The following is a 143,775-nucleotide window of genomic DNA, read 5'->3' on the forward strand; positions in this document are numbered from 1 at the left end:
CAAATGAGGACTCCGGAATCTTAGTTTCTTCATTGGTTAAAAGGTGTAGAACAAGGTTGTTTATAGGAGAAAATTAGAATCAGGTATATGAAAATAATTTGCAAATCGAAGAGCACTATATGAGATTAGCTGACATTTATAGATGTTTCTAGGTGTCAGACTCTGTTTTAAAAGCTTATTTGTATTATCTCATTTACCTGTATTATTTCAAGCTCTGCCTTTAATTCTCTTATCAACCCTAAGATTAGGCATTACTATTATCTTACAAATGATAAAACTAAGGTTCAGAGTAGCTTCACCTAGAGTTTACGCTCTTGATTACAGATGGTGTGCACGATCCATGAATAGACTTTTTTTCAATTTACATTGTTAATCAAGAAACACAAGAACATTACAGAATGGAGGTGAATGTAAAATGGGGTTAACAATACCTCTGGCAGGAATATCTAGAGGATTAATTAGGCGCTAAATATTGAGAACTAGTCCTGAGAAGTAGCAGAAAGGCTGTCATCCGTGAAGGAAACGGGCCGGGCACGTGGTGCCCAAGATAGCGGGGCGCATCCGCGGAGAGGACCCAGCTGGAGGAAATCTCAGAAATGGAAACGGGGAAATTGAAAGCACCGAAGACAAAGTTTTCCTCGGTCACAGTTGGAACCTATAGTTTCACCGTCTTTTACGAAGTCATCGAGGCCCACTGCAACCGTAGATGAGGCTGTTTCATTTTCTAGCTGAGAATCGCCCAGGGAAGTGCAAAGCCCATCCGCGACCCAGCTTCCCCCGGCCGTCTCTCCTGACAACCGGGAGGGGGCGTGGTCTTGGGATTGGTCCCGCCCTTTCTCTCCAACTCGAACAACGATTGGCCCGGAGGCGCGGCGGCGGCGCACCGAGGCGGATCCAGGAGCCCCCGCTCCGGCTAGGCCGCGCCGCCATTTTGGGTTGTGTGGGTTTCCGGGAGGTGCCGACCTCCGCCTCGCTCCGCCTCGCTTCCGCTTTTTCCGCGGATCAGAAGCCTGGGGCCCGCGTCCGAGTGTCAGGTTGGAGCCAGGAGGCGTCCCTGGGGGTAGCGGCGGCGGGGGCAGGATGAGCGCGGAGGCGGCGGACCGGGAGGCGGCCACCTCCAGCCGTCCCTGCACCCCGCCGCAGACCTGCTGGTTCGAGTTCCTGCTGGAGGAGTCGCTGTTGGAGAAACATCTGCGCAAGCCCTGCCCAGGTAAGCGCGACGCCTGCCGCCCGGGGGAGCGGGACGCGGCGCCGGGGGTGCCCGCCGGGCTCCCTCGACCCGGAGCCTTCTCAGCCACGAAGCTGCGGCCCGGGAGCGCGCCCCGGAGCCGAGCGCTGGCCGGGCCCCTCCCCTGCATTAAACATCCAGTGTGGGGGCATGGTCGTGCGGGGCCAAAGAAAAGCTCAGAACAAAGGCGCATCTCCCCCCGCCCCCGTACCGTTTGGGGTTTTAGCACCTGCGAGGCGGTCTTGGGATTACTTGGGTTGGGGAAGCTGGGTCGAATCCTCTATAGAATCCCGGGCTGTGACCAATTTGGGCGATTAGGGAGAAATCCGCTCTTCTGGTGCTGATCCTGACGCTGATTAGTTATAGCTTAGATTCTTGTTTAACAGTTTTGTTCCTCAGCGAGGGGATTTTACTGACTCTTAATTATGTACCCCAAAGTTGGGCCGTAAATTAAGATGAGAAAATCTTTGAAAGGAGGAAGTGCTGTACAGTTGCAAGATGGTTATTGTATAATGATTATTAATGAATGCTATTAGGGAAGGAGGAAGAACTCCAGGCATTTCTGGAAAGAGATACTGGCCTGAAAAGGTAAGTTGTTTGAGTAGAATGCATTTTGCTGAGCAAGTTCGAATCCAAGTGTGGCTTGTTCAGTCTAATAGACTGGCCTTAACTGAAGGAGACTGCTGTGCGAGGACTTAGTGTACTTTACCTGGGCGGTTTACTACCTGTATTATTTTTTGTAATTCGTTGCTTTTGACAAACATTTGTTGAGTGCTCCCTGGGTGCCAGGCACTGTGCTTAATGCTTTGCCTGTTATTTCATGTAATTGTCTTTATAATAGTCCTGTGAGGTAGGTGGTGGCATCCTCTAGTTTGCATTGACAGAAACAGGTGCAGAGAGGTAACTTGATGCAGGTCCCACTGATTAAGTGTTAAAATAGTAATCTTAAAGGCTGGATTTGTTTTCTCTAATTGACATTGGTAATTGGCTCAAGTGGGAATCTGTAACCGTTGTGTTCTTCCCTGTAAAGTGCTTTCTTCTGCACGACTCTCTTATCCCTTCCGCCTTAGCACCCTTCCTGATCTTCCGCTTTAATCCCAAGCACACTTCTTATAAATCGTATTCCTCAGTCATTATAACTGCAGGGCTGTTTGGATTCCTTTTGTGGCCAAAAACCAATACAATGAATTCTTTTGCATCTTCATAATTAAAACTTAAATCTTAAGGATTTATTTTCTTTTAAATCCTAGATCCTGCACCGGTTCAACTTATAGTTCAGTTTTTGGAACAAGCTTCCAAACCTTCAGTTAATGAACAAAACCAAGTTCAACCTCCACCTGATAACAAGAGAAATCGTATTTTAAAACTGCTTGCTCTTAAAGTTGCTGCACATTTGAAGTGGGACTTAGACATATTAGAGAAAAGGTATGTAAGATGTAAATGAAATTTATTTTGAAGTACTGTTTAGATATCTTGGTTCATTTCTGTATATGCTCTTATGATATCTGTTTTTAAAATGAAGATTATTTTTCTGTGTATTGGTAAAATATGCAAGTATTTTTAAAAAGGTATGAGAAAGTATTTGCATATTAGGTGAATTTAAATCACCTCTTAAAGTGTAAACTTGATGTTATCAATAATGAGGCAGTGTGTTTTTTTTCATGTGGTAAGTAGAGAAAATTCACACTTAAAACGATTTTAAATGTTTCGCTTTACTTTTACATATCTGAAGAAAATGAAAAAAGTTAATGATGGATGTTCTGTAATATTATAGATGATTTGCTATTGAATAATTCAGTTAGTTTTACTGGTCATAAATCAGTCACTATCTCCCAAACTAGTAAAATATCTTATTAGAATCAGTGTTTATTTGTTTACAAATAAATGCTTTCAAGGCTATGCTTAGAAAATGATTTGTTTCATCTCCTTCCCCTCACAATTTAAAAAGAAATACTTTATAGAAAATTTGGAAAAATTTAGAAAATGGGAAATAATAGGGGAGGGGAGAGAAGTATTTTTTTTTCTTTGTGAGGAAGATCGGCCCTGAGCTAACATCTGCCAATCCTCCTCTTTTTTTTTTTTTTTTTGCTGAGGAAGACTGGCCCTGGGCTAACATCCATGCCCATCTTCCTCCACTTTATATGGGATGCTGCCACAGCATGGCTTGACAAGCGGTGCTTCGGTGCGCGCCCGGGATCCGAACTGGCAAACCCCACGCCGCCGCAGCTGATCTCGAGAACTTAACCGCTTGAGCCACCGGGCCAGCCCTGGGAGAGAAGTATTGTTAACATTTTTGTGTAATTTTTGTTTTTTCCCTATATTTTTAAACAAAGTTGTGATTCCTTTATACTGTTTTGATTTTTCTTTTCATATAATAGAATATCATAAACATTTCCCCATTTTATTTTTTGGAGATAATTCCATCGTATGGATTATTTATTAACTGTTTCTCCATTGACAATCATTTAGTTTGTAGTTTTTCACTTTTATAAATCTTAATTATCTTTCTCCTTAAATTTTATTTGAATTTGTAGTTATATCCTTAGTATAGATTATTGAATTGGTGGGTTAGGTGTTAGAAACATTTGTGAGGCACATGGTACATATTGCCAGATTGCATTCCAAGAGTTGTACTAGTTTATGCTCTCACTAGTAATATTTAAACACTTTTTTCACCACCCGTTCTCCAGCATTAAATATTAGAATTAAAAAAAAAATGTATTCTTTAATCTGAGGGGGAACCTATCTGTTAATAGACCAAAGGCATATGAACAGATAGCAATGTGTACACGAAAGTATGATGTATATGATACAGTTGGAAAATTGAACACTGATTGGATATTTGATGATGATAAACAATTGAAAATTTTTTAGATGTGAAATTAATACTGTGAATATGTTGAGAGTTAATTGTTGGGAGATCTATTCTGAAATACTTATGGAAGAGATGATTTAATATTGGAAATTTGCTTTACAATAATACGGGAAGGAGGGAAGTGAGTGAGTAGAGATGAAACAAGATTGGGCATCATTTGATAATTGTTGAAGCCAGATGGTGGGCACGTGGGGGTTCATTATATAATTCTGTCTACTTTTGTATATGTTTAAATTGTTTTCATAATAAAAGTTTTAAAAATCTTTTAAAATTTGATATTTTCATATACTTTGAGACAGATTAATAAAATGGCCCTGTAGATTTAGTCCTTTAACAACATAATTATTTTCAGTGAAGATACTGAGTTGTGTATTTTGTGCTTCTCATACAGCTAACATGCAGACATGTACCTTTTGCTTCTTCCTTTTAAGTTTGTCTGTTCCAGTATTGAATATGCTACTAAATGAACTGCTGTGCATCAGTCAAGTTCCTCCTGGGACAAAGCATGTAGACATGGATCTGGCCACTCTGCCTCCCACCACTGCCATGGCTATACTTCTCTACAATAGATGGTTAAGTTCTTTCATACACGTAAAACATGTTGGGCAGCCTCTGTTTAATTGCACTCTGGCTCTCAGGGGTGTGCTTTTAAGGGCTCCTTATACTCCAGAGGTCTCTCAGAGGATTTGGGGAACTGTGAGTCTGATGGTGGAGCAAATTTATGACTGCATAAATGAAAAGCATTCTAATAAAGATGTGGATGATTTATAAAGCTTTTATTATATGTCAATTAAAACTTCAGATAGTTTAAAAAACAAATCTTCTAAGGAGTACTTGAAAAAAATAATTGAATCGATGTTTATAATGTATTCAATTTTCTTTTTCTTGTCTTTTCTCCAGGGCAATTAGGACTATTGTTCAAAGTAGTTTTCCTGTCAAACAGGCAAAACCTGGACCTCCTCAGTTAAGTGTGTAAGTCAGCAGATATGACCCTTACTTGGCACTTTTTTCATCAGACTTTTAAAAAAATTTTGCAAGTGTTTAATAAGCCCTGGTACAGAAGGAGAAGAGCAGAAATCGGAGGGTAGCAGGGCTGCCTGGGGGTGGTTTGAAGGAGTTAGAAGGGGGAGAGAGTCAGGTAGCGCTCAGGATGTCTGGAGCAGAGAGCTGTGAGAAAGAAGGGGAGCGCTTTGTGAATGTGTCTTCCAGCTTCAGTGTTAGCTGACCTGCTCTAAAGTATTAAGAGTTTTTCATTTAATTACATTTACTTGAAGAAGATATATTTGTTTTGTACATGAGAAAATTATTTTAAATAGGTGAATATGTAAATATTAGAGTAGAAAAGTTTGATCATATATAGAGTTTTAAACCTAATTCTTAAATTCCAGTTAGCAGCTTTCCCAAATTTGGAGCTGGAAAGCATAGTTTCTAAATTGATATAGATGAGCTTTTCCTGTCAGTAAGTTTTACTTTTAAATTGGGGTGTTTTTTTTTTTTTATTCAAAGCAAATGAGAAAATAATGGTAAATAAATGAGCATCATTGTAATTGATTTTAGAAATAGCATTACAAACATTTTTATTTAAATTCACTTTCACTTTTAAGAATGATGCTCTTAAGTTTTGAATTTTCAGTCTTTCAAGTAACATTTGGTACTCTTCAATCATTTCTCTTTTAGTATGAATCAGATGCAACAGGAGAAAGAGCTAACAGAAAATATTTTGAAAGTGGTGAGTATTGCCTCAGCTACACTTTAACATCTGTGGGACAAATTTAGAGTGTGCTTAGGTGCTTCTTCAGTCTTAGGTGTTTGAAAGTTGGCAAGATCTAGATGAAATGACATTTAGGTTTTTACTGTTAGAACATAGTTTGGTAATATTTGAAATTATACAGCTTTTCAGTGTTAATGAGAGAGTGCTTTACTACCAATTCTGTTGTCGAATATTTCACGTTACTTCAGCAGATACGAGAAATCACTCTTATAGGTGATAGCTTTATATTTTATATTTTGTAAAAATTCTACAATAAACATGTATTATATTTTAAAATTACTTTTATAGTCATAAAAATACAGCAGTTATTTTTGAATTGATCTAGTTAATATAAAAGTAGAAATGTGGGAATTTCCGTAATTTAAAAATGCTCTCTGAATTCTTTATTTAATGCACCAAAGATACTGTGTAAAGTGCAGGGGCTTGGAGAGGAGCGGGAAGATAAGAAACAAGCTGTATCTATATAAAACAAATAGGCTGTAGTATTTTGAAGATGGAGGCAGAACACCTGCATCAGTTTATTTTTGTTATCTAGTGCCTACTAAAATGGCTGGCACGTTGAAGCATATAAACATTTCTTGAATAAATCAATGGAACAGTACAAGTCTTTAAAGCATTTTTTGTCATTAGCTTTTCTGTAGAAAAAAAGGATATCAATCTTTTCCAATTTATATTTTCTAATTTTTAATAGGAACTTAGAATTTTTTTAAAATTTAAAATAACTTTATTTCAACAAATTTAATTGCACTCCTGCTGTGTTAAAAAAAATTTTTAATAGCTTAGTATACTAAGCTATTAAGTATCCTATAAATATCTTTTGGTTAATATAGTCCGTTGTTGCCATTTTTGTACGTTAATAATTTGTTTATTGAATTTTTGTAGCTAAAAGAACAAGCTTCTGATTCTATTTTGGTACTAGAAGCAGCCCTTAAATTAAACAAGGATCTTTATGTCCACACGATGAGAACGCTCGATTTGTTGGCCATGGAGCCAGGCATGGTAAATGGAGAAACTGAGAGTTCTACTGCTGGATTGAAAATCAAAACTGAGGAGATGCAGTGCCAGGTACTATTTCAATATTTAATCAATGCATGGCAAATTTTTGGAAAATCTTATATGAGATCATTCTAGTATTTTTAATTAGAATTTATTTCTGCCTTTGTCTCTTTGATTTTGACTTAAGATGCTTAAAACTTTGCATTGTATTTAATTTGTAAATTTTATGAAACTTCACTTTAAATTTTTCTAAAATGGAAGGGAAATTTCATTTGATCTCATCTCTGAAATAGTTTCCCAGTTGTATTTAGGAGACAGAGTTTAAATACTGAGAATGCAGTGAGTATGTAACTGATTTATAGTTCATTCAGATCATTATAAATCTAATCAGATCAAAAAGGAATTAACATTGTGCAAGACTTTGAAAAATGTAGGCCCCTAGAGAAAATAACTAGTTTGTCAGGGATCTTACTGTCTGTAACTCTGGGCCTTAGTTCCTTTGACAGCTTTTAGTTGATGTTTGTTGTTAGATATTACTTTGTGTATTCATATCTTCTTTATCCCTGCTGGATTGTAAACTCTTTGAGGTCTTTTTTTTCTTCTTCTTACTATTTTAATATGTATTTTGCATCTTCCTCCCTTTCTAGCACAGAACCTTGAGTGTAACAGAAATTTTCAAGTATTCGATGATTGCCGAAAAAGGGCCACTAGGATAGCGCCTTTTACGTTGTATATTCTCTTTGCTTCATTGTGAGTTGGCATGACCTCTTTAGTCACCATTCCTGAAAGGGGGAGAAATAGCTGTGACAGGGTGTGGGGAGGTGCCTTTTCAGGTTAGCTGGCTCCAGAGTTGAAGGTAATCATTCTTTCAAGACCTAATGAGATGGAGGTTACAGTAGGAGTAATGAGGCATTGACAGTTGGTAACGTTTCTAAATCATCAATGAAACTTGTATATGGGAGGGTTTCTGGTACTGTCGTGTCTTATAATGGCTGAGAGTCTGTTTAAAAGTTGTTGGTAACAGTTCTGGTTTTCACAATATGGATGATATAACCTGAAGAACAAAACGCAGCTCTTATGAAACACCTAGATGAGCCAGGTAAACTTCATCAAATATTCCTTTAATTATATAGCTGAGTCATAATTCCTGTTTTTTAATGGCAAATTAGTAGTAATACTCATTTCCTGGCATGTTAATATTTAAAGTGCATTCTTTATGTTACTTAAAATTTATCTGACTCAAAAAAATCTTTGAATTTTTTCTCAGTAAAACCAAAAGTATTACTGTCCTTCAGGGCAGCTTCATGATCGGTTTTTTTTTTTTTTTTTTAACCTATTGACCACCTCTTAACTATAGAAATTAAACTTGTTTTCATGGCTAGTCGGTCAGTATAGTAATACTGGAAAATATCTTTTTGCTATCTTGTATTCTCTCTTTGCCTAGAAAGGGGAATTATATGTAACTATAAATGTATGTGTGTGTATGTTTGTGTGTGTGTGCATGTGATGTGTATAAATCTCTCTCTCTCTCTCTCTATATATATATATATATACTTTTTTTTTTTAACTTTAGCACCCCTTTACCCCAGGTGGAAGGAGACTTTCTAAAATGAAAATCAGCCAAATGTTTAGTGTGGACCAAATAGTGCAAAGCAGTATTCTAGAGGCTAAGAAGAATTAATTTTGATTTGTTGATCTGTAATGCATGTCAGTAAAGAGTAGTTGCATAGTGAGTACCAGAGACTATTAGAGCTTAGGAGTTTGGTGGAGGAATAAGTATCTGTTGGCTGAGGTTGATTGGGTGTAAATGAAAATAAAGGCTGTGGAAGGAGTTGATTTCTAGGATCTGATATGGATGGGGAATTGAGGAGACTGGTGTGAAAGAAATAGAGGAGAATAGAGAGGTTTGGAGAGAGGTTAGTCCGGCTTCCGAGATCCTTGAAGATCAGGCCAAGGGATTTGAACTTTCTCTTACTTGGGGGAATAACTTGAAGACTTTTTAAGAAAGTCAGATCAAGAAGATTGATCTGTCAGCCATGTGTAGAATAAACTTGACAGGATATTAGTAGCCTAGGGATCTGGGTTCAAGCTTGGTCTCTGCCAGTACTTGGTTATATGCTTTTAAGTAGATGTGTCGCTTTTTGGGCCTTAGTATTCTTGTCTGTGAAATGGCCCAGTTGAACTAAACAATCTGAGTCTTTGAGTTCTGCATTTGGTGAATGTAGGCATCAATTTAAGAAAGTTCTTAGAAATATATATAAATTTTATTAGAAAAAGACAACTGGAAATGTACTAATTTTGTAGTCAGTAATTCAAATTTCTCAATATTTTGCTACAGTAGACATTTGCTCCCACTCTGCTTTGGAGACACTCCCCACGTATCTGGTCCCATCTTCTATGTTAGAAGAACTCCCTGCCTTCTGAGACTTCGGGGGAGGCAAAGCCTGCTTCTATAATACAACAGGAAACTCCTAATACTAGTGTTATCCAGCTTTATCCTGCTTGAGGGCAAGCATGTCACACAGGTGTGACAGACAGATACATTTAGTTTAGATTGTGAATCAGGAGCTAGTAAGTCAGTGAAGTGAGAATGGTAGAGAATCCATTGTGATGCTGAAGAGCAGCAGCAGTGACAATGAAGTCTAGTTTCCTGGGGCAACCCTGGCAAGAGGGTAGCTGCTGCTCCCAGTGTCTAGTGCTGGAGGCTGCAGGTGATGCGAGCTGTGGAGTCCAGTGTTGAGATGGCTGCAGTGGTGTCTCACTAGACCAGTTTTGGCTGTCGTGCTGGCTGCTTGCCTGTGATGCCTCTTTGTTTTTCACTCCTGATTCTTTGGCCTTCCCAATAATTCTCTAGTCCACCTGAAATCTTATCAGTAAATATTTTCTGCTTAAATAAGTCAGAGTGGTTTCTGTTGCTTGTGACTAAGAACATCCATTATTTCAATGCTTATTGCAATGTTTTTTTCCTATACGTGTACCTGTGTTTTGCTGAGATAAAGGTAATTTTTAATTTTGTCAGCTCTTAAAAATGTTGATGAAAAATTACTAAGCAAATTGGTATTCATTACCATTTTAGGTGTGTTATGATTTGGGTGCAGCATACTTCCAGCAAGGCTCTACAAATTCGGCTGTCTATGAAAATGCCAGAGAAAAATTTTTTAGAACCAAAGAACTAATTGCAGAGGTAAGTACAGTTATAACAGGCCCATAAACAGTCCTTTAAAACATTTGTATATTTTTTGGCTTTAATTTTTCTCATGATAAAAAAAACAATAAGTGTTTGTTGTAGTAACTTGGGGAAGTTCAAAAAAGTACTGAAGAGGTCTGGCTGTGGCGTAGTGGTTAAGTGCGCGCTCCGCTGCTGGCGGCCCGGCTTCGGATCCTGGGTACGCACTGATGCACTGCTTGTCAGGCCATGCTGCAGCGGCGTCCCATATAAAGTGGAGGAGGATGGGCACAGATGTTAGCCCAGGGCCAGTCTTCCTCAGCAAAAAGAGGAGGATTGGGGGGCTGGCCCGGTGGCGCAAGCGGTTGGGTGCGCGCGCTCTGCTGCGGCGGCCCGGGGTTCGCTGGTTCGGATCCCGGGCGCGCACCGACGCACTGCTTTGGCAAGCCATGCTGTGGCGGCGTCCCGTATAAAGTGGAGGAGGATGGGCACGGATGTTAGCCCAGGGCCGTCCTCCTCGGCAAAAAAAGAGGAGGATTGGCGGATGTTAGCACAGGGCTGATCTCCTCACAAAAAAAAAAAAAAAAAAAAGAGGAGGATTGGCATGGATGTTAGCTCAGGGCTGATCTTCTTCACAAAAAAAATAAAAATAAAAAAAACCAAAAAAGTACTGAAGACATTTTTAAAAATCCATAATACTACTGCCTGGAAATAACCCCTTTTGCCATTTTCGCTTATTTTCTTGCGGTTTTTATTCTTTCTGTATGTTTTTATATAGTTAAGCTCATACTATATATACTATCTTGTATCTTTCTTAAATCTTTGAATAGACATTTTGAATGTATTCTATTATATAGATGTTCTGTGATTTCATATCCCTAATGTTTGGGCATTTAGGTTGTTTACTGTTTTTATGTATTATAAAGCTGCAGTATTTGTATCTCCAAGCATAAATTTTTGTTTGAATTTTAGATACTTTCAAGTTAAAGTCCTACAAGTAGAATTACCATGTCAATGGTTATTTTTTAAAGGCTGTGATATACTAAACCAAATTGCTTTCCAGGTACATTTCTCTCAGGGTGCTCCAATCATCTGAGTTTTTTTTTTTTAAGTTGCTAATTTGATGGGTGAAATATAGTATCTTTAAAAAATTTGCATTTCCTTGATTCCTAGTAAGGATAAACTTTTTTGTGTATTTATCATTTGCATTTTTCTTTCTATGGTTCAGTATCACTAGGTTTTTGTGTACCTGGCGCCTAGAAAAATTCCCACTTCAATCTTTCCTTTCCTCACCAGACAAATTGATTAAATGCACTAGAGATTTACTTTAAATCTATTCTAAACCCATTGGGAATCCCCATTTTACTTTACCTGGGGAGCTGATCAGATGTCTAATTTTATGGTATTTCAGGTATTAGTAATTTAAAACTTTAATTTTTTAAATGTGTCTTTTAAAAAATTCTTCTGTTTTGGTAGAGCATTCCTATTCTTTCCAATTGAGTGAAGGTTGAGTTTTCTTTGCTCTCCCCCCTTTAAATCTCTGCTAAGTGTATGTATTTTTAAATATTTTAAGCATTTTTTTGCTGAGGAAGATTTGCCCTGAGCTAAAATCTCTTGCTAATCTTCCTCTATTTTGTGTCTGAGCCGGTCACAGCATGGCCACTGATAGATAAGTGGTATAGATCTGCACCTGGGAACCAAACCCAGGCCACTAAAGCAGAGCATATCGAACTTAACCACTAGGCCACCAGGGCTGGCCCTTAAGCCTGTTTTTAGCAGTGTTCACTCTTTGTTACTCAATGTCTTTTTTTGTGTGTGAGGAAGACCGGCCCTGAGCTAACATCCATTGCCAATCCTCCTCCTTTTTTTTTCCCCTTTTTCTCCCCAAAGCCCCAGTAGATAGTTGCATGTTGTAGTTGCATATCCTGCTAGTTGCTGTATGTGGGATGCCGCCTCAGCATGGCTGGACAAGCGGTGTGTCGGTGTGCGCCTGGATCCGAACCCAGGCTGCCAGTAATGGAGCGCGTGCACTTAACCGCTAAGCCACGGGGCCAGCCCCTGTTACTCACTGTCTTAATTGTTACACCTACTTAGAGTGATAATGTCTGCCTTGTGTATAATGTCCTGAAAACCCTAAATCAGGAGTCTGCAAACTTTTTTCTAAAGGGCCAGATAGTATTTTAGGCTTTGTGGGCCATATAGAGTTTCTGTTGCATATTCTTATTTGTTGTGTTTTTTTAGCTTTGTAGCTGTAAGAATCATTCTTAGCTCAAGCGCTGTACAAAAACAGGCCACAGGCTGGATTTGGCCCGTGAGCAATAGTTTACTGACCTCGGCTCTAAGCCTTTATCTTTTCATTTTTTATGGTTCTCCCAGCCCTGAATTTTCCATTAGCGTTTTCTTGTACTATTAAAATGCAATAAGTGGGTGCTAGACTATTGTTTCTAGTGCGTTGGTGGATAATGATATATACCTCTTACTTTACAGATAGGTTCATTATCTCTTCATTGTACCATAGATGAGAAGCGGCTAGCTGGCTATTGTCAAGCATGTGATGTTCTTGTACCTTCCTCTGATAGTACATCTCAACAATTGACTCCATATAGTCAAGTCCATATTTGTTTGAGATCTGGCAACTATCAGGTAAGATGTGTGATGAGGATGCAGTAGTGTAGTTGAAAAGATTTGGAAGCCAGACAGAACTGAGATCAGATCCTTGCACCACTAGTTGTGTGATTTGGAGCAAGTCAGACTGTCAGCTTGGCTCATAAAATGTTGGTAGTAATTACCCCATTTCATAAGCTTCTTGTGAGAATCAAGTGAGAAGTTACAATTTATAAACTCTAAGGCAAAGCACTATAGAGATGTTGACTCATTGTTATTGATATTATCCTTTCTTGAAGGTACAGTTTGTCCATTTTAAGTAAATTCTGCAAGAAACTCTAAGCAGAACTTTTAACTTTAAAAATTACAAGTAGAGAACCTTTATTTTTATGGAGCCTAAAAGTCTTCTGTCTGATTTGAAAGTGTGGCCCTCTAGCCCGGCCTCACTGGCCACTACAGATATTGAGACTGAGGGAGAAAGTGAGCAGAGCGGTAGGCTTGGATGGTCTGTCACAGAGCCCACTTTGCAAGTGAGCCTAGTTATCATTTCAATTTTACTCATGAAAAGGGCTGAAATGAATCTGTTGAGATTTTTATTGTCCCCTCTGGGTATATAGTTTTTAATTGAAATCCCTGGGAATTAGAATTTGTACTTTTAAAATCTTCATCGGAAAGCCTTCACAGTAGAAAGTGAACAGTGCCTTCATGTTATTTAATTCAAAATAGGAATCATGACATAATAAAGCTATGGTATACCTTTAGTATTGTGTCTCCAAATGGGCTTTTAGCCCAGCTTTTTAGTTCACTCTTCTCAACTAGAGTTTATTTTTTTCACAGAAAACAGAAAAAGAAAGTGGATAGTATTTCCTCTCCCTGTGTCTGGTCATTTTTTCAAATTCTGCTCTGCCCTAGGGAGGAAAATTAAACTTTCTTGAAGATGGATTACAGGTGTAGACGAATTTATTAAGGCCTAGAGATCTTTCAGTTACATATCCCCAGTACAGGCTTATGGAAGGTGGGCATCAGTTGTGGTAAGGTACAGAATCTTTAAGAAGCTTACTGGAGTGGTAAGACCTGTGCAGACAAGACCTTAGAAATATTACTCATAGGTTGGCGCATGTTACTGTGAATATAATAAAGTGCCAAAATGTGTGAATTAGAAAGTAGTGTATAATGGATAGCTAGGAAGAGGAAAATAGCGATTTCGTTGCAACTCTGAAATTTATCACTTCAGTTATGTGTGCAGGAGTATCTTAGGAATCGTATTGAGCCTTTTATTTGAATAGGATTCTCTTTATTTGAACGCTGCAGTTTTTGTTTTGTGCTGGCCAAGCAGTTGTAGAACAGCTGTTAACAAGTGTGTCTCTCATTTGGGAAGTGGCCGTCCTGCCCTGCGCAGCCCTGCATCGCTCATGTTTGCTCTAGAGGTGAAACAGTGGTTGTGCTTTAGTTTTGAAACCACTTTGGTCGGTTCTTTTGTGGTAGCAGCTGATGAGCTTTGACTGTTTCTGGGAATCCTCTTCCCTTTCTCGCCACGCTATCACCCCTTGTTTCTCTCCTCTTCCTTTGCTTGAGAAAGCTGAGAAAAAGTCTGTATGTAATAATGTTGTGTGTATTTTCTATAATTCACTAAATAATATGTTTTAAACCATTTAAATTTATTAGAATAGTTTCTTAGTGTATGTTTTTTCCAGCTGAATTATTTTAAATTGTTTTCGTGTTTTAAAAAGTTTGTTGTATTAACCTGTGTTTAAAGTGGATGAGAAAAATTTTTTAAATTTCTCTCTAACAACATACCTGACTTGCCTCTTATTGATTGATTCTTCCCTCTCCTCTCATTTTTGGTCCATGATCTTCAGTTTAAAGAAAGGCGGGGCTATTTTTACCCCTAATTTTAAAATTTTAGAAAGAGAAGATTTTCCTAGTAAGATATTTTAATGATTTTCTTCAGCTCGTATTTTCCATTGTAGAAAGACTTTTTAATTTTCTTTGGAAAGACTTTTTTAAAATAAAGAAACTTTGCCGTGATTTTTGAAATGGATTCGATTTCGTGCCTGTCTTATAGGAGGTAATAAAGATTTTCGTTGAAGATAACTTAGCCTTCAGTTTGCCTGTCCAGTTCCGACAGTCAGTACTGAGAGAGCTCTGTCAGAAAGCTCAACAGGGGTAAGTAAGTAAATTGAAGAGTTTCTTTTTGAGTTTTGAGTAAAAGAGCAAATGTGCATTTTGGGTTTATCAAAAACACATCTCCAAATGACCTAGTAAGTCTGTGACAGTACTTTCACTTTTGTTAGTATATGGGAAATTAACAGCCAGAAGAGCCAGTGTAATGTACATCTAATCCATTTTAAAAGTGCTGGAGAAAAGGAATTCTACATAGCAGAATTCGATTCTATTACCTAATCTGTAGCTAAATTGTCCCTTGATAAATTTAAAGCCTTTCTGTTCTGCTTTTTTCTCCCTTGACTTGGGTATTTACTAATGTGCCTGAATTTCCTAAAATCTTACCTCTCAAGAATAAATGGCTCATTCTTGTGAGTTTAGTTTTGAAATATATACCTTTCTTTTATTTAAAAAAAATATTGGTGGATCTACTTTTGTATTCTACAGAAATGAAGCTCTAGATGAAATCTGTTTTAAAGTCTGTGCCTGTAACACAGTCCGTGATATATTGGAAGGTAGAACAATTGGTGTTCAGTTTAACCAACTATTTCTTAGACCTAATAAGGAGAAAATAGACTTTCTTCTTGAGGTAAGAGGTTTTTTTCCCCTTCTGATGTATAATTTTAGTTTAAGCTTCCCAGTAACCTCCTCGGTGCCAAATCCAGCCCCCTTTATCTGTCTTTGTCTGACTGACTGCTCTGGCTGGTAGTTGATGCTGCTGACGGACTGTGCTCTCCTACCTTGTCTTCTCCTAGAGCTCTTTTCTAGTTCTCCGAGTTTCTTCTACACCCTTTATTGGATTCTCCTTAGTCCTTCATTGACGCCTCTCTTACTCGCCCTTTAATGTTTTTGTTTACAAAAGTTTTGTCCTTGGTTCACTCATCTTCTCATATCATTTTTTATTCTCATTCAAAGCTTCAATCACCTGTTTACTATACACTCCCAAATCCTACCTCTAGCCTCTCATGTGAGCTCTAGAATATGTGTTTCTAGTGGATCTTTCTACCTCTTTCTTGAACAGTCTTAATGCAATAGACATTGAGAGAAGTATGTAAAGCACAGTTAATACCACTTCGTTCCAAAAACAACGTTGCAAACACTCTAGAAGTCCCTCTTGTCCTCTTTATCAAATCCTCTCTGCCTCCCCTTGAGGAAACTGCTGTCCTGTGTTTTGCAATAATCACTTCCTTGCTTTTCTTTATAGTTGTATCACCTTTGTATGCACCATTAAAGAGTATTCTTTAATTTGCCTGTTTTGAACTTCATGTAAATGAAATCATACAAAATATATTCTTCATTTTCTTTCACTGAACATATTTGTGAGATCTTTTCAAGTTATTGCATAGTTTTTTTTTCCATTGATGTGTAGGTGTTATAACATTATGTGACTGTCACAATTTATTTATCCATTCTTATGATGAGGGACATTTGCATTGTTTACAGTTTTTGGCTATTATGCTGCTTGGAACATACTTGTACATATATACTGGTGCACACATGTACCATTTGTCTATGTTATATACCCAGAGAAGGTGTATCTGCAATACTACTTTATAGTATCAAAGTGTTTATGCCACCAGCATGCCTGAGAGTTCTCATTGGTCGACGTCCTTGCCAACTCATGGTATTATCAGATTTGCCTGTCAGGTGGTTGTATAATGGTATCTTACTGAGGTTTTAATTTCTATTTCCCTTATTACTGAGAAATTTGACAGCTTTTCATTTATTTTTTGCTCATATAGATTTGTCTTTTGAGGTACCTGTTCCAAGTGGTATGCCTCATTTTTCTGTTGGGTTGTCGGTCTCTTTTTTTTGGTGAGGAAGATTAGCCCTGAGCTAGCATCTGTTGCTAATCCTCCTCTTTTTTGCTGAGGAAGATTGGCCCTGGGCTAACATCCACGCCCATCTTCCTCTACTTTATATGGGACGCTGCCACAGCATGGCTTGCCAAGCAGTGCGTTGGCATGTGCCTGGGATCTGAACCGGCGAACCCCAGGCCACAGCAGCGGAGTGCGCACACCCAACTGCTTGAGCCACCGGGCCGGCCCCTGGATATTTTTTAAGTTTGTTAATATTAAAGTTTTTTATTTTTTCAGTGTTTATAGCATCATCTATACAGATGTCCCCTATTTCATGTTTTTAATTTTTAAAAAAATGAGGTGAATTTACACAACATATCTATTATGTTGCTTATCAGAAGTTAACACATATTTCGTAAGTTGTTGCATGGCACATGTATGATGCGTCTCTATTTGAATAAATAATTTATTATGGAAGAACACTCAACAATTACTTATCATGATAAGATCTGACGTATGGCAGCAAACTTAATATTTATTTGTACAGTGAAGCAAAATTATTATAATGTAAATATATTGTACATACTCCAAGGTGCTCGGATGTGATATATACTGATAGGGTAATCTGTTTCTCTGAGCATAGTACTTTTAAAATTCTGTTTCTGAGCATGGCAATTTTAAAATACTGTTATTCTTTTTTTTCTTTTAATAAGAGCTTCATTGAGATATAATTCACATACCATACAATTTACTAACTTGAAGTGTACAATTCAGTGATTTTTAGGTTTTTAGTATGTTCATAAGTTGTTGCAACCATCATCGCAATCAATTTTAGAACATTTTCATTCCCCCAATCCCCCTGCGGCAGACCTTCTTGTCTGTTAGCAGTCAGCCCCCATTTTCCCTTAATCCCTTCAACCCCAGGCAACTCTAATCTACTTTTTGTCTATAGATTTGCCTATTCTGGACATTTCATATAAATGAAATCATCAAAGATGTGGTCTTAGTAACTGGCTTCTTTCACTTAATATTTTCAAGATTCATCCATGTAGCAGCATGTATTAGTACTTCATTCCTTTTTATGGCTGAATAATATTTCATCAAATGGGTATACTATTCAGTGTCTCTTTTGTGTGCCTATTCTTCAGTTAATGGACTTTAGGATTGTTTTCACTTTTTGGCTGCTGTGACTAATGCTACTATAAATTATTCTTTTGCGTCAACATATTAGAGATTATTTGACAATTTCTTGAGGTTAGGGACTTTTATACTAATTATGTTTTATTTTGGCTTCTTATAAGTAATATATAGGAAGGAATCCTAACGAATGACTCAGAATAAATAATATGAGAATATTATTTGTAGATAAATAATATGTCCATAACTAGTTTCTGTTATTATTTTCATTGTTTATTGTTTAAACCTTGATTACGTCCTTAACCATTGGTTCTATATACTTTAGTTATTATTGATCATTCTTTTCAACTATCTAAGGTGAATCTTCTCTCACTTTTCTAACAGGAGCTACTGATTCTTAAAGTTTATCACACTGTATAATTTGACAACATGCTTTATAAATTCTGGGAGAAGTCTTCAGTATTCTAAATAGGTTATTCCTTGCTATGTATGTACAAATACCTGCAGTTATTGAAATGGTGACATTCCATTCCCCGTAATGGCTTCTTATTCTTTGGTCTCATCTCTTAAGTTATTTAAGCAAATCTGTGATTGATGTATGTGGAAAAAGGAAAATTCGGTTGTTTTTAAATCTAAACTTTTCAAATGGTAGTATATATTTTTTAAAGTACCCCATTCGGATAAAAATTACTCATATTCTTAGGTATGTTCAAGATCAATCAATTTAGAAAAAGCTTCAGATTCTTTGAAAGGAAACATGGCTGCTTTTCTAAAGTAAGTGCCTTTTTTTTTAACTTTGAACTTAGTCCTGTGAGAAAAATATCTTTTATTACTTTTTGGGTTTGTCATGCATATTTTATAACTAGGCAGTAACTGGTATTTGAGAGCAGTTATGTTTAAGTTTAGATTTGTGCAGCCACACAAAACTTAGGATCATATCAGTTATTCTTTTTGAAGATTTATTTATTTATTTTCCCCCCAAAGCCCCAGTAGATAGTTGTATGTCATAGCTGCACATTCTTCTAGTTGCTGTATGTGGGACGCGGCCTCAGCATGGCCGGAGAAGCGGTGCGTCGGTGCACGCCCAGGATCCAAACCTGGGCCGCCAGCAGCGGAGTGCGAGCACTTAACTGCTAAGCCACGGGGCCGGCCCTCAGTTATTCTTTTTGTATATTGTGGGATTGATATCACAATTTTAAATAAGAACCAAAGAGAAATTTTTAAATCTATTTCAAACTCCTGTTTTGCAGTTTATGAAATGGTGGCTTTTTAAATGGTTTATTAATAAAAATTGGTTAATATGATTATTTACCTTAAACTAAATTATACACTTTTTTGTTTTGTAATATTTCTTACTGATCTAGGAATGTGTGCCTGGGGTTGGAAGATCTGCAGTATGTTTTCATGATTTCTTCACATGAGCTTTTCATTACATTGTTGAAAGATGAAGAACGAAAGCTACTTGTTGATCAGATGAGGAAGAGATCCCCTAGAGTAAATCTGTGCATTAAACCTGTGACTTCATTTTATGATATCCCAGGTTAGCTCTCTAGTCTGCTGGCTAAAATGTTGGCACATTTTGCCCCTCTGTTATATTTGCTCCTCAGTCTATTTGATGATACCCTTTATTTGTTTTAGTTTATACTTATGCTAGTAATTAATAGAAATTTACTTGTCTTCCATAGTCATATTTTTGTCAAGCAGTTAAGTGCTGGGCCTCGTCTAAGTCTATGGTTAATGGAGATTTAGGCCTAGATACATAAAAGATTTTAGCTTGGGAAGTAGACCAAGGTAACTTTGCTGCTATGTTCTTGAAGGTAAAAAATAAGAGGCAGGGAGGGGAGTGGTCAGGAATCCTGAGAACAGAAAAAAGAGACAGGCTTTCATGCGTTTCAGCCTCTGTCACTGTGATATTGTCTGCTGGCTAAACATTCAGCTTTGGCAACATTGCCATTTTTGCCGTATTTATTTGATGTTTTTCATCCCTTTTTGCTCTTACTATGTAAGTAGAAAATACAGTGCTCATTAATAAGAAACATGAGCTTCAAAACTTAGTATAGATGAGACAAAGAATTCAGTTGGTTTAACAAAAAAGCAAAATTTTAGCTGCTTTGAACTTCACTAGATTTAAGCTGGTTGACTGTCCAGTTGTAAAGGAAAAGAGTGACATAGACACATAAAATGCTGGAAGTGCATTATTTGAAAACTGTATCTGAAAGCTGACTTGTGATTAGGGATTTTAATCATCGTTTCTTAGTTCTCTGGGAAGGCAATACTTACTCTTATTTTTTTAATTTTTTTTGTGAGAAAGATCAGCCCTGAGCTAACATCCGTGCTAATCCTCCTCTTTTTGCTGAGGAAGACTGGCTCTGAGCTAACATCTATTGCCAATCCTCCTCCTTTTTTCTCCCCCCAAAGCCCCAGTAGATAGTTGTATGTCATAGCTGCACATCCTTCTAGTTGCTGTATGTGGGACGTGACCTCAGCATGGCCAGAGAAGCGGTGCGTCGGTGCACACCCGGGATCCAAACCTGGGCCGCCAGTAGCGGAGCGCGTGCACTTAACCACTAAGCCACGGGGCCGGTCCGGCAATACCTACTTTATCCTCTCCCTTCAAAAAATACATATTTTTAATGTTTATTACTCAAAATTAACATTTCATACATGCTTTTGTTAATACATTATGTTCAAGACTAGGAGACTGTATAAGTTCAGTTTTTCCATATGTTCCACATAGTTCTTTCCATGAACCAGTTATTGATTTTTATCTTTGTTTATATTTTCATTATTTATTTATTAAATGCAGATATAATACAAATTGTGTTAGGTTTTCTGTATGAGGATGAAGTTAATACATCATTCATTGTTAATGTTGAATCAGTTCTCAAGATGAAAGCTGCTTTTAACATATTTATAAACATATACAATTTATTCTTAATAAATTATTTTCATATTTATAAGATTGTGTACACCTGTGAATTAAATCATTATTGAAATAGAAATCCCTTCTTCCTTTCTTAGCCTCAGCAAGTGTCAACATTGGCCAGTTGGAGCATCAATTGATACTGTCAGTGGATCCCTGGAGGATTCGACAGATTTTGATTGAATTACATGGTATGACTTCAGAGCGCCAGTTCTGGACAGTGTCTAATAAGGTAAGAAACCTCCTGTCAAGAACAGATAAGAAAATTGCCCTTGTTTCTGATGTAATTTAATAGAAGAGTTGTTCCCTGACCTTTTTGAGAATAAGGACTGTTTTTTTAGCAGTTTTAGGACCTTCATATGAAAGTAATTGCACTTTGAACATTCACTGACAGAGAAAATACAAAATGTCAAAAAAATTTTCTATTAAATCAGTAACTTCTAGGGGCCAGCCCGGTGGTGTAGCAGTTAAGTTGGCGCATTCTGTTTTGGCCGCCCGGGGTTCGCCGGTTTGGATCCTGGGCACGGACCTACTCACTGCTTATCAAGCCATGCTGAGGCAGCGTCCCATGTAGGAGAGCTACAGTTCTACAACTATGATAGACAACTGTGTACTGGCGCTTTGGGGAGAGAAGGGAAAAAAGAGGAAGAATGGCAACAGATGTTAGTGCAGGGCCAATCTTCCTCAAAACAAAATCACTAACTTCTAAGAATAAGTTTACATTCCATTTATTGTCATAGAATCTATGTACATATTAAACATAGCTGTAAATATATGTATAAGGCATATTATCTATGCAGTCTGTAGCTAATACCTGCTATGTGCTTATGGAATATTTTTATTTTTGTTTTTTTTGTGTGTGTGAGGAAGATCAGCCCTGAGCTAACATCTGTTGCCAGTCCTCCTCTTTTTGCTGAGGGAGACTCGCCCTGGGCTAACATCCGTGCCCATCTTCCTCCACTTTGTATGGGACACCGCCACAGCATGGCCTGACAAGCGGTGCATTGGTGCCCTCCCAGGATGTGAACCTGCGAACTCCGGGCTGCCGCAGCGGAGCGCGCGCCCTTAACCGATGCGCCACCAGGCCGGCCCCTATTTTTGTTTTTTAATACCCTCTTGAAGTGTAAAGCCTACAGCTTGAAACCCATTCATTGAAACTTCTTTGCAGGACATTTTTGGCTTTAGATAGTCTTTTAAAAATGCTAAGCTAATGTTATTTACCTATTTCTGAGGTTATGTGTTTAAAGCTTTCCTGCATGGAAATTACAAATGAAAAGAGGGGTTTTTGGTAAGTAAGATTGGCCCTGAGCTAACATCCATACCAGTCTTCCTCAATTTTGTATGTGGGACGCTTCCACAGCGTGGCTTGATGAACGGTGTGTAGGTCTGTGCCTGGGATCCACACCTGCGAACCCTGGGCTGCCGAAGCAGAGCCCATGAACTCAACCAGTACACCACCAGGCCGGCCCTGAAAATAGCTTTTAAAACACCATTTCAGTGGAATGTAGCTAGAGATACAAAGGAAATAGCCCACAGATACTGAAGAAATTAAAGTAATATGGCAGTGCTTCTAACTAACTGCATACTCCTCCTTTACTGAAAATGTAGTAAAAAGTTAACCGGAAATTCATGTATATTTTATGGGATTTGAACATGCAAGTGCAGTGAAATGAAAAATTGCTCTGAACATTAGTTGGGCTTCCTTAGTATTGATATTGTTATTAGTGTTCATTTCTATTCATGAGGAAGTATAGCATAATAGTTGAGAGGGAGTTCTGAAACTGAGTTTGAATCCCAGCTCCATTCTTACTAACTATATAATCTTGGGCAAGTTATTTAATGTCTGTGTGCCTCAGTTTTCTCATCTGTAAAATGGGAATAATAGTATCTACTTCATACTACTATACTGAGGATCACATGAGTTAATATATATAAAACTCCTAGGGTTTTTTTTTCTTTCTTTTTTTCTATAGACCATCTTTCAGAAAGTTCCAATCCATTTAATTATTTATTACTGGTTAATTATAGTGAATGTTCATTTTGCTTAGCATTTCATTTTGGCTGTCATTTTCCTTTCTCTTTAAAAATGACCTTTCAATGATTTTTTAATGTGATTGAAGATTATTGAAAGATTCTTAGCTAGAGTCGGCTTTCTCTGTGTGTGTGTATTTATGTATTTTAATTTCTTCTAGTGGGAAGTACCTTCTGTCTATAGTGGTGTTATCCTGGGAATTAAAGACAATTTAACAAGAGATTTGGTTTACATTCTCATGGCCAAAGGTTTACATTGCAGTACTGTTAAGGTGAGTAAAAAGTGTGCATTAACTACTAGTTAAGAGTATAATCTACTAATTTTAGCGTGAAAGCCAGGAATCAGAATCTGTTACATTTTCTTGATTTTAAAATTGTAATCATAGGCCCAAAAGGATATTTGAAAAGGTGTTTTGGTTTGTGCTTTTTCCATTACTATAATAACTATTCCAAAATGGCCTTGGACATATGGATACTGCTCTATTCCTTTTTAAAAATCTAGAGAACATGAAAAGCTATTTGTATCCTTTAGGATTCAGTTAGTAAAGATTGTGTTCCAGTAGCGTAATTGCACAGCTAATAGTACCGTAAACTCTATAGGAAGGTTAAAGATAGCATTTAGAAGGGAGAAGTCCTGAACTAAACCGGAGGTTTAAGTAAGTTAGCTAGGTAAAGGGGGTGATATCATAAAAGCCCAAAGGTAAGAAATGGGATGGTACACGAGGGTGCTGGAAGCAGTATGCTCACGTTGGAGTGTCGTTTGTTACATGAGGTGAAGCAGATGATGAGGCAGGATGGGAGGTGAGACCCAACCTGTGAAGGCCCTGTGAGCTTTGTTAAGGTGGTTGGTTTTTCTAGACCAGCAGTCTTGCTAGAAGTCCAAAATGTGGATGTCATAGTTTTAAGGGGAGCAGTTCTCAGCTGTTCAACTTCTCTTTGTACTCTTTCCTAAAATTGATCTGTCTGAAAATACCCTTACAGTTGTCATGTTGTCATGTCGTGTTGTTTCTCCATTCCCATTCCATTCTCTTTTCACAATTGTCCTTTTCCAGTTTATTTTAAAAGGAGAGGGGAAGCCATACTGTAGCTTTATAGTAAGTTTTGAAACCAAATGCTAAGTCCTCTAGTTTTGTTGTACTTCAAAATCATTTTGGCTATTTTAGGTTCTTTGCTTTTTCATATAAATTTTAGAATCAGCTTTTCAATGTCTATAAGAAAGCCTGCTGGGATTTTGGTTCAGATTGCTATCTATCTATAAATCAATTTGGGGGAGAATTGATATCTTAATATTGAGTCTTTCAATCCCTGAACTTACTGTATCTCTTTTTTTATTTATTTTTTATTTTTTAATTTATTTATTTTTCCCCCAAAGCCCCAGTAGATAGTTGTATGTCATGGTTGCACATCCTTCTAGTTGCTGCATGTGGGACGCGGCCTCAGCATGGCCGGAGAAGCGGTGCGTCGGTGCGCGCCCGGGATCCGAACCCGGGCCGCCAGCAGCGGAGCGCGCACACTTAACCGCTAAGCCACGGGGCCGGCCCGATAGTGTATCTCTTTATTTGTGTCTCTTAATTTATCTCATCAATGTTTTGTAATTTTCAGCATACAAGTCTTACATGTATTTTGTTAGATTTATCTCTAAATGCATGTATGTTTTAAAATAGAAACAAAATTGAATTCATTATTCAAAAAGTCAGTATTTATACTTCAGCATCTCCTTAAACTTTTGATAAAAAAAAATTATACTTCTGAACTTAAAAATTTATGTAGGGAAGTGAATACTTATGTAAAACTGTTTTAAGAGGGAAGTGAGCAAAGAATCTTTTGAAGACAGTGCTCTAAACCAGTGGTTCTCAAAGTATGGTCCCACACCAGCAGCATTAGCGACATTTGGGAACTTGTTAGAAATGCAAATTGTTGGCCCACACCCTAGATGTACTGAATCAGAAACTGGGAGTGGGGCCCAGCAGTCTGTTTTAATAAGACTTCCAGATAGTTCTGATGCATGCTCAAGTTCGAGGACGGCTGTTCTAGACCAACACTGCCCAGTGGAAATGCTGTGCAAACCACGTGTGATTTATAATTTTCTCTAGCCACATTTTGGGAAGTACAGAAAAAGTGAAATTGACTTTAATAGTATATTTTAACCCACTATATGTAAACTATCATTTCAACATGTAATCAGTATAAAAATTATTGAGATATTTTGCTTTTGTGTGTGTGCGCGCGCTGTTTTCACTCAAAATCCAGTAAGTATCTTACACTTAGAGCATCTCCCAGTTTGGACTGGTCACAGTTCACATGTTCAATAGCCACAAGTAGCTGGTGGCTACCATATTGGACAACACAGCTTTAGACAATTGTGAGCTGTTGAGAAGTTTATGACAAGGGGGTGTGTTGTTGGCAGCATTTTTTTTTCCACCCCTAAAATAACTAACATTTATTGGGCATAGAGACTATTCTGCAATTTTCATATATGTTTATGCTTCACAGAAAAATTATGTGGAAGGTATTTTCTCGGTTTTATAGGTGAGAAGTCAGAGACTCAGAGCTATTAAATTGTTCAAGGTCACACAGCTACCAAGTGGCGCAAGTGTTAGAAAGGTTAGAAGAGAACATATTAGAGAAATATTTAGGAATTAAAATCTAGAATTGATTGCTAACTGACTTGCTGTGGAAGGCAAGAGGGAGAAAACAATTGAGGGTGATGCTCAGATTTTGCATTGGGTGTCAGAGAACAGATGGGGGTGCCAGCAAGTGAACGTGCAGAAAAACATTTTTGGAGGGTAGATTATGAGTTCATTTTTACATGTGTAATTTGAGCCTGAGATTGGAAACATGAGCCTGAAGCTTGGGGAGTGGTTTGGGCTGAAGATACAGAATTGGGAGTCATCAAAGATCAATCAGGGAGAATATATAGAGCCTTAGGGATGCAACATTGGGTCTAAGAAAGAGGCTCATGATGGGTATGAGGACCAGATGTATGTGGAGTCATAATAGCCAAGGGCCTAGAGAATGTCAAGAAAAAGGGAATGGACAGCCCTGGGATGCAGCCCCTCAGTCAGTAAGATAACCAAAAAGTGTTCAGTAGATTGGGTAATTAGAAGGTCTTTTTGAGTGGAAGACATTTCTTCATCAAGATGGTGGGTAGAAGCTGGACTGCAGGAGTGAAGGAGACGAGGAGAGAGAGAGATTGAGTGAAGACTACTCGGGAAAAATTAGGAGGAGATGTGAGGAAGGGGCTTTGACTGTAGCTGATTTATTAGCCAGTCATGTGGACGAATAGGGTTGTGTGCAAAGATTTTAGAATGTGGAACCTTGTTGAAGAGTGTAAGGTCTAATTCTGAATATGTTAGGTGGAGAAGGGTGCTTGTCAGAATTTTACACTTAATATATGTATAATATGTTATGTAATATGTGTAATTTATGTAACAACTTGTTATTTTATAATTTATGTAAAACTCGTTTAGTAATATAGCATGTATTTTATATTGATTGATTGTTTACTGGATGTTTTTTAAAAATTACCAAAAAATTAAGTATTTATTGGAATCAACAATACAGAGATGATAAAGAAAAAGATAATCTAGCCTCACTTCCCGAGATGACCAGTGTTAACCATTTAAATTAATCCTCCTGTTTGCTCTGTACTCATAAAGACATATTTTTTGACTCCAGAGGAAAGGTGATCCAGGCTGTTCTGTTGTTTCTTTTTATAGGACTTTCCTCATGCTAAACAGCTGTTTGCTGCGTGTTTGGAATTGGTAACCGAGTTCTCACCAAAACTTCGTCAGGTCATGCTGAATGAGATGCTGCTTTTGGATATTCATACACATGAAGCTGGAACAGGGCAGTCAGGAGAGAGACCTCCTTCTGATCTTATTAGTAGGGTGCGGGGATATCTGGAAATGAGGCTTCCCGGTAAGACTGTTTCACAAAGCCAGATTTCAGAAATAGAGTACTCAAATAATTCTGGGGGAAAATCTAAAAGAACATTTACTTGACATTTTATCATCTGTAAAAAAGTTATTTCAGGGGCCAGCCCAGTGGCGTAGTGGTTAAGTTCACACACTTCACTTTGGCAGCCCAGGGTTCACAGGTTCAGATCCCAGGCGCGGACCTGCGCACTGCTTATCAAGCCATGCTGTGGCAGCCAACCCACGTATAAAGTAGAAGAAGATGGGCACAGCCCAGGTCCAATCTTCCTCACCAAAGAAGAAAAAAAAGTTCTCTCCTAAAACCGTTCAGATGTGCAGTTCACTTGAGAACATTGGGAAAAATGTGGGAAACTATTCATTTTCTAGGATTGCCATAACAAAGTACTACAAACCAGGTGATTTATAATTTTTTTTTTTTTTAGTTTATTTTTCCCCCAAAGCCCCAGTAGATAGTTGTATGTCATAGCTGCACATCCTTCTAGTTGTTGTATGTGGGACGTGGCCTCAGCATGGCCAGAGAAGCGGTGCGTGGGTGCGTGCCCAGGATCTGAAGTGCGTGGGTGCGTGCCCGGGATCTGAACCCGGGCTGCCAGCAGTGGGGCGTGAGCACTTAACTGCTAAGCCACGGGGCCGGCCCCAAACCAGGTGATTTAAAACAACAGAAATTTATTCTCTCTCAGTTCTGGAGTCTAGCTGTCTGAAATCAAGGTGCCTTCAGGGCCATGCTCCCTCTGAAGGCGCTAGGGAGGAATCCTTCCTTGCCTTTTCCTAGCTTCAGGTTGGCTCCTAGCAATCTTTGGCATTCTTTAGCTTGTAGCTGCGTCACTTCCTTCTCTGCCTCTTTCTTTACATGGTATTCTGGGGTGGGGTGGGTGTGTGTGTGTGTGTGTGTGTGTGTGGATTTAGGGTCTGCCTTAATTCAGTATGACCTCATCTTAACTAAGGACATCTGCAAAGACCCTATTTCCAAGTAAAGTCACATTCTGAGGTTTCAAGTGGACATGAATTTTGAGGGGACACTGTTCAACTATATACTGTTCAAGTATAATATACTCTATGGAAAGAAACAAAATGTCCTTGAAGGTATAGGTTGAATATTTCCTTATTACCATAATAGAAAGCTCTCAAAATGATTGCAAGTGGTCAGGAACTCACTTGTAGTCACTTTAGGAACAGACCTTGTGTGTCCAATTCTAAATGTAAATGTGTTATTATGAAAAAAGGCTTATTATATAAATTATGTTATATATAAATCTTGCTTAGTTAAAGCAGTTTCTTAATTTTACATTTTAATAATAGCATATTTGAACAATTAAGTCATTACACATTTAATGCTGTAAACAGTAAAATTGAAGTGTAAAGGAAGGTGCTAATAATGTGCCAAAACAGAAATGGCTGCTGGCCCTCTGGAGTCTTTTCAGTTAATTTAATTGCTGCATTCCAGTTTCTAGCAGGAATTACAGCTTTTTAGCACTCTATAGATAGAATACCTTGGAGCTTGAACGCATCAGTGCCCTTAAGTATCGTAAGAAGAATTGATCTGATAATATGCTGGCACTAGCTGTTGACTGACGTAAGCCACTGTGTATGTTTTCTTTTTTGCCAATCTTCCTCTTTTTGCTTGAGGAAGATTCTCCCTGAGCTAGCATCTGTGCCGTTCTTCCTCTGTTTTGTATGTGGGTCGCTGCCACAGCATGACTGCCGGCGAGTGGTGTAGGTCCGTGCCTGGGAACCGAACCCGGGCTGCCGAAGCAGAGTACGCCGAACTTAACCACTAGGCCATGGGGCCCGCCTCTATGTGTTTTCTTTTTAAAGGTGAAAGGTTGGTTTTGCCTACATGGTTTCTCTAAAATTAGAAGCAAAAAGAATTTAAAAATCCTGACATTTATTGAGTGCTAACTACATGTCAGACGTTGTTCTAAGAGCTTTAGGTGCATGACTCATTTAGTCCTCACAGCAGCTCTGTGCCGTAGCTACTTATTTAATTATCCCCATTTTGTAAAGCAAGAAACTGAGGTACAGAGAGGTTAAGGAATTTGGCCAAAGTCACACAGTAGGAGAACTGTTTTGAATGTATCGGTCCAACTTAAGTCTGTGCTCTTACTCTTTAAACAGCTGGAAATGCCTTTAAATAATTATAGTCTATTTGTACTACGCTTTTGGCATTTAAGAAGTTTGGAGTACACATCACTTTTTTCATTTTCTTCTTTATTTTTGGGCTAAGATTCATAGCTCTGCACATAATTTGTGTAAATTCCTAGTTTATTGAGTGTTCAGCTACTTGTTCCATAGGTTGTGCTATGAATAATGTTTAAAATGAGAAGGAAGGGGCTGGCTCGGTGGCGTGGTGGTTGAGTTCACACGCTCTGCTTTGGTGGCCCAGAGTTCATGGGTTCAGATCCTGGGCGTGGACCTATGTGCCAATCATGCAGCCATGCTGTGGTGGCATCCCACATACAAAATAGAGGAAGGTGGGCACAGATGTTAGCTCAGGGCCAATCTTCCTCACACATACACACAAAAATGCACATTTTAATATTATGAAAATAAAAAGAAATGAACTTTAAAAAAATAAATAAAATGAGAAGGAAGGAATGTAATATATCATTAGGAGGAACAAGGAAACAGTTCCCACGGGTACAGTTCCTTGTCTTTGTCTTTGAGCCTCAGTTACGGACTAAGTTACCTGAGTTCAGCAGAGACACTGGCTCCAATGCTCTTACAGCTCTGCACTCAGTGCCACGTGAGAGTCAGACTTGGTAGGATGGTCTCTCCATGGGTCAGGATTGGGTGGGGGGGAGTGTAAAAAGGTGTCATCTGACACCATCTTCTCCCTCCTTTTTTAAGGAACAGCGTTGTTCCCTGGTGATATTGGGCCAATTTTGAAAAAGTTAGATGCGTGTCCTCTATAGAACACAGACTTTAGAGAAGCTGTCTTTTACGTGAGTTGACCTGGCTTTACCTTAACTTATGACAGAGTCAACCTTTCAGTTACGATAGAAATAAGGGCTACAGAGTCTAAAACCGATCACGTCTTTGGAAGAGATTCCCTGAAGTTTTAATACCCTTGTATTAAAAGGTAGCTTCCTTTTAATCTCAATAGAGATGTGTCCTTTTTTTTGTGTGTGAGGAAGATCAGCCTTGAGCTAACATCCATGCCAATCCTCCTCTTTTTGCTGAGGAAGACCGGCCCTGAGCTATCCATTGCCAGTCCTCCTCCTTTTTTTCCCCAAAGCCCCAGTAGATAGTTGTATGTCATAGTTGCACATCGTTCTAGTTGCTGTATGTAGGACGCGGCCTCAGCATGGCCGGAGAAGCGGTGCGTCGGTGTGTGCCCGGGATCCGAACCCGGGCCACGAGTAGCAGAGCCTGTGCACTTAACTGCTAAGCCACGGGGCCAACGTGTGTCCTTTTTAATGTTCCTTGGATTTCAACAAAATTAAGTGTTAGTTAGGCCTACTTTGGCTGCCTGTTACAGCATATGACTCTACGCTGATGAATAATTGTATTGCAGGTACTTAAAGGGAAGTTTAATCTCCAAATCACTGCCTCTTAGGCTATATCAGTACTTCACTCCCTAGATTCTGATTCGTCTTTAAGAACCATTACCGTATTACTAAGGGTGCCGGGTGAATAAAGGAAGCCTTGGAGTCAAATGCAGTGTGGTCTTCCTTTGGCAAAATGTGTAGCACTCGATGTGCATGTGTTTGGGATACTAATTTCACTTCTGTCTTCATTTCTTCTTTAAGAAGATGATGTAAATATGTATTTTTATATTCTTATGCCTTTTTGTCATCTATCCTTTTTTGGAATAAGGTGAGATACAAACAAATAGCCGGAAGCACAGTCCTTTTAGAAAGACTGAAAAGTATAGGTCCTCAAGAAGTTTAATAGCTCTCCCCTCCCCTTTTTTTTTCTTTTTGTGAGGAAGATCAGCCCTGAGCTAACATCCATGCCTATCTTCCTCTGCTTTATATGGGACGCGGCCACAGCATGGCTTGACAAGCGGTTGCATCGGTGTGCGCCCGGGATCGGAACCCAGGCCTCCGCCAGCGGAGTGCGCAAACTTCACCACTACGCCACAGGGCTGGCCCAATAGCTCTCTCTTTTTGAGTCTTAACATTTTTATTTAACATTCATTGGGATTTCTTTTTCTTTTTGCTGAAGTACGTTAAAACCTGAATATTATATTCTTTGAGCTCCAAAAATTCACAACATATTTAGTATTAATGTATATTTAATAATTATTTCAAGTGAAATAATGTTCAAAACAATTCTGAATGATTTTTTTCTCATTACTTTTTTATTTAAAATTGTTTCTCATATAGTAAATATTTTTTGAAAGAGTGAATGACTTGTCTCTTTTGAGTATTTATTACATTTTAATCAGAAAAAATGACTTAAAATGATATGTTGTCAGATTTGTTACAGTTTTATTATATGGTTTACTTGTTTCTGTGCCCTAAATGTGCTAAAAGTTTATACCATACCATTTTGTACTTGTTTTGTTAGTGTGTTTATTCTCTGCTCATTTGAAGTATAAATTTCTAGAGGACAGGTACCAACTCCTAGACTTCCACAGTTGAGTGTTGGGCATCTAAAGGGTTCTTAGTAGATAATTTTGTTGCTTAGTAGTGGGGCCCATGGCAGTCTATTGTTGGGAAACCTTAAACTTGCTAGAGAAAAGTATAAAATGTTAGGTTTTTTTTTGTTGTTTTTGTGAGGAAGATCAGCCCTGAGCTAATATCCATGCCAATCTTCCTCTTTTTGCTGAGGAAGACCGGCCCTGAGCTAACATCTACTGCCAATCCTCCTCCTTTTTTTCCCCAAAGCCCCAGTAGATAGTTGTATGTCATAGTTACTGCAACTAGAAGGATGTGCATGTGGGACGCAGCCTCAGCGTGGCCGGACAAGCGGTGCGTCGGTGCGCGCCTGGGATCCGAACCCGGGCCGCCATTAGTGGAGCGTGCGCACTTAACCGCTAAGCAACAGGGCCGGCCCCTAAAATGTTAGTATTTTTATATTTTCTTCATCTGTAACTATTGTGTTTAATTCGTTCAACTGAAATCTGAGCAAATATTTGCTTTGTTCTTTCTAATTTTATTTGTATTTGAATGTTATATTATTTTAATGTTATGATGGTAATTCCAACTATTTTCTTCTTTGTCTTTTAGATATTCCTCTTCGTCAAGTTATTGCTGAGGAGTGTGTTGCTTTTATGTTAAACTGGAGAGAAAATGAATACCTTACACTGCAAGTTCCTGCATTTCTGCTTCAGAGTAATCCCTATGTAAAGGTAACTCATGTTTAATGTAAAAGGATTATTAGGATGGAATTATTGTACCTGTTTCTTTAGATCTGTACTGCTTAGGGAACTTGTCCAATTTCTGTGATACAGTGTAAGATTGGACAAATGCTTATTGGTTTGTAGTTAAAAGTATAGTTTTTGATAATTCAGGCACTTAGTTTACCCTCCCTAATATTTGTTTCTAATACCCTATGGTTCGTGAGAATGCAAGCAAGAGTTTAGTTAACAGAGACAACATTTTGGTGTAATCCTAAGTTGGTGAGAGGTCAGTCAGCTTTTCTTGCTTTGATTGATATAATCAAACTCTAGTTTTAAGCTCTGGAATGCACAGTATACCTGAGCGTGAACCAGTGGAGCCATCGAGTGCACGTCCACCTGTTGTCTGTGTGAGCAGCTTCTCCTTCTTTAGAGCCTGTTTACTCCCCTGATTTTGATGTGCCTGATTCTTATTATTGTACATATTTGTTATTAGTGATTATACCGATATGAAAGAATTCATTCAGTGAATTGATGTGAAAGTTGTTTATTTATTCTCCTTTCTTACTTATATCTGTCTTGTGCTACTGAAAATGCTTCTGGGTGAAGAAAACATCGAAAATAAAGAGAGACTGGAGGTTTTTCCTAAAATTGTATCTTTTATGTGTTAATACTATATGTACCCTGAATAAGCAGTGGCCTTTTCTCCTTTTCTGGTCTTGTAGTTAAAAAAAAAAAACAAAACATGTGATTTAATATTTCCTGTGTACATTTGGTCCTTCAGATTTCCTTATTCTGTTCTTACTGTTTGTATTACCTTTTGTTATTCTTCTTTATCTGCCCCCATCTCATCTTTAGTACATAGTCCCTTAAGTCGATGGCTATCTGGGAACTCGTGCATGCCTGTACCGCTTTTTTACACTTGTCTCTGGTTATTTGTTTCTTCCTCCTTGTTTCACGTATGTCATTTTAAAAACTGAGCTCATTTCATTTTAACCATTTGAAGGTTTATTGATTTCTTTTGTTTTTTCCTCTTTTTTGGGTTCTTTACAATTGTTCATAAAAATTTGTCATACTTGAATCATCCTTCTCTTTGGAATGTCAGACACTGGATTTTATCTGTTTTTTTTCTTTTTTTTTTTTACATTCATTAAATGTTTATTGAATGAATGATAGCTCTCCTTTCTTTCAGACTCTAACAAGTGGACAAATTGTGATCTTTTGAGATGAAACACATATTTTGCATTTATTAGCCTGGTTGGTATTCTTCCCCCTGATTTTATAGTACACAGAAAAGAGAAAATATGTGACTTAGCATTTAACCCACTCTCTAATTCTCTTTTAAAGAGAGTATTAAAAACATCCCCTCTACCAAAGGTGGCCATATTTACTAACACTCTCAAATACACCATTGTTTTGTTTAGTTTTTCTTGCTGTCTTCTATCCACTGTGATATTCTGTTTCCCCAGACACTAAGCTCTGAAAAACTGCTATTATTGTCACTAAAATATCTCAAGCATTGGGCTTTTGAGATATGTAGTTACCTGGAAAAATTTGGAGGAAGGCCAGGAACACTGCTAGAAGGAGAAGGAATTTGAAGTTGTCAAGGAACCAGGTCCACATTTTAGTAAATGCCTGTTGATCTGAACTGGCACTAGGTCCTTTTTTCTTTTTGCTGTTTTAATAGTTTATAACATTGTGAAATTTTGGGTTGTACATTTTTGTTTGCCCATCACCATATAATGTCTCCCTTCACCCCTTGTGCCCACCCCCCACCCCCATTGCCCCTGGTAACCACAATACAGTTTTCTCTGTCCATGTGTTGGTTTATATTCCACGTATGAGGGAGATCATACAGTGTTTCTTTCTTTTTCTGGCTTATTTCACTTCACATAATACCCTCTAGGCCCATCCATGTTGTTGCAAATGGGACGATTTTGTCTTTTTTTATGGCTGAGTAGTATTCCATTGTATGTGTGTACACACACACACACACACACACACACACACACACACACACCCCAACATCTTCTTGATCCAATCATCAGTCAGGGAACTTAGGTTGCTTCCACTTCTTGGCTATAGTGAATAATGCTGCAATGAACATAGGGGTGTATAAGCCTTTTTGGATTGTTGAGTTCAGGTTCGTTGGCAAGATTCCCAGTAGTGGGATAGCTGGATCATAGGGTATTTCTATTTTTAATTCTTTGAAGAATCTCCATACCGTTTTCCATAGAGGCTGCACCAGTTTGTGTTCCCACCAGCTGTGTATGAGGGTTCCTGTTCGTCTACATCCTCTCCAACATTTGTTGTTTTTTGTCTTGGTGATTATAGCCATTCTAACGGGCGTGAAGTGATATCTTAGTGTTGTTTTAATTTGCATTTCCCTGATGATTAGTGATGCTGAACGTCTTTTCATGTGCCTATTGGCCATCTGTATATCTTCTTTGGAGAAGTGTCTGTTCATTTCCTCTGCCCATTTTTTGATCGGGTTGTTTGTTTTTTTGTTGTTCAGTTGTGTGAGTTCTTTATATATTATGGAGATTAACCCCTTGTCAGGTATGTGTTTTGCAAATATTCTCTCCCAGCTGGTGGGTTGTCTTTTCATCTTGATCCTGGTTTCATTTGTCTTGTAGAAGCTCTTTAATCTGATGAAGTCCCACTTGATTATATTTTCTTTAGTTTCCCTAGTCTGGGTAGGCATGTCATCTGAAAAGATTCCTTTATGACCAATGTCAAATAGTGTGTTGCCTATATTTTCTTCTATGAGTTTTATAGTTTCATGTCTCACCTTGAGGTCTTTGATCCATTTTGAGTTAATTTTTGTGAATGGTGATAGCAGATGGTCCACTTTCATTCTTTTGCATGTGGCTGTGCAGTTTTCCCAACACCATTTATTGAAGAGACTTTCCTTTCTCCATTGTATGTTGTTAGCTCCTTTGTCGAAAATTAGCTGTCGGTATTTGTGTGGTTTTATTTCTGGGCTTTCAATTCTGTTCCATTGATGTGTGTGTCTGTTTTTGTACCAGTACCATGCTGTTTTGATTACTATTGTTTTGTAGTATGTTTTTTTTTTTGTGAGGAAGATCAGCCCTGAGCTAACATCCATGCTAATCCTCCTCTTTTTGCTGAGGAAGACTGGCTCTGAGCTAACATCTGTTGCCAATCCTCCTCCTTTTTTTTCCCCCAGAGCCCCAGTAGATAGTTGTATGTCATAGCTGCACATCCTTCTAGTTGCGGTATGTGGGACTTGGCCTCAGCATGGCCGGACAAGCGGTGCATCGGTGCGTGCCTGGGATCCGAACCCCAGGCCGCCAGTAGCGGAGCGCGCGCACTCAACCCCGAAGCCACGGGGCTGGCCCCTATTTTTTTTATGTTTTTAGTGAACTTTCTGAGAGGTGAGTTCCTAATATCTAGAGTACTTGTGTGATTATGCCCAACAGTCTCTTCTTAGTCTTCACTAAACTCGCACATGAGAGAACCATTTTGTTCCAAGATAATCATTTCCGCTTAGGATCGTAGCTTGTTGCTCAGTGTTAAGACAGTACAGTAGCTTCTCCCTTTGATTCTCTTAGCAGTGAATTCTGTGGAGCTGTGCACCCGCAGAGATGGGGCATGTTTGAGGGCCTGCGATGTGGAAGGGCACAGGCTATTGTGTTGTGGGTGCCTGACCTTGGGCTAGGGGATCTCACTGCTTCCTGCAGTCTTCCCATTGGCCCAAAAGGAGGAAGGACGTGTGGTGACCTGTTTGAAGAGTCACTGAGGCATCACATCGTCTCATCTGTGTTAGGGTTTTGTATGCCCCTGTCCCTAGTTGGCCCCTTGCTCCTTTGTTAATGTCAATGAAAAAAGAATCAGAAGTCTAGAATAAGGGATTGTATTTTGAAAATAATACAATTTGGAGTAGTTTTCAAACTTCATATTTGGTGTGGAATATGTCTGCATATGCATTGGGAAAAGTCTAGAAGGATATTAACAATCATTATCTCTGGGTAGTGGAATATGAGGTGATTTTAATCAATTTTATTTTCTATTCTGTTAGATATTTTCTTATTTGAGTATCTATTAATTATATAATTAGAAAAAAGAAAGGAAAAAAATCTTAAGCATGTAGCTAAAATATGACCTTTTGAAATAATGTAAAACTGTCTGGTCTTCCCCTTAGATCAGGATGGGAGACTGGAGTATATTGGAAAGTGCACGAGATTTATGGGCTCTTGGATTATACAAGACTAGCTAGGAGGAGGCGGGGGGTTGGTGGTAATAGTAGTAATAGTGTAGGATAAAGACCAGAGTGTTTAATGTGGTCTACAAGGCCTATTAAGGTACGGGAGCGTCTCCTTCCCCAGTTTCCTCTCCCATGCTCCTTGTCATACCAGCTCTGAGCTGCTGGTACAGAGTACTCACAGGTCTCTACGGCAATGCTTTCTCACGCTTCTGCACTCCTGCACGTTACTCTGTTTGTTCACTTGGCTGGGATGCCCTTCCTGCTTTCTACTTTCTATTTCCTTTCTCTGCAAATGAGTAAATCACTTGCTCCTCTTGTTGCCTTTGTACTGTTGTACTGAGGACATATTTCTTTTATTGCACTTATACTGTATAATAAATTATTTGTTCACCTGTCTGTCTTGTAAAACAGTGAGCTTCTTGAGGGCAGTTAATGTTTATATTCTCAGTGCTTTACTTGATACCTAGCACATAGTAGATGCTCAAGAAATGTTTGTGGAATTCAATTGACTTGGGGCCTAAGACTTCTGAAAATTCTTACTTTTAAGTAAATTTACTTAATGTAGTGATTTTTTTTTTTAATTTTATTTATTTATTTTTTCCCTCCAAAGCCCCAGTAGATTGTTGTATGTCATAGCTGCACATCCTTCTAGTTGCTGTATGTGGGACGCGGCATCAGCATGGCTGGAGAAGCGGTGCGTCGGTGTGCGCCCGGGATCCCAACCCGGGCCGCCAGCAGCGGAGTGCGTGCACTTAACCGCTAAGCCACGGGGCCGGCCCTAATGTAGTGATTTTCAACTAAGCGTGTGGTCCTTGACAACAGACAGTTAATGTGAGGCAAGGAGCTGCAGTAGCCTTGCATTGTACCGCAGTAAATAGCTGCATATATTGCAATCCTAGTTGTCAGAGAAGAGTATGTTCAGTAGGCACGCAGGATGAAATGTTCCACTAGACCATGGATCCTTGATTTCCATTCACGTAGCATAGCTAGGGTTTTTACATCATTTTCACTAGCTTTAGGAAGCACCACTGTTCTTGTAAATTTTCTTAGGTGTGGTCATGGAAGTGTAGTTATGTAGGAGATTGTCCTTGTCCTCAGAAGATGCATATTGAAGTATTTAGGGGTGAAAAGTCATGTCTGCAATTTTAATATAGTTTAACAAACAATATATGTAGATAGATATGTAAAGTAAATATGGCAGAATATTCACAGTAAGTCAAGAATACAAGTATTTATTGAACTATTCTTTCAATTTTTCTATGTTTGAAGTTTTTTTTTTTTTTTTTTTTTTTGCTGAGGAAGAGTGGCCCTGGGCTAACATCTGTGCCCATCTTCCTCTGCCATATATTTGAGTCGCCTGCCACAGCATGGCTTGATAAGTGGTGTATTAGGTCTGCGAACCTGTGAACCCTGGGCCGCCAAAGTGGAGCATGCAAACTTAACCACTACACCACTGGGCTGGCACCATTCTATGTTTAAAATTTTTTATTGCAAAAAAATTTGGGGGAAAAGCACCAATTTTCATCTTTGTCATGATCCTGCCTGCTTCTTAAAGAAGCCGCCTTAAGCAATAGGACATCATTAAGAACATTTTCTAGGTCCAGGTAGGAAACTGCGTTTTCCTGATGAGCTTGAAATTATTCTTGCCGTGTCACCCTCTAAAAGAGCAATGATCTGTAAGATTTATTAAGAACAAAGGATAGAGGGCACTTCTCTTACTTTGAAATTATAAAGGGAGAGAAGTGCTGAATTTGGTATAAGGCTGTTTTTTTCTCTGCATTTTGGAACTGTCTTCTCTCTGCCTTTTGCTTTCAGGCCTTCCACCCTATTTCTGGGTCCTTCCTACGTCTTCGGTCCTTAGGGCTGCCTTTAGTCAGATCACTCACTTTCAGGAATCTGTCCTTCCTTAATTCTACCCCCTCACATCAGCATTTGCTCTATCCCCAGTTGCTACCATTTTTCTTAAAGAAAAGTTGCTCTAAATCTTGTTCCCTTATTCTACCAACTTCGGTTTCCATATTTTTCCCTCATTTTTCATTAAAATTTTTTTTAATGATTAAAGTAGATGTGTGTGAAATTTGAGCACTATCTAATCTCATCTCTGGGCTTTTACCACAGTTAACATTGTGGTATATATGTTCTCTTACACACTTTTTTTTTAATGTGAAATCATACTATGTATATTTAGCAACTTTTTTTTTTTTACTTAATAAATCACATACCTCTTTGCATTATTTCAATTTTGTTTTCATTAGACTGTATTTATTTTTGTTCTCATTAGACTAGAATTGTTTAGAGACAATGAGGTTTAGAATATAGTAAAACCAGAGGATCCTCTTCCCAGTCAGATTCAGATCTGTCAGTAGACAATGAGCTCTAAATGCTTCAGTGGTCGGATAGAAGGCACAGCATGAAATAATTATGCTTGGTATGTTTGGGCAATTATCCATCTTTATGTAAGTGTGCCTTAATAATAGAACTAATATGTATGACATTACAGATTATCTTTTGTGTATTTTCTGTTTGTTTTTCATGTTATAGCTTGGACAGCTTTTAGCCGCTACATGCAAAGAACTTCCAGGCCCTAAAGAAAGTAGACGGACGGCTAAAGACCTCTGGGAAGTTGTTGTTCAGATCTGTAGTGTGTCCAGTCAGCACAAACGAGGAAATGATGGCAGAGTTAGTTTAATCAAGCAGAGGGAATCTACATTAGGTATAATGTATCGGTATGTTTCTATCCATTTGTTTTTTGAGTTATTTGTTTTTATACTATTTGTACTATTTCAAGAACGTCTACCATTATCCTTGTATATCATTAAGATGGACAATGGAAGAAATCTGTGGTGCTGATCTCTGATGTACTTGTCTGACATGGCCACTTTTGGAAATACCTTCTGTTTATATGTTATTTTAAGAGACTCTCGGTTAATCATTTAATATAATCAGTCTGAATTCAAAATCAACAGTGTCTGTGGTAGAGTAGTACTGAAGATGTTACATATGATTAAAACGGGAGAAATTTTATTAGGTTAGTATGACAGTAGAATATTGTACTCTTTTATATGTGCAGAACTGGAAAGTTAGGAATAAACCTTCAACTCTAGTATACTTTCTTGATTTTATTTTTAATTTCTGATATTAAATGTATATACAAAAAAATTTTTTTGTAGGAGTGAACTGCTTTCTTTCATCAAAAAATTACGGGTAAGTTTTATTAAAAGTTGATCTAACTACTATTGCTGATTTTTGTAGAATATGACTAAAAAATATTGAGTGCTTAAATATTGATTATTTAAATGCTCTGTTATTGTGCTTATTATCTTCAGTGATCATTTTTGAGGATGAGATAAGTCTGATTGGAGAAATTTATTTTGCATTTACCTTACCATGTTTTAGTGACTAGAACTGGTATTTTTTAAATTGCAAAGAAGTCTTCATAATGGGCTAGATATATGAGGCCTAGCTTTATTTTTTGTTTTATGATAGGTTTAATATCATATTTATTTACTGGGTGTAACTTAGACTACAACCTTTAAATATTATTTTAAGGAATAAAAAGTCAATTTTTTTAGAGGTAGCTGGAAGTACTAGTTGGAAAGAGATCTATTAACTCAATTTCTAAAGTCACGTGAGGACTTGAGCACCATAAACCAGACACCTAAATATGGTAATTTTTGTGTAAATTATGTGCTATGATTTCTTTCATGAGATTAAAAATGAAGTTGCTCTTTAGTGTGCTCTAAACTAAAGTAGATGGTAAATTTCAAAAGGGTAAGAATCTTTTGAAAGAAAATATTTGGTATCCCTGAGCTTGATGGGAGAAGTATTAAAATATGTATAATATTTAAAGATTCTGTGTTTTCTTTCTCATAGGAACCATTGGTTTTGACTATTATTTTATCACTCTTTGTGAAACTTCACAATGTTCGGGTCAGTATTTCATAATTCCATTTTTAAAAAATCTTTGAGAAAAATTTCCTTTTAAATCAGTTGTTTTTTTTTTTTTTTCAAAGGAAGACATTGTGAATGATATTACAGCTGAACACATTTCTATTTGGCCATCCTCCATCCCCAAGTAAGAAGTATTATAACTTACATTTTAGTAAGTTATTAATGTATTTGGAAACCATCCTGACTGATATAGATAACTTGGAATAATTTGCTTAAAAGGCTACAATTTGTTAGGATTCTACAGCCAACTTTATGTTTCTCTATAACAGTAATTATCTTCCTAAAAATTAAGATTAAAGCATAACTCTAAGAGCTAAGGTATACCAGCCTTAGGTAGAACAGAAGATCTCTGCGTAGTCCTGATTACTTGTCAGTGGGTAGAATTAGAAAATCGAGGCTAATGAAAGCATGACTTTCTATCACGTTTCCAGCATGTTCTCTTTTACAAGTATCTATTTGAAAATCTTGTGTTTTTTTATAATTCTTTGTAGGTCTCTTCTACCACTGTGACTGTCAGAGGCTCCCAACCCCTTTTAGTTGCCTTAAGAAGTTCTTTAATTGCTTTAAGAAATTTTCGCTCTTACTTTCATCAACTGAGAATCACAGTAGATGATGGGACAATTTGTTTAGGGGAGAAGAAAATGTTCTTTTTTCTAGAAGAAGAAACCATTCATATTTTTCTCTTCCCACACATAGCAACTTCACATTCAGGAGAGTCCACGTGTTTCCTCACAAAAGTTACTTTTCCTTCCCTCCCCTCCCCCGAAGTCATCTTCTTTCTTTGTGCCTGAAGGGCATGTCTTGGCCTTATTTTATTGTTCTTAGTGGCATCTTTGAAGAAGAAAAGATTTTATTAGGCAGGTAAGCAGGCAGTAGGATGAGGGTAATTTGCTTCCATCTTAATCTTAAGAGATTGGAAGGAGTTCTGTGTCTCATATAGGCATTTGGAGGGTCAGAAGTGGGTGAGTGACCCTTCCCTCTACTTACTGAGGCTTGTTTCCCAAAGGAGCACCATGCTTCATGAAGCAAATGTGCATGCTCTACGGCATTCTAACTGCAGATTGTTATGTAAAATTTGGTATATTACATAGCCATCCAAGAATCAGGTAGAGATCATTTTGCCTTTTTAATTGACGGTTGTTAACACCTCTTCGGTGTTACTTCTTTGGCCTAAATTTACTGTAAACTTATGATTGATGTTAAGTGTGTGTTTATAAATGAGGCAAAAGAATGGTTTACCATAGGGGCCCTGAGCCAGACTCGTCAGGTTTGAGTCTCAGCCTCTCTACTTATCAGTGTATGACCTTGGGAAGGTTGCTTTCTGTGCCTGTTTCCTCATCTGTAAAATGGGTATAAGAATAGTACGTACCTCCACATTGTGAGGATTAAATAAGTTAATACATTTTTTAAGCTAGGTGTTTAGAATAAGCACATAGTAGGCTTAACTATTGTCTTCTTGATAAAATTACTTTAATGTAAATTGACCCAGAGAAAATAAAATGTGACCAAATGTTGGACCACATAAAGTATTTCTGTTGAGCTCTTAAGAGTCTTTATTGACCGCAAGAACAGTGTGAGAATGGCATGGATTAAGTATTATCATTTTAAAATCGATTGTTTGATATGTAGATAGAATTTTTAGACTTAACATTTTGTAAATTTCTGTAAAATATAATCATAAACCAGTGTAACTCATTTAGTTGTAAATAAAGAATTGGGTATTTGCTAATAATACCACAATTCCTTTCTCGCTGTACTGGGAACAGTGGTAAGTTATGGTACAGTCTAACCCCTCAGGGCAACAGAAGTGCTTTGTCAAAACTTGACCTTGTAAAGGGGAGAGCGGGGACATGAGTCTCATGTGTGTCTGAATCCAGAGCCTTTGTTCTCTCCCCCTGTGCCTTACTGCTTCCTGGAGGTAGGAGCTGTCGGCTGTGTGTTTTGGGTGCTGGCCTGGCTTTTATCCTTACAGTTCCGTCTTCTAATTCTATATCTCAAGACTTCCAAGTTTAACCAGCCTCAGAGCAGCCGGCCCCATTTCCTGCCCTTTGTTTGCTTCTTTACTGCTGCTGAATGCACTGAAGTGGTACTTCTGCCACAGCTAGCCCCTAACCCTGTGAGCGCCAGTGAGGCATCTGATCCAGGGGAGTCGGTTACTCTTATAGGAAGCCACAAGGTGGATTTAAGGCCACACAGCAGTATTAGTGTTTGAGCCCTTGATTTTTGTGGCTTCTTCTAGATAACAGAACTTAAAAATTGTTTGGGGAATTTTATGAATCTTTTAACTTTATTGGCCCATAATTGTGCATAAAAGCAGAGAGATCGGGTTTTATTCTACCACTTTTATATGCTCTGTATTGTAAAATATTTAAAGATACTTTTATTTGAGAATGGTCTAGTGTACCTTCTTTGGCATTTTGGAGAAAAAAGGAAACAAAAATGAAATTGTTTTCAACCCCTTATAGAAAGTTAGCTTATCATACTTTCTCAGACTTCATTGTGTTTTTCCAGACTTTGTTGTTTTGATAGTTTTTATATATTCTAGTAATATTTAGCATTATATGTGTGGTCACCTAAATTTTGGCTAAGTCTTCTTGTTTTTGTTTTTAATAAATGTGTATATGGAATTTGAAGTTGACTGTTAAAATAGAGGTTAACGTTCGTTGTCTTTCCTTTAGCCTCCAGTCAGTGGACTTTGAAGCTGTGGCGATCACAGTGAAAGAGCTGGTTCGGTATGCCCTCGGTATAAATCCAAACAACCATTCCTGGCTAGTTATCCAGGCAGATATTTATTTTGGTAAGTGAGATATATGGCTCCTTTGTGTTTTGTTTTTGTAGCACTTTTAGAAGTGAAAATAATGAACCCCGTATATCTGACACCCGGCTTTAAAAGTAATAGACTCATAGCTGGTCTCATTTCATCTGTACCCTCACCTACATCATCCTGCTCTCTCCTGGATTATTTTTGAAGCAAGCAGTTGCCAATTCTAATGCGCATTTTCACCCTAGCCCCCAAAAGAATTTATCATCAAGATCCTAATATCTATATTCAGAATAGATTTACTGATTCTAAACTACCTCAGTGTTGTTCTGGTTGTGTTATCCCTAGGTCTCTGGTTTTAATCTGCTTTTGTGAACTCATGAAGTAATTCCTGACTCTTCACAGAAGAGCCTCCGTCTTTTGCCAACTGTTATGTCTAATGATAGGTAATTCTTGCTCTCTGCTTTCTGCTTTAGCGACAAATCAGTATTCCGCAGCTCTTCACTATTACCTCCAGGCGGGAGCTGTCTGTTCTGATTTCTTTAATAAGACTGTGCCCCCTGATGTTTATACAGACCAGGTAAGTTGTCTTTGTGGGCTTGCTTTCTTCTTGTCTACCTTTAAATGTTCTTCCTGGGCCCCTTTTTGGGTGAATTTATTCATTTCCATGTATGTGGTGGTAACTCCCAATCGCTTGCTCCAGACCAGATTCCTCTCCTTATTGCCAGTGCCTGTAGATCACTGCTGTTTGATTTCCCTAAAGCACCTCAAGCTCAACCTGTCCACAACTGAGTTCAGCGTCTTACTTTACTAGTCTCTCCTCCTGATGACCTTCCCCAACATACACACTCCCACAAAAACCCAACCAAAATACCAAACTCCTTTGCTTAACCATTTGAGTTGACCAAGCCCAAATCCTGAGTGTCATCCTCTTTTCTTTACTGGCCCTCCCACCAACATCCAGTCAGCCTTCAAAGCATACTGAGTCTACCTGCTAAGTCTCGAATTTTGTTCTTTTTCTTTTGATATGCATTGCTCTTTCCTCTGGTTTAGGCCACCAATATCATAAATAAATGGCCTTTTTTCTATACTTTATATAATAAATGACTTTTGAAATAAGATTTTAAAGCTTTCAGTAACTAGTTTTTTTTTTTTAAAAGAAATCCTATTTTTTAGAGCAGTGTTAGATTCACAGCAAAGTGGAGTGAAAAATGCAGAGTTCTCGTATACATCCTGTCCCCACACATGCACACCCTCCCCCACTATTGACGTCCCACCTCAGAGTGCTGCAGTTGTTACCATTGATGGTAACTAGTTTTTGAAAATAATCAGAATTCTGTTTTTGTAGGTAATAAAACGAATGATAAAGTGCTGTTCTTTGCTGAATTGCCACACACAGGTTAGTTTATAATATTACGATGTTAGTTTATTTTCATGTATATAGAATTTGTAATAAAGATGAAGCATTGGACCGGGAAGTAGCTTTTATTTTCCATATCATCGTTGCTTAAATGTATGGTTTAAGAATTTGGCATATTCTTTAGATTTTTCTTAGTAGTTTATAGAATTTTAACTAAAATGAAAATATGAATTAGAAAACATTGGTCTTTGAACCTTCTAAATGGAAAAGAAGCATTTCGTGTACGTTTTCTTATATTTGAGTAGACATGTACATTAGTCGTTAGGAAACGCAAATCACCACCACAGTGAAGTACCACTTCACACTCACTTGGATGGCTGTAATTGAAAGACAGACAGTAAAAAGTGTTGGTGAAGATGTGGAGAAATTGGAACCCACATATGTTGCTGGTAGGAATATAAAATGGGACAGCCTGTTTGGAAAACAGTTTGGCAGTTCCTCAAAAATTGAAACACGGAATTACCATATGACTCAGCATTTCCACTCCTAGGTATATAACCAAGAAAATTGACAACATATGTCTATAGAAAAATTTGTACATGAATGTTCATACGTCATTATTTGTAATAGCCAAAAAATGGAAACAACCCAAATGTTCATCAGCTGATGAATGGATAAACAAAATTTGGTATATCCCTACAACAGCATAGTATTCAGCCATAAAAATGGAATGAAGTATTGCTACATGCTAGAAGATGAATCTTGGAAGTATTATGTTGAGTGAAAAAAGCCAGATATAAAAGGCTTTGTATTGTATGATTCCATTCATATGAAATGTCCAGAACAGGCGAATCTATCGAGTCTAGAGTTGGAATATAGATTAGTGGTTGCCCGAGACTGGGGGGAGGAGGAATAGAGAGTAACTGCTAACAGTTATAGAGTTTTTTGAGGGAGGATGGGGAATGAAAATGTTTCAGAATTAGGTAGTGGAGATGGTTGTACAACTTTGTGAATATACTAAAGACCCCTGAATTGTGCACTCTAAAAGGGTGAATTTTATGATAGGTGAATTATATCAGCTTAAAAAAATTTAAAAATATTTTTTAAAGAGATCAGTATTATGATCTACATACCTGATTGAAATGGATCTTCTATGTTAAGCAGACTGTTAGCCTAAATTTTGCCAAAATGAGCTTCTGTACTTGCCAGCTATGAAAGGTTGAATTGCATGTTCTGTATGTCCTTGACACATGTTTGGTAGTTTTCCATTCCCTTCAGTTTTCTGAACTGGCTTTTTGCCAGCTTCTCATTCAAATAAACAGAGCTCTAAAAATTTGTGATTTAGGTCACTGATGAAGAAAATATTGGGCAGACAGACACTTGTGTAAAGGTTTTTGTAACTAAAATTGAATAGAATCCATAAATATGAGCTAATCCACTCAGTGTGATCTGCAAAGCCTCTTAAATTATATATTCTTGACATAGGAACCATTAAAAATTACACCTTCAAAACCAGGAGAGTTGTCATTGACACTACTTACATGAAATCATTTTCAAATCTTTCTTTGTTTATGTAGGTGGCAATTTTATGTCAGTTCCTCAGAGAAATTGACTACAAAACAGCTTTTAAATCACTGCAAGAACAAAACAGGTATGAGTGATTTTTAAAATTAAGTTGAAATTTTTCTGCTCAGGAAAAAGAAAGTAACAGAATTCAATTTTTCAGTCATGATGCTATGGACTCCTACTATGACTACATATGGGATGTGACCATTCTGGAATACTTGACTTGTATCCTTTCATCAACGTGGATAATGTTAGAACAGCTCATTTCTGTAAATGAAGGAAGTATTTAGTATTGTGTATTTTCTAGATCAAAACTGAGACAGAGTTGAGATTCTGTCATGGTATTTAATAGTATCAGATTTATTATTCTTAACTGATGCACTTAGATCTTCATCATAAAAGAGGAGAAACAGATAAAAGACAAATTGCGGTAAGTTACTTGATGCCTTTCTTCAGTGGTATAATTTCCCTAATATTAAACCACTGTTAAGATTTGGACCAACACAAAAAAGATTTTGTGTGCCTAGTTACTGCCAGAATTTGGTTATCAATAAGTGTTTACTTCTTAAAACATCGTATTTTGATATAGGAGTTTTTACATCTACTTTATTTTATTTTTTTTATTTTTATTTTTTGTGAGGAAGATCACCCTGAGCTAACATCCGATGCCAATCCTCCTCTTTTTTTTTTTTTCTTTTTGCTGAGGAAGATTGGCCCTGAGCTAACATCCATGCCCATCTTCCTCCACTTTATATGGGAAGCTGCCACAACATGGCTTGACAAACGGTGTGTCAGTGCGTGCCCGGGATCCGAACCTGCAAACCTTGGGCTGCCGAAGCGGTGTGCACGCACTTAACCACTTGCACCACTGGGTCGGCCCCTCATCTCATTTATTTTATATTAAAATGTTAGATCATGTGATCTCTCTGCTCCAAACCTTTAAGTGGTTTCTCATCTCACACAATGTCAAAGTCCTTACCATGGCTTACAAGGCTATATATGACTTAGTTCTAGCTAGCTATCTGATTTTCCCCGTTGCTAACTTATGCTACACCAATACCCCTGCTGTTCTTTGAACATGCTGAGAACATTCACTACTGAAGGGCCTTTGAACTTTTGTCTTCCAGGAATATTCTTTAATTTCCCTCAGGTCTCTCCTTAAATGTCACCTTCTTAGTGATCATCCTTTCCTGACCATCTTATAAAATAGCAATGTCTCTCTTCGTTTTCCCTCCAATACTCTTATGCTCATTTCTCCTTTAAAATTTTTCTCCACAGCACCTCTTTACATCTGACATACAATATATTTACTTATTTATTGGTTATTTCCCCATGAGAGTAGGGACTTGGTTTTGTCATAGCTGATACCTAGGATGGTGCCTGGCACATAACAGATGCTTTATAGTTACTGAATAGATGAATTATTTATTTAAATTTGATTTATAAGCCAAAACATTATAAATTTTATGGCCATTTTTGCCTAATATTTGCTAAAAATATCACCATAGATATTTTTCTCTTTGCTCTTTCACTCCTGTTAATAAAAGTATACAGGCACACCTTGGAGATATTGCAGGTTCTGCTCCAGACCACCGCAGTAAAGCGAATATCGCAATAAAGCAAGTCATGTGAATTTTTTGGTTTCCCAGTGCATATAAGTTATGTTTACACTATATTGTAGTCTGTTAACAGTGCAATAGCATCATGTCTAAAAAAATAATGTACATACCTTAATTTAAAAGTACTTCATTGCTAAAAAATGCTGACTATCATCTGAGCCTTCAGTGAGTCATAATCTTTTTGCTGGTGGACGGTCTTGCCTCGATGTTGATGGCTGCTGACTGATCGCAGTGGTGGTTACTGAAGGTTTTGGGGGGCTGTGGCAGTTTCTTAAAATAAGTCAGCAGTGAAATTTGCCACATTGATTGACTCTTCCTTTCACAAATGATTTCTCTGTAGCATGTGATGCTGTTTGATAGCATTTTACCCACAGTAGAACTACTCAAAATTTGGAGTCAGTCCTCTTAAATTCGGCTGGTATTTTGTCGACTAAGTTTAGGTAACATTCTAAATCTTTTGTTGTCATTTCAATAATCTTCAGAGCATCTTCACCAGGAGTAGATTCCATCTCAAGAAACCACTTTCTCTGCTCATCCATAAGAAGCGGCTTCTCATCCATTAAAGTTTTATCATGAGATTGCAGCAATTCAGTCACATCCTAAGGCTCTACTTCTAATTCTAGTTCTCGTGCTATTTCCACCACATCAGCAATTACTTCCTCCTCCGAAGTCTTGCACCTGTCAAAGTCATCCATGAGGGTTGGAATCAACTTCTTCCAAACTCCTGTTAATGTTGATATTTTGACTTATTCCCATGAATCACAAATTTTCTTAATGGCATCTAGAATGGTGAATCCTTTCCAGAGGGTTTTCAATTGACTTTGCCCAGATCCATCAGAGGAATCACTATCTATGGCAGCTGTAGCCTTACAAAATGTATTTCTTAAATGATAAGACTTGAAAGTCAAAATTACTCCTTGATCCATGGTCTGCAGAATGGATGTTGTGTTAGCAGGCATGAAAACAACATTAATCTCGTCGTACATCTCCATCAGAGCTCTTGGGTGACCTAGTGCATTGTCAATGAGCAAGTACTATTTTGAAAGGAATCTTTTTTTCTGAGCAGTAGGTCTCAACAGTGGGCTTAAAATATTCAGTAAACCATATTGTAGATAGATGTGCTGTCATCCAGCCTTTGTTGTTCCATTTGTAGAGCACAGGAAGAGTAGTTTTAGCCTAATTCTTAAGGAACCTAGGGTTTTTGGAATGGTGAATGAGTATTAGCTTCACCTTAAAGTCACCAGCTGCATTAACCCTTAACAAGAGAGTCATCCTCTCCTTTGAAGCCAGGCACTGACCTCTCTCTAGCTATGAAAGTCCTGGATGACATCTTCTTCCAATATAAGGCTGTTGCATCTTGTTGTTTAGTGTAGACACCTTCACTAATGATCTTAGCTGGATCTTTTGGATAACTTGGTGCAGCTTCTACATCAGCACTTACTGCTTCACCTTGCACTTTTATGTTATGGAGATGACTTTCTTTTTTTTGCAAGGAAGATCAGCTCTAAGCTAACATCTGATGCCAGTCCTCCTCATTTTTTGCTGAGGAAGACTGGCCCTGGGCTAACATCCGTGCCCATCTTCCTCCACTTTATATGGGATGCCGCCACAGCATGGCTTGACAGGTGGTGCGTCGGTGCATGCCCGGGATCCGAACCTGCAAACCCCAGGCCACTGAAGCAGAGCTCGCACTTAACTGCTGCACCACCGGGCCAGCACCTGGAGATGACTTCTTTCCTTAAACCTCATGAACCGACCTCTGCTAGCTTCAAACTTTTCTTCTGCAGCTTCCTCACCTCTCTGAGCCTTCATAGAATTGAAGAGAGTCAGGGCCTTGCTCTGGATTAGGCTCTGGCTTAAGGCATTGTTGTGACTGGTTTGCTCTTCTATCCAGACCACTAAAACTTCCCCATATCGGTAATAAGGCTGTTTCACTTTCTCATCATTCGTGTGTTCACTGGAGTAGCACTTTTAATTTCCTTCAAGAACTTTTCCTTTACATTCACAACTTAGCCAACTGTTGGCTGTTTGGCACAAGAGGCCTACCTTTTGGCCTATCTCGGCTTTCAGCATGCCTTCCTCACTAAGCTTTAACCATTTCTAGCTTTTTATTTAAAGTGAGAGACATGGAAGTCTTTCTTTCACTTGGAACACTTAGAGGCCATTGTAGGGTTATTAATTGGCCAAATTTCAGTATTGTTTTGTCTCAGGGAATAGGGAGGCCCAAGGAAGAGAGAGATTTGTGAGAAGGAGAGAGGCTAGTCGGTGGAGCAGTCAGCACACACACATTCATTTGTTGAGTTTGCCGTCTCATATGGGTGTGGTTTGTTGCATCTCAAAACAATTAGAATAGTAACATCAAAGATCCCTTATAACAGATCACCATAACTAATAATAATGAAAAAGTTTGCAATATTGCAAGAATTACTAAAATGTGACACAGAGACATGAAGTGAGCAATTGCTGTTGAAAGAATGGCACCAATAGACTTGCTTGATGCAGGGTTGCCACACATCTTCAATTTGTGAAAAACGCAGTGTCTGCGAAGCACAATATAGAAGAGCGCAATAAAATGAGGTATGCCTGTATGCTATTAAGTGTCTTATAAAGCTTTGTACTTGGACTAAATTGTACAACCATTATTTAGAGGAAACAGAATGATAGCATCTTCTTAAAAAAACAAGAGAAAGGGCTGGCCCCGTGGCTTGGCGGTTGGGTGCGCACGCTCCACTGCTGGCGGCCCGGGTTCGGATCCCAGGTGCGCACCGATGCACCGCTTCTCCGGCCATGCTGAGGCCGCGTCCCACATGCGGCAACTGGAAGGATGTGCAACTATGACGTGCAGATATCTACTGGGGCTTTGGGGGAAAAAAGGAGGAGGATTGGCAATAGATGTTGGCGCGGAGCTGGTCTTCCTCAGCAAAAAGAGGAGGAGTAGCATAGATGTTAGCTCAGGGCTGATCTTCCTCACACACAAAAAAAAACCCAAGAGAAAAAAGAACATGAAGCCAGCTCCACTTGATTGGAGGCTTCTTATTCTCCCATTTCCAATTTATCCAGGGCTGGAAGGCAATACTGACATTTCCCCAGTTCCGCTATGTTGTTTCCAAACGATGTCTGCTTGTGTATCAATTTTTAAGCCCTTTCTCCTTAGCAGTTTATACCTCCCTCCCTACTAGCTCATCTAATCGACCTCCTGGTTATTCCTCTACATGCATCAAAAAAGACGTGATCAACTTATCCAAGACCCCTAGCTTCACAGGTTCCATTATCACCTTTACTCTGCATCGGCTGCCCGTACCCACAGCCACGCCTCACCGTCAGTCAGAATTGTTCTACATAAGATCTCTCTGCCAGTAATGGATCCCTCTCTTACTTCCTGGCTCCCGTGTTCCTCGTGATCAGCGCGATATTTCAAGTTCATCACCAGTTTTTCCCCAGTCTGTCCGACTCCCCCCAGCTTCCCTTCCTTCCCTGCTCACGTGGAGTACAGCAAATACCAGTCAGTGCACTCCCAGGGATAGTGATTCAGTTGGTCTGAAATGAGGCCCTGGAATCCAGTTTTTAAGTTTCCCAGCTAGTTGTGATGACAAACCAGATTTGAAACTCCTGCTATCTGTGGTTGACTGTCAGACTACTCTGATCAATATCTTGAGCATCTTTGCTTTTTTGTCCTTCACCTCACCTGGAAAAGTCCCAACCCTGAATCAGTTCAAAAATTTATGCCTTTTTTCCCCAAGCCACTGAGTCCTGTTGGAAAAAGTCCTACAACCATATCAACTGGTGCCAGTACCAAACCATGGTCTCCAACCTTAGCTGGCCCCTTATCTCTTGTTTTACCTGCCAGTAGTCAGTGGCCTACATTCTTTTCAGGGACTGTTTTAGACTTTCCCCCTGTTAAGCCCCCTTGTCCTCTCTCTCCCTTTTCCATTTTCATCTTCCTTGCCTATGTTTAGAATAGACCAGAAGAAAGACTGACTAGCTCCTGTCCTTATGGAAGTTATAGTCTTGGGAATTGTGGCCCTGTGAGTGCCAGCTTCAAATTCCTGTTTCAAGTCCCTGCTTTCCATCTTTAGTATAATCTACACCTGTACTCGTCACTAAGCCCACTCCTTTAGTCAGTAAAAGGTTATGCTCTTCCTTGATGAAGGCAAGCTTTTATGCTTTTGATTCTGTCCCTTCAGTGACCTTTTAATTAGTTATCTCCTCTCCTATATTGTCAACCTGTCCTATAGCCTATAAACTATTTTCTTTTTTTTTTATAATTTTATTTATTTACTCCCCCCCCCCCAAGCCCCAGTAGATAGTTGTGTGTCATAGCTGCACATCCTTCTAGTTGCTGTATGTGGGACGTGGCCTCAGCATGGCCGGAGAAGCGGTGCGTCGGTGCGTGCCCAGGATCCGAACCCGGGCCGCCAGCAGCGGAGCGTGTGCACTTAACCGCTAAGCCACGGGGCCGGCCCTAAACTATTTTATTCTTAATAAAAATTTTTCTTGACTGTACTTCCATCTTTTTCTCATCCCTTCTCTGCCTAGTTTTCTTTTTTTTGGTGAGGAAGATTGGCCCTGAGCTAACATCTGTGCCCGTCTTCCTCTGTTTTGTATGTGGGATGCTACCACAGCATGGCTTGATGAGTGGTGTATAGGTCTATGCCCAGGATCTGAATCCACAAACCCTGGGCTGCCGAAGTGGATTACATGAACTTAACCACTATACCACCGGGCCAGCCCCTGCCTAGTTTTTTGAAGCTCTTTGACCCAATGCAGTTTGACTTCTGTCATCCCCACTCTTGTCTGTTCTCTCAAGGGTCACTAAATGCCAAAGCCAGTGGATACTTTTCAATCCTTATCCTATTGTTTACATCTCCTTCCTTCTTGGAATTCTTTATTCCTTTGGCTTCCCTAACATCATTTGTACTCAATTCTTTTCCCTTGCTGTTCTGACTTTTCTTTGGAGGTATCTCCGTGTCTACCCCTTAAAACTTGGTTTTCCCAAGAAGTTAGTCCTTGGGTTATTTTCTGATTGCCCAACGTTCTCCCGAGGTCATCTCATCCACTCATGGTTTTGACTATTGCTCACATAGGATGTATCATTTCTTTCAAGTATCTGGCCCGTTCCAACTTCTGTCTTATACTTTGGACTTCTATAGCCAGTTGTCTTTGGGATATTTTGTTTGAAACAACTCTTTAGTTTTACCCCACTAACCAGGTTTTTCCACATGCATTCATTTATATTGAAATGGCATCATAGAGCAATTCCTGTTACTCCCTAATCTGATGACCATTTCTGAAGTCTTATCTCCCTTCAAGCTACATACCAGAATAATCTTTATTGTTTAAAGAAATTCTAATTTTTTTTTATCTAAAGGTAGACTATCTTTTAATCTAAAGGTAATTCTCAGGTCCTAAAATATGCTCTCATGAAACACTCCGTGGCAGAATACTACTATGGATTTTTAGTAGGCTGAGGTATTTCTTTCTGGGGAAAGAAATGTCACTATATGATAATATAGTGCTGAGCAACTAGCTATTTTTGTACATTAAAAAAGTGAAGCACTGAAACGTTTTGATTTTTCAAACCATTTTGTAGGAGCCCTAACTGTAAAAATGTGTCATGTGTCAAATTATAATGTAGAGTTTATTTACTTAATGTTACTGAAGATAATTCCATAAACTGTGGTTCAGCAATTGATCTTTTCCTTAGGAGTGGCTTTTGTCAGTCTTTATGTTAATTTATTCCATACCTCTTAGCATTTACAATTAGAGGTTCAGTTAATCATTAAACTAACTTTATCACTGTTAGCATGTAGATAGTTTTATATTGTGTATACTAGCAAGATTTTATTTTGGACTAGACCTCTAAATAATATCACTTTTCTGTTTTGGAAGATCAAAGCTATTGGCCAGACCGAATTGAACGCAAGCAACCCAGAAGAAGTGTTACAGCTGGCAGCACAGAGAAGGAAAAAAAAGTTTCTCCAAGCAATGGCAAAACTTTACTTTTAAGCAGTTAGTTGTTTAACTTTTAAACAATGGGCTAAAAATAAACAGGATTAAGTTTATATAATACATATGTACACATTTAGTGGTGTTTTCTTTTCAGACAAAATACGGAAACATATTAGTTTAAAAACAAAAACTATACAGAAGACTTCATACCATAACAATAGCTTAAATTTATGTCTTCAAAGGAAGAAGAGAGTCACATGTCTGGTAACAGAATCATTTTTCTAATTAAATCCACTTTTGAGGCTGAAGTCTTTTTTAAAAAAACTGATTTAAAATATTTAAGTAGCTAGTCTGTATACAACAAGTTCTTGTCAAGTTTTTTTCTTTTTCATAAATAGATTTGTAGGAGGCAGTATACATTTAATACTTTTCTGCCTTAAGCAAATAGAAATTTAGAAGTTTAGGTCAAGTGTTAAGCTTTATCACTTTGACACTGTCCTAAACTCATAATGTAGGAATTTTAAAAGGACCTTAACAGTTTTACAAACATAAATAAAGCCATAGTCACACTAAATTAAAAAAAAAAAAATCCTTAGGGATATCTTAGAGTAATAAAGTGACTTTCTCATATAAATAGTTTGAAAGGGTACTTAAGTTTTTCACCCAAATCGTGATGTACAAAAAAGTTATAATAAAGCAACCTGTATGTCAAAGCCCCAAGTGGGAGCCACAGCATTTATCTTGTTTATCATTTCTTTGGTATTCCCACTGTATAGAGCACAGTTTAAACACCATGTTCATCTAAGCCTTACTGGTTAAAAATGTTATGGCAAGGCAAATAAACTAGTTAAAAAACAGATTAAAGTTCACCATTTGTAAAAATTCAAGTTTTATAGTAGCTTGCTACAGCAGCTGTAGATAAATTAGTCACCTTATTACAAAACTAAACCTTTGTAAACAAGTGTAAATTTTATTTTCAAGAACCAAATTGCACTAGTTAGGAGTGTATGAATTTTGAGAATCTAAAAACTAGATTCAAAGCACTGTATCATTTAATGTACCCTTTAAGGTAGCACTTATCTAGTCCAAAACTCCAATGATAAAATTCCTAGTTTATCAAGATAAACATAGTAACACTGGATCAAAAAAAATTGGTACAGCATAAATCGTGGCTGGCTTCTATTCAGTCACCTTGGGAATGAAGTCATCTCTGTAAACAAGTCCTACTGTTTCTTTAAACAGATTTCTTCCTTAGTGCCAATTTTAAGTGGTTTTTTTTAAATCAAAGAATGGCAGTGAAACTTCTGAATTGGCTAGGACAGTCACAGCACTATTTTCCTGTAGAACTTTAATAGTTCAGTTCTATGAAATTCTATCCAATACTTGGTCAATTTCAACTTGTTTGCTTAGTTAACTTCTTTAGTGTTTTCCTGGTGGCTTTTCAGTGCTCTTTGGTGGTGTCATAATGCCTCCGTTGCACACTGGTGACAACTGCCCCCCCTTTCTGAAGGTGTTTACATAATTTACTTCATCCTATACATGTGAAGAAATCATGCAGAGATTAACAAGTAAGATAAAGCATTGATATAGTAAAACAAAGTCAAACCAGACTTTTAGGTACTAATTTGAGACTACTTAGGCTTCTAATATAATGGTCTCTTTATGTCTTTGCAACTGTGACTAGTCATATTCTAGAGGTTCAATAATTTGAACTGCCTTTACCTGCATTTTTTAAAACTCTTACCTGGACTACTGGCGTTGATTTTGAGACACTTCACAAATCTTGCTTTGACTTTCAAGTTATTAACTTTTCTACATTTTGAAATCTTTGTCCCTATTAGGACTTTGTCTCCTTACCATCTTATGTAACTGTCTGAAGTATTATTCCATAGTATCCTTACTATCAGTTTTAGTGACTTACTAGATAGTAAGACCAAAAAACCCCACAAGAAACATACCAGCATAGCCAGATAATTTGTATGTGTCTGGATATTGTGTCTGTCTTCCATAGAAATCTTCTTAAAAATTTTCAGCTTCACTGGACTAGTACTTTTTACTACGCTGACAAAAGGCACCATCCAATCTACACATTCTGAAATGTTGTCCCATTCCAAACCTAGAGAGAGAAAAGTTAGAAAAATATGAAAGTTACATCAGAAACTATCTAACGTATGCCTGATATATTGTTCCTGCTTCCAAATTTAAAGCTAGTTATTTTAAAAAGAAACCAAAATGAACAAGATTAGCAAGTCAAAACAGATTATCACTCTCAAACTATGTTTATAATGTGACTGTTTTGAGGGAGAAGGACTTTGAGCTTCTTAACCAGTACCTTCTACACATGAAACTGAAACTGTCAAAACCCAAAGAACTCTTAAAGCAGAGCTATAATCATGTTGACTAACTTCAAATGGATTTAAATTTCATTTGACCTTATTTTTTTTGTTTCTGGATATAGAGGACTAGAAAGTACTTCTGACAGAAGAGAAGGTAATCAGTAAACTGCTAAATTCTTTCCATTAAATTTTTAAACTCCTGCTTAAGCAGGTTGCTAAAGTTCATAAACAGTCCTTTTAAAAGTTGTGAACAGGTAAGAAGATAACAAAATATAGTATCTTACCTGAGGCTTTCTTAACCACTTCAATAGAGGTAAAATGGCACAAGGCAGCAGCAGCCAGTATTCTGTACTGGAACTCTAACGAGTCGATGGCTAGAATACACAGATCTAAAAGCTGACAGAGGAAAAAGCAAAACCACATGTATTTAGGAGAAGGATGAGTAGTACATGTTGCTACTAAATATCAGCTAACATTTTAGAGTACTTATGATGTGGGACCATATGCCAAGAGTTGCTAAAACTACAGAGATCCAAAGATAAATAAGCCACCACCCTGAAGGAAGTCGAGTCTTGGGATTGTAGGTCAGGAAGTGAACAGACAAGTAAAGGATTGTTATGATGCAATATGATGTGTAATAGTAGAAAGGGCACCTAATCCAGAAATGAGGAAGACAGGGAATATGTCTGCTGTTTAAATGAATCTTAAGACAAGGTCACCCGGAAGATTGGCAGGTAGAGAATGTTCTAGGTATAGGAAACAGTATTTGCAAAGATAAATGAGAAAGTATTACTTTCCTTTGGAATTCAGTTGAGAACATCTAAAGTAAAAAATATGAAATAAGCAAGGAGTACCTTGCCTTCATTCCTTATTTTAAGAAAAAGGAGGGGGTAGTTGGAGAGGCATGGCCTAGATTAGATCATAAAGGATCTTTAAGAAGTCAGAACTTTATTGAAATTACTGGAACATTTTAAATCATGAAAGTTACATTTTAAGAATGATCCCTTAGGGACTGGCCCAGTGGCGCAGCGGTTAAGTGCGTGTGCTCTGCTGCGGCAGCCCTGGCTTCTCAGGTTCGGATCCCAGGTGCACACCGACACACTGCTTGTCAAGCCATGCTGTGGTGGCGTCCCATACAAAGCGGAGGAAGATGGGCATGGATGTTAGCTCAGGGCCAATCTTCCTCAGCAAAAAGGAGGAGGATTCACATCAGATGTTAGCTCAGGGCTGATCTTCCTCACCAAAAAAAATGAATGATCCTTTAGACTATGGTGAAGCAAATACACAAGAAGAGAACTTGTTCTGAATGGATTAGTTAAAAGGCAGCATAATCTAGGCAATAAGAGAGCCTAACAGAGCAGTGGAATGGTGTAAAAGGGCTACATTTCAGAGGTCCGAGGTAACACCTCTCCAGTGGAATAAAACAAATCATGTTTGCCCCATTGGTCCAGAAGGTAAACATGAGTAGAAGAGTTGGAAATGAATTATTATATACCTCTAGAAACTGTTTCTACATTGTTTATGTATATATACCTATACATAATTTGGGATGCTGGGAATTATCATGGAAGAAATTAATAAGCCTTCATTAGGAAGCTTTACCAAATGAACCGATTCCAATATATTTACTGGTTGTCTAGCTTTAGTGTTCTAGATTTAGTGTTCATAATATGTTTACTACATTTAAAACACAAGTTAAATTTCAACCTTGGTTACTTAAAACCCATTCCAAAGTACAGTTCCTTCAATTCCATATGTAAGATCTTCACTGAGAATGTAGATTTTCTCCACTTATCTATGGCAGTTACAGCAGCCTTAAGATACTACTTGTAAGAAGTAGGCAGGAAAGGATGGCACCCTCCTCTTTTAATTAGTTACTTTGTTAGAATATTTATCATCTGCTGGCACAGGCACGTTTCACTTGAACTTAAATTTTTAAAAAATGTTATAACTCAATAAGGTGATTTTAATTCTAATATGTAAAATAGGTACCTTGTGTAATCAGATGTTAAGAGAGTAAGATAATCATACAGAATAATTTCATACCAGTATAAAGCCTGAAGACAACTGGCTGAAAAATACCTTTCCTCATTTTATATCAAAAAGAAGTATTTAACTTACTATTTTAGACTCTTAAAGAATGAAAAATACTCGTAATATATTTAAACTGAAAGTTTAAAAACTGTTTTCTAGAATTATTAAGCAACATAAATGTTGGGAATAGAATTTTATGATTTAGAAGTTTTGTTCTAGTCAGTCGAGTGAATTTAATTCAATATGCTGTCATTTTGTTGTATAGCCTGAGATTATAAATACACTGAACAAAACCAGTAATTAACAATAACATTAGCATATATTCAATAAAAATGTCAATACCTGAGCTATTTGAATGAACTTTTCCTGAGAATACTGAGGTAGAAGAACTTTAGGAGCATCTTTAAGAGCATCAACTTGGAGGAAGAGATTTAGCCAGGAGATGATTGTTACAGGACAGAGTTCCCATTTTAAAGCCTGTTAATTAAATTAAAATGCCTGTTAATAAATGTAGTATATATACACCACATTATATAGCTACTTTCTTAAGTAGTGATTTAAGAAACTTTCTCTGCTGTAGGTGTATTTCTTCCTAGGAGTTTTATTATTCTCACCCCTTTTATTTTTATTAAAAATATTTATAGACACCTCACCATCTGAAGCTGCTTGTTTTACAGCCTGTTACTGATATAGACCCCTTTATTATTCTCTACTTGTCTTTATTTACAAAGTTCATTGAGCCTGTTATTCATTCCTACTTTTCTCATTTCTTGCAGCCCACGGTCTTCCAAATCTGTTCTCTATTGAAAGTGCCCTTTTAATTGCATTCAATGACTCCACTGTTAATTCCATTCAGATCTTCCGAGAAATGATTCTAGACTTTTTCCTTTTTTTTTGGTGAGGAAGATCGGCCCTGACCTAACATCTGCCAATCTTTGTCTTTTTGCTGAGAAAGACTGGCCCTGGGCTAACATCCGTGCCCATCTTCCTCCACTTTATATGGGACGCTGCCACAGGGTGGCTTGACAAGCAGTGCATCGCTGCGCATGCACTTCCCTGCTCTGTGCCACCAGGCTGGCCCCTAGACTTTTTCTTTTTTTACGTGATATCCAGTGGCTCCTGGTCAAAATGTGAAAGTTAGAAAAAAAAAAAGGACAAAGAAGCCCTGGGACTTTACCGTTTATAAGAAGTCTAAAATAATTTGGAGAGAACAGTCTTAATGCCTGTAGGGCTGCCTAGGGAATTCTGTCTTCCCATTACATCCTCCTTATACTACACTTCAAATCTGAATCTGGATAACTTAGAACAATATCAACATGCCAACAAGATCCCACTTCTAACAGTTATCAATCTGAATGTTAATAGTTTGTAAACAATTTATAATAAATTTATAATTCATATTATAATGTACATAGTTTATAGATAATTTTTAAATGGAAGTCATTGTGTTTTCTTGTATGTCCTATTTATAAACCCATGATGTCCAAATTTAATAATGTACTTTCTAATAGGTAACATTCACCCTTTAATCTCTAATTTAAGGCCTGATTAATCACCTCTATGTTTCTCTCTTCCACCTTTTTATTAATAGCCCCTTTCTTTGCATATAGAAAGATGAAAAACGACAGTGAAATCATTCCGTATCTGTTAGAAGAAGGGGAAAATCAGAACTAAGATTTGAGAATCATTCTTGGAATTCATTTATATACACATGCTATGCTAACTACCTATATATTTTAAAAGTATTGTCCTTAATCACTTTTAAATTAAGAAAGTAATATATTCTCAATATAGGAAACTTGAAAGATAACAGAAAAATAGAGTTTACAAGTTAATTCCCCTCCCATCCATACCATTGTTAATATTTTGATGCATTAACCTCTTAGAACTGGATCCTAATACTAAACCTTCAGTTTTGACTACTTACATTGTAGTCTTTGAGATTCAGTAATAACTACTAAGTTACTAAATTGCAACTAGAAATAATAAAGATATAATTATTATTACCTTTAATATAATGAGTTCCATCCTTAAGATATCCTCTTCACTGCAAGCACCATCAGTGACATAAGCAAACTCTTGGACCTTAGGAGCATAGATTTCCTTTAAAATAGATTTTTAAAATTAGTATTAAGCAACAGTTGAGATTGAGATGAAAACAAAAGAATTATAAACAAACCACATACAGGCTTCATTTTTAAGGACCGCTTCACAAAGTGATTATAGTCATGCATTGCTTAACGACAGAGATATGTTCTGGGAAATGCGTCGTTAGGTGATTTCATCATTGTGTGGACATCATAGAGTGTACTTACACAAATCTAGATGGTACAGCCTACCACATACCTAGGCTATATGGTACTAATCTTATGGGACCACTATTGTATATGCAGTCTGTCATTGATCACAACGTTGTTATGCAGCAACGTGACTCTATAAATCTTAGTAAAATAATTGTCATAGCCAAAGCAACCTTACGTTTAAATATATTTTCATATCTAGATATCTACATTAGCTAACTACATTGACTGAGACTTATTTTCATAGAATTGATCTTGAATCTCAGTTAGTAAACAACTAGAGTATTTTAACCAGTCATTTCAGTTAAAAAACAAAAAGCCAAACTTGTATTAAGATTGCCTAGTATATTAGTCAGACCAAAACAAGACACTCAAGAAATAAGGTCTAGAACCTGAAGACATTTTCTTTGCCCCAGTACAAAAGTATGGTTAATCAAAAAATACTTTGTGCAGTTTGGCTGATGACAGGTCTGTCTGAATAGTCCAGAGAAGAACTACTAGAATGATCAAAGGAGGAGAGATGCCTGCACAGATGAGAACAGACTAAAAGATCAACATTCCAGTCTAGAGAGATACCTGAAACACAGTCTGCTTTCATGTAAGGATAGACTGAAAACAAACTTATTCACCAAATTTGGTAGAATTTGGGGATAGCCCTTACAGCTCAAAAGACAAATTTGGAAACAATAGAAAAAATAAACAAATGGGACTACATCAAACTAAAAAGCTTCTGCACAGCAAAGGAAACCATCAGCAAAACGAAAAGACAGCCTAACAATTGGGAGAAGATATTTGCAAACCATACATCTGATAAGGGGTTAATCTCCAAACTATATAAAGAACTCATGCATCTCAACAACAAAAAAACTAACAACCCAATTAAAAAATGGGCAAAAGACCTGAACAGACATTTCTCCAAAGAAGACATATAGATGGCCAACAGACACATGAAAAGATGTTCAAGATCATTAACTATCAGGGAAATACAAATCAAAACTACAATGAGACATCACCTCACGCCCGTCAGAATGACTATAACAAGACAGGAAACAACATGTGTTGGAGAGGATGTGGAGAGAAGGGAACTCTCATACACTACTGCTGGTGGGAGTGCAAACTGGTGCAGCCACTATGGAAAACAGTATGGAGATTCCTTAAAAAATCAAGGATAGAACTACCACATGATCCAGCTATTCCACTGTTGGGTATTTATCCAAAGAACTTGAAAACACCAATGCGTAAAGATACATGCACTCCTGTGTTCATTGCAGCGTTATTCACAATAGCAAGACTTGGAAGCAACATAAGTGTCCATCAAGGGGCGAATGGATAAAGAAGATGTGGTATATATACACAATGGAATACTACTCAGCCATAAGAAACGATGAAATCCAGCCATTTGTGACAACATGGATGGACATTGAGGGTATTATGCAAAGTGAAATAAGTCAGAGGGAGAAGGTCAAATACCGTATGATTTCCTTCATTAAGTAGTAGATAATAACAACAATAAACAAACACATAGAGAAAGAGATTGGATTGGTGGTTACCAGAGGGGAAGGGGGGAGGGGGGAGGGCGAAAGGGATAATTTGGCACATGGGTGTGGTGATGGGTTGTAATTAGTATTTGGGTGGTGAACATGATGTGATCTATGCAGAAATAGAAGTATAATGATGTACACCTGAAATTTATACAATGTTATAAACCAATGTTACTGCAATAAACAGAAAATTTAAAAAAAAAAATTTGGAAGAAAAAAAATATACTAACGGAAATGAATGCATGATTCACAGTCCCTCTCCTACCTTCAACATGATGCAGGCTTCAAAAATTTAAGATGAAGGTATTAATGATATCCATAATGTATTGTTTAAGAAAAGTAGATTGAGATTGTGTGAAGGAAAATCTCAGAAAAGGAGTTGCCTTCTATCCTGACACCAACATCAGACACAGAAATATTAGTCTGGATATAGACCATTATTGTAATCCAACATAGTATTTATTTCATTTGATTGACTGGTTTTCAAAGACCATTTTATTGAATCCAAATACCATAATTATGTATATAGAGACAGCATAGGTATATTTTGTTTGGTAGAATGAGCCATGGAGTATTCCACCTAGATATGAATTCCAGAATCTAAACCAGAGATTTATAATACGCTCAGATACTACAAAGGGAACTATGATATTTATCTTTCCTCTAAATCATAATGTTCAGAAAACATATTGAAAAAAACCACTCATCTTTCCTAAGGAGTTAATATCAATAGTGGTAGTAGTCTCTGGGATTAATGTGTTGATTTTAAAAAGTTTGGGGTAAATGTATCTATGGATAAACTTTGAGAACTTACCTCAAGTTTGGAAGCAATGAATAATGAGGTAATTCCAATGAGTTGAAGCATATTTTTATTTATATCCTTTTGTGTCAACATAAATCTATCAAAAAAGTCTTGTGCAAGATAAAACGTTTCCCTATGAAGTGTGTATACTTCACATACCTAGAGAAGAATCAAAACATTTAAATATTCCATAAATTTCTCTAAATTACAAAGTTATCTCTTAGCATACTAGACTTGAGAATACTTTTAAGCCCAACTTTGCTTTCTAGGGTACCAAAGCTGAGATAAGGGGGAAAAAAATTAACATGTACTAATAGGAAAAACAAATCCACTACTGTCCTCATTTACTTTTATTAATTTTATAGTTTTTTTCACATGGACTTAATGTATTTATTCCCAGATACATTTAGACTTTTGCTGACTATGAATGAGAACTTTTTTCTATTAATTTCCTAATTGTTTATTGCTGATAAATGGGTAAGTTTTCATGCTTAGTTTATATTCTTACTGATTCTAACAAAGTTCCAACTGATTCTCTTCATCGTTCTAGGTAGACATTTAACTACAAAACATTCCTTTCAGTGTGTTTACCTCATTTTTCATGTTTCACTGTACTGGCTAAGAATTACAGAAGAAAACTGAATGAATAACATTGGTGATAGACAGAATCTTTGTTATCCCTTGTTTCTGACTGTAATAGGAGTTCCCCTAATGTTTCATTAGTGTTATTATTAATAATAAATAGCATCTGTCATTTCCACACTTATTATAGGGAAAGCTTTTAATTCTCAAAATAACTCCATGAAGTAGGGACCATTATTTCCATTTTAAAGATGAGGAAACAGAGGGATAGATACATGAGTTTCTAATAAAGTAAATCTCCTATTCCTAAGTTTACTATGTATTTTAAAATCAGGAGTGGATATTGATTTCAAAAAATGTCTTTCATATTTTTTGATTTTGATTTTCATCCTTTAAACTATTAAGGTAGTAAATAGATTTTCAAATGTTGAACCATCTTTGCATTCCTAGACTGAAAGAATATACTAAGACAGAGTTTAATGCTCTGCTGGATTTATTATATTCTATATGGTTTTGCATATATAATTATTTACGGAAAAATATGAATAAATTTGATAGACAACCAGTGGATAAAAATCAGTGTAACGTAAAAAGGAAAAAAATAAAATCAACATAATTGTACTTAAGTTGCTTCCATGATCACTAGACACTCAGAAAAAGTCAAAAACCCTACTACCTTCTTGTACCCACATGATTGAAATATAATCTTCCCTTCTAGTTAGAATAACGAATAAGATGACCTGACTCAAAAGGACAACATTTTGTAGTCTTAAAAACTTCTGATAGCTTCTGAGATCTACTCTGCCAGATGTTACTCCACCAAAAGGTCTATAGTCTAGTCTCTCAGAATGCATCATCTCTATCTTAAAGACGGAAACTACAGAGCAAATATCCAAGGGTTGGAGGAAAATCAGTTTGTCATCAACACAAGTAAGCATTTCCTCAATAATAATTTTAGAGACGCTTTTAGAATTATTATCCAAAGAAAGGGAATGCACCTAAACGAGAGAAAATTCTGGCACAGATCTTTAGGGACTTCATGATCATTATTATTCCTTTAGATTAATGGTACAGTGTATTTCTGAAAGGAATAGAGATATATAATAAAGGGAAGCTACATGGAGCCTGGAGGGCTTAGGGCTTCTGGATATTCAAAGCCTCCTTATCACTTAGGACACAGAAATCAGGATTCCAAATCATAATTTGATTTTGGTGACAGAAAAGGACTTCTGAGGGCCCTGAAGCCTAGTGTTGGTTCTTCACTCTGCATAGCAGAATTCAAAACCTTGTCAACTATATATTCTGTTCATCTTGAGTAGCCTTGACACCTAGAACAGTACTTGGTACTCAGCAGTACCCACAGATACCAGGAATTCTGACTTGGGTTTGGGTTGTATGAGATGTAGTGGCTGTGTCCTCATGATTTTACTCTTATAAAGTAGACAATCATTTTCCATTTTGGTACCATCAACTACAATAAGTATCCCCAAAAAGATGGCTGCTGGCAATGGATAATATATCCTGAGGGCACATGGAAAGCACATTTATGTCTAAGTATTTTTCCATCATACAAAGGAAATTTGTATTATTAGAACATACCTCTAAAAGCCAGTCTAGAAGTATTGACCTCATCTGTGGTTCCAAGTCAGAATGCAGAACTTCAAAATGTTTATCATGAACGTATCTGGTCTCTTTTTTTAACATGTTTAGCCAGACATCCGTTGAACATCCCCAGCTATGGAAAGGGGAAAAAAGGAATAATTTAATTGTGTGATCTACATAATATACAAGCTATCTGTTTTACAAAGAATAAACTCAGCTTTCAGACACTGAAATCTAACTTTCGCTTAGAACTTGGAAGGAGAAGCTCTTAAGGTAAATTAGGAAAAAATTGCTACCTTAACTTTTAGAAACCTTTTCTTGAGCACGAAAAAGTAGAAGCCTGAAATTATACAGCAAGAACTTGAACTATGATAATCTAAATTGATGGATTTCCAAAGAGGGCTTTCTAGTCCTCATTTATTTATAAAGGTTCCTTTTTAAGATAATCATGTTTTCTCAAGAGCAACACTAAAAAGGTAAATATTTCAAGCATATGATCCCCAGTAGAGACAAGTCTCAGTCATGTCCAAATGGATCATCAATAGTAGTCACCTACAGTGGGAGTAAGGTGAGACAGAGTATGGAGAAGAAGAGGGTGAGTTTAAATATCTGAGTCCATTAATTTGCTTATTAAAGGCAAATAAAAACTATGACACTACATGTTTTGTATAAGCTGTACCTCTTAGTCATATTCATTAACTAAAAAAAGAATTAAGTACAGACCTTACTAAGCTTGGTAAGAAATAAATAGGGTTGACATATCAAATGAAAATGCTGTACATGTTAAAATGCTTCCATCTTAACAGTTTAGATAAATTATTTAAACTCCATTAAAAAGGTGATTCAGTTCTTCTGATAAGGCTCAGCAAGCAAATGAAAATAACTATAGAACCAATGTTTTAAATACTCATATCATTTGCAAATAGCAGTACTCTGAGATAAAATATACACTTAAATATTAGTAAAGCAATTTTTTACAAGTTTTTCTATTCTATAATGCAGGCAAAAATAACTCAAAGGAGTACCATATATTAAATCAGTACAATTTTAATCTTTGACATTAAATTACTGAAATCTTTCTTACCTTAAGTCAGGCAAAGGTGAAGGATTAATAAAAAGATTTTTAAATCTGTAATTTGTAAATCTGGAGAAGTCACTTGTTCCTATTTCTTTGTGGGGTGTTTCAATGATAATGCAAGGACTGATCCCCCCAGATAATACAGGTGGCCAACAATTCTGTCATTTAAAAAAAAAATAAAAAGAATATCTATTCATGCAATACAAAACCAGCTTTTGTCTTGGGTCTTTCATAAATGGAAGCTAGTATTTCTAAACAGTCTATAGTTTTCCACCAAACACCACTGTTAGCTAACGTTGCTGACAATCTAGTTAATTCAACATTCATATTTTATGAATAAGCCATATAGCTCATATCAGTCTTCATAAAGAGTAACAGGATGTTTTAGACAACAAAAAATTCTGGAAATACAATGAAGTATTGGGGGAGGGTAGGAATAACAATAAAATGCGTCTTTAGTCAAATACTAATCACTTCCAAGATTATAAAATTGAAGTTCTCCCTGTTTTTAGCAACAGTTGCAAGGGCACCTTGTTTTATAAAAAGCTTTTTTTTCCCAGTTAAGCCTGCTCCCTTACTTGAGAATACTTGAAGGCACAACCTTAAATATGGAATCAAGTGTAATCAATTACTTAAATACTTAAAGGACCCTTTCCCCAATCAATGCTGCTTTCAAAGAGAACCAAAGTGTTTTCTGTATAACACATAGGAAAGAATAGGTAGCACAGGGCTGGGTGCCAGTCTGTCAGTGACTTCAAATCCTATTTATGTCCCAAGGAGCAGCTATTAGGACCCTTCACTATAGTCAGAGAGGGAACAAAGAGCAGTACATTGGACAGATTAGGCGGGCCCTGGTGCACCAGGCAGCTCCAAGAGGGAGGGATTTACAAAGAGGAACCAGCTGCTTCAAGGCAACTTACTCTGCAGCTGTAGTAGGATTCAGGCACATACAAACTACCCCAAGATAAGCGCCTTCCTGCTGACCTCTAGGGGCATTAAAAGTAAAAGTGTCAGGAATCTTTCTATTGCCAAGCAATAACCCAATTCTATTCTTATTTGTCCTGCATTTGTTTCCCTCCAATCCACCCAGCCCAGTTCTGCATTACCCTAATCTCATACTGGTGTTTCTTGGTGACCTTCTCCTCTTTCCTTTTTTTGACATCCTGGAAAACAGAAAAGACCATTGGTAAACTAAGGTCCCAGCAAGGAATTTCCTCTCTCTCCCTCTCCTCTTAACTCACCTGGGCTGTTTTTCTTTTCTTGGCCTGAATTATCTGGGCGTCTTGGGGGGAATCCGTCCGGCTGGGCTGGGGCTGGGGCTTAGCTTGTAAACGGCTACTACAGTAAATTTTTTAAAAGGAAGTTTAATTAGTAAGTCATGAGTTTCAAAGGCAGCAGCTAACTTTGAAGCATATCTCCAAGACAAATAACGTTACCTGCGTCTTGACATCCTCTTCTTTCAGGTGTATGCAACCTCTGGAGGGGAGGTAGGAAAAACCAGGGTCAAATACATTGTCATCCATGTCTCCAAGTGCCAGTTAGACGCTGATTCAGAAGTTACAGCCAAGTCCCTCAGGAGACGGCCTGAGCCATTTTACCATGCTGTCTTCTGCACTGTGTTAGTTATTTCATGGTGTTAATTTTCGACACATGCCTGCATTTCCTCAACTGAATGGTCAGCCAATGTGCAGCAAGTGTCTTCAAAAATTTACAAAGCACCCTCAGCACCCGGAACGCTCAGGGAGGCAGATCTCCCCCAAATGGGTCCTTTTTGTGTCCTCCATCCTGTCCCCCGTACACCCCGAGTGGGGCTTGGGTAGCGCCCCCACTTCCCCCCTCCCATCCTGGACGAGCCGCGGGGAGAGGGGGTTGTGGAGGCGAAAGGCTGTGGAGAAGCCGGTTCCGCGCCAATTTGGAGAGCGGCGCCGGCGGGGAAGCAGAGGGCGGAGGGAACTGAGACTTGTGTCACGTCCTTCAGTCTCCTTTCCCTCCTTCCCAGCCTCACCGGGCTCTGCCTGTCGCTTGAAGGGGCACCGGGACCCCGACTCCAGATGGGGTGTGGGAGTGAAGGAAAGAGAGCTAAAGAAAGGAGAAAACTGGGCTGGTCGGGGAGCTTTTCTCCCCGTGAAGGGCACCCAGACCCCCATCCTCTCTCCCTAGGGTTAGCTCCCCAAATGGGGCTGGGAGAGAGAAGCCCCTAGAACGAGGGGCTTTTCCGTGGCCTCCCACTCAAGGGCATCCCTCCATCCCCCGCCGCTTTCCCGGCCCCCTGCCAAGAGTCCTGACAGGGACCGAACGCGGGGACCCATGCCCCAGCCGCCTAGTTCTCAGCCCTCCCACTGTTCCTCCCCCAGGCTCCCGCCCGCGGCACGATCGGCTCAGGGGGCTTTCTTTCCTCCCGCATCCCACCCTGCGCCCCGCACCTCCTCACCGCCAGACCCGCTACCGCTCGGCTCTCAGCTGGCGCCGGCGCCAACCCAATATATAGGCCGGGCCAGGCCCGCCCCGCACGCATGCGCCTCAGCCTGACACCTCCGGACAGCGCGCTCCCCTCCCCCGCGCGCCCGCCCGCGCCCGCCCCCGCCCCGCGGGCCCGCGCCCCGCGCCCTGCCCTCAGTTCGTTCCGGCCAACCCCGAGGGGCTGCAGGACCCGCTCGCCCAGGCCCTGAGTCCGCGTTCACCTGCGCTCCACTTCGCCTGCCTGCGCGGCCCGGCGGCGGGAGGGAGTCTCTCAGAGGCTCCTCCTCCGCGGCTCGGCTCCCTGCCGCTTGGCTGCCGCATCTCCCGCCAGTACCTTCCTGTCCCCTCCCGCCTTCAAATCCCGATCGCAGGGGCGTCAGGCCGCGGCTCATGCCCGGCGTACGGCCAATTTGTGCCTGCTTGGGCGAGCACAGAGTGGCCAGGAAGTGGCCATCCTGCGGCGCATCCTGGCTGTCCCGCCAAGGCCTGAAGGAACCGGGTGCTTTCCTAAGAGGCGCGGGGACCAAAAGGGCCCGCCCCTGCGGGAGGAGCGCAGCTTCGGCTGGAGAGCTGGCCAATGGGAGGCGAGGACGGCAGCACAACGTGGAGCGGCTGCAGAATGTAAACACAGCCCGGCGCGCGTCCGGCCACGTGTGTCCCCCCGCGCCACCCGTCGGGCCTGTGGGACCACCGGGAGCGCTGTGGCACCCCAGGGCAGCCATGCTCCGGGATGCCTACTTGCACTGTGCTGCAGCCCGCAGGCCGAGGTGCGTATCAACCGTGCTTCCCCGCTCCCTGTCCCGCCGACCGGGCTATCCTCCCCGTGGGTGGGTCACTCTGCACCCCGCCGCCCTGCCGCTGCCCGGCGGCTTCCCACTCTGTAGTCCCCGCGCAGGAAACGCTCACGCTCTGCTGCACCCTCCCTTCCTGTCCTCCCAACCTGTAATTCCGGGGCCCCAAGGGTAAGACGCCTCTCCAGAGCAAGGCCGAGGGCGGCTTTCCCCTTCCCCGCGAGAGCACCGGCTCTTCAGGGGCCGGGTCCAGCGGGGAGTACCGTCCCACCACGTGCGGCTCCGGGCCCGCCCGCCCGCCGCGCCCCGCCCCGCCCCGCCGCCGCCAGCGCGCCCTGCGGAGCCCGCGAGAGCTGCCCGCGCGGGAGGGAGCCGCCCGCCTCCGACCTATAATGGCAGGAGGTGGGTCCGATGCATTTCCTTCTCTTTTCCCCCATATCTAAACTTAGGGGCACCCTCGCTGCCTCTAACGCCCCCTGAGCGCGCCCCAGACTGGACATCTCCAAGTAGGACAGGCCGATGATACTCCGCGAACAGGTTTTGCAGCGAGAGCAGTGGGGCGGGGGACGCCTCCAGGAACAAAGGCCCCCGGGGTGGAGGAGCCGTGCAAAGGCTTCCTGGAACCCGCGGCACTCCTCCGGGCGCGGGCCGGCCGTGTGCGTCCCTCTGCCCTGGCCCCGAGTGAGCCGCCGGGCTGGCCCCGCGTCGCGGCCCGGCGGGAGCCCTTCCCGAGATGCACCAGGCGGCGGCGGCGCCGGGACAGAGCCGGGTCCCCGCCCCGCGCCTTTTGTGCCGCTGCGCCCGTGCGGGCCTCAGAGCCCCGAAATAACGAGCGCTCCTCGGGCCGCCCGGGCCGGCAGAGTCCTTGTTCGCAGTTTCTCTTTCGATTCTTACAACAGTGTGGTGACACCGGCAAAGTAATTGTTTTTCTCCCAAATTTATGCCTGAGGAGATAGTAAAAGTCTTGCCCAAGGTGATATAGATTCAGAAGAGTCCCAGAATTTTGTCAGTCCCAAGAAATTTCACACCATTTATAATGCTTCTGATGGCTCTCTCCTTAGGGGAAGCGTTGCCTCCCTTTTGCAGTCACCTCAAAACGTTGTTAGGATGCAAAGGTTAGAAAAGGGAGGTCTTGCAGCAAGTGCGTGTTACCTGAGCGTAAGCAAAACTGGTGGCCTAAATGAGTGCATCTGATAATCAAAATATACTGAAAACCAGGGATGTCTATTAACATTTGTAGGATTAATCTTGGAGTATTATATGCCCAGCACTGGGCTAACGAGTAAATTACTTGTAAACAAGACACTGTAATTATAGGAATGAACTTTAGTCAATGCCCTTGAGTATAAAGTGAACCGAGTGCAATCATCGTAAAGGAGAAATTAGAAACAATCCCGAGTCCTCTTTGTGTGGACACGAACAGGGTGAATTCTGCCATATTCCAAGTACCTGGTCAGTGGTCAAGTGGAACTAAAAAGAACCTGGGTTTACCTCTCAGATGGACCGAGGTTCCAGTCCTGCTCCGTTGCAAGTGCCCCAATGCCTCCAGAAAAGATGCAAGACACTAATTTTATTTTTATTATTATTCTTTTTTTTTATTTTTTGTGAGGAAGATCAGCCCTGAGCTAACATCCATGCTAATCCTCCTCTTTTTGCTGAGGAAGACCGGCTCTGAGCTAACATCTATTGCCAATCCTCCTCCTTTTTTTTTTCCCCCAAAGCCCCAGTAGATAGTTGTATGTCGTAGTTGCACTTCCTTCTAGTTGCTGTAGGTGGGACACCGCCTCAGCATGGCTGGAGAAGCGGTGCGTCGGTGCACGCCTGGGATCCGAACCCCCGGCTGCCAGTAGCCGAGAGGGCGCACTTAACCGATAAGTCACCCGGTCGGCCAGCAAAACACTCATTTTAAGGGTTGGTTTTTTTGTGTGTGTCTGTGGGGAGATCAGCCCTGAGCTAACATCTGCCAAGCCTCCTCTTTTTTTTTTTTTTTTTTTGCTGAGGAAGACTGGCCCTGGGCTAACATCCATGCCCATCTTCCTCCACTTTATATGGGACGCCGCCATAGCATGGCCTGACAAGCCAAGCGGTGCGTAGGGGCGCGCCGGGGATCTGAACCCGCGAACCCTGGGCCGCAGCAGCGGAGCACGTGCACTTAACCACTTGCGCCACTGGGCCAGACCCTTACGGGTGGTTTTAAAGATTAAATTTGATCATGTGTGTAGAGACCCTCTCTCGCATGTGCGCCTGGCACAGAGCGATGCTCAGTGCTAGCTCTCCGCTCTCCTGCCTACCCGCCTTACTAGCTTATACGCATAGAAATTAAGTGGTTTTAAGGATCCTGAACAAAACAGGAAGCTGAATTATAAAATTACAGTTTCCCAGAATTTTGTTTATGTAGTCATCCTTTGGGTACCTACTTTAGGCATCATCTTTCAATATGTTATCTTTTGTTTCTATTTTTATATGTTCATTTTTAGCTCCCTCTTTTCCCACTCATCCGTTTTAAAATTCGCTTCCTTTGAAATGTATGAAATTCCTTTATATTTGTAATAATTTTAGAAATTTTGGCATTTTCTAAAGTATATTTTCCCCATTGTACATGCAAAGTTGAAACATCGTGGTAAATAAAACTATTGGCCTCTACAGTGCTTTCATTTTCAGAAAAAAAGGAAGAAAAAAAACCCAGGAAGAGTCTTAGAGGCACAGGTTTAAAAAAATCAGGCCCAACCCACCTATTTTTTGTTTCTGTGCCTTTTCTTTGCCAAACCTCCTCTGTGAAGCCTTCCTGGACTCTTTTCTCTGTTCTCTAGTTATGCTACCTCACAGGACGATAATTACCTATTAAAATGTCTTTTATCTCCAACTAGGCTTTGGACATTGTTTTGTTCATCTTTTTGTCGCCAGTACCGAGTAGTTCAGAGGCATACATAGTAGGACCTTGGTAAATACTGAATTTAATTATGCATAGGATATCCTATCAGAGAACTTTAATTCTCTAGGTTAGAGTGATGGGTGGGAGAATTATTCCCGATTAATATGAGGGCTTTTTTGTAGTAATAGACTCTTTTTAGAAAAGTTTTCGATTTACAGATAAATTGAGCAGGTAGAACAGAGCTTTCATATACTCCTCCACCCTCCGCCACCACCTCACCCTTATTTATTGACACATTAGTGTGGTACATTTGTTACCATATGAATCCATGTTGATGCATTAACTAAAGTGCGTACTGTATTCAGGTTTCCTTAGTTTTACCCTAATGTCTTTACTGCTGCAGGATCCAAACATCACATTTAGATGTCATGTCTCCTTAAGGTTCCTCTTGGCTGTGACCGTTTCTCAGACTTTCCTTGTTTTTGCTGTGCTTGACAGTGTTGAAAAGTGCTGGTTAAGTGATTTGTAGGATGTCTCTCAGTTGGAATTTGTCTGATGTCTTCTTGATGGTTAGATGAGGTTATGGGTTTGGGGAAGAAGATCACAGAGGTGAAGTGCCATTTTCATTGAGTCAGTCAAGAGTACCTACTGTCATCATGGTTTATGACTGCTGATGTTGACCTTGGCTCAGGTATTGTCAGGTTTCTCCGTGGTGAAGTTACATCCCCCCTTTTCCATAATATACTCTTTGGAGGGAAGTAACCATGTGATGCCCACACCTAAGGAGGGGAGAGAGGCTCCACCTCCTTTAGGGTGCAGTATCTATATAATTTATTTGGAATTCTTCTGCCTGGGAGATTTGTCTCTTCTCCATTTATTAATTCATGCAGTGATTTATTTATGTCAGTATACACTCATGGATATTTATTTTATACTTTGAATTATAATTCAATATTACTTTATCTTTTGTGTGTGTGTATGTGAGGAAGATCAGCCCTGAGCTAACATCCATGCTAATCCTCCTCTTTTTGCTGAGGAAGACCGGCTCTGAGCTAACATCTATTGCCAATCCTCCTCCTTTTTTTTTTCCCCAAAGCCCCAGTAGATAGTTGTATGTCACAGTTGCACATCCTTCTAATTGCTGTATGTGGGACGCGGCCTCAGCGTGGCCGGAGAAGCGGTGTGTAGGTGCGCCCCCGGGATCCGAACCCGGGCCGCCAGTAGCAGAGCGTGCGCACTTAACCGCTAAGCCACTGGGCTGGCCCAGTGTTACTTTATCGTATGGCTCAAATTGTTCTAGCTTTGGCCAGGGTGTTTTTAATACTTTTTTATTTCATGGGGCTAATTTGAAGTTAAGCAAAAATGAATACAGGTAAATGATAGTCAGTATTTCTCAAATCATAAGAAATAAAACATTTTTTCCCATTTGATTAAATTTGCTTATTATCCCTTAGCCAAAACATATCTATAGAAAAAATATCCATCCAAATTTTAATAATGGATTACTCATTAGACTATTCCTTTTATTGCCTCATCAAGGACATTTTTCAGTAAACTGCCTTTTTTTAATGGTGACTGGTGGTACAATGACTACTAGTCTAGTTTGGTGCCACCGCCTTGATCTATGCTAGGGCTCCAACAGTTTAAACCACCATCGCACTTGCATTATCACAGCAAACAATAACATGGTTAAAAAAGGCAAATGCCTTAATTTTATTATGTAAATAGTTTTGACTTTGTGGTCCCTCTGAAAGGGTCTTTGCGACCCCCAAGAGGTCCATGGACCACACTTTGAGAACTGCAGATCTAGTTTCCAAACCAGAATGCTGGGAGTCATCTTACGCATTCCTTTCTTCTTTTTTCTGAGCTCCATGATTACAGTTAGCACTTCGTGAGTAAGACGATGTGCTAAGCTCTACTCTAAGCTTTTAGATTGCATTAACTGCTGTAGTCTTCCACCAACACTATGAGATGGGTACTATCACTGTCATTCCTGCTTTCCAGATGAGGAAGCCAAGGCACAGATGTGCCCAAGACTCAGAGTGGAATCTGATCTAGAGCCTCTGTGCTATGCCGCCTCCAGGTACCACGTCATTTCCAAATTAATCCTCTTTTTACCGTCTGCCTTAGTTCAGGGCTCGTCTCTCCTCAATTACTGCACTAATCTCCTAACTGGTTTTCCTAACATGTGTTGCCCCTTCTAATCTGCCTAGTAATGTATTGCCAAAGCTGTCTTTCTAAAGCACGTATCTGCCCACGCCGACACTGCCCTGCTATGGATTGCCTTCGGTTAAAGGCCAAACCCCTTAACTCACAAAGCCTCTCACATCGGGAAATCCAACTGCATGCTGTTCTCCACACCACCTGCCCTTCTCACGTGCACCTTCGCACTTGCACCTCTCATTCTGCCCCCTCCACTGCCTTGCCCCAGCTAACTCCCATATATCCATTTGTACTCAGACACCACCTCCTCTAGAGAGCTGTCCTGCCCTGCACTGAGGCAGGGCTCTCCTTTGCCCTTCCTTGCCTCCTCACCCCATGCTTGCCCCTACCACTGCCCTTACCAGGCTGCAGGGAGCTCCTGGGGGTGGGGGCTGTCTCTTTGATCACTGGAACCTTCATGCCTGGTCTGGGGACTGCAGCCCGCTTTGTGGGATGAATGGAGGGGGCAGCGGAGGCGTGCTCACCGGGAGCGGCCCTCCTGACCAGACTCCAGGGAACACTGCCTTGAAAGAGCTTTGCAGCTGGCATGTTGGAGGGCTCAGCAAGGTCACGGCTGAGCGCTACCCTCTAGAGGCAGAGCTGTTCCTGGCCTCTGGGATTCCAGAAGCACCAAGGAGTCTAGGCAGGAGCGCCTGGCTCTGTGGGAGCTGCCCTTGGCCGCCATCTCAAGGGAGGGGGCCCTTGAGAAGGAAGGCGTCTTAGGGTGTGAGAGCTAGAGCTCCCTAGAGAGGGCCAGTCCTGCTCCCTCAAGGTTTGTGTACTCCACAGTGCAGAGAAAGAACAGGGATCAGCAGAGCAGAGCTGGAAATCCAGAAACTCTGGGCGGAGGTTGAAATAGGCAGGAGGGTGCAGGGCGGATCAGCCTTCTCTGGGCCAGGCACTGCTCTTGTTAACTGCAGGGGATATGGCAGTTAACAAGAAATGGTCCCTGTCCACAAGAGCTTACTTTCTATTGGGGTGGAGGATTGAGAATAAATGGGTAATGAATAACTATCATTAAGCACTATGGAAAAGATAAAGTGATAGAGGGAACTACTTTGGCTCTAGGGGATGGGGGGGATCTGGAAAGGACTCTCAGAGGAGGTGATATTTTGTCTAGTTCATTCATTAATTCAACAAATGCTAGGACACAGTAGTGAAGCAATCAAAAATTCCTGCCCCCTCAGAGTTTAATTCTGGTGGAGGGCGGGCACAGAAAACAACAAACATGTGTCAGATAGTAATAAGAACTAAGAGGGAAAATAAAAGCAGCATAAGGGATGTGATGGGAAGTGTTATATTAGATAGATGTTCAGAGAAGACCTCTCTGGTGTGACTTTTTTTTTTTCTTGTGAGGAAGATTAGCCCTGAGCTAACGTCTGATGCCAAGCCTCCTCTTTTTGTGGAGGAAGATTGGTCCTGGGCTAACGTCCTTACCCATCTTCCTCTGCTTTGAATGGGATGCTGCCGCAGCATGGCTTGACAAGTGGTGCGTCGATGCACGCCTGGGATCCAAACCTCTGTAACCCGGGCCACCGAAGGAGAATGCGGGCACTTAGTTGCTGTGCCACTGGGCCGGCCCCTCTGGTGTGACATTTTGAGCAGAGAACCATGAAGTGAGAGAACAAGCCTTGCAGATGAGGAGGAAGAACATTCCAGGCAGAGCAACATTAAGTCGAAAGGACCTTGGCATATTGAATGAACAACAGGGAGGTCGGTATGGCTGAAATGTAGTAAGCAAGGGAGACAGTGCGAGGAGAGGCAGCAGGAGGGACCACTGAAAATGATCCAGGTGACTGCTGTGTGGAGAGTGGACTCCAGCAGGGAGACGGGTAGTAGACTAGTGCCATCCCGGTGAGAGATGATCGTGGCTCAGAACAGGGTAGGGTTGATGAGAAGTGGTTGCATTCAGTGTATGTGTTGAAGGTGGAACTGAAAGGATGTGCTGATGGATTAGATGTCCAGGACAGAGACACGACAAAGGTGAGCACCTGGATGAATGGTTGTCGCTTATTGGAATGGGGAACTGATGGGAGGAGATGCTTTAGGGCAGGAGGAAATCAAGAGTTGGTTTTGAACAGGTTAAATGTTAAAATTATTCCCCTACATTTTATTATGAAAACTTTAAACATTCAGCAAAGTAGAAAGGATTTTATAATGAAAACCCGTATACCCACCACCTAAATTCCATCAACATTTGCTGTGCTTACTTTATCACAGTTCTATTTATCCATCCCTCTATCCAGCCATCATTCCATCTTATTTTTTGATGCATTTCCAAAAAAATGGAGGTATCAGTACACTTCCCCCTAAATACTTTAGGATGTATAGCATTAACAGAGTTCAATATTTGTTTAGTATTTTTTCTTTTGTGGTAAAACTTACTTTCAGTGAAAAGTGCAAATCTTAAGTATACATTCTTGGTGGATACACTTGTGTAACTGAAACTCCTGTTATGGAATACTTGGACATAACTCCAATGTTATGGAACATTGGCATCACCTTCAGGTAGTTTCCTTTCCATGTTAATCCCCACTTCCACCTTCCTAGAGGCAGCCACTGTTCTGATTTTTTTCCACCATAGATTGGTTTTACTATTTCTATACTAGAACTTTATATTATATATAAACTTTATTATATTTATATGGAATGATACATATATACTCTTTCATGTCTAGCTTCTTTCACTTAACACAGTGTTTTTGACTTTCACCCATGCTGTTACATGTATCAGTACTTTGTTCCTTTTTATTGCTGAGTAGTATTCCATTGTATCATTTGTTATTTTTTAGTTTTTGGCTATTATGAATATAGGTGCTGTGAACATTCTTGTTCATTTCAGTTTTTCTCCCTGCTCTTAGGTGTGATCCCTGCTCCAGCCAAACCAGTCTACCATATCCCAGGAACTGATCCTGCACATTCCTTCCTCTGTGTTCCCTTCAGGGGCCTCTTTATGGTAGCCATTGATTTTGGTGACCCAGCATGTATTTCTCCCTCTCCCTTTCTAGTATCAGAACCTTCCTACCACCCACAAACAGGATAGGTACATAAACCCAGCTTGTTAATCATGGTGCCCTTTCCCTGGGCAACAGTTTCGGGGACAGCTAAATGGTCAAAGCAGAGGCAGAGTCCCTCCCTGAAATGACCATATTCATTTCTTTTGGGTATTATATCTAAGAGTGGAATTGCTGGGTCATAGGGTAGGTAATATGTTTTAGTTTTATTAAACAAACAAACAAAACTGTCAGACTTTTTTCCAAAGGTCCATCAACAAAAGAATGGGTAAATACATTATGGTATAGTTATATTATAGAATACTGTGCTGCATTTAAAATGAAGTAGAGCCACATATATCAATATGGATAAATTTCAAAAACATAATGTTTGGCAAAAAAAAAAAGCAAATTGTAGATAGAAACCTTTAGTATGTTACCATTTGTATAAAGTTTGAAAGCATGTGAAACAAATATTACATGTAGTTATGAATATATACTTGTGTAGTAATAGCATAAAAGCATGCTTTGCAAAAATAATCATTGATTTCAGGATAGTGGTATCTCAGGCAGGGGGTGGGGAGACAATTGGGATCAGAGGGGTTCATAATGGGCTTCAACTAGATCGGTAAAGTTGTATTTCCTTAAAAATATCTGAGGCAAACACTGTAAAATGTTAAGATTTTATAAAGCTGGGTGATGGATACATGTTCATTATACCAATCTCTGTTCTTTTTTGTTTCTTTGATTGCTAACTTGTCTGAGGAACTTCTCCTGAAGTGTTTATTTCATTTACTCTCTTCACCCCTGCTCTCTGCTTCTGTGGGGAGTTGAGATGCGGCTGAACCAGGAGGTGGGCCCAGAGCTGTTCGCTCCACTTCGGAGTCTCCCTCTCAGGACTGCCGCAGTTCAGAAAAAGCTCCTTAGAGAGCCAAGGAGGAGGGTCCTGGCGGACAGGGCTCCTCTGACCTGCTCCCGGTTACTACAGCCTCGCAGATGACTCCCAGCCCTTCCTTACCTCCTCGTTCCTAAATTTAGGTCTGTGATCTGGGGCAAGCCCTCCCGCCAATCCCAGGTCCAAACCCTACTTAAAATTGAGCTATATAAGAATATTTGTTCTGCTCCATTGTTCGGGGTTTTTCTTCAGGGACGCACACTGTATGTTTGAGCAATTACCTTTGCCTGTCTTCTCTATCACTGCCTCTCTAGTGATTTTCATTCATTTCTATTTGATTTTCTTCACCTTTATTTCTATTCTTTGTCTTCCACAGTGTCCCTTAGAGTGGTGTCTCCTCTCTCGTAATTTGGTTTTCGTTTCTGAAATGTTTTTGTATTTTTCTTATGCTTATTTTCTACACCTGCCCGCTCCTGTTTCCTGTCCCGTTGTCTATCACCTTCTTCGCCTGACCATCCCTTGAGTTATTTCTGCTTTGTCAGCTTCCTGCAGAGCTGGCACTGCCTCGTTACATTTTTTAAAATTCATAATAGGATGTTGGGTTAAAATTTTCTTCTGCTTTGTGGCAACGTTTCTCTGATGAGTTTTCTCCGTCTGCAGGGAAGTGTTGCTACTCCTTTCCAGATTTTTTTCTGACCGTACCTTTGTATGAATGTTTTTCTTAGAGTGCCTTTGATTGGATGTTGAGTTACAACTTTTTATCATTTATTTTTGAATGAGTTGGATTTTTCTAAACCAACTATTAGCAAGAGAAACCTGTGTTGGGAGTGAGGAAGCTTTCCTGGTGAGCTTTCCCTGTTTCTCAGCTCAAGGGTCCCCCTTCTGCCATTATAATGATGCTATACTTTCTTGACTAGCCAGGCCTCCTCTGAATTGAGGATCCTAACCTGCCTTTAGGATCCTCACCTAGGTTCCTACATTTAGGCCGGAGCTCCCGTGGTTCCTTCCCCAGCTGCTGATTCAGAGCCGTCCTGCCCCTTCCTGCCAGCGTGCTCCTCTCTCTTTCCTAAGCTGCACCTGTGAGTCCTCCAGGCACTCACGGGATTTATTTCTTCCTCTGCCGTGTGCCTGCTGTCTTACTTCTTAGTCCTGCTCACAGCCGTCTCCACCCAGGCTGAGTCCTCTCCTCCTGGGGTGGAATTTTCGCTGGGGATTGCTGGGACCTGCACCACCTGGACTCTTGTGCAATTTCCAGTCTTCCCTGTGGCACCTGGTAAACTGCATGTTATGGTTTACTGTGCCAGTTTGGGGGTGACACTACACACGTGAAATTTGTCAACTTTCTTGCTTCCTTGTTTCAGTGAAGATGTAAGTTTATAGGTATTTCACACCTGCATTCTTGTTGCTCTGAATGCTTTTCAGGAAAATTGGAAAGATTCTGAACAAAGCTGTTACCACGTTCCCATCAGGATGGTCTAGAGTCCTTAGCCAGGCATTCAAAGCCGTCCACAGTCTGGCCTCAGTTTTTCTCCCTGCTCTTAGGTGTGATCCCTGCTCCAGCCAAACCAGGCTGCCCACCATCCCAGGCACTCATCCTGCACATTCCTTCCTCTGTGTTCCCTTCAGGGGCCTCCTTATGGTAGCCTTTGATTTTGGTGACCCAGCATGTATTTCTCCCTCTCCCTTTCTAGTATCAGAACCTACCCACCACCCACCAACAGGGTAGGTGCATAAACCCAGCTTGTTAATCATGGTGCCCCTTCCCTGGGCAACAGTTTCAGGGACAGCTAAATGGTCAAAGCAGAGGCAGAGTCCCTCCCTGAATCTCCCTTCCACTAGAGCCAGCTGAGAAGCCTGCCTCTTGCCTCTGGATGTTCCTCTGGAGGAACATCCTGTCTTCAAAGGAATATGGTGACTCACACAGAAAGCAGAGAGACAGAGAGGGAGAGTTTCCTTGTTTAAGTCCTGGATCCACCCTGAGGTGCCTGGTACCATAAGCCAGTCCATCAGTTTATCTTGAGGATAAACTCTGAATCGGTTTTGTCATGTGCACCTGAAGGAACTGTCCCACATCACGCTCTGTGTAATCGGAACTGCCTGGTGATTTGTCTGGATCCCCACGGAAGCCCTTTGCTGCAAGACCTGTACTTGCTCACCCTTGGGTGTCAGTACCTAGCATTGTGCCCGGCCAGCGTGGGCCAGTCAATAAATATTCAGTTGAAATTACATTTCTGCCTTTCCTAATTCTTCCCATCACTCAAGGCCTTAGACTCCACGTCCTTCCTGAAGCCTTCCACATCAAGAGAGCGAGTCTGTAAAATGTCCAGGACTGTGCCCAGCACAAAGCAGGCTCTCATCAGAGCTGCATCCTTCTCCCCGCTGGTTACTCGAGTCAGAAGTGATGTCTCCCTCCTTGGAGCTCCTTTGTTTCAATCAGATGGCATCTGCTCATACTCTTATATTAGACTTATTTGCATTTCTCTTTTAAATTTTCAAATGTGAATTGTAAATGCCAGGAAGGAAGGACCTAGCACAGTGCCTCATACAAGAGAATCTGCGGTTGTTGATTATACAGCTGAATGCATAATGATCAATACTTTCGAGGTTAGATGGAGGCTGGTAGTTCATTATTGGCTGCAGGAGTCCTTATGTTAAGTGAGTCGTGGGGTAGACTCAGAGGAACCTGAAACAAGGGTTTGAATCATACTTTTGCAGACTGTGTGAATGCTGTTTTACAATCTAATTAAGCCATAACTGACCACAGCTGAAAAATAGCTGAGATTATCCCCTATGCCCCATGTCTCACTACTTGGTGTGAAGGCTGTTAACTTGTCCAAGCTGAATAATTGGAATGAGAAATGAGGCATGAGGAGAACAAGTCCGAGTTTATGATGCCTTCAGTTCTGATAAGGGGAAACTGAGTGTTGCCAAGAGAAGAGGCCGGAAGCTCTGGGTCCAGAACTATGTTTCGTACCTCTCACATCAGCCTCATACTTTTCTTCGGCTATGTCTTCCATATATAATTGGTAATAGTCTGACTGATTCAGCCTTTCTGATAGAATGTAAGGTCCAGAAGGCCAGGGGCTTGGTCACCTGTTCAGTGTTCAGTCTCCCAGTACTGAAACAGTGCCTGTCCTTATGCGCGGAGCCTGGTAGGAGCTGTGTACACAGTTACTGAATTTCTCCCTCTGCAGTACTGGATACAGTGATTCACCTTTTATGTATCTTGCTAAAATATGTATATGTCCAGATTTCCTTATCTGATGCAGACTTTAAAAGAACATTTTCAAGTCCAAGTCCCATGATGTCAGTGACCTCAGTGTCTTATTCACTAAAGTACCTCTAGTGCCTAAAACAGGAGACACTGTCAATATCTATAGAATGAATCATGGAAGTATTTGATTAGTGAAGTTAAACTGAGTGAAGAAATGGAAATGAGTGGCTCAGATTTAACAAGAATTAAATGCTGCATTTAACACCTTAGAGTTTATAAGTACTCTCACAAATACCCCCTCACTTGAATCTTGCAACGACCCTGTGAGTCTTATTTTGTCAGTTTTACAGATGTGGAAAAAGGCTCAGAGGAACTAAGGGGCTTGTCCAAGATTATGTAGCTTGCAGGTTGGGACTTGAACCCAAGACTTGACTACAAATTTTATGATCTTTCTCCTTTTTCATGGATACTAATTGAAGGTGAGACAATTTTAATAGAAAACTAGCAACATTTTATAATTGGAATGATAGAATCTTAGAGTTGGAAGTGGCCTTACACATCCAAATTCCAAACCGACCCTTCATTTTTCAAAATAGGAAAATAAAGTTTGGAGAGTTTCTATGATGCATCCAAAGGCACACCTCCAGCTTAAGAAGCAATTACACTGAAGCTGGCTTCTCCACTTACTGCTTCTGGTTTATCCTCAGATTGCACTCTCAGCTGGAGAGTGGACTGAGTTTGCAGGAGACCAAGACCTCTACTTGCCTGCATCAGAGGCCCCTGAGAGCCTGGCCCCTTTCTGACAGGAGCGTGGCCCTTGCTGAAGGAAACTGGGTTTTTCTCTCTCCCTCTTTCCGTCCTTACTTTTTCCTTCTTTCTTGTTTACCTTGCAGGTGAGGGATGAGGGTTGTGGAAGAGGCATCCAGCCAAGGGTCCCTACTCCCTCCCCTATAAGATCTGGTTTTGATAAAGGTCTTTGAGTTTGAAAGTTAATAAAAATAACACCACTTTACTTTCCATTTATTTACTGTTTTTGAACTGTTCACACCTCAGAGCCCAGTTTTGTTTTTCCTTCTTTCTCTGATGCCCTCTGGTATAGATCCTGCAAGCTGAGGGTTCACAGTGCACAGAATCTAACAATCTTGCCTCTGTCCGGCAGGAATGGTTTTACCAGGCCTTAGAGAAATAGATTCCATTGTTTGGCCTTGCATGTCACTCTTTCTTGATGAGTCAAAACCTGACAGCAGGAGAGCTCAAACCTAAATTTTACCAGTAATCAAAGAAATGGAATGAAATACCTTTTTTCAACCATGAAATAGGCAAAAATTATAGAGATCGATAATATTTTGTGCTGGCAAGAGGGTGTGAGAAAATGAACACTCATACATTGCTGCTGTAAATATGAAGTGCTGTACCTTTTGGGAATGCAGCCTATCTATTAAAATAAAAAATACAGAGATTACAGTCATTTTGTTCATTTATCCTGTGGAAATCAAGGTTCCAGTTTATAAAGTTGTATGTTCAAGAAAGTTTACTACAGCTTTATTTGTGATTGCAAAAACCAAAAAACAATTTGAATTTCTGTCTGGAAGTGTTGAATAAATTATGGTTTATCTGTAACACAAAATATATCATGCAATTATTTTTTAAAAAGTAAGAGTACAGCGGCTGGCCTGGTGGCGCAAACAGTTAAGTGCGCACGCTCTGCTTGGGTGGCCCGGGGTTTGCCGGTTTGGATCCCGGCACGCACTGACGTACCGCTTGGCAAGCCGTGCTGTGGCGGCATCCCATATAAAGTGGAGGAAGATGGGCATGGATGTTAGCCCAGGGCCAGTCTTCCTCAGCGAATAAAGAGGAGGATTGGCAGATGTTAGCACAGGGCTGATCTCCTCACACACACAAAAAATAATAATAAGATTACATGTGTCAGGGGCCGGCCCAGTGGCGTAATAGTTAAGTTTGTGCTCCGCTTTGGTGGCCCAGGGTTCCTGGTTCGAATCCTGGGCGCAGACCTACGCACCACTTGTTAAGCCATGCTGTGGCGGCGTCCCATGTACAAAATAGATGAAGACTGGCACAGATGTTAGCTCAGGGCCGATCTTCCTCACCAAAAAGTAAATAAATAAATAAATTTTTAAAAAAAGATTACATGTGTGGACTTGGAAAGCTGTTTATGAATATATCATGTGAATATAGTGATAAAAGTTGAAGGGTAATATTAATGGAATGATCTTACTTTTGGGAAAAAGAAGGAAATCTTTACATGTGTGTACACATGTTATGAATTTGGAGAAAGAAGTGGCAGGATACCATCTCAGCTGATAAAATTTGTTACCTCGAGGGTGGAGTTGGGACGAGGAAGGAGACATTAACACATCTGGATTGTTTCACATTTTACAATCAGCATGCATTGATACTGTGATTTTTTTGAGAAAACATTTTGAGAGAATGGGTTTGAGAGATAGAAACTAGATTATAACTCATCTGTCTGTCACTTAATAGTTGTGAGAGGTTTGGTAAGTTGCTTAACCTGAGTCCTCATCTGTAAAGGGAATCATATCTACCTCACAGTGTTTGATGAAAGGAAGTATACAAAGCATGTAGCACATTGTAATCCTTCTATAAATGTTAGTTTCTTTTTCCTTCTACACAAGCAATTAGGAGTAGAGTATTAAAACACATGCAAAATTTGTTGGCTGTGCTACCAGTGTGTATCACCCTGATGTTCTTAACCTGCCATTGGCCTACCAAAGAGGTGGATTAGTGTCTTTCTGGAAAAAAGTATCCAGGAGATAATCCCTATTTCCCTCCTTAATCCTTATAGAGACAAAGTAAGCATAGTACACAAGGGTGCCTTGGCCCTCCAGGGGTTATTTACCTGGTACCTCAGTTATTAGTAACTCAGCTGAGAAGTAGGAAGGAAGAAAGAGGGCCTCTGAATAGCCAAAACAGACGTCTAAAGTTCAGGCTCTTGTGGATCACTTATTCTTATTTTAGACAACCCAAACAAACTTTCCCAGCCCTAGCACATTAGCGAGGATGCTACAGCAGGCACCCTGAGAGCAGCCAGGAGGGCTCAGCCTGGTCTGAGCCCAAGGGTGCATGGAAGACTAAAACGCAAACACAAGAACTCAGGAAACTGGATGGTCTGGGGCCAGGCCCTGTTTTCACAATGAATAACTGATCTTCATAATGATGATGCTGAATTACTAGAGAGAAATAAATTCATGCTTTATATAATCTTATAAACGCCCCTAACTAGAGTGTGATACAGTCTAGAAATATTACCACCAGAGATGATTAAACTTTTTCAGTTTTGCTGCTTAAAAAGTAAGTTTTGTTTTTGTATGAGTGCCGGAATATAACAGAGATCTTTATCCTACGAGGGAAAGATAGAGTAGCTGCCTGTAGTTAGAAATCTGCATAGCCAGGTGTGACAGGCGTTAGAAATTGTTCAAAAAGGATCTTAACCTGGAACAATGGAATGATTTTCTACTAGTGCAATATTTGCTTTTTGACTAAAATAAGGTCCACAGTCTATAATCCAAAATCCTTGGGGCGTGATGAGTTTTGGAATTCAGAATTTTTCAGATTTCTTGAAAGGTAGTATGTATGCATACTGTATGTTATGTAACAGCCCCAGCAGGGTCTAAGGCAGCATGTCATAATCAAACATATTAATATTTCTACAGTGAAACATTCATTAGAACAAATAGTGTGTAGTTTATTTAAATAATATTAACCACTAAATGAAATAGTGAGATAAAAATAGATTGTAAATACTCTAGTAGTCTTATTTCTGAGAAAACACTTTATAAATCTTTAAATATATGCAGCTTTGAATTCAGCTAAATATGCCTGTGCATACACACACCGTGAACATCTGTTACCTCTGGTAGCTGAGGAATCCCAGAGGAGCAGAACCTCAGCGCCTGTTCCCAGCAGCAGGCTGGAGGTGGCACCTGATGACTGCAGAAGCAGGATTAAGGGCAGGACTCTACTAGGGGCCCTTTTTAAGGAATTTTCCCTGTGTCAAATGGTTCATTAATTTAGGTTTTCACCTAAGGAGTCCCTCTTAGTTTTGAAAACCACCATGAACTCATGTTCATTGATAAATGTGCATGGTTCAAGGCCAGCCATTGACTGATCACACATTTTCACCATATCATCTAGGGATTTTTTTCCACCATGTGTTTACAATTTCATCTTCATCATCACTATTATCTTCATTATTATCTATATTTAAAACCATTTCACACACCCATTAAGATGGCGACTATCAAAAAAACAACAAATATTGGTGAGGATGTGGAGAAATTGGAACCCCTGTGCACTCTTGTTGGGAATGTAAAATGGTACAGTCAGTGTGGAAACGAGTATGGTGGTTTCTCAAAAAATTAAAAATTACCATATAATCCAGCAACTCCACTTCTGGGTATATACTCAAAAGAATTGAAAGCAGGGTTTCGAAGACATATTTGTGCACTCGTTTTCATAGCAGCATTATTCACAATAGATAAACATGGAAGCAACCCAAGTGTCCGTTGACTGATGAATGAAAAAGCAAAAGGTAGTAGATACATACAACGGAATATTACTCAGCCTTAAAAAAGACGGAAATTCTGCCATATGCTATGACATGAATGAACCTTGAGGACATTATGCTAAGTGAAATAAGCCAGTCACAAAAAAGAAAAATACTGTATGATTCCACTTATATGAGGTACCCAGAGTAGTCAAAATCATAAAGACAGAAATTGTAATGGTGATTGCCCGGGGCTAGGGGGAGGGAAGAATGGGGAATTATTGTTTATAGGCATAGAATTTCAGTTTTGCAAGTTGAAGAGTTATGGGGATGGATGATGGTGATGTTTGCACAAGAATGTGAATGTGTTTTAATACCACTGAACTGTACACTTAAAAATGGTTAAGATGTTAAATTTTATGTGTATTTTACCACAATAAAAAGAAGAAAAACATATGTGCACACAAAATCTTAAAAAAAAACGTCAGCTATTTCCCCACTCACTCATGCACAACAGGAGCATCACTGTCTATGTGTAACATTTCTTTGATGTCAGCTTTATTTATACTTTTAGCTGATAAACTTTTGGCATAAGGTGGTCTTCTCCTTAGTGATATGAAATCCTTCAAAGTCTTCATCTCTAGACTTGGTTTCAAACATCACTGTAAGCCAAAAACCATGCCAAGCATTTTTTAAAATAAACTTTTAATTTTGAAATAATCTTCACTTTACAGAAATGTTGCAAAGATAGTACAGAGTTCCCACGTACCCTGCACCCAACTTCCACGAGTGTTAAATAACCATGATACGTTTGTCAAAACTAAGAAATTAACAATAGTATAATACTATTAACTGAAGTCCACACTATCAGATTTCACCAGTTTTCCCACTAATGGCATTTTTTCAGTTCTAGGATCCAATCCAGGATACCCCATAGCATTTAATCATCATGTCTCCTTAGTCTCCTCTAGTCTGTGGCGCTTTCTCAGTCTTTGTTTTTCATGACCTTAGAGCTTTGGAGGAATGCTGGTCAGGTATTTTGTAAACTGTCCCTCAATTTGAGTTTGTCTGATTTTTCTCATGATTAGCGTGTGGTTGCACATCATATCAATGCCAAGCTTTTTTTTTTTTTTTTTTTTGGTGAGGAAGATCAGCTCTGAGCTAACATCCATGCCAGTCCTCCTCTTTTTGCTGAGGAAGACCGGCCCTGAGCTAACATCTATTGCCAATCCTCCTCCTTTTTTTTCCCCAAAGCCCCAGTAGGTAGTTGTGTGTCATAGTTGCACATCCTGCTAGTTGCTGTATGTGGGACGCGGCCTCAGCATGACCGGACAAGCAGTACGCCGGTGCGCGCCCGGGGTTCCGAACCAGGCCATCAGTAGTGGAGCGCGCACACTTAACTGCTAAGCCACGGGGCCGGCCCCCCCCCAAGCATTTTTAATACTGATTTATCAACATGGTTCCAAGCCTTAGCAACTGCATTAATGGCATCCCGAAGACTGAACTTTTCCCAGGAAATCTTTGAGTCTGAGGCCCTTGTTAAAGGGCAGCAAGTAAGCGCCTTGGACAGTTTTTGTTTTGTTTTTTAGGTGCTTTTACTTGTTCTTCATGGAGAGTAACATTCCACATTGGCATCATGAGAAGTTCAGGATGGGCGTGTGGAGCGCCCCTCTGGGAGCAGTGAAACCTCCCAGTCCTTCCTGGCAGGCTGCCTGTGGTGAACTCCCACCGCTGCGATGAAATCGTTACTGACCACTCACGGAGTAGTTCTCTGGCTCCCCCTGTTTTATTTGCGGAGGAGAGCCCAGGTTAATTACGTTTACCTCTTGAACATCTTGAATGTTGCTCTTTCCAGTCAGTGCCAATTTTATCTAACATGGCCAGCAACAGTGCACACCCCAAACACCAAAACCTGTGGATGCTCGCTCATCATCATTGTTGATGTTTTTCCAGGAATGTAGCTCCAGGAAAGAGCTGTTGCATCAGCATTGTCAATTTGCTCAAGAATAAGTTTTTTTATCACACATGATTTTATCAAATTCATCAATATAAATTTCTGATGCTTCCTGATCATTAGAAGATTTTCCACTTGATTTTCAGATTATTTTCCACAGTGATGCTTCTTCGATTTCTGTAGCCAACCTAGTGAATGCTCACACACACCTTCAAGGTTCAGTTCTTCATGGTATATTCTAGCTATATTGTAGTTATACATTCACTTCTTGTTGAATCCACTCAATCAAAACATGGTCAAGATCTTAAATTTTTGTCCTATACAATGTTTTCTTATTTTTATTAATTCTTGTTCATCATCACTAAAAAACTTAAATAACTTCTGTTTCTTTAAGTCATATAAAGTAATGATTCTATTCCATAATCTTCAGTAAAATGCCTCATAGACACACCAGGATCAAGCTTCTGTAATAACCTCATCTCTGTGCTATTGTTAATGAAAGATGCTTCTTTTCTTCTTTTTATCTTCTCACTATTACCAGAGGGTATCTTGGACTCTATTTGATGTTTTCATGGTTACAAAAGAACAACAACAAAAAGCAAGCAAACTCCAGCACTCAGCAGATATTTGGGGAGGACTGTTGTGACACAACTAAGTCTTAGGTCAGTTCAAGCCAGGTTTTGCTGCAAAATAAGTTTTATGCCAAACTTATGGAATAAATTTTGGTTTTAAGAACTTTTCAGACTTAGAATTGCAAGTAAGGAATGTAGATCTAATTTTTTGGAAGAAATTTTTTACGTAATGAAAAAAATATTAGTTCCCTGATACATTCATTAAGAAATGTTTCCTAAGCACCTAGGACAGTGCCTCCCTTTTTTTTTTTTTAACCAGAGACCCCTTTAGCCTTGGAGCGATGTATATACAACTGCCAAACAAAGGTTCTGATTGGCATGGATAACCAGCTTAACCACATTGAAATGATGTCATTTATAGAAACAACAAATATTTTGATTTGTATATGCATTCAGGTTATACATAAAGTTTATTAGCTTAATATATATTGAAGTTCAAATATATATATTGAAAATAGCATAGATTCCTTTTACTAGTTTTACCAGAAGTCCAAGGGTCTTAGGCTGCAATCTGCCACATATATCCCAGGCTCTGCGCACAAAAATAAACGTACAGGCCTTAAAAGCACAAAAGTGAATAACATATGGATCTACACATACAAAGGTGAGCCTTAGGTGTCCATGGTTCAGGACTTACAATTTAGAATGAGACCTGAGTAGGTACACAGATCATGTACTCCTAAGGCGAAAAGCAAATAGAAGTAAAAGTGGGACTTCAGAGAAATGAGTGGTTAAGAGTCTGCCTGGGAAGAATTAGGGAAGAAATAGGAAGACCTAACAGATTAAGTGACGCCTGTACTAGACTTTGTAGAGTGAGTGGGATTTTAGCGGGTAGGTGGAAGAGATTGCTAAGGACCCCCCTCCCCAATATCTGTGCTCTCCCTCTTCATCAGTAATAGATCTCCTACTGTAGCTGAAATAAAGACTAAATTTCCCATTCTCCCTTGAAGCTAGGAGAGGCCACTGACTAGTGGAATGTAAGCAGAAATGGTATATACAGCTTATGCAGTGAAGCATAAAAGTGTGGCGAGTTTGAAGGTCGTTGAGTAGCTGAGGGAAGTTAGCAAGATGGTATAGAAAAGAGAAGAAATAAAGCCTCGTGCAGTTTCGTAAAGCCTGATGCAATACTTTTCCCTCTGTTGTTTCTCAATAGCAATTCAGCATAGAATCTGAGGTGGTCCTCACAGAACAAATAACACAGAGGCAAGCCAGACCCTTGTCCCGTGGGATCAGCACCACCCAACAGCAAGAAACTTCCTTAATAGAGCCATTGTCCACTAGTCCATCCATCTGAGAGGCGAAGGCCAGTGCCCTGCCTTTAACACCTCATAAATGACCCAGTCCCTTTCACATGCCAGCTGTCATCCTGTCAGCCACTTACGTTTATTTGGTATTGACATTTAAAGGAGTCACTACCGAGTAGGCCCAATTTTAGCGTACTCTGCCTCTTAAAACCAGAAACAGCCACGAAGAGTAAACTTAGAAGACAAGTCACTGAACAGTGGTATTAACTTATAAGTTCCCGTAATAAAAAGCAGCCCCACTACAATAGCCTCAGGATTGCAGTCCTCTCGTTTCTACCTGTTCCAGAATATCCTCGTGTGAGAGCTGTAGAGGCATTTACTAACATCTTTGCATTAGCCTTACATCCTCACTGGAATTTCACCTACAACACAGGCATTACTATAGTATACAACTAGAATCCACATTTCCCAGTTTCCAAACTGGCATATTTTCCCCCAATATAACAATTGGGAAATAGAGAGAAGTAAGTTCTACCAAAATTGACGGTAAAATATATAAAGCTTTGGGTCTGAAATGTGTTATTTTTGTGTAATGATGAGGTGTTTGAATTACCAATAAGTATATTGGCAATGGCATTCCCCAAAACTGGTTTTAAAATAGAAAATGCAACCACAAAGAATCTCTAAGAAGAAATTTAGTGCATCAACACTGTAGAGATTTTAGAAAACATCAATGTACAAATTCTATTTTAAAAATAGGGTAAAAATTTTAGTTGGAACATAAAACTAATGTCATCTCTCTCTGTCAAGTCCCTCCCTTAATGTTATGACCTCATGCATTGTTTTACCAGTCCAATTTTATGAAAAGGTATACAAGAAATAATTAAGTTTATTCACTTTGCTTTAAGAATATAAAATACATCAATCTCTTCATCACGTTTGCTGCTTAAGTGCAAGAATATTAATGAAGCCTCTTTATGCTCATAGTCCTTAGGTATTTCTGCAGATCTCTGGGGCTGCAGATGGACATTCTTCAAGCACGTGTTGCCAAATACCTGTTTTGTCAAATTTTTTTGGATCAGCAAAACTTTGTTTTGTAAATTGTTCCTTAATTTCAAGATTTTCTAACTTGCTGGATAGATATTTGTAATTTTTTTTCCTAGAAAAATACTGCCTGGCTTGTAAGACTCAATAACTTCTAAATGCATCAACCTAACCAATTTGACTCCCTTCCCGAGCAGTGCCATTGACACAGTCCAGGCTCCTCAGCGAGACAAAGCCACGTGCTCTTCATGTGCGCTGGAGCCCACACTTGGTTTGGAGCTGGGAGCTCTGGCCTGGGCCTCCCAGGGTTTCAGAAGTAATGGTGACAGGGTAGGTCCTGGGAGGATGACTGAGAAATAAGCTGTCTGGGGAGGCCACCACATCAGACTCTGTTGTTATTATTTTAGTGGCTTTGTTTATCAGACACGAAGCCTGGTCAGCTCTTTAATTACTAATCCATTTTTCATCCTTTACAAATTTCTCTAGAGGCTATTTTTAGCCTATGAGATAGCTGTATAAAATATCACTTCATTGATTTCTATATTGTTATGACATAACTTGAATATAGTTGTCAAACGTTTCTTTGACAAGAATAATTTTATTCCTGTAATTCAGCATTAAGAACACGCCACATAGAAGTACATAGACCAGAGTGTATTCTTTTTGTATTCCCAGGTTTGCCCAAACTAAAAATCTACCATCCTTTTCTTCCCTTCTTCTCCCCGCCTCTTAATCTCTACCCCTATCACACGCATCAATTCTGGCTTCATAGGATCTCCAACTCTTCTCTCCACCCCATTCCCTACATTTACCCTGGGGGGGTGCTCAGTAAATGCTGACCAACGGATAAAATTCATTTCCCTGCTTATTCCTTACATTTGGATATGAAATGGATTTAGTTAAGTAAGTTGTTTAAAACCTTTAGGCCAGGGTGTGTTGCAGCAGCTTGGGGACACATTCTCTTTGGCCAAATCACTCGACAGCCAAAAAACTTTAGTTTTAAAGTTTTGTTCATCTTATAGAGGAAGTAAATCCCTCATTTCTTTTAGGACTATCCCTTTGAATACATGTTGTTTCCAGCTTACAAAACTTGAAAATATCACCCCACTAGATGTGCCAGTGTAATTATTTGAATAAAAGCATTTTTAAATGGCTAATATTTCACTCCTTAATTGAGTGTACCGTATAATTACTGATTGTTACTTATTCTCAAGAAGTCAAACACTTTGGAATGTCATTCATTTTGTGCAGTCCTCATGATTTGCTCCCTCATTTTCAGAGAGACCAGGAATTCACAGTGAGTTTCAGCCTCTCTCCTAGTAGTTCCCGAGAGTCCCGGTGCATCTCACTCGCTTTGACTGGGTCACAGTCCTATCCCTTGTCTAACTGCTGTGGCCAGGGGAAGTGCATATCTGATAGACCACGCTGATTCATACGCTGACTCCTGGAGCAGGGAATAGTTAATGCCATCTGTAACTACTGTGGGTCAGGGAGGGAGGAATAATAGTTGATCCCTAGATGAAAACTGGGATGCTATTATCAGAAGGGAAATGGGTGCAGAATGTCCACGAAACAACACATCTCTGCTCTACTCAGTGTTTTTCTTGATAACAAATCTATCCTTCCTGTTAGTAACATGCTTTAGTAGTGTGATGATTGCTACAATAAGGGAAGAGCGGGTGCCACAGGAGCCCACATAGGGCTTCTCACCTGCTAACCTCAATTGCCTCTGTCAAAGAGAAGACAAACTCATCTGCTGAGAGATAAGGCCAGCTTTGGGTTGGGGTGGTGGTCTCAAGGTGTGTTCCCCAGACCAACAGCAGCATCAGCACCTGGGAACTTGTTAGAAACACACATTCTCAGGCCCCATCCCAGTTACTGAATTAGAAACTGGAGGTGGGGGCTCAGCAATCTATGTTTTAACAAGCCCTCTAGTTAATTCTTTTTTTTTTTTTTTTTGTGAGGAAGACCAGCCCTGAGCTAACATCAGATGCCAATCCTCCTCTTTTTGCTGAGGAAGATTGGCCCTGGGCTAACATCTGTGCCCATCTTCCTCCACTTTACATGGGACGCCGCGACAGTATGGCTTGACAAGCGGTGCGTTGGTGCGCGCCCGGATCTGAACCTGCGAACCCCGGGCCGCCAAAGCAGGGCGCGCGCACTTAACTGCTGCACCACCGGGCCGCCCTCCAGTTAATTCTGATGCACACTAAAGTTTGAGAACCACTGGATTAGAGCTTTGCTGCTCAAAGGCGGCCTGTGAGCTAGCAGCATGGGCCTCACTTGTGAGCATTGTTAGAAATGCAGAGGGGCCGGCCTGTGGCGTAGCGGTTAACTGCGCATTCTCCGCTGCTGCTGGCCCGGGTTTGGATCCTGAGCACGCACTGTGATGCACCACTTGTCAGGCCATGCTGTGGCGGTGTCCCATATAAAGTAGAGGAAGATGGGCACGGATGTTAGCCCAGGGCCAGTCTTCCTCAGCAAAAAGAGGACGATTGGCATGGATGTTAGCTCAGAGCTCATCTTCCTCATGGAAAAAAAAAAAAAGGCAGAATCTCTGGCTCCACCCTAGACCTACTGGATCGGAATCTGCATTCTTAACAAGGTCTCCCAGATGATTCATTTGCACATTCAAGTTTGACAGCACGGGATTAGGGGTCTTGAAGAGAGTAAAGAGGAGGAAGGACGGCCAGTGGCACTCAAGCTTGTACGCCCTAAGTGTCTCATGGCCCCAGTTCCCACAGTTGTGTGATTTCCTCCAGTAGCTCTTAGGCAGCTCAAGCATAGAAACGAAGTCCTGCATTCAGATTAACATGAGGTTGGAGATGAGCAGAACCGGCATGTCAGAAAGATAGAAGATTCAGAGTGGAGCATGCAATCTTGAGAGTGGCCAAAATGGTGCAGAAGGGGTCTAGGCTGGATAGGAAGGAGGGTGGCCATGAAGAAACAGGGTATCAGCCTGAATATTTCTAATAATTTGAAGCAGGTAAAGTGGGAGAAAAAGCTACATGCCAGAGTAGTGGGTCGAGATCGCTGCATAGGAGCTGTGGAACTGTTGATAGTCTAGAGAAAACTGTCCAATAGAACTTTCTGGATGATGAAAATGTTCTGTCTGTGATGTCCAATACGATAGCCCCTAGCCAAGTGTAGCTACTGAGCACTCGCAATATGACTAGTATGACTGAGGAACTGAATTTTAAATTTAATTTTAATTAAAATTAAATTAAAATAGCCACATTTGGCTAGTGGCTAGTGGCTACCATATTAGACAGTCCAGGTCTAGAGTTTGCAGTGTTATGGCATCCTAAATTGTAAATTCAGGCAGAAGTTTTATTTGAAATATGAATTCGTATGCTAAGGAATGATACTTTAGTATTTTAAACCTAAAAGTAACGCAACGACACAGAACTCAAGTCATATTACTTCTCAACTGCATATACTCCATGATCTAATGAAACAGATCACTGAGGCAGTACCACTAAAAAAAGAAAGGAGATCAAGATAGAAGGATGCCATAGAAAACAACACAGAGAGCAGTCATATTCTTCTCTGGCTGAGTACATGAGACCAAGAAGGCACATTATGGTCGGTGGGCCATTGCCTCCTATTTCCAGAATGGCAGTATGAATCAGCAGCCTTCGAGATGGAGAGCCCCTGGCTTCCTGCGCTCAGCCAACTTGTGCCTGGGACCCCTCTCCCAAGAAAAGGTTTAGGGCTCTCCACTTCCGGGAAGGACTGGGTTCTGGTTCATGGAATTCTTGACAGCGCAGTCCACTGACTTCCCCCTTCTGCCACCCTGCCCACTACACTAGGGATTCTCAATGTTAGCTGCCTAAAAATCACACGGGGAGCTTGTTGAAGAATCCAGATTCCCAGGCCACCTTCCAAGATTCTGATTTAGTAGGTCTGGAATAGAACCAAGGAACTGAAAAAAATTTTAAGTAGGATTAAATACAAGAGGATGTACACAGTGACAAGTGGATCTCCCTCTAACCATAGCTCCTAGACCCCAATTCTCTTTGTAGGCAGTTTCATGTCCATCCTTTGGGAAGTATTAAATACATAAGTAGGTGTGTGTGTGTATCTTTTAAGAATTGTGAAATAGTCATCCATTTGTATATAAGAATGTATAAAACACATCTATAAAGAATGAGTGTACTGTGACGCTCATGTAGCCAGCACCCAGCTGAAGAAGTAGGACAGGGCCAGGACTTGAGGAGCCCTGCCTTGGACTGTGCCCATCTGATCACACCCTCCTCTCTCCTGCCTGGTAACCACCATACTAACTTGGGTGATAATCATTCCCTTGCTTTTTATATTCCTATAGGTATGTATGCTCTCCCAAATCACAGATTGTTTAGCTCAGCCTAACTTTTGAATTTTATATATGTAGTTGAAATCATGTTGCAAACATTCTTCTGTGACTTTATTTTTAAGAATCATCCATATTGATGTGTATCGCTAGAGACTGTTCACTTTCACTGTTACATAGTAGTCTACTGTGTGAGTGTACCACAATTTATCCAATCTACCTCTAGTGGACACTGGCATTTCCACCTTCTGGCTGTTGAAAAAAAACGTCATAGTGAAAGTTCTTGTACATGAGTCCTGATGCACACAAGCACACATTTCTGTATGGTTTATACCTGGAATGGAATAAACTAGGTCAAGGGTGTGCATATCAACAGTAGAGCATCCACACTTGGTATTGTCAGTCTTTAATTTTTGCCAATCAAGTGAATATAGAATGGTATTTCATTATGGTTTTAATTTGTATTCCTCTGATTACTAATGAGGTTTAGTATCTTTTCAAATATTAATTGGCCATTTGAGTTTCCTCTATTGTGAAGTGCCTGTTCAGGGCTTTTCCCCATTTTTCTATTAGACTTTTGCAATTTTTTTTTTTTTCACTATTTTGTTAGCTTTCTTTATGTATTCTGGATACTAGTCCTTTGTTGACTACGTGTTGTGAACATCTTTTCCCACTTTGTGGCTTGTCTCTTCATTCGTTGTAGTCTTTCTGATTTTGAAATAATTTTAGACTTAAAGAAAAGTTGCAAAAATACCCTTACTCTAGTTTCCCTTAATGTTAACAACTTTTATAACCACAGTACAATGATCACAATCAGGACATAAACATCATATTACTAATTATGATACAGATTTTATATGAATTTCACTTAATGTCCTTTTTCTATTCCAGGATCCAAACCAGGACCCCACATTGCATTTAGTTGTTAGGTCTACTAAATTCTCTGAAAATCTGTGGCAGTTCCTCATTCGTTCCTTATTTTTCATGACCTTGACACTTATGATGAGTACTGGGTAGGTATTTTGTAGACTGTCCCTCAATTTGAGTTTGTCTTATGTTTTCCCAGTGATCAAGGTTAGGCGTTTCTGACAAGACTGCCACAGAAATGATGTGTCCTTCACAGTGTATCATATTAAAGGGTACACGATTTCAGTGTCTTATTACTGGTAATGCTAACCTGGTAATGTTAATGTGGTGTCTGCTGGGTTTCTCCACTACAGAGTTACTATTTTTATTTTTGTAATTGATGAATATGTTGGGGGAGATGCTTTGAGATGATTATGCCACATTTCTCTTCAAATCTCTGCCCATAATTTGCCTGTAACAGTTATTACTGTGGCGTTTGCCTAAAGGTGATTTTGTATTTCCCTTGCTCTGTTTATTAATCGGAATTCTGTAAAGAGCTCCCTCGTATCCCAGGCGCGCACCGATGCACCGCTTCTCCAGCCATGCTGAGGCCGCATCCCACATACAGCAACTAGAAGGATGTGCAACTATGACATACAACTATCTACTGGGGCTTTGGGGGGGGGGGAAGGAGGAGGATTGGCAATAGATGTTAGCTCAGAGCCGGTCTTCCTCAGCAAAAAAAAAAAAAGAGGATTAGCATGGATGTTAGCTCAGGGCTGATCTTCCTCACACACACAAAAAAGAGCTCCCTCTTCTCCCTCATTTATTTATATCAATATACAGTCACGAATATCTATTTCATTCTATGAGTAATAAGTCAATAATATAATTTTTATTTTGTTGTTCACAAACCTGTTCAAGCTGCTCCTTCCCAAGGCAACTTTCGTGACCTTATTTTCATCTTTGGGGTGGCCCTTCCTCAGCCCTGCCCCCAATCTTTTCATCTCAGCTGAGAGTCTCAGAGGTGATAAAAATCTGTCTTGAAATAGGCTACAGTTCTAGACACTGATCTTCCCCAAGGATTCATTCATTAACATGATAGTTGTTCTTTGGGCTTCCTAGTCAAGTATTCTGAATGTTTACTGGCCTATTTAAACTAGAACTCCATAACAGAGTGCATTAATGGACATCAGAGATGTCCACATTGTCCTAAAATGTTTATATAAGATTGTGTCTGCATTTATCTGGGAAAAGAGCCACTGAGATTTCACCAAGCTAGCTTAAAAAAGGCTAAGAACCAGTGTTTTAAATTCTATATTTGTGTTTTAACACAGATTGGTTGGAGGGAAAAGGTACTGGCTGGGAGTCACCCTCAAACTGATGTTCACTTAAATGATTACTCATTTTAGGTAAAAAATTTTAATATGCTAATTTTACACAAGTTGTTTAAAAAAGTATTTAAAATGCATATTGAACACATCTTTTGGACAAGTAGAACTAAACAGCAAGTATTTTATGTAAGTTGTACCTAGTTTTAAGACAAATGATCACAAAGATAAGAGCATCTGACGAATGTGAAGTTAAAGGACATTTTATTAACTGACAGATTAAAAACCATAACTCCACGTAGTGCAAAATGCACCACCACTGAACCCAATTACAAAGAACTGGTGTTAATATACAATGTTTAAGCAATGCTACACTTATTTTTGGCAAAGTGCTGTATTGTTTAGTCTGTATATAAAACTGACCATCTACGAACCAATCAGTATAAAAAATTTCTATAAAAACAGAAAAAAAATTTAGACAGTGGCTCAAGAAAACAAGCTGCCATTTATGCATAGATTGCTGTACAGTATATAACCTAACCAAATGTCCCTTTTGAGTTTTCAAGTTGTTGAAAAAAATTTGTGTCCAGAAATACATCGAGAAGGCACATAGTACAACCTATAATACTCTTTAGTCTCTGTAACTGATGCCCTGCCCTTGAAAAGCAAACGTGTTTACAATTTTACTCGAGACAAAAACCAAAGCCACTTTTTTTTTTAAATAACACACACAATTACTGATTAAAGTTCCAAATCTCTGGAGGAAAACACAACCAAAAAGCAAGCAAAACCACTCATACACACCAAGTCTGGAAACACACATATCTAACCTCCCCAAGTACGGGTTTGGTTTTTAGAAGTCCACCTAGAAAACAAATACTAAAACTTCAGGCAAATAAGAGCAAAACTGGGCATTTAACAATTACCCAATTAAAAAAAAATGTTGTCAGGAAAATTCGTAACAATATACAAAACATTATCCACTTAAGCTGCCTTCCTTTGAATAGTAACTTCTCCTACCACATAAAGGATACTATTGTAAATAGAAAAAGGTATCCTTATCTGTATGCTTCCCAGTACCTCCTTCTCCACCCCAAACCACTGTAATTGGTGTCAAATTTCAAGTGAAATTGGTACATGGCAAGGCTGACACCATTGTATTATGTAGGTTTTCTAAATAAAGCATTTTATATAAAACCTTAAGCATTAAAATAAGTAGATAAGGATGCCATTTATAATAACATCAACATGGCTGATGGCAGTGAAACCATCCACGATAGTAGCCGAACGTTTAAAAGAATTTAACCGGTATGTATGGGCCTATAAAATAAAAAGATAATTTTAAGGTAACATTACAGACATAGGCTAGTATCTCCAGTACAAGGAGCAGTCTCTTAACTGATTCTAGAAACAAAAACTAGTACTTGGAAACTCTTTAACTTTCCCCCTTAATCTATTTAAATTTAAGTGTCTATTTTCTAGTTGGAATCCTTCATTTTTTTTGTTTCCAACTCAAAGAAAATGAGGATAAGGAAGATACCCTTCTTAGCTCTTTTTTCTCAAGAGTATATAAAGACAATATATTTCCTTGAGGAGGAGGAGAAATAGCAAAGACACTCAGATTTAATGAAGACATAAAGATTATAAACCAGTGTACTACACAGACATGAGAAGTAAAAACAATAGGTGATGACAAATGACCCTCTCAAGTTTTAAGTAAACTGTATTCTCACTAGAATCAAAGTAGTGATACAACAGAGAAGGTAATGTAAACAGGAACAGTCTGCATGGGAACTGGAAAAACATACAGGAAATTAAGGTAAAAAAGGCTCCCTGGAATAGGAAGTCCAAAATCCAATCACTTTGCACCTTCTGCAAAAAATTCCCCACCCACCAACCATATAAATGCATTGCCACAGAAGATAAATAATTGATGGTTAATCTTCAACTTCCAGTGCAGTACATAATTCAATTAGTTGAGGAAGAAAAAGTAATAAACATAGGATATACATTATAAAAGGTTTTAACAAAAACACAAACTTTGAGAAACGGTGCACTGTGAAAACCAAGAAACTCATTCATGAAGTACTGCTTGTGTGCACCACATATTCCAGACTTTTTCCAAGTAACATTCTCTATTATCAGTTTAGAAACAGTCAGAGTACTAAACTCAGAGCGGTCTTATTTCTCACTGCCTGAATTTTTATGGAATATGCACTAAAGCACATTGTAAACCACTAATATTTACAACAGCAAAAATAATAATTAACTTATAATAAATTGCATTTTGGCCATGTTTCACAGAATACTTAACAGTTCAACTTCATTCTGTGTTATTATCGGTCTTGTGTCTTGCACGTTGTAGATGCCTAACAAACATCTAATGACCAAGAACTTCACTGAATTATGTAACTACTTTCTTCAGTCCTTACATGTGTCAATTTTAGACAGAAACCTTAGATACTGAGACAGAAACCACAGTGTGATATCACAGATGGTATGGTAACCCTTACCCTGAACAAACATCCCAAAGACTGAAATCATTTGTTTTCCAGGTACAAAGCATAAAAAACTAGGCCCAGATAAGGCAAACAAAATATCAATAACTGAAAGAGATGTAAATGTATTTAAGGTATCAGGAAATTTAAAAAAATAATAGAAAAAAAAGACCATTGTGGTTTAATATACAAACCTGTTCATGCTGCCAAACAAATTCTCATGGCTGAACTTCTGTAGCTCCTGAGGTACTAACAACTTGCATGTGATATATGAAGAAAGAGACCCCATGTATCCAGAGGCTTACATCCAGAAAACATTTAGCTGGTCTATTTTCAAGTTACCAACACATGGCGCTATAACGGACATGGTGTAAAACACACACACCTTCATGAAAGCTCTACCGTATCTCCCAACTCTGGTAAACACAAATAGTAAAAAAATAACTTCTAGCTCAGTTTGACTTTACAGACTTGGCCCCTAATTAGAAAACAAATAAATAAAGGGGTAGTCAAAATGGAAGGGGAATAAGGCGAGAAGGGGGATCTAGACTCTTGTTCTAAAGAGACATTCCCGGCACTTCGTCACAGCCAGTGGAGAAGAATCTACCACCACCATCTAACTACACTATTTGACCTCTTCCAACTCTAAACATCCCAATCGAGTCAGAAAAGAGCCCAGCTCTTCACTTAAAAGTCTCCCATGGTTCCCTGCATCAAGCTGCTACAGGGTTATTGAAAAATATAATACTTCACATAACTATATGCTGCTTTTTCCCTTGAAAACATTGTATAGATGTGTACTTATTTCATTAGGGTTGCATAGGAGACGGAAAAATAAGCTATTTGATTCTGAAGGTGATACCACTGTTCTGTCAGTAGAATGTGCTTTGGATTGTAAATGTGTTTAACTTAATTTCAGAGGAAATTGGTGAGAGAGTGGATGGCTCAGCAAAACCCATCACAACTGCTAAAACATAAAGTGACTGGCTAGAGGTACGGAATAGATCTTCTCTGTGTCGAGTTAACTGGCCCCCGTGTGAACTGAACCCTGCGCCCTGGCCTCATTAGCACCAACACTGAAGAACAGTTGTGGCAGAAAAATGGCCACAGGCCCCACCCCATCACTAAATTCAGTAGAGAGGCCCTTGGAATTTCAGACAAGGTTCAGTTCTAGACAGCCCTACCTCAAATCAGTATACAGTCCTCACAACAACTGTGAGGGAGGTAGATATTACTACTCCCCCGTTGGTGGAGGAAACAGAGGCCAAAGTGGTTACAGATTCTGCCTGAAGCCCGAGTTAAAACAAAAAATGAAAACTCAAGGAAGCCAACCTGTCACTTCTCATCGAGATGCTATGAAAAGATGTCACCAGGAATTCCCCCCACATTGCTTGCCACTTGGAGGACAGGCTCCATGGCAGAGGATTTATCACTGTATTAGAAATACAAAGCCTCTCTCTTTTCCCTTGGGCAGATGTCAGTATGAAGTCACTCAAGTGCCTGGACAAGTACTTCTGAATTTACAGCTGATGTGAGGTGGTGAGTGGGCAGAGCTGGCAGGACAGATTCCAAACAACTTAAATAGTGAACTAATGGTTAGTTGTGGACATATATTTTTCCAAATACAATTTCACGGGTCTAATTAATCCCTCTGCGTGTGAGACAAGCGCTTTTGTCCTACAATACCTGTAATGTTTGTACCACGTCACACAGTCACATCAGAATTACTAAATGCACTGTTCACTAACACTTAATGTACCTGAATTCCAAAATGAACTGCATGGCTAATCTGGGGGGAAAAAAACCCATACACACAGAAATATATCAAGTTTTCTTTCAAAAGAAAGTTCAGCCATAATTCCATTATATCCATGGCAACTATCACCTGTTAATGCTTATGTTAGTGTGTAAAAATGTATTCATTATATACAGAAAAGATTATCAAGTACTGGTCAATAAAGTGTATGGCTGACCCTGAGAATAAATTTTTGCTTACTCAAAAGATTGATTAAGTAATACAAAATAAAATGAAAGATGCCTATTCTCGTACTTGGGAAGAAATGTCTTTAAAATGCTAACTCATATACACCTTACTAGATTCAAAGACATCCCTAAACACCAAACACTGTAATTGTATTGATATGTTTCCAAAAATATTCTGAACAAATTTACAAAAAAGTAAATGTTAAGAGCAAGGCATTATGTGATACACAGCATGTAAATCTGGTTTTCAAGATAGTGTCTAAACACACTGATAAAACTATGTGATTGGTCATCAACTGGCTGTAAAGAGACAGCATCTTCATTGTCCAGACACACACAGAGACACACACACACATATGCAGAAACCAAGAGAAACCAACCAACCAAAACTTGAAATTCTTAGTAATTGTACTGACGTGGGCAGGGCTGATGAACAGCCCACCCATTGTGCTTGACTTGCCGAGAGTGGCAATCCCTGGTAAGATTTTGGCGACGAAGGCTATTTCTGTTCAGAGACTGTCTTTCACTATGTTCTCTTATCCACTGGGAAGGGCGAAAGCTCTTGGGTTGTTCCAGAAAAGCTGTATGAGAGGCAAGAGCTGCAACATAGCAGTGAATGTGCTGCCCCATTTCACTTTGAGCTTCTACTCTGAAACAGAAAAAAATGGAGATGTATGAAATAACAGAGTATGTTATTAATGAAATTGAAAAAGTTACTAAGCAATTCAATTGCCACACCTGTTTATGGTTGAATGAGAGCTTAGTATCTCATGGCTGACATACAAGTTTATATTTTGTGACTGATAATGACTGACTGATAATGGTAGAAAGGAGAAGCCAACTTTTAACAGAAATATGCCATGTAATCCACAGGTGGTTAACTTAGTAGACTGTATTTTTTTTCAAAAAATGCTTTACACTTTGAGTGAATTTCAGTTATACAGCAAACACATTTATATAAGCTTTTCTGGGAGGGGAACTAACATTTATTGCATATATGCATTTGCCAACTGTTTTGCAAATATTATGTATTTTAATTCTCACCATAATCTTAAGAGGAAAATATTTTAATTTCCAAATTTTACTGGTCAGAAAGCTAAGGCTCAGAGATGTTAAGGTCACAATTATTAACTGACTCAACCAAGATTCTAAAGCAGGTCTTACTCCAAAGACCATGGTCGTGAAGCATGGTTAACACTGGTGCACTGTGCCAAGAGCACCTTCACAGACGTTTTCTGTCTCTAAGTAACATATCCTAGGAAACAAGCTTTAAATCTATATTTAATAGAAATATGCATAAGGAAATTCTACTCATTTAACATTTTTCTAGGTAAGAAGCTACCTGCTTATTACAGAAAACAACTTTAAGTTTTTAATTTATATCACACACACATTTTGGAACAGCATTTGCATAGCAATGTTATAAAGACCCTTAGAGAACATGTAATCCTAAAATATAGCTACATACCATATGATTATTTTATGTTTTCTATATTAAAAGCTAATCAAATAGGATAGATCTAAACTATACTAACACATAACATGAAGAGTTTTAAGATTTTTAAGGGTTATTTTACACAGAAATGGCAGTTATATATTCTGCCTATAATCACTAGAGGAAAACACTATTATCTTTTAATATATATATTTTTTAAATAGTAGACTTAAAGCAGGCCACATTAAGAAACTAACAGAGAGAAATTAAAATAAAGACAGTGGTTTTTAAAAGGTGGGTGCCTCAAGACCTCAGCCTCCCTGCTCAGACTGAGAACACATATCACAAGTTTCAAAGGGAATATACTTACTCTGTGCCAGTGAGTCTTATAAGCAGCTTTTCCTGGCCCTACAAATGTTAAATGGTGAACTATTAAATTACTAGTAAGATTTAAAATGCTATTTAATTTTACGTTAGGATGTGGTCAATTTTTCTTTATTATAACTGGTTTACTATGGGTCATTAAAGGCTGTATATTACTTAATTTAAGACTATGATAGCACATGAACCTTCACAGACAATATCTATAAAGGCTAAAATGCAATAAAACGTACACTCTGAAGCCTATCTGTAAGTATGAAGTACTTTACTTTTACATGCTTTATGGTAATATCCCCAAAGACAGGCTGGAAACAATCTAACTTCTGAAAGACATATGATTTATTTCCTGCTCAGCAAATATAGATGTTTACTACATAGCCATCCTCCTAATTTTGGTAACATCTGACTTCTCTCTTGATTATGTGGGCCTTTCTAAAAAGAATTTCAAATCCAAACATAAGGATGTTAAAAAAAATTTCAGTTATTATAAACTATAATAATTTGCAGTACTTTCTTATGTTCAGAAAGAATTCATATAAAGTTAAGTGTGTTCTTTTGATCCTTTATATATGGAAAAGTACATATTTGTTTATTCTATATGTTACATCAAAACATGCAACAAGATACAAAAACAAACAAGATATTAAAAAATGAACATTCTCACTGCATCAAAACTGCAAACACATAACCAGATGCAGTGCAAGGTCCTGGACTGGATGCTGGTTTGGACAAACTAGATGAAATATTCTAGGCTCTAGTGGGGAAATCTGAGTATGGTTTGTGTAGTAGAGGAAGTGAAATTTTACTGAAAAGAAAAGGGTGGAAATCATTGCCTAAAGAAGCAGATTATAAAATAGTATACACAGCTTGATCCCATTTAGGTTAAAAATGGTGTGTGTGTGTATGTGCATGCCCATGGGCACGTACAGAAAAAATAATCTGGAAGGATATATGGCCTAGGGTCTTAACAGTATTCACCTCTAGGTTGTGGGAATGCCATTTTAAAATTCTAAATTTTTGCATATTTGCATTTTCTAATTTTCTGCAGTGCACATGTACTGCTTCTGTAAGTTACTTACAAAGCTGCTGAACACACACACACACTTTAAATACTGTAAAGTAAATATGCAAATGCCAGTAAGTTTCAAGTGACTATTAGTCATGCTAAGTTCTTGAGTGGAATTTCTCAAGAGGTGAAATCAGAATAAGGTGGGAAGAATTTTTAAGAAGTGAAGAAATTAATTTGAATCAACTATAAAGCAATTAAATCAATACTGCCTCCAAAAAATTATATTTTAAATTTTTGTTGGAATGCCTGAAACACTGACCTTTTGATAAACTTACAGCACTGAATAAAGTGCCAGTTAAAGTAACATTTCCCATCAAAGATCTTACCCAGTATAAAACCTAGGTAATCATATAAGCAAACTGTTTCTCAATTTGGTACAAGCATATGTTTATGCTCATTCAAGATCATCTACAATATTGAGACTTGAGAGTGCAGCAAACTCTGGTAAAGTTAACAAATTAATGAGCTGCCTGGGCTTTGTTTATATTTGGCAAACAGGAAATAGTAGAAGATATATACAATGGTCTAGTTAGTAGAGTTGGAGCCTGGACAATCCAAAAGGGGCCCTTTGGGTGACAGCACTAACCATAGGAATATTCTGAACTGCTCCAAAGAATCCAATTCACCTGTACCCTTGACAGGTATTAAAGGAATTAAGTCAGTGCAGCATCTCCAAAATACTTTAACACCATCGGGAACCTTCCACTAACATGCATCATGGACTAGCAGGACTTCGAGCTAATTAACACGGCCATGGGCTTTATTTTAGTGGGTGGGAGCAAGCTTGAATATATTCCCTGGATAAAGACCACAGAATGTCTTTAAGTTTGTTTTGGAATACATCACTCTTCACTGACCAGGACCCTCCCTCAATCTTTAGGCCCTCAACCCATCTGCAACTCAAACAGAGCCTTTCAGACCACTTGGGACCCCCATATAACAACAAAACATTGTTTGGGTGTGAACTCTTTCCTTTGTAAGGCAGAAAGCAACTCTTTGAGCAACACATTTTGATAAAACTGTCATTTTACTTCATGCTTAAGATTTCTCAGGTTTTCAAGGTTAAGTGCCATTTGATGTGACCTACCTAAGACTACTTGGAAGAAAATGAGAGTTGTATTTTAAGATATACTATTCTTGTTGAATTTGATACCCCAAATAATCCAGTCAATAAAGTGCCAGAGTGGGCCGGCCCGGTGGCGTAGCGGTTAAGTACGCGCGCTCCACTGGGGTTGGCCCGGTGTTCGGATCCCAGGCGCGCACCAACGCACCACTATCAAGCCATGCTGTGGCGGTGTCCCACATAAAGTGGAGGAAGATGGGCACAGATGTTAGCCCAGGGCCAGTCTTCCTCAGCAAAAAAGAGGCGGATTGGCGACAGGTGTTAGCTCAGGGATGATCTTCCTCACACACACACACACACACACACAAAAAAGAAATGCCAGTCTTTTCTTTCCATTCAGTAGCAGAATATTATAAATGAGACAGCTCTCCATTATATAACTGAGGCCATGCTACAACTAACTTTTTTTCTTTCACAGTATCTTATATGTGCATGTCATTTGTTTCCTACAAAATCATCCTCTTCCCCTAAGTGTTTGCCATTTGAAAATCACTCAGCACGTTAGCCACTTGCTTTCAAAAGGTTCTGCAAAATGATAACAAATGTATGTGTGTATTTATATATACACATATACAGAGAGAATAAATGTGGTGGAATGTTAACAAGTGCTTCGAAGAAAATAATAAAACGAGGATATATAACTAACTTTTTTGAAAATCTAAAATGAACAATTTTTTTATACCATCAACTGCCTTGTGCACTGTGTACATACTTTCATAAATCTCTGACAAGACTACTTTGCATCTCCTAAGAACTTAGCTTTGAATTGTAGTAGAAATAAATAAAATGCATGCTGAACAGACTACATGTGGAGAGCATAAAATACTTAAAACATACCTGGGACTACTTGGGTTATGAAATTCGTCAGCCCCACAGCTGGCCTCATTGAGACTGGGGCAGGAATTATGCACAGCATAGACAGACATGCTGGGATGTTCAATGAGAAGGTTTTCCATAGGACTGGTTTCCACCTTGATAGTGGTTAATCCACCTGCAGTAAAACATGGGGGAGGGGTGATAAACCAGCTCTCCTCCATCGGACAGGACTCAAACTGGAGGAAGCAGGAATCACTTGTATCAGCCAAGCACTCAAGAGATGCAGGTAAACAGGAAAAGACTGAAGGATGCTCAGTAGGTGCCTCTTCACTGATGTCTTCTTCTTCCTCGTCCTCTGCTGCTGAGAAACCAGTGCAAGTGTCTAGATCATAGTCCACAGGCGTCGGTAAAGTCCCATGGGAGGATGAATATCACAGTGGTATCACAGAACACAGAAAAAGAAGAGACAATACTGTTAGCTGATGCTTAGAGTCTTCTCTTATTTAGGTCAGAAACAAAACCAGTTATATTCACTCATAATGATTATACAATAATTTCTGAGCTGTGTGTGCGCGCGCGCGTGTGTGTTTTGGCTTTGCAAGAATGGTTTTAAGACTGTTTCCCTTCTGCTGAGTAAACATATAACAAGCCATATGGGTTACTGCTTGTCTAGTATTAGGGTTTCCTATTAAAGTGCCTCTGATTTGAACAGGGTATAAGGGGGTTACAAAACTAGAAAGTCTGATGTCAGTCAACTTCACTGATTGATTGTCTGGCACAGGATGTTTCCTGCAATTTTTTTAGACAAAATCTTGTTTAATTACTTTTAAGGCTTAAAAATCTTCAGATTTACTGGTTTACTTATGCAAAAACTGAGATGTAAGAGTTTCTACTGTAACTGTGATGACTAGTCACTGAGAATAGCTTACCTATGAAGTCAACAAGAATCCACTCATCATCTTCTTTCTCACTAAATTCTGGTTCTTGGTTGGAAGAAGCATTGACTTCACCCACAAACATTTTATTTAGTCTCTGGAACATTGTTAAGGCAAGATTGAGACTTTGGCTGGATGTCTTGATAGCTGAGATTTCAAAACCCTGTCTTCAGTCAGCCTGATGGCACCGACAGGGGATTAAAGTGCACACGGTGCTTATTCAACTTAGGCAAAAAGCAGGAAGAGTCACCATCCCTAAAATAAAATAGAAAAAGGAGGTTATTTCAAATCAGTGTATATTTACATAATATTTAAGTATATTTTACATATATTTAAAAGTACATACACACCCACCCTTAGAAGAAAGCACAAGCCTTAGCCTACATCTATAGCTGTTCCCTTCTTGCAGGAGTCAAACACAAGAAATGCAGTATCTCTTATTTACAAAACATTATGAATTGGGTACTCAAACACAACCTGTGAATATCTTAAAATGTGAAATAAAAGGGAAAGAGTTGGTTCTTTTTCGCATTTGTGCTTTTATAATAAAGGGAAATTTGAATAACGTATTTCAGACTGCAATACTGCTTTTCTGTTAGAGCAAAAACTGGATGTTCATGGTCTTGCTATAAGATATTCAACTGCCCAGTTCAACAGCCCAGAAGCTGCCAAATGAGCAATCGTGCCCAGTGACCACCGTTATGCCAGCCCTCATCATTCCTGGCTCATTTTCTCCTCTGCTCTGTACTTCTCGTATATGACTGTAAGCATACCTAATTACATTTAAAATCTGTAACTGCAGCACCCTTGGACCTTCAAAACATTTCCTGCAGCTGGCATGGGGAGATTTACACTGTAGAAAACTGAGCTGACAGTGACTAGATCTGGGAACAACATTCACTGTGTAGTGGCTAAACAGTTAGTGCTGTAGTTAAATGCTGTTCAAGTCAAGAGCAAGTTCAAATGCTCGCTCTGCTGCTTATGCCCTATGAGTTAGGAAGTTACACTACTTCAGTTGGTCATAGTTCCTACCTCATGGAGTTCTGGTGAGTTCTAAATGAGGAACTCCAGTCTTGTCTTATCTTATTCTTGAGTTCCAGATTTATATATCTATTTCTGCCTGGTTACCTGACAGGCATATCAAACCTAACACATACCAAAGAGAACTTTTAACTTTTTCCCCACAAACTTACTCAGGTACACTGCCCTCATCCCCTTCTCAGTAAGCAGAAGCAGCAGCATCCAGCAGTTATTCAGGCCCAAAACCTAGCAGTCACACTTGACTTTTTTTGTGCCCTACCATCCCCCCCGCTCCCCCCCAACCCCTCATCCAAACTATCGGCCGGCCCTCTTGACTCTAGCTGCACAAGGAGCTCGGATCTGCCTCCTTCTCTCCATCACTCATCCTAGTTGAAGCCAACCTGGTGTCTCTCTGGACTTTGCCAATAACCACCTCCTAGATGGTCTCTGTGACCTACTCTAGTAAAATGAGATAATATAGGCAACATACTCAGCAAGGCACTTGGCACAAAGTTCTCTGTCAGTCAACTATTATTCTACAAATATTTACTAAGCACCTATTACACACCAGGTGTAGTGCTAAGCGCAGGGGAGGCAGCAGTGAATAAGGACCTCCCACAGCAAGTGCATCAACCCAGGGTGATGAATGCCATGGAAAGAGAAGCACTGGTGTTCCTGAGATCTACGCAGGTGGAGGTCAGGGAAGGACTCCTGCAATAAACAACTTTAATCTTGAGTGGCTAGGAAGACCAAGCATGGAGGAAGGGGGAGAAGGAACAGTGGAAACCTGCAGATGAGGGAGGATGCGGCACCTTCAGTATGCCTCAAGGTCCAGAGGGAGGGTTGTGAGAGCAGGTCTTGCAGGACCTTGTGAGCCAGAAGTTAAGGGCAGGGAGAAGTCAAGGATGACCACTTAGTGGACTAGGAGTATCCTGCAGAAGGTGCAGCTTGGCCATTGTGGACATGTGGACTTGGGGAAAGCTTTAAGTCACACACTTGGAGACGTTTAGTGGGAACTGAACACCGGGCTCTGGAGTTCAAGAGCACGGTTTCAGCTGGGGGCACAGATTTGGGAGTTGTCAACACACAGTGGGTGACAGAAACCATAAAAGTGGATGAGATCATCCAGGAGTGGTGAGAAGCACCTCGCCAAATGACGCTTCTTTTTCTCACATGGAGCATCAATCTTGAATCCATAACTTCAGACTCTTGACATTTCATTTTCAAAACAATCATCTTTAGCTGTAAATGTAGTTAGAATCTGTAGTTGATGAGACTTGGTTCAACTCTTTATGGGCAAAATGGACTGCCAATTGTCTGGCACGCTACTACAAATGTGGAGCATATGAATGTATGTTCAAATAAATGGCATTTGAACACTTTTGTGGTCACAATCCATCGTCCTCAGCCATTAATTATTAAAAGCTGGTAAACAGGAAGTGTCACTTGCCTAACCAGTCTTCCTGAAACCCTGCAGAGCAACATGGCCAGACCGTGAAGGCTGGAGCTCTAGCAAGAGAATTCAAATTCTGTTTTATGTTCCATGTAAGAGAAATCAGAAGAAAAGTGGGCTGTGTAGTTTGCTTGACTCACTGGGTGTGACAGTTACAGCCCCTAAGATGAGCTTTCACAAGGTCTGATGTAAATAAGGGTTTGAGCATATAAACTAGAAGGGGAAAAAAGATATTTTTAAAATCTTTCCCCCATTTCTCTTAACTTATAGAGGGAGATACTGGCCCCAAGTACAATTCTGTTTCTGCTGAACCAGTTGAGAGAATGACCCCAATTCTCTTGAGTACAGGGCTGCCCTCAGGCCCTGGATCAGCAAGGAAGCTGGAGCTGCTGGGTGGGGAGGAGAGCATCCCACAGCGGAACTCCTGCTCATCCTGAATGAGTGCCTTGTCCCCCAACTGTAACGCTGTGTGAGGGTAAGGTGGGGCCCAGGCTAGTTAAGTGGCAGCTACAAGTCAGAAAACATTGCTGGAGCGACTGCAATTGGGCAGCTTTGGGTTCCCAACTGCAAACTGCCCTCTCTGGCTACAGCTCCAAACCCATGTAATGAAAGCCAGCTTATGGCTAGAACATACACAACTGCCACAGGAAAGGTGTCTCCAGAGGAGCTTTCCACAGGGCAGCACAAGTCAATCTTCTTTTTGTGTCCCAAAGTCAGAGGCTGCCTCCAGATGTTCCATGTCTCCTGCAAGGGCAGCCAACCTTGGGTGGGCAGAGCGTTCAGAGTTTCCCAGCCTGGAAAGGGAAGCGCTCATCCTCATCTCTCCCGAGTCACTGGTGGTATTTACATGACACACCTGTTGAGACCCTATGGGAAGGACACAGAGTGGAGCTTTGGAGAGGGGTGGAAGGAGTGCGGGCCTGCGTGCCAGCAAGTGAGGGTTCTGGCTCTGCTTCTACCTCAGGTGGCTGGAGCTACACAACGCAGCCCTTCTGAGCGTAGGGCTCACTGTCAGAGAAACAGGGAGACTGTGTTGCATGACCCGTCACTCTCCCCACAGATTCCAGCACAATGAAGAAGTGATGTTGGTCTAACTGCGCAACCTTCCTTTGGCTCTGCTTTCTGCAGGTGTCACAAAGGACAAGGAGCTAATGCAGAGACCCCAAGACGCTCAACTGTCCAGCGAGCTGGCTGCCAGGCACATTAGGTGAATGAACTTGAAATGTGACCAGGGTGACTGAGAAACTGAATTTTAAATTTTATTTAATTTTAATCCATTTAAAATTTAAATTTAAAAGCTGACAATTGAGCCAATTTTTAGAAAACTTTCAAGTGCGTTTGGAACAACTGATCGAGTATTTCCAATGAAAATGTACATCTGAACTGAGATGTGCTGTGTGTGTAAAATACACTGGAATGTATTGCAAAGATGCTACCTCTTTACCAAATTCCAGAGCTGTGTTTGTAAATTTATCCTCTCAGGACACATGCTTCCTCTGGAATTTTCACTTTAGTTGTATCGTTGCCCTAGAGTTGTGAATATCAAAAAGTCAGTGATTGTGGTGAGGAGTAAAGTCTGAAGTTCTGCTTTGACTTTTTTTTAGTACCCCTCCCAAAAGAATGTAAAACATCTCAATAATTTTTATATTGATTATATGTTAAAATAATAAATAATTTTGGATATATTAGGTTAAATAAAATATATTAATAAACTTAATTTTGCCTGCTTTTTTTTAATATGGCTACTAGAAAATTTAAACATACATATAACTCACATTATATATTTCTATTGGACAATGCTATTCTAGAAAAATTTCTCTAAAATCTTGATGGCCTATCCTCCCACCAATGACCCAGAGACTGTCCCTACCCAGTCACTGCTACTCCTCACTGCAGCTCCTGCCCAGGAATGGAGGCTCTTGGTGAGGCTGGTTCTATGTGGAGCTAAAAGTCAAAACAGAACTTCAGACTTCATTCCTCACCACATCACTGACTTTTGATATTCACAACTCTAAGGCAGTGAAAATTCCAGAGGAAGCATATGTTCTAAGAGGATAAATTTACAAATACAGCTCTGGAATTTAGCCAAGAGGCAGAGGCAAAGAAGGGTAGGTGGGGAGGCGCTGCTGTTCTCTGGGGCACCTGCAAGCTCTCAGTGGTAATCAACCTCAGCAAGGCAGTCTCAGCCCAGTAGAGAAAAGAAACAAAGTGTCTGGGCCCAGTATTTCAAGAAGGCAGCTTTGTCCCTGTTCTGCGGGCTCAAAATACCTCCACCCTTCCTTTGGGGAAAAAAAAGGCTTTTTTAAAATAAATGAAAACTACATTATAGAAAGTTTAGAAAATAAATACAGAGAATAATTATTCCACTGCCTTGTGGCAATCACTGGTAGCATATTGTACATTTTCTTCTAGCTTTTTCTTCTACACATACGATTTCTTTTTATCATAGTTGTGGTCTAGTGAATGCACAATTCTGTATCCTGCTTTGTTACTTAACATTTTATCACTGATGTTTTTCATATTATTACATGAGTAGAAATGCTCTGTGGGCAGAGAAAGGTGGCTGAGTTTAATACTTATGGGGAAGAACATTCTAGTTTGAGAACTTAGATAAGGAGTTGCTAGTCTGGAAGAGCTTGTTGGTGTAATTTATTTTCTCATTTTTGAGACAGGCCACCAAAGCCTGCTGTGTTTGAAATCTTGGCTTTGCTACTTGCAACTTGTATGAACCTAGGATATTTAGTAACCTCTTGGTACCTCAGTTTTCTTATCTCTAAAATGCAGATGATAGTGCCAACGTGAGGATTAAGTGTGTATCACTTAGAATAGTACCTGACACATAGCAGGCAGCCAGTAAATATTAACTTGAAATGTTAAATATAACTTGGAATATTAAAGTTCATTCTAAGCCAGCTGTGTGACTGTGAGCAAGTCATTTAGCATCTTTGGGTCTGAATATCTTTATCTGCAAAACGTTTATGTAATAATTAGAGCTACAATTTGTTGCTTACTGTATGTGATGGGGACTTGAGGTACTTATTTGTCCCACTGTACTAATAAGGAAACTGAGGCTGAGAAATTAAGTAACTTGCTCAAAAGTGACAGAGCCCATCACGAGTGGAGCTGGCACTAGAGTGTAAGTCTGTCTGGTTCCAGGTGTCTTGCTTTTTCCCTGCACCTGATCTCTCAGGCTCCTTCCAGCCTCAACTCTGGCTCTATGAACTTCAGAGAACAGTGCTTTTCAGTTGGTTTTGGCTGCCAGTAGGAGGCTCCAAAAACAACATTTTTAAATTAAAAAAAAAAACACAAGAAAACCACAACTTTGATGATCTAACTTCTAACTATGTGTACAGTTGTGGTTTCTTGACAGCTTCGAAGTATCAGGTGGCTAACCTAACACATCTTGATTGAAAAACGGCCTCAAAATTATCTCTCTCTTGATATTGCATCCTCTCTCACTAGTTTAGAAAAATAAATATGCTGATTCAAGTAATTTAACATAGATCTTAAAATGCAGAAAAACCAAGGCAAGAAAGTTGTCTTTACTTGTTTCATTTCCACCAGCCTATTCAACTAGCTACAGGAGGTTATTCTCCCAGGGACCCTCCACTGTCTGCCCTCAGGGCAGAATGACAGTGGATGAAGACAGCAATAAGTGGTAATTCAGTGCCTGTTAACCTTGAATTTTGAAAGTAGGGCCATTCCCAAGAGAAATAGGAGGGGGCAATGGAGGGAGCATTCACAAAAAAAAACAAAAATCAGGATGAAAAAATAAAAGAGACCTTGGTCATAGAAATTAGGAGGGTCCTGGTTCCAGGCAGGGGCCTCTGACAATTGTTGCCAGTTCAGAATTATAGTGGCTGTGCCTTAAAAATCAACAGCTTCCCAGTGCTTTTCACATCTGCAATGAAAAATGTATTTCAATTACCAAACAAGTGATGTCGGGATCTTGGGGTACCTCATTATTACCTCTGTTCAGTGACCCCATGGGTCACCTTTCCCCCCCTTTTCCCAAAACTACTTTGCATTCAGAAAAGGCTCTTTTAGCAACGGATGCTGAAGTTCTTGGAAGTTACAGATGAAAAGGGGCTCTTCTTTAATCCACTCTAAATTGAAATTAACATAGAAGATAAGGGGCAGATGTAATTAGGAAATACAATAAAAACGAAGAATCCTCAGGTAAAATCCATCTGCAACTTTTAAAGAGAAAAAACCATTTCCTTTTAATTGGCTGTGTGGCCTTGAGTAAATTACTTAATCTTTCTGGGCCTCGGGTTTCCTATCCGCGAGATAATAAAGCCTACTTCATAGGGTTATTGTCAGGATCAAATGAGCTAATGCATGTAAAGCACACAGTAAGTGCTCAATCAGCGTGAATGATCAAAACGATTAGGATTTTAATTATGATGGGCAATAAAGTGCTCTTTCCACAGGTGCAAGCTCAAACAGTGATGTGTAAGATCAAGCAGGGTCAAGAAACATACAACCGAGAAGCGGGCACTTAAGCGCCGGTCGCCGCGTAACAGAGCAAGGTTCCCAGTGGCCAGAGCCCACTGTGCTACCGAGCGCGACCCTGTGCCGAGAGGGCTGCCGGAGGAGGAGGGCTGCCGGAGGAGGAGGGCTGCCGGAGGAGGAGGGCTGCCGGAGGAGGAGGGCTGCCGGAGAAGGCGAGCGGCGGGGCCGCGGCCTCGAAGGGACGCCTCCTGAGGCCAGGAGTCCCCGACGCCGAGTGACGAGCGGGCAGCCCGAGGCGCACAGCCGGGTGCAGGAGGAGGAGTGGAGGAGAGTGAGGAGGAGCAAGAGGCGGAGGAGACAGGGGAGGAGGTCCCGGCGCGGCCAAGAAAACAGGCCACGCTCGGGGGAGGAGGCAGCAACCAAACACCCAACCGCCGCCCAGCGCGGGGCTCGGCTGCCCCCGCCCGCACCCCGGGGCCGCGGGGCCCGCCGAGGGCCGGCCGAGCGGGGCGGCCCGGCCCGGGGCGGCGAGGGAGGAGGCGGAGGCCCGAGAGCGCACGACGGCGGCCCGCGGGAGGGCGCCCGGTCGAGGCAGCGCCGCCGGGCCGGCCGCCCGCACTTACGTGGGCCGGAGCGCAGCGCGGAGCGGCGGCACCGGCGCGGGGCTGCTGAGGTCCTGCGGCTCCCCGGACGGCGGGCGCGGGCGCGGGGCCGCTCCAGCCCTCCTGCTGCCGCGCCGCTGGCCGCCGCCGGCCGTCTCGCTCCTTTTGTTGTTGTGCGGCGCTCGGAACAGCTGATCGGCCGCTGCGCCCGCCGTCGGGCCCCGCCCGCCCGGCCGCCCCGCCCCGGGGCCGCGCCAGCCCCGGGCCCACCAATCGGCGGCGCGGGGGCCCCGGGGCCGCCCTGCGAGAGGTTGTCACTAACGCACGTGACCTGGCGCCGAGCCGGGCGACGCTCTCAAGTTAGAAACAAGCCCGGGCAACAAAAGCCGGGGTGCCGAGGGGAGACGAGGGGCGAGCGGACGGGAGGGGCAGGGGGGTGTGGGAGGGGCGGTTGGCACTGGGGCGACTGGGAGAGGAGGGGGGCCGGAGGCGAACAGAGCCGGGAACCCTCAGGAGGGAGAGGGAGGCCTGGAGGGCGAGAGGAAGAGCCCACCCCAGTGGCCCTTTTGGCCGAGTGAGGGGCCGAGGGTTTGAGGCACAAAGGGATACAAAACGGTTTTTGCCGTGAGAGGAAAATTAATGGCATTGAGAGTGATGCAAGCCAAAGATCCAAGAGGCCCGTTGAGACCAGTGTAGGCGGAAACCGTAGACATGGCGCTGTGAGGCAGGCTCACTGCTTCGCCGCCGTGGGAAGGAAAGTCTGGGCTCCAGATACAGGGCATGCTGGCCCACCCAACCTGCTTAAGACAAGGAGCCAGGCCCCACCTTGCTGTGGTAACGGACAAAGGGACCCGACACTAGGAGCTGACTGAATTTGCCCATAGGCTCAGGATTCAACCGACTGGCCGGCCTGGAGGACCCTCTGCTCTAGCAGACGAGAAGAACCCTGGAGGAAGAAGAGTTAGGAGAGCTGCTTCTGCCCCAGACTCTGCATCCAAGCTCTCCTGTGACCCAGGGAGGTTATGACCTCTATTCTGTTTACATACTTGCAAACTATGGACATTCACACAGGGCTACTTGCTCTTTGGGTTACTTAGAGTGAGAAGAAAAGGAGACAGTGGGTTTGAAAATACTTTCCAAACCAAAGCTATGAACGCCTATAGATGGATTAACTGTGTCTGGTAAAGGCAAGGGAATCATGTTGATGCATCTCTGCTCTCATGTGGATCCTGTTCAGACTGAGATGCAATTAATTCTCTGACCCAGTGTGAAATTTATAGCAACCCTCAACAGGCATATCATACATTACAGTATCTGAAAGACTCATGTTCTGAGCCTCCGAGGATCTTGTGGTCAGTCCATTTCAAACAATACTGGTTTTAAAGAATGGAAATCAAAGTGCAGGTGATTGTCTGGCACCCAGGAGTAATAAGCAAAATATGGTGGCCATTTGACTTTTTCTCAGGAGTTAGACCAATACTGTAACTTGTGGACTGGACAGTCTCACAGAATTGAGCATGCTTTGGTTTTTAGGTTTTGGCAAATCAGGCTGATCCTAATATTTTCTCTGAAATGTCATTGCTAGGTCAGGAGCCCCATAATCTCTTGTTTCTTCGTAGGAATTCATGAGGAGACCATCTTCCCATTTAGAACCAAGGCATGACGATAATTATGTGGGTCTAATTTTTAAAAAGTCAAATTGAGACTTACATTTTTCCAACTTGATAGGGTTTATCACCATTAATGGCAAAATGTGAAAGCATATAATAACTTGTTATGATGGAGAAAACAATGTGAGAAGATGATGTTTCCAAAGATGGTCACAACAATGTCTCTTTCATCATGAAGTGGACCCTATTTTTCTTCCCCTTGACCCCGGGCTGGCCCTATGACTGCTTTGACCAATAGAACATGGCAGAAATAATGTCCTAGGACTTCCAAGACCAGGCCTTAAGAGAGCCTGACAGCTTCTGCTTTACCTTCTGGGGAAAGCCAGCCACCACATAAGAAGAGACCACCATGCCCTGAGGAAGCCCAAGCCAGCTATGTGGAGAGGCCTGGAGGAAAGAGAGAGCTGCCTGGCCAGCCCCTAGACATTCAGCCCGTCCTAGCTGAGGTACCAGACATAGGAGCGAAAAAGCCTTCTACCAGGTTCCAGCCCCCACAGACACCACATGCAATGTAGATGAGCTGTCCTCACTGAGTCCTGCCAAAATTGCAGAATTGCAAGCAAATAAGTGATTGTTGTTTTAAGGCACTAAATGTTGGGGTGGTTTTAAAAGCAGCAACAGGACACTGAAACTCAAACCAAACAACAGAAAGGCCCACAGCACAGATTAACCATCTCCAAACTCCATAAAGTAGAGTTTTGAGGATAAAAAATTTTTATCTTATCTCAGGAGTCATTTGCTTTCTGTTTACTGTCTTGCTGATTTCTAATCCCCCCACCTGCTGCTTGTTAATCCCTGTGGGGCACCAAGGGGGGAGAGTGGGGGGCGTGGGAGAAGTCTGCCCCTATGAGGTAGAAGTATTTTAGCACTGTACATTGTTTGGAACTGTTGGAGCATGAAAATAATAAAAAGCAAACTGACTTTTAGTCAGTTTTATTATTGTTTTTCAATTCCCTACAGACACACACAGAAATTCACTGCTTATTCCGGGTACTTGGTGGATTGCTCCCACCGCCTCCCTCCTTGGTCTGCCACTGGTTTACACACACACACACACACACACACACACACACACACACACACACACGCAGTGAGGCTCTGAAGTAATGTCATCGCCACAGCGCAGAGCTGTCTGAACACAACCAAACTGTCAAATCACACAGCTGCTAACCAGCCTCTGTCTGTTGGCTAACAAAGACCCTGCTAGGTTCCCTGCCCGGGCAGACCCAGTGAATCCAACCATCCTTTAATTTGCAGGATAATTCTCAGTGGGTTGCTATAGTACTCACTTCCAGGCTGACCTCCTGCTGTGGGGGTGACCCTTTCCCCATCTGTCAGGGTCCTCCTGTCTGTTTTCCATGGAGCTCAATACACTCCCTTATCTACCCCAACAAAAGGGATTCAACCTCAAGTTTTGTTCTGAAGGACCGCAGGGCAGGACCACGTTTATGCCAACATCCAGAAACAATACAGCTAATGCCCCTGCCTCCTGCTTACAAAGGCAGGCTGTGGCCATCACCCTGCCAGTTGCGTCAAGGCTGCTAAAGAATGTTGTTTCCTACCAAGCTGCAGATGGGGAACCCCATAGGGTGGCTGCTCAGGGCAACCTCGGAACAACAAAGCAACAAGTCGTCCAGTCTGTACTGAGGAGAAGTCCAAAGTGAAGTCTGCCGAGGGAATTTTCAATCTGTCCATCGACAGATACGTTCTGCTGGACTTCTGCCATCCAGCAGGCATGTTGTCAAGTGTCTGGGAAAAACGGAAGAATTTTTTTAAATTGTGTTTTAGAAGAACAATCACTTGAAATTCTAGTGAAATCTGTTGTCTAGAGAGAAGGGACAAAGGGGTCTGTCTTGGTCTCAGGAAGCCTGGAACAGAAGCAAGTGAGAAGTTCGGTGAACTCTACTTTTTGAAATAAAAACAGGAATCTAACTGGGCTGCCAGTTACCGTCTCAGGAAGAAGTCACAGCAGGTCTGGGGTGCCCTTAGATGTCTGGGGCTGCACGCACACTACGCTATCGAGCTCAGCATGTGCCTACCCTATGCTGCAGGCGCGGGTGACTGGTTGGACCCCATTTGTGGTGGGGCTCAGGGATCAGTTATTCCCCATGAATAAGGAATTCCCAGTAAGTACAGGTCGTCAGCTTGCATTGATTTAGTCCCAGTCCTTTGTACACATCGCCCATCCCTACTACCAATTAGATGGTTTAGTGAGGCCCTCAGATGGGTCTCTTTCACAGGGCCTAAAGTGTAATAGCTTTTCAAGACCCTGGAACCTTTGTAATTCTTGCATATTAGTTTTTTAACCCTATATCCACATGGTGATTAGAAATAAAATCCTTAAAATGAAAAGAGTCTGTGTTCTGGCTGCGGCCAGTGTTTGGGGAGAAGACCCTCAAGAGCTGTGGTGGCATATGCTGGATTGTGAGTGATTGAAGGCAGTACCTCAGACCCAGAGCGCTTTTTTTCTGTAAAGTCTTGACTTTAGAGGCTTTTTAGTTTCTAGGTGAATGCATAGGTAAGTCTCCAGATACTTAAAATTATATTAAAACTTATCCTTCCAGCAGAGCAGAAAGTGAGCCATCCCTTAATGGATGTGGCCTAGATCCATGCTATGGAATGTCCCTCCATCCATCATGTCAGCCCCAAGGAGCCATGAAGCTTGAAGAGACCCGCTGTGTGGGGCAGGCACAACCAGTCCTGGGGCAGTGGGAGCGGTTGTCTGAAGTGTGTGAGCAAAGATCTTTTATAGCTCCCGCTGCCAGAGTGACCTCTTCACTTACACAGCCATTTCTGGGTCACTGCCCAGCAGTCTGCCTTTGCCAGAGGCAGCCCCAGGTGGGGTCTGTAACCATGAATCCCTCTATGATGGGGAAAGCTTGAGTAGACCGTGTATTTCTGCCATTCTCAAAAGGATGACGCAGACAACACGATTGCTACTTACATAAGCTACACACTGCCTAAAAAGTTTTCCCGTTTAAGGAAAACTTGTTTATTGCGTTATTCTTTTTGCTGGAATTAACTACCTTAAATATCTGTTACATTTTGCAAGATTAATTGTGTTCTTAAATGTCCAGGTTTTTCACGGCTTTGGCAAAGCCAGACCTAAGCATGTTGATAATCTGTGGCAGGAGGGTTTTGATTTCTATTCTTTTGGGGCCTCTTCTCCTGCTTTACTCCTTTTTGGTAGGAGTAACCATTTCTTTGCCTTTGTAGCTCAGACAGAGGGAGGATATGAATAGGATAGCCCCTTAAAGGTTGAACACCATCCACCATTCCTTCAGGCCTCCTGAGTTCACAGCATCCCTTTCTTCATAATGAGCACCTATTCTATGCCAGGCTTGGAGATACAGCAGTGAGCAAAACAAAGTCTCAGCCCTCAGAAAGCTTCCATATTGTGGGGGAGAGACAATAAACAAGTAACTTTATAATGAAATGAGTGCCGTGAAGCAAAACAAAGCTGAGTAAAGGGTTAGAGAGAGGCCGGTGGGAAGGTAGGTGGTCAGGCAGGCTTCTCTAAGGAGGTGGCACTTGAGCAGCAAGAACAGAAGGGCATGAGGGGAAGAAGCAGCCCAGACAACCAGAAGAGCCAGTGCAAAAGCCAGTGGCACAAGAGTCCTTGTGCACAAGGAACACCACTGTTCTCGTGCTGAAGGGTGTCACTGAGAATTTGGTGCAATCTGTATCTGATGGCTACCTGAGCAGACCCATAGGTCTGCATCTTGAAAAGGACTGGCCACAGAACGTTAAATGCCTTTGCAGTCTTTTGAGTTTTTGCAACACTTCCGGAGAGGCATATGGGTCCCTGGGAAGTAACTTTTCATGTTTATCATTATATCATGGAACTAAATTTCAGAGCCCTGAGAACAGGGCTCACAGGATGGCTTCAGGGAATCAATTATGCTGCATGTTGCGAAGGCAAAGCCACTTTGGAGCATATGCTATCTGGTAAGGAAGGAAGGAACAGGAAATTGCGGAGTTCCTAATCTACCGTGGAGACAGTTATTTATCTTCTGAGTGCCTCAGTTTCCTCAACTGTAAAAGAGGGAAAATAATATCAACTCCGAGGGACAATGAGAGCAGAAAAGTGCCTGGGATATATAGGCGTTTGATAAATGTTCTCACCAAGAAGACTGAGAAGGAGCAGCCAATGAAGTGAGTGAAAAATTAGGGTGAGGTAACCGGAATCCAAGTGCTGAAAGTGCCTTCAGAAGGAAAGTGTGACCAACTGCTGGAGAAGCCGAATATGACAAGGACAGCAAAGTGGCCTGTGGATCTGGCAAGATGGCAGTCTGCAGTAACCTTGGATGGTGGATTGGCGGCTATGGACTCCTGACTAGAGTGGGTTAACGAGAGAAAGAGAAATCACAAGAAAGAGAGAGTGGGAGGTAAGGCAGTGCAGACGAGGTCTAAGTGTGTTAGTTTTCTAGGGCTGCCCAACAAAGTGCCACAGACTGGGTGGCTTAATCACCAGACATGTATTTTCTCACAGTTCTGGAGGCTAGAAGTCCCAGATCAAGGTGCCGGCAGGAGTGGTTTCTCCTGAGGCCTCTCTCCTTGGCTTGCAGATGGCTGCCTTCTCCCTGTGTCCTCACATGGTCTCCCCTCTGTCTGTGTTGTCTGTGTCCTGATCTCCTCTCCTGGTAAGGACACCAGTCATATTGGATTAGGGCCCACTCCAACTGTCTCACTTTAACTTAATCACCTCTTTAAAGGCCCTGCCTCCAAGTACAGTCACATTCCGAGGTGCTGGGAGGTTAGGGCTTCAACATGTGAATTTTGGGGAGACATAATTCAGCCCATAACACTGAGCAATTTTTTTTAGGAATTTTGCTGTGAAGGAGAGCAAAGGATTGAGGTGGAACTAAAAGTGAATGGGGAGACGGGGAGGGTATGTTTTCATTCAGGATTTTTACTGATGAGAATGGCATGGTAGAGAAACTGAAACTGTGGCTGCAGGAGAGAGAGGGGTCATTACAGTAGCAAAGTCCTCAAATACCCCAGAGGGGATGGAATCAAGAGGTGTTAAATGACTTACAGGGATCATTTACTTATGAGTGGTGGGGCTTGTACTTGACCCCAGTAATTCTGAGACTCTCTGTCCCACCAACTACATTTCAATACCTGTCCTTGGGAGCAGCAAGAACCATAACAATCCCCCAGGAAGGACGCAGAGGAACACAACATGTTCACATATGGAATTACAGCTGTCCTGACTACCTGCTACCACTGCACTCAGGGCTGGGCACGGGTGAGGGAGGTCGTGGGTTCACAGAAGGGGAACGTGAGATATAGATGAGGCTCTATTTGACGGACTGATGAACTAAAACACCCCCAGGAAGTCCAGTTCTGACAGTGGTTGACTGTTTTGAATCTGTGACCCAGCACTGGCCTATTTATTGGAGCTGAGCTTGGCTTCAGGTCACCACCAGTTTCACAGGGTTACATCATCTGCTTTTCATATGCAGATTGCTACCCTCTTTCATCAGCGCCAAGGAGCACGTGGCTTTGTGATTTTGCTTCTACAAACTCTCTTATCACAGCACTTGCATGTCAGAGCCCAGATGTTAAACAAATCAATCAATAAATAAACCTTGGCTTCACATTTTGTACAGATAAATTTAACAGACACACAGTCTCTTAGCTGCTGCACAGAGTCTCTGCCTGCAAACACTTCCTTCTTATTATTTTTATTTTTATTTCTTGTAACAGCCTTATTGAGATATAATTCACATATCATACAATCCACCCATTTAAAGTGTACAATTCATTGGTTTTTAGTGTACTCATAGAGTTTTCAACATTTCCTTCTTTTTTTTTTTTTTTGTGAGGAAGATCAGCCCTGAGCTAACATCCATGCTAATCCTCCTCTTTTTGCTGAGGAAGACCGGCTCTGAGCTAACATCTATTGCCAGTCCTCCTCCTCCTTTTTTTTCCCCAAAGCCCCAGTAGATAGTTGGATGTCATAGTTGCACATCCTTCTAGTTGCTGTATGTGGGACGCGGCCTCAACATGGCCGGAGAAGTGGTGCGTTGGTGCGCGCCCGGGATCCGAACCCGGGCCGCCAGCAGCGGAGCGTGCGCACCTAACTGCTAAGCCACAGGGCCGGCCCCTCAACACTTCCTTCTTAATACTGTGGTTTTCACCTGAGTAGAGAGGTCAATCTCCCAATGTTGAGTTAGTTCTGCTATTTTAGTCGTGGCAGTTTCCAAACCTGAGAGGGTTATCTGAAGGCAAACGCAGATCTGACTGTGACTTCCCTGGTGCCTAGTGAGCAGCTGATGAATTGTCCAAGTTCACTGGTAAAAACCACCCAGTGTCTGTTACATGGCCGGCTGCTGTGGAATGAATAAACATAGAATTGAGTGAGCAGGTTTTAATTCAATGAGGGATGGATACTCTACTTGGTGCTCAGACAATGGCATCTCAGTATTTTTAATCCAAATGGCAGCACACCAAATCCCTTATATTTATTTCACATCTTCTTACAAACCCTTTCCCCTAAACGCTCCATTTCATTATCCTCCAAAGTGTTTGTTTTGAAACCTCGTTTGTCCTCCCTCCTCTCATGGAAACCACCTGTAGCAGCAACCGCTGGGGCTGTTGCAGACATTTGTTTTTGATAACTGTATTTTGAACGTCTGTGGTTTCAATTTCTATTTTTGTCCCTTACTGTCGTAACTTTTCGATCTCTTCATACTTTTTACTGGTAGCTTTGCTTTTCCCAGGCATTTGCACTCTGCTGAATACATCAACTACATAAACTGTGACAAGACTATTGCAAGATTCCTTTATTATTACCCCCAGAAAATGTCTTGTGAAAGACTCCAAGACTCTAACAGGCAAACACATGGACGTTTTTAGCCTTGAATTGATTATATACAATCATCTCCGAACACTGGAAACTGTGCCAAGAGAATATCCCTTTTCTGAAATGTTGACCTACAATTCAGAGGACAATAAACTAAAGCACTCAGTCCCAATTAGAAAACTTCCTGTCTGTATTAGTCAGGGTTCTCCATTGACATAGACAACCAACGATCACACTCTCTTAAGTATTGTTTGTCTGTCAACTCCAGGCCTACCTCATGCAGAACTTCTTCTCCTTCCTTAGCATCAGCCAACTTTTCATTCCTTCAACGAGAACTTTTACAATTTCAAAATCAGTACAATTGTCCAATGACTTACAGTTGTTAAAATAGTTCCATCTACATTATTTAAATTGGTCCTCACAATTCAGTGAGTGAAGTCAGGGAAACCACTATTATTTCCATTTTATAAATCAGAAAACTAAGGTCTCCTGGCTAGCAAGTAACAAAACTTATAGTAAAAAAAATAGATGATTTGAATTCTAGTCTAGCATTTTTTCCTGTCACAATACTGGCCATCATATATGACTATGGTTCTCTAACTTCAGCTGAATCAGAATCCCTTAGAGGGCTTGTTACAACACAGATTGCTGGGCCCCAACCCAGCATTTCTCATAGTAGGTCTGGGGTGGGGCCCAAGAATGTTCTCCTTCATACCCGTGCTCCACAACTTTCTCTCTTGCCTTCCCCTTCTCGGCTTTCCTTGCAGCTAGGGGTGGTCATGCGATACAGTTCTGGCCAGTAAGATGTAAGCAGAAGTCTTCTGGGAACACTGTGCTTTCCTGATGAAAAGGGATAGACTTTGCTCTTTGCTTTCCTACTTCTTCCTCCTTAGAACTTACATGTAATGCTCAGAAGTACAGCAGCCACCTTATGACCAACACACTAAAACTGGCAGGATAAAAAGACAGGAAGACGCTGGGTCTCTGACAACACTGGGTCGCTTACCTCCAGACTTCTTTTTGTGTGAGAAAAAAAACCCCTCTATTTAAGCCCCTGTAGTCAGGTTCTCTGTTACTTGCAGCCAATTGCCTCCCTACCTGATACAGAGAAAAAGAAAGATGGATTGGTGCACAAGAGTTTGAGGAACTGTGTGAGAAACAGCATTTAACAAGCACTTTTGAGGCCCTATTCTATAGCTGACATTGTGCCAGGTGAATGAGACATGCTTCCTGCTCCCAAGGTGTTCATAGTCAAGATGAAACGGCTACCATGTAAACATATGAATGATAATACAAGCACAGAGGTATAAACAAAATGCTGTGGAAACCCAGAAAAGGAACTCTGCCTAGGGAGGTCGGGGAAGGCTCCCAAGAGGTGACATTTGAGCAAGATCCTGAAGGACGAATAAAGTGCTGTCAGGTAGAGAAGAGAGAGAAAGCTTTCTGTGCTTGTGTCCCTTCTCGCCCCTACCCTTGGAGGCCAGGGGCTGGCCCAGCTGGGGGCATGTTGGGACAAGCTGCCGGCTGAGTCAACAGCTCTGCAGGAAACTCAAAGTCCAAAGAAGCAGGAGGAGAGTTGTGAGGGTTGGCAAAAACTCCTGACAGCAGGTTTAGGGAGCCAGAAACCTGGGGCTGAAAGACAACAGCAAGAGATCAGAGGGCACACGGAGATGGGCAGGGCAGGAGCCTGAAAAGATTAGTGAAGAAACTCTGGGCACTAAATACCCCATTTCCTGATTTCTTATCATTCAACTTCATTTTTACTCTCAGCCCTCATCCTGTTAGGCTTGTAGGAAATTCACTCTTAGTCCTTTCTGGGCCCTCCCCTTGCACACAAGGCTGTGCTCAAATCCTGGTGTTACTCAGCCTGCAGGGCCCTGCAGTCCCCTGTGCTGCTGTCTCTGTGACACCGGAACTCTGGCTGTAGGATCCCATCTCTCCATTGTATCATGGGTATTTCTGCCATGTGCCTGACATATCCCTTGGTGTTTCTAGAAAGCAGGGCACAGGTACCTACTGCCGGTGGGCCCCAGAGACCTCTCTTTCCTCTGCCCAGGCCCAGGCAACACTTCTTGGTTTGGGGGAAATACCTCCCTCTAGTTCTGTTCCCAGCAGAGACACTGTCTCCCCGTTAGCCCTACTCAGCTCAACAGGCTTAGGGCTTGGGAAATACCAGCCAGGAAGGGAAGTGTCTCCAGGCCAACTCTGCTGTCCACCTGCTCACCCTCCCCTGAGACTAAGAACAAATCCTTTTAGAATGGGCAGAGGAAAAAGGGGAAATGCAGGGAGAAAAGTGTTAACTTTCAAACAATTATTGGGCCACATAGTCATGGTGGTGGTGTGGTTTAAAGGACCAGGGGCAGAACACGCACATCCCAATAGGTGTGAAGACAGAGTCAGGAAAGGGCCTGATATGTGTGGAGAATGGTGAGTATCTGGGCAAAGAGGCTTGAGAGGCTGGAGGGGACGAGGTGGGATGGCCTTGGATGATCATTTGCCCAATTTGGCTTTTATTTTGTAGGAAACAGAATTCAGGAAAGGTCAATATGCTATGTTGAGACAAGATCCTTTTTTTTTTTAAAGGGGCAACTCTGATAGAAGGGTGAGAGATTAAGTCATGAAGAGCCTGTGGTTGGCCATAGAAATAAGCCAGGCAAGGGCTAGTAAGAGTTAAAACAGGGAGTAATAAGGAGATAGAAAAGCATGGTCACAGTTCTGGGATAAAATCAACAGAATTTGGTCATTGATTGGCTATAGGGGCATGATGGGGAGTGGCAGAGAGAAAGTTGGAAAAGATTCCAAAATTTCTAGGTTGGGAGACTGGGCAGATGGTAAAGCCATTTACCTGAAGGTGAGAAGATAGAAGATAGTGGAGACATCAGTAGAAGTGGGGATGAGTGATGAGGAGGAGAGAACTAAACGTATTTAGCACTGGTTTTGTGCCAGGCACGGTTTTACATATATTTTTGTCATAAAAACCAATGAAGTAGTATTATTATGTTCATTTCACGGATAAGAAAACCAAGGCTCAGAGATGCCGTTGCTCAGCCAAAGTTCCTCAGAGAGCAATGGAGTCGGGGTTGGAAACTGTGTCCACCTGACTCCACACTCCACGCTCTCCTTCCATATGCCTCTAAGTGCCATCCAGCTGGGATATCTAGGAGTCATTCAGGACTCTGAGTGTGGAGCATGGGAGATAAGCAGGAGGTACAGGCATCAGTTGAGGAGTCTTTATTATGTAGATGGTTCCTGAAGTCATGGGGGCAGATGAGATCAGCTGGGGAAAGTGTGTGATCTGAAAAGAGAAGTCAAGAACAGACCTGGGGAAGTTCATATTTAAGGGTTACGACAGTTACCCTGCAGATGACAGAAAACACAAGGAACAAGATTAGGATTAGTGTTCCCCTCATCACAGAAGTTCTGAGGCAGGGTTCTCAGGGTTAGCATGTTGGCTTCATTAGAGACCTGGGTTCTCTCTTTTTCTTCCACGATACTTAGTGCGTGTTTCATCCTCAAATTTGCTTCAATCACAAAATGGCCACTTTAGGTCCCACCATCACATTTGAGGCAGCAGGAAAGCAGAATAGGCCAAGGGAAAATTGTATTTGCCAGCCAAGTGAGCCTGTTCTTAAGGAAGTCTTTCCAGAAGACCCATCCCATAATTTCTGCTTACCTTGGCCAGAATTTAGTCACATGACCTATCTTCAAGGGAGGTGAGGAAATGAAGTTCCTTAGCCAGCCCTTACTCTTCTACCTAAATCAGGGTTCTCTGGGTAGAAGAGAAGGGAGAATGGAAACTGGGTAGACCACTGTAATCTCTGCTGTAAGTGGGCGGGCAGAGGAATGAAAAAGATAAAGAACATTTAGAGGCAGAGGAGAGAATGATACCATAAAAACTGTACCAGTTAGGATGCTTTTAGTTTCAAGTTATTGAAAACTCAGCTCAAGTTAGATTAAACTTTGCTCAAGTAACCAAAAAAATTTACAGGTGGGGCAGATGTGTTTGTTGGGGCTCTGGCTTTGCTACTTTGTTATTTTCTTGGCTCTGCCCACTCTGTGTTGGCCTTGTATTCAGGCTGGCTTCACAGATGGTAATAAAAGGGCTGAAGTAGTTCCAGGACTCACATATGCACACCACACTGTCCAGAGCAAGACAGACCATCTTCTTAGCACAAGCCCTGAAATTCATTCATTCAGAAATATTGCTGAGTAAATACTGTGTACCCTTTTCTAGATGCTGCGGATAATGTGAATAAAACAGGGATCCTGCCCCATTGGACCTTGTTTTAGTTATCTATGGCTGCATAACAAATTACTCCAAAACAGACAGGCTTAAAACAACAAACGTTGATTATGTCACAGTTTCTGTGAGTCAGGAATTTGGACATGGCCTGACTTGGGGACTCTGGGTGTCTCTGACTGGGGTCTCTCATAAGGCTGTAATCAAGATATCAGCCGGGTCTACAGTCATCTCAAGGCCTACTGGGGGTGCACCTGTTTCCCAGCTCACTCATGAGGCTCATGTTAGTCTCTGGTCCTCGCTGGCTGTTGGCCAGAGACATCAATTCATCGCCATGTGGGCGTCTCCATTGAGGAAGAAGCAGGATAGAAGTTAGTCTTTTTGTAACCTGATCTTGGAAGTGACATTTGATCACTTTTTCCATATTCTGTTTGTTTTGAAGTAAGTCTTTAGGTCCAGTTCACACTCAAGGGGAGGGGATTACAAAAGGGCATGAATACTGGGAGGTGGGGATCATGGGGAACCACTCTGAGGCTTTCTACATCAGAGCTATATTCTAGTCAGTGGAGACAGGCAATAAACAATCAATAGATACATCATGTGTAGGTGACAAGAAGTGCTATAAAGAAAAATAAAGCAGAGTAATGGAAGGCCTCTCTCATGAGATGACATTTGAGTACAGTCTGAAGCAGATGAGGCAGCAATGGGGGTATCTATGGAAGAGCGTTGCAGGTAGAGCAAAGAGCAGATGCAAAGTCCCTGAGGCAGGAGCCTACCTGATGCTTTTAAGGAATCACACAACCAATGTGGCTGGAGGCAAGGGAGGAGATAAAGTCAGAGAGGTGGGGTGGGAGACAGATTCCGTACAGATTAACAGGATATGGTAAAGACTTTATTGGAAAGTTCTGAGCAGTGTGTGACATTCTCTACCTTACTTTTCAAAAGCTGTGGTGTGGGCCAGCGCCGTGGCTTAGCGGTTAAGTGCGGGCGCTCCGCTGCTGGTGGTCCGGGTTCGGATCCCGGGCACACACCGACACACCGTTTCTCCGGCCATGCTAAGGCCGTGTCCCACATACAGCAATTAGAAGGATGTGCAGCTATGACATGCAACTATCTTCTGGACTTTGGGGGGAAAAAATAAAAAAATAAAAAGCTGTGGTGTGGGAAACATGATACAAAGGCCCAGAGTGAAAGCAAGAAGACCAGTTGGGATTCTACTGCAGTAGCAGGTGAGAGATGACAGAGTCTTGATTGGGTGGCATTGGCAGAAGTGAGAAGTGATTGGATTCCAGATATATTTGATAAAATTTGTGGATAGATTGGATTTAGGGTATGACAGAGAGGAGTCAAAAATGACTCCAAGGCTGTTAGTATGAGCATCTGTAAGGTTGAGGTTGCCATTTGCTGGAATGGGGAGGACAAGTCTGGGACAGAAAATCAAGGCTTTGACTTTAGTCTTGTGGCCACGGTAAGTTTGAGATGCCTGTTAGATATCCAAGTGGAGATGCTGCAGAGGAAGTTGGAGTCTGGAATTCAGGGGTGAGGTCCAGGTTGGCAATAGAAATTTGGGAGTCATCAACATCAAGTTGGCATTTAAAGCCACAGGACTATATGAGATTAATCATCTAGGGAATAAGTCTTAATGAAGAAGAGAAGACATCTCTTGGAACCTTTGGATATGGGAGGATGAGGAGGATCTGGGGAAGGGGATTGAGAAGGAGCAGCTGACAAGAAAGGGTGGATGGTACTGGGGAGGCAGTCAAGAGAGTCCACCTTGGAAGCCATGGCGAGAGGTGCTCTCCAACTTTCAGATGCCTCCAGGGGGTTAGGTGGGGCTACAGAATTTGAAAGTTTGTAGAAGTTCTTTGACGACTTTAGAGAGAGCAGGTGGCTTGCAAAGAGTCATCAACAGCTGGATGATGGTGGATTTTGGAGAGAGTGGAATTTAGAAAAGAGATCTAGTGGATATGGGCCTCTCTCAAGAATTTTGACATTAGAAACAATAAAAGCGTGAAGGAAAACACTTCTTAAGTTATAGAAATTTAGAAAATATCTATATCAATAAACAAACACTATAACATTAAAACCCAGACCACAGAAAGAGAGAAATTGTTTTCAGTAAATATGACAACAGTTAGAATCTTTATAATGGAAAAAAAACTCATGCAAATTGCTAAGAAAAATATTAAGACCCTAATAGGTAAATGGACAAAGGACATGAACAGGCAATTTACAAAGGAGGAAATACAACTAGTAAACAAAGATAAAGAAAAATATTTGGAACCACTAGCAAGGAAAAAAGTACAGATTAAAACCACAAGATGACGTGTTTTAAACCATCAAATTAGCAAAAAGCTGTTCATACCCTTTAACCCAGTAATTCTAGTTAAGGGAATCCTAAGAAACTAAGCCAAAATGCAGATAAAAGAGCTGGCCACAGTTTTATTTATAATAGTTAATAACAGGAAATAACCCAAATGATGAACACCAAAAGAATAGCTTAGAAAATTTTGGTACATTCATACAATGGAATATTAATCAACCACATACACATACCAAAAAAATGGAAAGAATTTTTGGTAACACAGTGTCTTAGTCCATTCAGGCTGCTATAACAAAATACCTGAGACTAGGTAGCTTATAAGCAACGTCAATTTATTTCTCACATTTCTGGAGAATGGAAGCCCAAGATCTGGGGGCCAGCATGGTTGGCTGAGGACTCTCTTCACCAGTCACAGACTTCTTGTGGTAGCCTCACATGGTGGAAGGGGCAAATGAGCTCTCTGGGGCCTCTTTTATAACAGCGCTAATCCCCTCAGGAGGGCTCCCCCTTCATGGCCTAATCACCTCCCAAAAGCCCCACCTCCTAATAACATCACCTTGGGCATTAGGTTTTCAACATATGAATTTGGGGGGGACACAGACATTCAAAAGCCCCACCTCCTAATACCATCACCTCAGGCACTATGTTTTCAGCATATGAATTTCGGGGGGGGGGGACACAAACATTCGGACTATAGCACACAGGAAAATGCCTATATCATGTTAATTGGAAAAAAAAAAAGTAGGACTGTAAATTGTATATACCTTATAGTCTCACCTATGGGCATAATATTTATAGAAAAAAGGAGATCCAACAAAATGTTTCCTCCAGGTCACACAGGAAGACTGGCTACCTTTCTTTCATGCAGCACACCTTTGTTGTGTTCTGTGCAGGCCTCTCTGTGCCAAGTCCTGGGATTACAAAGATAATTCAGAAAATTCTGCCCTTGAGGAGTTTGCATCTAACTAAAATTTGAAAAACTGTTCTGAGGGAGTAAACAATAAAGTCTCAAAAGATATAAACATAACTGGGATCCCAAAATATTACAGCAAAAATGAGCCCAGCCACAAAGTGAACGTTAGCCACACAGCTGGGCCTTTGGTGGACCAGACCCGTCCCGACGTGTAGTCCCAGTCAAAGGTGATAAGGCATTGGGTAGGCACACTTTGTCACTTGAGTTCTTCTTGGAGACCCCAGTGTGGGCGTTGAGGTGGCCTTGACCCCAAAGGAATGAACGTCGAGGAACAGCCAACGGAATTGGAGGATGCAGCTGATGCTCCCAAACAACACATGTTATCTCACTTCCTGCTATAAGAGCAAGAGGTGTGCCACCATCCTGCCTCCACTGGCCTTTGCTGAGAAGCACCTGAGTGACGACGGGTGGGCCACTGTTCTCCTTCCCTCTGGAGTTGCTGCTCCATCCCACCTCTTTGGCAAAGACTGGTTTGGAAGTTCCTGCTGTGATGTCAGGGTCAGGCTGGTGGGAATAGTTCTGTTTTGGGGTTTCTCGTGGATGGAGACAATAGAGAGCCAGACTTTCTATTTCTAGAGTCTTTTACATATATTTCATGTATATTTTTTAAAATTCTGACTCATCTGCAAATTGAAGAATGGTGTCATTGGTTGTGAAACCAACCAACTGTATTTACTTTCTGGCAGTGTCGCCTCAACCTTGCTGTCTTCACTTATCAAATTGCAGCTCTTTGACAAATGGTAAATAAGAAAAATGATGGCTCTGATAGCAGCAGGGAGAAAGCTCTCCTGGAAAGCTGTTTTCTTTCAGGTTGAAAGAGGTTATTTTCAAAGTGGCTAAGTGTTTTGGTCAATGGCATAGCAAGACAGATTTAGAGAGCAAAGACATGATCTTTAAAATAGATCATAAAGGTCAACCTAAAGGAAAAATGAGTTTCTGATTGTAAAAATAAGTACATTTAAAACATTCATTTCTCAAGAGGAACTTGCAATAATTACCATGTAATTAGGACTGTAACTGCTAAGGACAAACTGCCTGGGTTCAAATCTTGGCTCTGCCACTTACTAGCTGACAGGGAAAGGGGACCCCAAATTGTTTATGCAACAAATATTTATGGAATTACTATCATGTTCTGGGCCCATGGTTCCCAAAATGTGTGTTGAGGCACTCTAGCAAGCTGCAGCGAGCTCACAGAGGCTTCAGGGGATATTTTACATTTTCTAGGGAAGCATCTGAACGCCACGTGTGCTACTAACTCAAGGAGGGTCACGGTTTCAACATTAGATTGCACGACATTCCTCTTTAGATGCCATCCATCTTTGCGAAGCTGGGTTTTTCAGCAGCTGCAGTGATAAAAAAGCAAGTACTGTAGGAAAATCAATGTGGAACAGGAGGCGAGGGTGGCAATGTCCATTCTAATTCCAAGGTTGGAGAGGTTGGCAGTGCCCAGCAGGTGCACATGTCCCATTGGTAAGTGACGGTGGTTAGAATAAAATTAAAATATTATTTTTCCTTCACTTTGTGTGCTTTATGTTTTTCAAACAACTACTAAGGTGTTAGGACAGAAATACTTATACTTTGGACCTAACTACTTAAAAAAATAGAACTTTTAGGTATTTCTTTTGGCCTAGGGGCTCCATGAAAAATCTGCTGGAACACCAGGAGTGCCGAGAATGTCTGGGGAGCACCGGACAAGGCGTTCATCTAGGCCCTCGGGATGAAGGGCAAACGAGACAAAGATCCCGCTTTGTGCAGCTGACCTGGCACTGGGGGACAGACAGTAAACAATCAGGTGACAAGCAAAGTTGAGCTGAGATGTCCTCTCAGCCCAGTTAGATAGGGTTTGGGAATTAGAATTAGGTTGATTTAAAGGGAATAAAGGAGGTGATATTTCTTACACATCAGACTTTGCAGTTGTTGATTTATTAGATGTACACCTGTGCTGGGCTGTGTGTGGTTATTTTAATGGAAGATTTATTTTAAGAGTGTTCATGGAAGTGAGGAAAACAAAGATCGTCTTCATGGGAACTCTAGAAAGCCACTCCACCAGTCCTCAGGGTTAGAACAGGAACATGGACACCCTGCGCCTCGTGGAGACTGGTCATTGGTCAGGAACTGGCAGGTCATTTGGGCCACTGCTCAGCTCTCTTGACTGATCATCTCCTCACCCTTTTGCACCAGGAGTGGGTTGGTGTCTACCTAGAGCGAAATCTCTTTCTTTCTGTGTCTTTTGGGTTCTGTTTCCGATACCAACTGCTCTCTCCCTGGTCCGCCTCCTAGCCTCTGTTTCCTTACAGCTCCTGCTTTCTTTCTTTGTGTTTCTTCACTTCTGCCTCTACTATAGCCTGCTAACTCTTTCCACATATCTCCAGGTTAACTTTCAGAGAGGAAGAATCTAATTGGTCCATTTAGTAACTAGTCCTTATTGGGCAAAGCTCTTCTCGGTGTACACCTCATGAGCCATTGGTCAGCCCAAGGACTGGCAGTTCTTGTGCCCGTGGCTCAGTCATCTGTGGCCAGAGTTGTGCATGTGTGTGAGGAAACGTCTGAGGATTCTTTCTCAATAGAGCTGTGGCTAGAACTCTCACAACAGATGGTAAGATTTTACCCTCTTCTGGTTTTATTTTAGGAAAAAGGACTACTCGAATTCACCAAAATTAAAAATACAATATATCATTTACAACTGCTCAAAAAAAATTAAATACTTAGATGCAAACCTAAAAAAACATGTGTAGGACTTATATGCTGAAAACTATACAATGCTGATGAAAGATGTCAAAGAAGATCTAAACAAATGGAGACATGTCATGTTCATGGATTGGAAGACTAAACATAGTAAAGATGTCAATTCTCCCCAAACTGATATACAGGTTTAATGTAATTCCTATCAAAATACTACCAAGTCATAGATATAAACAAGATTATTCTAAAATTTATATGGAAAGGCAAAAGGAAATAGAATCGCTAAAACAATTTTGAAAAAGAAAAATCAAATAGGATTCAGTCTACCCAATTTTAAGACATTATATAGCTCAGTAATCAAGATTGCATGGTATTGGTGGAGGGACAGACACAGAGATGAGTGAAACAGAACAGAGAACCCAGAAATAGACCCACAGAAATAGGTCCAACTGATTTTTTGATGAGAAAGCAATTTGACTGACGAAAGACAACATTTTTAACAAGTGGTGCTAGAACAATTAGACATCATGGGGGAACAAAGACCCTTGGCCTATGACTCATACATTATACAAAAATTAACTCAAAATAGAGCATGGACTTAAATGTGAAACTATGAAACTTTTAGAAAAGAACATAGGAGATAAATCTTCAGAATCTAGGGTTAGGCAAAGAGTTCTTAGATTTGACACAAGAAATATGATACATAAAGGGAAAAATATGATACATAAACAGGAATTCATCAAAATTACAAACTTGTCCTGAGAAAGGCCCTCTTAAAAGAATGAAAAGAGAAGCTACAAAATTGGAGAAAATACCCGCAAATCACATATCCCACAAAGGACTAATATCTAGAATATATAAAGAACCTTCAAAACTCAACAATAAAACAAATCTAATGAAAAAAAAGGGCAAAACACATGAAGAGACATTTCACCAAAGAGGATATATAGATGACAAACAAGCACATGAAAAAATATTCAACATCATTAGCCATTAGGGAAATGCAAACTAAAACCAAAATGAGGTATCACTATGCGTCTATCAGGATGGCTAAAATGAAAAATAGTGACAATACCCAATTCTGGCGAGGATGCAGAGAAACTGGATCACTCATACACGGCTGGTGGGAATGTAAAATGGTACAAGCACTCTGGAAAACAATATGGCCATTTCTTTTAAAACTAAACAATGCAACTACCATATGACCTAGCATTTGCACTCCTGTGCATTTTATCCCAGAGAAATGAAGACTTGTGTTCACACAAAAACCTGTACACAAATGTTTACAGCAGCTTTATTCATAATAGCCCAGAACTGGGAACAACAAAGATGTCTTTCAATGGGTGAACAGTTAAACAAACTGTGGTACATTCATACCACAGAGTACTACTCAGCAGTAAAAAGGAACAAACAAATGAACAAACTATGAATCTCTAGAGAATTGTGCAGGTGAAAAAAAGTCAACCCCCAGAGGTTACATACTGATAATTCCATTTACATAACATTCTTGAAATGACAAGAATGAAATTATAGATATTAGTGGTTGCCAGGGGTTAAGGAGTGGGTGGAGGTGAGTATGGCTATAAAACGGCGACAAGAGGCATCCTTGTGGTGATGGAAATGTTGTGTCTTGACTGTCTCAATGTCAAGATCCTGGTTCTGACACTGTACTATAGTTTTGTAAGATGTTACCCTTGGAGAAAACTGGTAAAGAGTCCTGGGATCTCTCTCTATTATTTCTCACAGCTATATGTGAAACTACAGTTATCTCAAAATAAAAAAGCTTAATTAAAAAATGATTGCAAGGAATGTGATATACTTCCAGACAGAAGTCTCATGTAGATTAATAGGTTATTAAGGAAGGTCTCAGCCCAGGATCCCTCAGATGCAAGTTTACTGGTGGATGGAACTATCTTTTTCAGAAGGTCTTGGTAGATTGAAAGTGCTAATGGTTCTCCAAAACTAAATTAACTTGCTTTATCATGGGCAAAATTAAATCCAATGTATATAAAAACATCTGAAGAAAGCTGTGTAAATCCAGATTCTTTTATTTCATTTTATTTTTGTGAGGAAGGTCAGCCCTGAGCTAACATCCATGCCAATCCTCCTCTTTTTTGCTGAGGAAGACCGGCCCTGAGCTGAAATCTATTGCCAATCCTCCTCCTTTTTCTCCCCAAAGCGCCAGTAGATAGTTGTATGTCATAGTTGCACATCCTTCATAGCTGCACATCCTTCTAGTTGCTGTATGTGGGACGCGGCCTCAGCATGGCCGGACAAGCGGTGTGTCGGTGCGCCTGCGGGATCCCAACCCCGGGCCGCCAGCAGTGGAACGCGCACACTTAACTGCTAAGCCACGGGGCTGGCCCCCAGATGTTTTTAAAGCCCTAAAAATAGATAGTAACAGAGTATTGTAAGTATGTGCATAGCAAGAGCTCATACTTATGAAATAGTTTGGAGAATGTTACAGAAATCACCTGCGTGTTTCAGCTCTCAGTTCCCACAGTTCTGAGAGTAGCTTCCGGTCAGTTGCTGGGACTTGGTTGTAGTGGTTTGTTCCTTCAGGAAGGCAGACTGACTGACCATCTGTTAAGTACCTCCCCTGCGCTAGGGTCTTTACATTATCCAGTTTAATCTTTGGCCTTACACTGGGAGGTGAGCAGCATCACCCCCCAGAGCAGACACTGAGTCCCTGAATGCCTCAGTGAAGACATTTGCCTCAAGTGTTGACTGAGATTCAAACCCAAGGCATTCTAGGCCCCAAACGGGTAAGGGGCAGCCAGGAAGTCAAACCCAGGTCTCTCTGTCTCCTCACTGCTCCCCTTCCCGGCCTACCACAGTCACCTGTTGAGGGGACTTGCATTGTCATGTGTTTGCCAGCCCCAGCTGTGTCATCCAAATGCTGAAATGCCCCTAGGATAGAGCAAGTCTTTCTCTGCCTCCTTGTAGCTGCTGGGGCCAGGCGGAGACAGAGAGGGGGTGTGGGTGGGATGGAGGGCCCCCTTTCATTCACACCCTGCAGGTGGCTCTCTTGAGTCTGTTTTTTCCTTTCAAGATGTCTTAATTGTTCATTTTAACCATATTTTAACTTCCTACTTAAATAGGGAGTGGGGGCGGAGAAAAGAGAAGTTGAAGGCACAGTGAGATATCTACCAAACTATTCCTTCTCCCAAGGCCTCTCCACGTGTAGTCTCACTGAAAGTTCCAGGTGTGCCTCTCCGGCCCGAAGTTCGAATCTTGCCAAGGCTCAGGCAGAGGTGAGCCAGGGCCGTTAGAAAGAGCAGTACTCCTGTGATCTGCAGCTGCTGGTCTCCTGGAAACTTGCTTGGTTGCTCTTGTAAATATATTTACAGGATCTAGGATTGGGAATAGAGAAAGAGAAGGAGGGAGGGAATCACTGGGAAGTGACTCATCTGAAGAGAGTGCCTTCAAGGTCACGTCCAGTGTGATATTCAGACCATTGTTGATTTTTTGCTGTCAACAATGATATGTATTTTATTTTCGGCATCTTTAGCTGATTCTTTCTCATGATCATGTCTCGTTGTTTTATAGCCTCTGTTCTCATTTCATGGACATGATTCCCTACTGAATACCTGAAGTCAACCTTGGTTGCACATTGGAATTACCTGGGAACTTGAAGAATACTAATGCATGGGTCCCATCCCAAGAAATTCTGACTTACCGGGGGAGTGGTGAAGTCAGGGGAGCGGTGGGCGTCAGACTTGTAAAAGCTCCCAGGTGATTCCAGCATGCAGCTGAGACTGAGAACCATTGTTTCTGAGGATCTGAAATCCCTAATTTTTTAAAGTCCTAGTTGTCCTGGTAACTGTTTTCTCAAGTACAACTTCCTTCTTTCTTTGAGATTTTTGTTTCTTTTTGATGGTGTTGGCCCTTTTCAGAGGCTGGGTGAGCTCACCTTCTGCCCCCTGGGCTGCCCCTCTGCCTACACCCTGGGCTTCCCTTGCGGCCTGGCTGCACTAGTTCCCACGTGGAGGTTATGAGATGGGGCGCCTTGGCTTACTTTGTGGTTCCCCATGTCCACTTCCTTAAGGAATGCTGCTCGGCCCTTACGGAGAGAGCTCTTTCTTATTTTTAAGAGTGGCTATATTGTCTTTCACTTTCCTTCTTCCCTCCCTCACTTCCTTCCTTTTGTGTCTTTAAAATCTCTTCTCAGGGGCTTATAAGGAAGCGGAGATTTCAGCATGAGTTTAGTCCACATTAAAACCTGGTGATTTTAGTTTTTAACTTTATACACTTCTGTGTTATTTGAATTATTTTCCCACGAATGTATTACTTTTGTAATAATCCTTTAAAATATTTTTATGAAAAGTTATAAAGTCTATATAATAATTTGGAAAAATGTTTATTATATAATGCTAAAGAAAAAAGTGGAAATTTGTGCAGGAGGATAACAACAATGTAAAACAAGACAGTGACAAAAACAAACTTTATCCATGGAAGACAGACTGGGATGAAATGCATAAGAAATAGTGCTTATGTTTACATGGTGAGACTGGTTTTTTGTCCTCCATATATTTTTATATTTTAGATATATATATATTTTTTTTTTTTAAAAAAAGAACATATTCTCATTTGAATCCTGAGGAAATTGAACCACTCACTCATGTTAAAGGAGCTTAGTCAACTGCAGAAGTTGCCCATGGTGAGAAATGGTTTGTGGGAGACACGAAGCTCAAAGAATCTGACTGGAGTGTATCCTAAGGAAGGTATTACTGAAATGTGGTTATTGTCATCTTTTCCTTTTTTTTTTTTTTTTTGTGAGGAAGATCAGCCCTGATCTAACATCTGCCAATCCTCCTCTTTTTGCTGAGGAAGACTGGCCCTGGGCTAACATCCACGCCTATCTTCCTCCACTTTATATGGGAGGTCACCACAGCATGGCTTAACAAGCGGTGCGTCGGGATCTGAACCAGTGAACCCCAGGCTGCCGCAGCGGAGCACACGCACTTAACCGCTTGCGCCACCGGGCCGGCCCCTGTGGTTATTGTCAGAAGAAAACTAACATTGTCAGCTGTACCTTAATGTAACAGGCATGAAGCCATAGTTAGGGGACATTTGTTTACCTCTAATCCCTTTTTTCCAGCAAGAGTGCCTTTTGTTCCTTTGGGCATCCAGCCCTCAGCAACCCACCAAGCGTCTGGGGCTCCACCTTCGCCTCAAGAGAAACGTGACTGAGGCCGGCGCCAATCAGTGGTTCACATTCCTCTTGCCTTGCGATTGGTTAAAGGTAAGCAAGTAATTTAAGCCAGTTAAACTGAAGCCACCACAAAGAGGCTGTTTTTTTTCCATGTTGTACTTGAACTTGAACCTTGTGGCTGCAGCAGCTGTAGCCATCTTGTCTCCATGTGGAGCCTGAGAATTAAGCAACACATGGAGGAGAGCAAATCACTTGAACCCTAGTCTGGCCATGGTGAGGCCAGGTCGTCTGCCCTCAGATTTTTCAGTTACGTTAAGTCAATACATTTCGTAAGCCAGGTTGAGCTGGGTTTTTAGACACTTACAATCAAAATAGTTCTACAAACTGTGCTTATGGAGGTTTGCTTTAAAAAGAAGACTAGAGAGTAAGAATATGTTGCCTTTTATCCAGTGCTTTCTTCAGAGAGCTGATGCTCTGATTTCTTCATCCCTATTCGTTGAGCAGAGGTATCTCTCTCCTGGAGAAATAGTCATTCATTTGGTTAGCCTAGCTTGATGAAAATACCTCACCATGGCACGCAACTCGTGTTTCTGATTCCAGATTTACCAAACTGTCTTCTGAGCTGTATTTGGCCCCTTGACTGGGTTAATGACCAGGTAGGCACCCTCTCATTGTCTGTGAACACAATGGCATTACATGTGCTCAGTCAGCCTCCTGTGAGTTTGGTTAGACAATTAGTTGCTAGAGTGTGAATGAACTGCAAACCTTGAGATTCTGGCTGCAAAACTGAGAACAGTCCCAGCTCCTTGGTGACCCATCATAATCCAGAGGAGCCAACTAACTTAAGACTCTTTGTATCTCTCTTTAACTCTGACACGGTCGTTCACAGAAAAAGAGGATTAATAAAGGCAGAGTGTGCACATTCAGTATGTAGTCCTGACAACATTAGTCGGCTCTGGGACAAGGTAGACCTGGGTTTGCATTGCCACTGTTTTTGGTATAGTCTTGGTCAGGCCACCATCTCCCTAAGCCTCTAGTTTGATTCTTCTACTATAAAGTGGAAATAATAACACTTTACTCATGGGGTTATTGCGAGAACAAAATGGAACAATATACATGAAGCCTGAGTACAATAAAATAATACTTAGGGCCGGCCCCGTGGCTTGGTGGTTAAGTGCACGCGCTCCGATGCTGGTGGCCTGGGTTCGGATCCCGGGCGCGCACCGAGGCACCACTTCTCCGTCCATCCTGGGGCCGAGTCCCACATGCAGCAACTGGAGGGATGTGCAGCTATGACATACAACTATCTGCTGGGGCTTTGGGGGGAAAAATAAATAAATAAAATCTTTAAAAAAAAAAAATAAAAAAAAAAAATAATACTTAGAGGTGGATTTTCCAGGAAGCTGATGAAACTTCAGAGCCCTAAGAGAGGTTCTGACAATGTAGTCACATGGTCATATGTTTTCATAAAATTTTCAAATTTAAGATATTTTTGTAATTATGTTTCTTAAATCAAGTTCCCCAAATCTTGTACCAGTATTGTCTCATTTAAACCTCACCACAATGCTATGAGATAGTTATATATCATTTTACAAGTGAGAAAACTGAGGCTTATGGATATTGAGTAACTTTTCTAAGATGACACTGTGAGTGATGGAGCCAGGATTCAAACCCATGCACTCTGCACCCAGGGAATGTCCAGGCCCGTGGCTTAACGGTTCCACCTGGTTTCCCGGATCTGCCTGGGCTGAAGAATCACCAGGGGCTCCTTAATGAAGTGCGGATTCTAGGGCCCACCTCAGAGCTACCAAATTAGGATGTCCAGGGAAGGGACCTGGAAATCTATTTTTAAGGTTCCTCCCAAACGAATTTGGTGAGTAGGCAGATAATTGCTCTTCAACCTATTGCCTCTGTATAATAAAAGAGTTCAGTACAAGTTAGTTAAGATTGTAATAAAAATTGTTTTTATTATAATAGAAACCTCAGTCTTGAATGTTTCACAGAGGAGGCAGAATTTAAAGTGAGCCTTGGAGAATAGACAGAACCTTGCAAAGAGGAAACAAGGGAGGAAGCACCACTGTGTATATCTTGCACAAAAAAAATGTGATAAAATGCAACCTCTATAGTTCCTTATTTATGAACTGAAATAGACATTTACTGAGATCACTTAAACAGTAAAGTCGTTATCTCACTTAAAAGAATTTTGGTTAATTTTGCTCCTGGTTAACTGTTGTTGCCAAAATTTGGTGTCAGCTGAGTGAAAGTCATTATGTTTTTTAAATGAATGTTCTCTAGTTTATTTGAGCAAATGCGAAAGCATCACATTTGGAATCCACCTGACAAAGACCCAACATGGTCACAGAAGTTTGCAGTCAGAAGAAAGCAAGTGCGCAGCAGCAATGAGAACATCGGCGTCACTGATGAGCTGGCAGGACGTTTGCACACCACTTTGGCACTTCTCCGCCAGAAGTAAATGGGATAATAGAGCTTTATGACTCATGAATCCGGGGAAGCAAAGAAGAAAACTCTACCAAAGGGGCTGCAGATTTTGTGTCTGAATTGACATCCTGGCAACGAATTTTCCATGTGTAACATGTGATTGTCCACTGAACTTTCTCCTAAATGCATAGGCATAGGCTTCAGAGGTTCTGAAACATGGAGAAACAATTTGTTTTTAATTTTATCTATGGAAATTCTAAATATATACAAAAGTAGAGCAGTGTAATGAATTCCCATGTACCTATCACCCAGCTTCAACAATTATTAACATTTTACTAATTTTGAGAATCAGTTAAAAAACCCATCAAGACCAGTGTTTAGCAGTTAAAGAATTTGAAAGGGTGAAAACAGTCATTCAAATAATCTGGGAGAGGAAAAAAACGGGTTTTAGGTAAATTTCATAAATGGTTTGGGCAAGAATTTTTTTTTTTTATAATGAAAACACAGTGTAAAACAGAAAAAGATAAAGTTAACCTTTGGGGTAGCTCTTTTGTGTAATATCACGTCACTCAAATCCCCCTAAATGCTATACTATGTGAAGGGAAACCTGTTTTCTGTTACACTTCTTTCTGCAGACCAAAGGGCAGAACAGCTCAACTCAATTCACCTTTGCAGACCCTGCGCTGGACCCCGTGGGCAGACCCCTGTGCTACGGGACATCAGAGGAAAGAGTTGAAAGTTAAACCAGTTATTTGAAAGCCTTTATTGAGACATTTGTGTTTGAGTGGCATCTTCAAGAGTGGATTCTATGTCTAAAAGTAGACATGGAAGGGGACAGAGTCGCAGGCTGAGGGAACTGCATGTACAGAGACGGGAGGCAAGAAGGTACAGGGTGAGTTGGGGGTGTGGTTACATTATAGTGTTTGTGATGGAAAGGCAATTTGAATGCTGGACGAATCTCAAAGGTGACATCATAGAGCAGAGGTGAAAGGCGTGGGTTCTGTCTGCAGATAGACCTGTCTGGTTACCTACTGCCTTGGCTGACAGTGCTGGTTGCCAACCAAAGAGCCATTCCCAATGTGTTTTCCTTGCTGATAGAGCTGCCTCCCTCTCTAAAGGCTGAAAATGCCAGATACTCATTTACCAGCCTCTCTTGCAGCTAGGGCATGGCCATGTGATCCAACTCTGGCCAAAGGGACTTGAAGGGAAATCTGCAAGGGGACTTCTGGAAAGAGTTTTCTCCCTAATAAAAAAAGACTCTAAAGCAAAAGCTTCTTTTTGCCTTTGAACACAGTTGTATGACAGTGTGAACTTTGGAGCTATGGTAGCCATCTTGTGACCATGAGGGCACAAGCTGAGGTTGAAAGCCAAAGTGCTGGGGATGCCAAAAGAAGAAGATGGAAAGTGATTCAGTCCTTGAAGATATCATTATGCCACTCTACATATGCCCTCCTATGTTTGGAACTTTATGTTGTGTGAAATGATACATTTTCCATATTGTTTAAGCCATTTTGATTTCCATAACCCCTGGGTAATACCAGTCCAAAAATCAGAAAAGAAAATAATTCTCCTACTAAGATTATTTCTTCTTTGCAGCCTTTTCTTAATTTTTTAAATTAAATCTTTGAAACATACAAGTACATAGAGAGAGTAACAACAATTCTTCTGTATTTTTGAAAAACCTCATGTCTAGCCAAACCATGCACTAAAAATAAAAAGACTTATAGGAAAAATAGAGTTAGGAACAGACCACTCAAAATCTTAAGAAGTTCGTAAGCAGAGCCCTGATAACAATGATAACCATCCTAATAAATATCCTGGCACAGTTTACTCTCCATTGGCATTTGCAGCCAACCACACGGCCAGGCCTTTCTTTGCCTTATATCCTCACATTCCTGTTTCCTCCTTAGAGATGAGGGTCCTTAAAGACATTTGCTTCCAAAAGAGACCATTTTCACCCAAATTAAAAATATCATCCAGAGGTAGTTTTCTTAAATCACTTTATTGAAACATAAGGAGAAGTGTCTTCCTAATTTCTCGTCTGTACTCTCAACTTCCCCAAGTAGCTTAATATAGTGAAAAATGTAGAGGTTCTTGAAGCCCCTAAATCAATCCACTATATCCACTAAAGGAAGTTGCTTCCGTGGGATTTTCCTCTTTTTCCTTAGGGACCTCAAATATGATGAAGCCTTTCTCTTTGTGAGAAAGCTTGCCCTGATGACTTCAAAATATTAACATACTGAAAAAATCGCATATGAACCAAGTTGGTTTCTGTGTTATGTTGATACCATTCCCTATTCACCTATCACATGTGAGCCAGTAGCATTAAAAGAACACCAGTGTGGTTAAAATGGTCAATTTTATGTTATGTATATTTTACTACAATTGAAAAAAAAAAAAAGATGAACTGGGCACATGAAACAAACACATTGAAACCCGAAAAGAGCTCTTGTTTATGTGGACTATATCTATCAGTGTTTACTTTAGTAGTCATTACAACTGAGAAATTAAAAAAATAAACACCAGTGTGAACAGACGGTGCTACTAACACTCATGTACCCACCACTCAGCTTCAGAAATAAAACTCCTAACGTCGTTGAATTCCCTTGTGTGTCTCTCCCTGAATGCATTGCTTCTCTGTCACCCAGAAGTAACAACTATCCAGGATTTGGTGTTTATCATTCCTGTGTCTTTCTTTATGTTTTTTCTAGATGTGGATATATCCCTGGGGACACACAGTTTTAAAATTTTGAGCCAATGCAATCATACTGTA

At 40.6% G+C, this 143,775-nt stretch overlaps 4 protein-coding genes across 11 annotated transcripts; 2 read left to right on the plus strand and 2 right to left on the minus strand.

Annotated features, from left to right (window-relative positions):
- Positions 1 to 979: 979 nt before the first annotated feature.
- INTS8 (integrator complex subunit 8) lies at positions 980 to 53,471 on the plus strand. Of its 2 annotated transcripts, XM_058564635.1 has the most exons (27): positions 980 to 1,210; positions 2,479 to 2,653; positions 4,535 to 4,675; positions 5,004 to 5,075; positions 5,781 to 5,832; positions 6,757 to 6,939; positions 9,947 to 10,054; positions 12,524 to 12,679; positions 14,706 to 14,806; positions 15,251 to 15,392; positions 18,443 to 18,513; positions 19,104 to 19,279; positions 20,761 to 20,894; positions 22,855 to 22,965; positions 26,413 to 26,614; positions 31,806 to 31,927; positions 38,685 to 38,869; positions 39,314 to 39,347; positions 40,017 to 40,073; positions 40,157 to 40,218; positions 42,773 to 42,891; positions 43,332 to 43,435; positions 44,204 to 44,254; positions 45,793 to 45,866; positions 45,942 to 46,006; positions 46,168 to 46,211; positions 53,290 to 53,471. In XM_058564635.1, the coding sequence occupies exons 1-27, from the start codon at positions 1,081 to 1,083 to the stop codon at positions 53,404 to 53,406; spliced, it is 2,988 nt and encodes a 995-aa protein (XP_058420618.1). In that variant the 5' UTR covers positions 980 to 1,080; the 3' UTR covers positions 53,407 to 53,471. The 2 variants fall into 2 exon arrangements, with proteins under 2 accessions (XP_058420618.1, XP_058420619.1); XM_058564636.1 differs by lacking the exon at positions 4,535 to 4,675.
- An 87-nt stretch (positions 53,472 to 53,558) lies between these two features.
- On the minus strand, positions 53,559 to 68,415 carry CCNE2 (cyclin E2). 3 transcript variants are annotated; one of them, XM_058564638.1, is made up of 12 exons: positions 68,306 to 68,415; positions 67,061 to 67,100; positions 66,866 to 66,962; positions 66,731 to 66,787; positions 65,631 to 65,782; positions 64,544 to 64,679; positions 62,375 to 62,521; positions 59,727 to 59,822; positions 58,062 to 58,196; positions 55,970 to 56,081; positions 55,308 to 55,465; positions 53,559 to 54,882 (listed from the first exon to the last, which is right to left on the minus strand). In XM_058564638.1, exons 2-12 carry the CDS (start codon positions 67,072 to 67,074, stop codon positions 54,769 to 54,771), a joined length of 1,218 nt encoding a protein of 405 aa, XP_058420621.1. In that variant the 5' UTR covers positions 67,075 to 67,100; positions 68,306 to 68,415; the 3' UTR covers positions 53,559 to 54,768. The 3 variants fall into 3 exon arrangements, with proteins under 3 accessions (XP_058420621.1, XP_058420620.1, XP_058420622.1); XM_058564637.1 differs by lacking the exon at positions 68,306 to 68,415 and having other exon boundaries at positions 67,061 to 67,837; XM_058564639.1 differs by lacking the exons at positions 58,062 to 58,196; positions 68,306 to 68,415 and having other exon boundaries at positions 67,061 to 67,839.
- On the plus strand, positions 68,138 to 76,965 carry LOC131419404 (uncharacterized). Its single transcript, XM_058564474.1, has 4 exons — positions 68,138 to 68,240; positions 68,295 to 68,851; positions 73,752 to 73,830; positions 76,811 to 76,965. The coding sequence occupies exons 1-3, from the start codon at positions 68,138 to 68,140 to the stop codon at positions 73,803 to 73,805; spliced, it is 714 nt and encodes a 237-aa protein (XP_058420457.1). The 3' UTR covers positions 73,806 to 73,830; positions 76,811 to 76,965.
- A 20,221-nt stretch (positions 76,966 to 97,186) lies between these two features.
- Positions 97,187 to 114,852, minus strand: TP53INP1 (tumor protein p53 inducible nuclear protein 1). Of its 5 annotated transcripts, none has more exons than XM_058564643.1 (6): positions 114,731 to 114,852; positions 113,435 to 113,553; positions 110,287 to 110,519; positions 107,174 to 107,434; positions 106,266 to 106,626; positions 97,187 to 102,069 (listed from the first exon to the last, which is right to left on the minus strand). In XM_058564643.1, the coding sequence occupies exons 4-6, from the start codon at positions 107,283 to 107,285 to the stop codon at positions 101,820 to 101,822; spliced, it is 723 nt and encodes a 240-aa protein (XP_058420626.1). In that variant the 5' UTR covers positions 107,286 to 107,434; positions 110,287 to 110,519; positions 113,435 to 113,553; positions 114,731 to 114,852; the 3' UTR covers positions 97,187 to 101,819. The 5 variants fall into 5 exon arrangements, with proteins under 5 accessions (XP_058420626.1, XP_058420627.1, XP_058420624.1 ...); XM_058564645.1 differs by lacking the exon at positions 110,287 to 110,519 and adding an exon at positions 103,226 to 103,263 and having other exon boundaries at positions 101,990 to 102,069; XM_058564644.1 differs by lacking the exon at positions 113,435 to 113,553.
- Positions 114,853 to 143,775: the final 28,923 nt, after the last annotated feature.

The sequence above is a fragment of the Diceros bicornis genome, chromosome 21 (genome assembly GCF_020826845.1).
Source record: "Diceros bicornis minor isolate mBicDic1 chromosome 21, mDicBic1.mat.cur, whole genome shotgun sequence".
NCBI classification, from domain to species: domain Eukaryota; kingdom Metazoa; phylum Chordata; class Mammalia; order Perissodactyla; family Rhinocerotidae; genus Diceros; species Diceros bicornis.

What these genes read in the sequence shown, in the direction of transcription:
- TP53INP1 (XM_058564642.1), bottom strand. Translation starts at nt 107,285, where the DNA reads ATGTTCCAGAGACTAAATAAAATGTTTGTGGGTGAAGTCAATGCTTCT. An exon ending in GATTCTTGTTGACTTCATAG is followed by an intron (nt 106,627 to 107,173) that starts GTAAGCTATTCT and finishes ACTATGATCTAG; the next exon opens with ACACTTGCACTGGTTTCTCA. An exon ending in CATAACCCAAGTAGTCCCAG is followed by an intron (nt 102,070 to 106,265) that starts GTATGTTTTAAG and finishes TTTCTGTTTCAG; the next exon opens with AGTAGAAGCTCAAAGTGAAA.
- LOC131419404 (XM_058564474.1), top strand. Translation starts at nt 68,138, where the DNA reads ATGCGCCTCAGCCTGACACCTCCGGACAGCGCGCTCCCCTCCCCCGCG. An exon ending in CGCCCCGCGCCCTGCCCTCA is followed by an intron (nt 68,241 to 68,294) that starts GTTCGTTCCGGC and finishes CCAGGCCCTGAG; the next exon opens with TCCGCGTTCACCTGCGCTCC. An exon ending in GCTGCAGCCCGCAGGCCGAG is followed by an intron (nt 68,852 to 73,751) that starts GTGCGTATCAAC and finishes CCTGCTTTCCAG; the next exon opens with ATGAGGAAGCCAAGGCACAG.
- CCNE2 (XM_058564638.1), bottom strand. An exon ending in AGAAAAGAAAAACAGCCCAG is followed by an intron (nt 66,788 to 66,865) that starts GTGAGTTAAGAG and finishes TCTGTTTTCCAG; the next exon opens with GATGTCAAAAAAAGGAAAGA. An exon ending in TCACCTTTGCCTGACTTAAG is followed by an intron (nt 64,680 to 65,630) that starts GTAAGAAAGATT and finishes CCCTTTCCATAG; the next exon opens with CTGGGGATGTTCAACGGATG.
- INTS8 (XM_058564635.1), top strand. Translation starts at nt 1,081, where the DNA reads ATGAGCGCGGAGGCGGCGGACCGGGAGGCGGCCACCTCCAGCCGTCCC. An exon ending in TGAAACTTCACAATGTTCGG is followed by an intron (nt 40,074 to 40,156) that starts GTCAGTATTTCA and finishes TTTTTTTCAAAG; the next exon opens with GAAGACATTGTGAATGATAT. An exon ending in TGCTGAATTGCCACACACAG is followed by an intron (nt 44,255 to 45,792) that starts GTTAGTTTATAA and finishes TTGTTTATGTAG; the next exon opens with GTGGCAATTTTATGTCAGTT.